This window comes from Ranitomeya imitator, chromosome 10 (genome assembly GCF_032444005.1).
Source record: "Ranitomeya imitator isolate aRanImi1 chromosome 10, aRanImi1.pri, whole genome shotgun sequence".
Classification (NCBI taxonomy): Eukaryota; Metazoa; Chordata; class Amphibia; order Anura; family Dendrobatidae; genus Ranitomeya; species Ranitomeya imitator.
Window position 1 is genome coordinate 55,711,995 of NC_091291.1, and position 144,179 is coordinate 55,856,173.

The 144,179-nt window shown below is 45.6% G+C and overlaps 1 protein-coding gene across 1 annotated transcript; it reads left to right on the plus strand.

Annotated features, from left to right (window-relative positions):
* Positions 1-34,523: 34,523 nt before the first annotated feature.
* On the plus strand, positions 34,524-97,587 carry LOC138650845 (indolethylamine N-methyltransferase-like). Its single transcript, XM_069740689.1, has 5 exons — positions 34,524-34,695; positions 80,849-81,056; positions 81,718-82,008; position 82,197; positions 95,920-97,587. Exons 1-5 carry the CDS (start codon positions 34,545-34,547, stop codon positions 96,052-96,054), a joined length of 786 nt encoding a protein of 261 aa, XP_069596790.1. The 5' UTR covers positions 34,524-34,544; the 3' UTR covers positions 96,055-97,587.
* The last annotated feature ends 46,592 nt before the right edge of the window (positions 97,588-144,179 follow it).

Below are 144,179 nucleotides of genomic sequence, written 5' to 3' on the forward strand. Positions count from 1 at the left end.
GTCCAACAGTACATGTAAAAGTCCCTCCAGAAGCAACTAAACGACCCCCATTCTACTCTGCAATAACTCAGCAGACACCACGCCTGGGTAATCCATCCATCCACCCCACACATTTTCAAATTTTGTATTCTGACTTCTCTTGATGTAGATATTCTTTTCCATAAGGAAAAGAAAATAATTTTTTTAATAAATTCCTTTTTCCCTGGCGGTTTTTCATCCAACCAGTAAATCAACAATCTTGCAATAATCAACCTTACACATTCATCCGTAGCAATATCATCCATACAACCCAGAAGGCAAGTCAGCAGGTTGCGCACCACATTTACCCCTGTCACCTCTTGAATCAAGTTAAGCACCTTCACCCAAAAGGGTTGGAGGCGAGCGCACGACCACATCACATGTATCAAATCTGCATCATCCTCACCGCTCCTTGGCCATTTGGAGTCACCTCTCAGTCTAGAAAGGCCGTACTGGGGGCCCACGGCACGTAAAGGGAGGCCGCCATGACGGGGTTACGTGGGACCTGGGGAGCTGGAGCAGTTAGAAGGGATACGGTGGTAAGGGGTTAACTGGGAACTTGAGGGGTGGCTTTAGGGGCATTTTTTGAAAATAAGGGGTGGAACTAGGGGACTGTGGGGAGGGGGCACATAAAAGGGGCACGCTCCTCACGCAGGCATCCATTTTAGGTGCCTGCGTGACAAGTGAGGAATCTCTGTCACACTTACCAGAATGGACGTTGAAGCGATCCTCCAGCGTCTCCGGACGGCAGCCAGCTCCCAGGGGACAGATTGGCTGAATGCATCCGTTAACAGCCTTCTCCAGGGGACATCGGGAGCACCATCGCAGGCACCGCAGGACGGGCGCCGGCCGCGGAGGACTAGGCCTCCGGCGCGCCTAAGCCCGGACATCATCCCCAGGGCCCGGCGCCGAAATAGGAGCCCCTCTGCGGACCCTCCGGTAAGCAGCGCTGTTCCCTCCACCTCACAGCGCGGCGCCGGGAGGAATCCTCCAGTGCGGCGGGGCCTACAACGGGGGGTGGATCCTTCCTCCCCTCCTTCAGTGTCCGGGCGACGTGGGGCGGCAGGAGCAGGAGCCGGTACGGCGGCCGCCAGCATGCCCGCTGGCGCCGCTCAGCGTGGGAGGCAGCGACAGCCGAGGAGACGGGGGTCAGGTGCGGTGGCCCCTCAGCGCCGAGGATTATGCGGGCGGCAGTCGGCTGGCCCTGGCATCAGCGTGCGGCCTTCTGCAGTGCACAGCTCTGGAGTCTTCAACGCAGCAGCGCCCTCTGCTGGTGGTGGCCTGGATATTGCAAGTTCTGTGCCCTCTGCTGGTGTTGGCCGGGATTTTCCTGCAGCTGCGCCCTCTGCTGGTGATGGCCGGGATTTTCCTGGATCTGCGCCCTCTGCTGGTGATGGCCGGAACTTTCCTGGATCTGCGTCCTCTGCTGGTGGTGGCGGAAATTTTCCGGATTCCGGCAGGCGACATTCCGTCGCTTCGGTACGCAGTGCTGGGGACGTATCCGTGGCAAGGAGCCGCACATCTTCCATCGGGCGGCAGGATGCTGGCTCGGCCTTTTCCCTTTCCGCAGCACCAGGGCAGTCGACGGCATCACCGAGTCGCCAGGACACGGATACGGCCGCCAGGAGTTCGGCGGGCAACATCGCGGATCAAGCCGGTCGGGATGCAGGACACCTTCGGCTGGGAGCTGGATCTTCGGCTGCTGGGCTCACAGCACCCAGGCAGCTAGGTGAGAACATTTTCCCTATCTTTAATTTGCCAGGCATAGTTTCCCCTGAAGCTAGGAATAGTGACATTACTTCGGGAGTTGCTAGCGGGGGTATGGGTTTAATCCTTAGAGGTTTAGGGGAGCTAGCGGGCTTGTGGGGGTCCGGTCTTAGCAGGGGGTCTTTGCCGTCAGCTGCTTGGTTGGGAAATACGTGGTCGTTTGAGGGGTCTAGACAGTTGTCTGAAGTTACGGGTACATCCAGCAGTGCGGGTCCTGCGGCAGACACGGGGAGCTCATCAAGGGAGAAGGACGGAACAGCACCAGGGCCTTGGTCAGGAATTGATGCACCAGGTGAGGGAGCTTTGCAGGATAAGGAAAAGGAGGATGTACCGCAACTAGACGATGCGGCTAGGGGGGAGGTCTATGTCTGCTTCGAGGGCCCGTTAGGGGCACATTTAAAACAAGAGGTTAGGGAAAAAATCTGGAAAGGGGAGTACATAGAAATATTTTCTCTTTTACCCCTAGAGAGATTTAATTTGGATAGACCTAGAAGGGAGGACTCTAAAAAAGAAGATGAGGAGAAACGGAGATATAGGCTGATTCCCAGATCATTTTCAAATTGGCTGCAAGCTTTCGCTATTATGGCTAGCGTAATCGGGGAGAAGGCCCCGGAAAATTGCTCGGCATTATTTTGTTACTTAGATGCCATAGGGGAGGCTTACAGGACCTATGGGGGACAGGGTTGGTTACGCTATGACGAACAGTTTTGTCAGCGTAAGGCTTTTAGGCCAAGTATCAGGTGGGATCACAAGGACATAGCGTTGTGGATGAGAGTTATGGTCCCGTCCCGTTTAGGTCAGACTAGCCAGCCTTTTCACGGGGGCGCCGGGAGTTCAGGGCAGTCAGGACACTCGGCGGCTTTGCAGAAGGGACTGTGTTTCGCCTTCAATGATGGCATATGCAGATTCGGGAGCAAGTGTAAATATAGGCACGAGTGTTCAACCTGCGGGGGGGTGCATAGCGCTTCAAAATGTTTCAGGGGTAACAGGCAAAAAGTTGGAGATTCAGCTGACAAAAGGGGTGACTCCGGTGCAGTGGGTCGTGATGGAGGCCTTTCTAAGTAGATACCCTGATAGGTCAGCTGCAGTTTTATTGCGCAACGGTTTTAAGGAGGGTTTCAAAATCCCTTATGTTGAGCAGGATGTTAGTTTAAAAAGAAAAAATTTGAAATCGGCGTTACAATTCCCGGAGGTCGTGTCGGAGAAGTTGAATAAGGAAGTTGCTCTGGGAAGAATGGCAGGCCCGTTTGTCGCCCCTCCGATTGCAAATCTGAGGGTGTCACCTCTTGGCGTGGTCCCTAAGAAAGAACCTAATAAATTTAGGTTAATCCATCACCTGTCATTTCCGAAGGGATCTTCGGTTAATGATGGTATTGATCCCGAGTTGAGTTCGGTGTCGTACTTATCATTCGATTCAGCGATGGAGTGGGTTAGAGCATGTGGAAAGGGGGCTAAGCTGGCTAAGACCGACATCGAAGCGGCCTTTCGTTTGTTGCCAGTTCATCCTGACAGTTTGCATTTATTGGGTTGTTTTTGGGATGGCGGCTTCTTTGTTGATCGTTGTCTTCCCATGGGTTGCTCGATTTCATGTGCTTACTTTGAGGCCTTCAGCACGTTCCTAGAATGGGTGGTGAAAGATGTTCGCACTATCTGGATGACTTTCTGTTTATAGGGCCAGCGGAATCAGCAGATTGTTCGATTTTGTTACATACAATGGAGAGTGTGACAAAAAACTTCGGGGTGCCTTTGGCGGAGGATAAAACAGTTGGTCCGGTGACAGTGTTGAGCTTCCTAGGCATTGAAATCGACACGGTAGCAATGGAATGTAGGCTACCTGCAGACAAGGTTACCGCGTTGCGCCAAGATGTGGTTAATACGATTGGTTTGAAGAAGATAAATTTGCGCAGTTTGCAATCGTTGTTAGGGAAACTGAACTTTGCATGTAGGATCATGCCGATGGGTCGAGCGTTCTGCCGCCGCCTATCCTTGGCAACAGTAGGGGTAAAGTCCCCTTTGCATTTCATCAGGATAAAGAAAGAGTTTCGGGACGATTTGAAGATGTGGGCGGATTTTCTTGACGAGTACAATGGCAGATCTCTGTGGATTCAGCCGGTGGCAGATGCTACCTCCTTGGGCATTTTGGTGCATGTCGTTGAAATGAGTGGCTTTGGTCTTTTCTTTCATGGTAGCTGGTCAGCAGCGGCTTGGCCGGAAGAATGGAAGGAGGAGGGGTTAACAAACAACCGGCTACTGTTGCATTTGTTCCCCAGGGTAGTTGCGTTGGCCCTGTGGGGTGACAAATTGAGGAATTTGAAGATTTCTTTTCATTGTGAGCATGTTGGAACGGTGACGGCGGTAAACTCGTTGTCAGCGGCTACGCCTGCAGTAGTGAAGGTTTTGCAGCACTTGGTTTTCCTGGGTCTTAAGTTTAACTTATGGATTGTATCTGAAGTTAGCTTGTCAGTGCCTGATCCAATAGTTGTTGCTCTTTCTCAATTTCAGTGGCAGCTTTTCCGGGATTTGGCACCACAGGCGGAGAGCGCGGGCCGGGATTGTCCAGTGGAGTTGTGAAACCTGCCGCGAGGGCCGTAACAGAGTTATTTACCAAATCGCTTGCGGATTCATCTTGGTCTCATTATAATCAGGCTTGGAGCTTGTGGGAATCCTGGATGTCAAGTATGGACCAGGATATGGAGGAGGAGTATGGTTTGTTGTTGTTCTTAGGTCATCATTGGGAGGCAGGTTGGTCTGTGACACGTTTGAATAAGTTTCTGGCGGGGCTAGCCTTCAACCTTAAATGGAGGGGGGGTAAGGATATAACGAAATCCTTCTTGGTTCGGCAAGTTGTTCGGGGTTGGAAGAAAGGCTGGAAGGCTTCGGACGGTCGCCGACCCGTATCTTATGAGGTGCTCTCAGCCATTGAGCGGAAGTTGCAAGAGGTGTGTTTTTCCGAATGGGAAGTGGTTCTGTTCTGTGCAGCCTTTTCTTTGGCCTTCTTTGGGGCATTTCGGTTAGGTGAGTTGGTTAGCCCGTCCGTTAGTAAAAAAGGTATTTTGTTAAGAGAAAACGTGGATGTCGAAGGGAATAAGGTGGTAGTGTTTATTAAGGCTTCCAAAACAGACGTGTATGGGAAAGGGTGCAAAGTGGTGTTGTTCAATGATGAAGGATCCCCGGTGTGCCCGGTGGCATCCGTGAAGAAGTACATGGCAAAGGGCGGGGTGTTAGACGAGCCATTCTTGGTGCACGAAAATGGGTCTTTCTTGTCCGGTTTTCAGTTTATTTCTGTTTTTAGGAAATGTTTGGCGGCAGCGGGCTTACCTGCAACACAATATAGTGGTCACTCCTTCAGGATCGGGGCAGCGACTGAGGCCGCTAGGTGGGGCCTTGGTGAGGATGTGGTTCGGAGAATTGGGAGGTGGGAATCTTCAAGATTCCAGTCGTATGTTCGCCCAAACCTATTGTGAGTTAGAAGCTGTGTTAAGTTAATTGTTTGTTGCCTTTCTTTCTGTGTTGCAGGGCCTGATCCGATGCTCGTCTGGATCATGGGGCATTCGTATGTTGTATGGGCTGCGTTGCGTGCTGCGGTTCGTCCGGACGGTCGTCAGTTGGGTCTTTCTCGAGAGACAGTGACTTTACGATGGATCGGTAAAAGGGGGATGGTGTGGAAGGAATGGTTACCTGAATTTCATCGTTTTGTTAGACTGGATAGAGTGCCGGAGATCGTGGTGATACATTTAGGGGGGAATGATTTGGCTAAACGGTCTTGTAGGGAGCTGATTAAGGATATCAAATTCGATATCCTGAGGTTCTGGGTCATGTTTCCAAAAGTGTTGTTGGTGTGGTCCGACATCATTCCCCGTAAAAGATGGAGAGGTGCTAGATCACACGAGGGGGTGAACAGGGCCCGGATTAAAATAAACAGGGCCATATCTCGGTTTATGGTGAGGAATGGCGCGTTGGCCGTGAGACATGTGGACTTGGAATCGGGTCAAGGAGCTTACTGGAGAGCTGATGGCGTGCACCTGAACGCGGTGGGTAATGATATGTGGTGTTTGGCTATCCGTAGTGGCATTGAATTAAGCTTGAAGGTGTGGAGGGACATGAATGGCTAAGGTGTCAGGCCATTCGTGTTCGTGGCGGGGGTGGAGGTCCTCGAAGTCGGTGGAAATGGTAAATCGTGGTTCAATGGGGTGGGGATCTTGAGAGGTCCTGGACACCCCATGAGAGAATTTAACAAGGCGCGGTACGGTTATTCCGCGTGAGGTGGATTTATGGACCCCTGGCATGGGGGTGGGTTCGGTGGACCAGGATTGGTTGTTATCTATCCCTGAGCTGGTGCTTTACGGCTGGGGGTAAGACTCATCCTGGGCTGAACATTGTGGAGTTTTTGGGATACTGAGTTTTTTTATAACTTTGGGGCTTCGAGGACCGCCCCTCCTATTCTGGGTTGTCATAAAAGTTCTGTTATCTTTTATTTAATAAAATGGTTGCTGTGGCCAATTAAATCCAACATATGTCTCCGTCTGCTGTTTTGAGTACGTTAGAAGTTTATTTTTTAGATTGTTAAGAGATCTGTTTAAGGGGGTTGGGGTAATTTTTTCCAGGTCACGGAACTCACGTATACCCTATGTCAAGAAAGGCCGTACTGGGGGCCCACGGCACGTAAAGGGAGGCCGCCATGACGGGGTTACGTGGGACCTGGGGAGCTGGAGCAGTTAGAAGGGATACGGTGGTAAGGGGTTAACTGGGAACTTGAGGGGTGGCTTTAGGGGCATTTTTTGAAAATAAGGGGTGGAACTAGGGGACTGTGGGGAGGGGGCACATAAAAAGGGGCACGCTCCTCACGCAGGCATCCATTTTAGGTGCCTGCGTGACAAGTGAGGAATCTCCCGCCCACCCTCCCTTTTTTGGTTAGGGTAATGGGGGGGGTGAAGTCGGCATATGTGGGCTTTTGGAGTATTGTTTTAAGAGGCGTCTAAATGTATTTATTTTGTTATGTGAATGCTGTCAGGGTATTGTCACGGCAGTTGGCGGGGGTGGAGGTCCTCGAAGTAGGTGGAAATGGTAAATCGTGGTTCAATGGGGTGGGGATCTTGAGAGGTCCTGGACACCCCATGAGAGAATTTAACAAGGCGCGGTACGGTTATTCCGCGTGAGGTGGATTTATGGACCCCTGGCATGGGGGTGGGTTCGGTGGACCAGGATTGGTTGTTATCTATCCCTGAGCTGGTGCTTTACGGCTGGGGGTAAGACTCATCCTGGGCTGAACATTGTGGAGTTTTTGGGATACTGAGTTTTTTATAACTTTGGGGCTTCGAGGACCGCCCCTCCTATTCTGGGTTGTCATAAAAGTTCTGTTATCTTTTATTTAATAAAATGGTTGCTGTGGCCAATTAAATCCAACATATGTCTCCGTCTGCTGTTTTGAGTACGTTAGAAGTTTATTCTTTAGATTGTTAAGAGATCTGTTTAAGGGGGTTGGGGTAATTTTTTCCAGGTCACGGAACTCACGTATACCCTATGTCATGCCTTCCTCATCCATGCCGTGGTCCTGTACACCCTATAAACCAGGTATTAGTCCGACACCCTCTTAGCCTCACTCAAGGACACCCTGGGGATGTATTGAAGTATACACTCCCACTGGGACTCAGACAAAGGACCCACGTCCGCCACCCATTTTTTCTTTAGCCTTAATGGATGTTTCAATAAAAAGGTATCCATCAGACACCTGTACATCAAGGTAATGAACCCCCTCGTACTCCTCTGAGGCCCGATAAGATTCAACAAGGTATCAGACTGCAGAATCACGCGCGACCCCTCCTTTTGACAATTTAGAGCGTGTCTCAACTGCAAATATTGAAAGAACATCTTCTGGGACAAAGGAAACTCAGTCCTAAGTGTCTCAAATGTTTTAATAACATCCCCATCAAGCAACTGAGACAGGAACCAAATGCCAATGCGCCTCCACTGACCAAACCCTCACAATTTCATGAGCTCTGCCAACCTAGGATCAAACCAAATTGACGTATATCTCGTAAATTCTGTTACTCCCCTCCAAAACTTAATTTTCTGAGACGGTCCTCTCATAGCTATTGTTGGGAATTGTTTGGGGTTAATTTTGAATCTGCCAGATTCCAGACTGGCTAACAATGGGCCTTTCCCTACCGCGTGTTCAATGATTATCCCCGCTTAAGCGCTCTGTTCTGGTTCTCCTCAACCTACCATATACTGCCATTAAGATGCTATATAGTAAATCCATGGATTGGGGACCGCCAGACCACCCTCATCCTTCACCCTTAGCAGATGTTGCGCACCAGGCCACCCTTCCAAATTGATCCTATAAAATTTACTCTGAGGCAGCCATACTGGAGCATTATGCAATATGTAGAGGAGCTGAGGCATAAGTATCATTTTGATCAAATTTACCCTTCCTGTAACCGACAGAAATAGCTTCTTCCAGGCCCCAATCTTCTGCTGGAACTTCCCAAGCATAGGAGTCAGGTTGAACAGTACATAGTCCTCTATTTTGCCTGAAACCATGATGCCCAGATATTTAAACTCATGTGCCACCCTTAAGGGAACCTCAGGGTCTAGTGTCAGAGAAGCCGCCGAGTCCATGGGCAACAACACAAACTTATCCCAATTAATAGATAATCTGAAAAGAGCCCCAAATTTTTTAATGCTGTTCATAACAGCCCCCAAAGACTACTGTGCATCTTCCAAGAACAGTGACATGTCATCATAGTTTCCGTATCTAAATCCCTTTATGTCCCTATACCTCCGTATTGTATCAAAGAAGGAAACAAGGCGCACAACCGTAAATCAAATAACAGGGAGGTGCCAAAAGGCCGGTAGTAAGAAGCCACATGAACAAAAAAAAGAGAAAAGGACTACCGAAAAGCCTGCACACTACACCAAATAATATATGAAATTTTTATTGGGTACACCAAAAACAGCAACAAACACATATAAAACATAAGTAAAAGCAGCACAAGAGCACCCCACTCATGGACCCCCTACAAATACATGATTAATGACAAAATGATAAATGCAAAATAACAAAGAATAGGGATATAAATACATAATAGTCATCAAAAACATGTAGACAAATGCAAATGCATGTGAAATGGCAAATATATACGACCTCCTAAAATGACCATGTAACAAAACAGAGGCACAGCCACAAGTAGTTTAGTGGCTAATATGTACCCTACTCAGACCAATATAAACCTATAATGGGAAATTGGTCATGCTCTGAAATATTCCGAAGGGCAAGCCACCATAGCCCATAGAAGGCCAGTAACCAGGCCGGCACAGATAGAGAAATGTGTGACACGGCCCTAGTCACGTGTGCACCTAAAGTAGCACAGAGCCAAATATATAGGCCATAGTAAAAGTATGACTCGCAGGCCAACAAAGGAGGGAAATACCAACCAGGAGGGGGCCCCAGATGAAAATGGGAGCGGGGCGCGACCCAAAGCATATCGCCGTAACCCGTACGGCTTCGTCAGGGGAGGTCGTATATATTTGCCATTTCACATGCATTTGCATTTACCTATACCTCCGTATTGCCGCCGTCAAGGGCTCAACATCAACTGCAAACAAGAGAGGAGACAAGGGACACCCCTGCCATGTTCCCCTATATAAAGGGAAATCCCCCAACAAGAGCCCATTTACCCGTATCCTGGCTCTTGGAGAGGCATATAACAATTGCACTCAAATTATAAATCTCTCTCCTAAACCCATAGCCTTCATAACCGCCCACAAATACCACCATTCCACACTATCAAAAGCCTTAGCGGTGTCTAAAGACACCACAACCCTCTGACCCATATTGTCTGACTTTACCTGCATATTGAGAAACAATCGTCTAAGATTACATGCTGTAGAACTATTGGGCATAAACACGTACTGTTCACAGTTTATTAGTGTCGTTATCACCTTGTTAAGACAATTAGCCAACATTTTAGCCAAGATTTTCATATCTATGGTTAATAATGAGATTGGGCAATAAGAAGCCGGATCTGTCGGATCCTTACCCCCTTTAGGCAACACTACAACTATTGCCTCAGCCATGGACCATGACAACTCCCCCTCCACCAGACCAGCAGCATACACCTCCACCAAAGCGGGAAGCAATACCTCTTTACATTTTATTTACACCTCCCCTGGGATACCATCCACCCCTGGGACTTTATCATTAGGCATAGAGGCCAGTGCTGCGTCAAGCTCCTCCAAATTAAACGGCTCTTCAAGAAGTCCCTGAACAACCATAGAAAGTCTAGGAAGGTGAACCTCTGCCAGAAAACTATCCACCTCCTCCATCGTTGGTTGTACCTGTGATTTATAAAGATCCGACTAATACTCCGTCATCACCTCCAAAATTGCCCCACAACCACTATGCACCGACCCATCCTTTCCCTTCAAAGCAACTATATGTGTGGAGCTTCTTTGTGCCGCCACTATTCTAGAAAGGAAATGACCCGCCTTGTCCCCCTCCTCGTACACTACTCTTTAAACTTAGTTTTTCACAAGCATCCATCAGTTTGTTTGGTTTTCCTCCAACACTGATCTGCTTTCTATAATTCAGCATCTCACTAACATGTTGCACTTTGCCCTTTAGACAGACATGTGCGTCTTTGGTTTGGCAACATTGTTTTGACAGGCATTTTTTAGGCCGAGTCCAACACATGCATCTGTTACACCGATCTTCTGACGGGCATGAAACACATTCTGGTAATTGGTGGTGGCTAAACGACTAATCATTGAAGGCTGTATCCTAGATCTCATACCTTCCATAGCCACTGCTGTTATTAATCATGTACGTTCCCATTCCTGTCATCACAATGCCCCTTTTCCTGATCACTTCCTCCAATGATTTGTCCGCCATATTTTTACTACAAACCTGCACCTTCCCAGCAGCAACTGTGTAGGAAACAACTTTACAGATTTGCAAGGTGTTTATGATGCCGTAAACATTTTTTTTTAGAAAAATTGCCCCCCCAATGGGGAAATGTTTGTCAGCCCATTCTCTTAGCGTATTGGCATTACAAGTGTAGGAGACACAATCCTTTACATTGGGCCTAGGTTTTAATGAGGCCTTCAGCAATGTCTCCTCATATTCCACCACTAGAACACTAGGGTTCACGTGTTCCCTGCTGCTACAGAAAGTCAATTTTTGGGAAAGGGTGTCTAGCATCCACATGAAAAATTGTAAAATAAATAACCACCTATGAGCAAATACTTGTCAGGCCGGGCACTCCATTACAAGTCTAAGAGACCCACACCCCTACATTGGGCCTGCTTCTTAACTCTGTCTCCTGCAATGTGTTCTTTACCTGCCACTAGATGACCAGGGTGAACGTGCTCTGTACAGTGAATTTTGGGCACGGGAGCTGTGATGGCACTATTTTTTTTTTATAAAAAACAGGAATCCACTTAGGGGAATTGGGCATGACATTACATTGGGCCTACTTCTTAACTCTGTCTCCTGCAATATCTCTTCTTTAACTGCCACTAGATCACAAGGGTGAACATGCTCTGTACTGTTATAGGCTGGTGAAGTTTGGGCAAGGGGGGCTGTGATGGCAATAGTATATTTAAAAAAAAGATACCCCACATTGGTGAAACCACATCCTTGTTGGCAAAGACTTCATAATATTTTTGTACCTTAAAGACCTCACTTAAAAGGCTCCTTTTTGTGTTACCTGGTTGCTCACATTGCACACACTACACTTCATATAAATTTGATAAAGCATTGCTGTTAGTTGGCTCAGAAGTTCATTAAAAATATTTTATTGTCCACTATATTACTTTCTCTCCTTGACAGCCATAACTTTGGCTGCTTCAAATATACAAATGGCAAATATACCAATGGCGATTTGGAATCCAGATTAAAATACTGTATACCGAATGGATTCAGACAATCACATAGTTGCATTTCTTGTAAAACAGTTACAGATGTGACTGACAATGCTCATAGTGACACATTCTCGATAAATGTTTGTTTATTCACTTCACAAACAGTTCTAAGCCTCTATGTGTTTGCTGTTTGTCATTGTAAAACATTAAGGTTTACTGAAACTCTGCCTGTGGTGGTTTGATCTAATTCCTTGTGGCTTTTATTTTCTAGGGGTTTCTGGCCCCTCGTCTGATAACTCCATGATATCTCAGTTTCATCCAACCTTGAAAAGTGGCGACTTGAAGGTGTGGGTGAAACTAGAGTTACTACATAGTGTAAATCACTATATAAGACCAGAGAAACATGACTAAGACAAATGCCAAAACTGGGGTACCTTTACATGTACAGTGTGCTGATACCTGCATAATTGGGGATGCCCATGCAGTGTAGGTAATCTCCCAGGGGTTCTCTATCTTGGTGTTGCTTCTCTGATATCACAGGTCTGCAAAAAAAAGTTTTTCAAGAGCTGTTTAGGTTATTCCACATAATCTTTATGTTTTTAAGTGCGCTGAATCCGAAAATAACCTCATAGGACATCACGTTTTCTGATAATTTAAGTAACTATGTTAAATAAGACAATACCTCAAAATAAATGAAAATAGACTCATAAAATTAATTTTTTATTGCAAATGTTTCATGAAAATCATTTTTTTAACTGCAATGAGCTCACTAACACACACTAAAATCCATTCTTCTTCCCTGTGAGGCTTCTCTAGGTACATTTATGCTCGTAAATAGCATCTGGAATGTCTCTCTGAAGCTTCCAACAGTAGTCTGCCATCATTGCAATGCTCCATGTTCCCTGGTATCTTCTTTCCATCTCTTTAATGTCCTGGTGGAATCATTCTCCTTGCTCTTCACTCACAGCTCCCAAATTTTCAGGAAAGTTGTCAAGGTGGGAATGGAGGAAATGCACTTTCAAACTCATCAGGCAACGTAAAGCTTGAAATTATTTCAGCATTCGTCCGATGATTTTTTTTGTAGTCAGGTTCTTTGTTATTGCCTAAAAATTTCTCTATGACCTCTTTAAATGCAAGCCACCCTTTATTATTATTATTATTATTATTACCCTTCTTTTTGAGGATGCGTCAATGGTATTGATAAACTCTTGATCAGCTATAAGCCTTCTAATGTCTGGTCCGAAGAACACACCTTCCATCAATTTTGCCTCTGAGAGGTCTGGAAACTTGGTGATCAAGTATTTGAACCATTCTCCATCTTTTGGAAGTGATTTTACGAATTGCTTCATCAATGCCAATTTTATGTGGAGAGGTGGTAGAAGAATTTTATGGGGAGGAACCAAAGTTTCCTGGAGGACATTTTTTTCACCAACTGTGAGCACACTCGGCTGCCAATTCTTCTTGGTCCAGTGATTTTGTCGGCCTCGACTGTCTCATAGACACAGAAAACATGGGCATTTGGTATACCCAGCTTGTTGCCCAAGCAGCATGCACAAGACTTTCAAATCCCCGCACACTTGACAACCATGGTCTTCATATTTAAGCTTATGAAGAACCAATTCGAAGTTCTTGTAGGTTTCCTTGAGGTATACAGAATGACCTACAGGGATGGAAGCATAAAAACCGCCGTTGTGGAGTAAAACTGCTTTGAGACTTCTTTTTGAAGAAGCTATAAAAAGACACCATTGCGCTGAATCATATTGGATTTTGAATTGACCCATCAAACCTTTGATATCGACGCAATAAACCAATTTATCTTCCTGGGCAAAGTAAGGAAAGAACTCGTTTTCACGATGTCTGAACCATGAAAAAGACACTCCTGGCAACAATACATAGTAACATAGTAACATAGTAACATAGTTAGTAAGGCCGAAAAAAGACATTTGTCCATCCAGTTCAGCCTATATTCCATCATAATAAATCCCCAGATCTACGTCCTTCTACAGAACCTAATTGTATGATACAATATTGTTCTGCTCCAGGAAGACATCCAGGCCTCTCTTGAACCCCTCGACTGAGTTCGCCATCACCACCTATAACAATAAAGAACAATAAATTCTTGCTTTTGAGCCTTGATCCGAGTAACTCAGCGGCATCTTTGGGAAGATTCAAGCCTCTTACCAAATCATTCATCTCCTCCTGGGAAAACAATTTTGGTCTTGTATCATCTTCAAAGTCAGAACTTGATTCATCATCTGGTTCAGGTATGACTCCACCTTCATCGGAGCTAGTTATCTCTTCCAAGGTAGCAGGGGCCTTGGGTACTAGTATATCTGTGCCATTGGGAATGGGACGAATTGCTGAGTGAATATTGGTGTATGAAATGGAATGCTTCCATTTTGAATTATATCGCACATGAACAAAAGTAGCAATCGTCACTATGGTTCTTTTGCTCTCGCCATACCATAGGAATCCCATAACGGAAAGGTTTTTTCTTAGGCTACTTTCACACTAGCGTCGGAATCTCCCCGTCGCAATGCGTTTTTTCTGCAAAACGACGCATTGTGACGGATTGCAGAAAACGCTAGTGTGAAAGTAGCCTTACCCTTGAACCAATTTCGGAGGGCCTCAACACACCGTTTGCACACTTTATGAGGCACCCAAGCTTTATCTTGATCCCCAAGCTTTAGTCTGAAATAAGCGAAGTATACTTTTTTCACAAAGTTTGTAATATTCAGCTGTTGCTTCAGCATTGTATATTCACCACAAATGTAACAGAAACTGTCAGGCGAATTAATACACTTCCGCTGAGCCATAATGCTAATTTTGGGAAACACGTTTGAATATGACGAGCTAATACGAACTGAGATGAAAAAGTGTGAACAGGTGAGAACCAAGATAAAACAATTGAATGAAGCCCGGGCATGTCAGAGCCTGCTCGTTCAGCTTGCAACATGTTGATGCTGGTTTCATTAGCTCACTCTGAAAGTTCTTTTCTTTGAAAGTTATATTTTTTGGCATTGTATATCTTCAATGCATTGATGTGAATTAATTAATAGTAATTTTGACTTTCAAAACCCTAAGATAAAAAAGAATACCAAAAATTTAGAAAAATATACTAAATTTGTAGAGAATTTTGCATTTTGTGGCAAATCCTGACGTCCAGGAGTTTTTCCAATATTTTTTTGTTTTCAGCACACCAAAATACATGGAAATTACCGTATTTTTTGGACTATAAGACACACCGGTCTATAAGACGCACCCAGGTTTTAGAGGTGGAAAATAGGGAAAAGATATTTGAAGCAAAAAAATGTGGAAAAATATTTAATAACATAAATAACATACTATTATATGTGGTGTTATTATATATAATAGTATGTTATTATGTTGGAAGATAAGGAACCAGTGTGGTGTCTGAAGAACTATATGAAGATGCTGAAGGGTGAGTATAAGAATGGGGGCACAGGGCTTATATTGAAAGCACCACTCCAGCACTGCAAAGTAACACTGGAGTGCTGCTTTAAAATCCCATGGGAGAACTATTACTCCCAGTATGTCCTGCAGATCCTATGGCATGCTGGGAGTTATAGTTCACCAAAGGAGTGGCAGAGTTCTTTATTGTGTGTTGTAAAGTCTAACCTCTTAATTGTGGCAGCCAGCCACACTGTGGTGAGGTAAAAGCATCCCATGACTGCACAAACAGAGCCCTCCCTCTTATTGTCTATCCACAGCACAGGTTATAAGAGGAAGCCAGCAGATTCTAGTGGGGAGTCTGAAGGACCTGTGATGACTTCAGAAGAGAGAGGGCTCTGTGCAGCCATGTGATGCTCCAGCCCACCCTCTTCATGACATCACACAGGTCCTGATGCCCAGCACTCAGCATACCAGGCAGGTATGCAGCGATCTTGTGCCCTCTGGCCCCAGCTGCTGCCTCCTCCTCCACTAGACACAGATCTCCCCAGCTGCTGCAGGAATCCAGTGTTAGGGCTAGCGGAACGCACCGAGTAAATATAGATGTTTTATTGTTATAGATGCGTTCGCAGCCCGGGGTCCACCGTGCAGGAGAACCTGCTGCTAGCAAATGGCAGCACTATATGGCGGTATGAACTAGCTCTGTTATTTCACAGAGTAGCCGTGAAAGCAAAGCACTGCGCCTTGTTAGACTTCACAGAGGCACAGGCTAACTACTCAACTGAGAGCAGTCAGTGGTCATGCATGCACACAAAACTCCTCGCCAGAGGTGCCAGCATTCTAGAGGCTTATTTCAGCCTGGTCCCTGAATACATACAAACACAATCTCCTCACTGGAGGTGCCAGCATTCTAGGGGCTTATTTCAGCCGGGTCCCTGACCACAATCTTACATGACCACACTGGCGCAAAGCACATAACTTATACTAGCGCATGGCCGTGCAGCCATGCGAGCATTAAATAGTTGCAGCAAGTACATGACCTTCCTAGAAGGACCAATGAGAAGCTGCCACAGAGCCTTAGCACCTACAGGACCTTCCTGAAGGACCAATGGATTTAGCTGCAGTATCTGAACATGTGACCCTCGATCTCCACTAAGAGATCTTAATCTGGGCATGCTCAGAACGAGAAAAGCAGGACTTAGTCCTAGAAGCGTCTGCTCGCCGCTGCCCAGCACTGGCTTCGATGGCAGAAGCAGGAAAAGCAGCAGTAACTCTTTGTAGAGAGTCAGACTGAGCGAGACGCTGGGACTGATGTCTCCGCTGAGCAGGCTCCACTGTGGCAGGAGAAGAATGGGAGACCGCAGTGGAGATGGCCCGAGATTCCCCCTGTGCAGAGGCGGGAACTCGACCCCTAACATCCAGCCCTGTGTGTACGCTGCTTAAATGGAGTATTCATTTACTGCTTCCTGCTCACTGCTCAGCTGACAGGGGGTGGGAAGCGGCTAATGAATATTCACTGCACTTAATCATCGGGACCATGTGGATTCCAAGCAGCTGGGACATTTTTCTGCCTCCTGAAAGTGGGATCCCAGTGCAATCCCACTAGCCGCTGCCCCCTCCCCATGTTACATCCCTACCATAAGACACACCCACACTTTCCTCACAAATTTGGAGGAAAAAGGTGTCTTATGGTCAGAAAAATATGGTAGATGAAAATAATCAAACAGCTTTTTAGTCGCAGACCTGTGTATTCCAGATAGATGATGTTTAAAAGCCTCTTGGTGATGATCTAAGTATACTGTATGAAGTTAATCTTCATATATACGTAATCACTATATTTATTTAATCCTTATATGTACTTACTAACCTGTGTATGTTAACATATACAAATATGTACGCACTCACACTATTCAATCATACTATTCCTGGAATTTTTTAGTTTGCAATAAAATTGCCTTGTATTGCAAGTATTAGCCTTTTTAAAGTTGTATCTGAACCTTAGTGTTAAAAATATGGCAAATAAAATTGCCAAATACTACTGTAAATAATTGTGCAAAAAGGGAACCATCATACCATTAAAAAATACGAGTGGATTTTCATGGGCCCATCCAGTTTGTGGGTTCCAAGGCCTAATCTGGTTCATATGACTGACTATGCAGCAGGGCTGGCCTTCCTGCCAATGTGTAAAACAAAGGAGTACAGGAGTACAAAATGCATATTGTGAAGTGGATTTTCATGGGCCCATCCAGTATGTGGGCTCCAAGGCCTAATAGGGTGAATTTGAATTGGTAGCAGGGCTGGTCTTGAATTCAATGCAACACTTTTTCAGGAGCCCCCCCTGGACATCTTATGAAAGGGGTATTGGGGTGTGTCATAATTCTTGGCAGCCCATCCACTCACAGCATAGGTTACAACAGCATAGGAGACCCACTGTTTTATAATGGCCCTTTAAGAAGATTAATGCCACCTGATGCAACAGTAAAAATAGGCTCTGTGACTTTAAGTCCCTCCTTCATAAATGAAACAAGATGGATCTGCTTATGTGTCACACACCACATGGCCAGCTAGGGGTGTTAAATGTTACAATGACATTTCCCAGTGAATGCATTTGTAGTGGTTGAAGGCAATGTTAAAGTTGAAAAATGCTTCAAAAACGCTGCGGCTGAACTAAGCCTAAGTGGGGGAGGAAATTTTCGGTCTGGGGTTAAATATTTGGCCTTACAGGCAAGTCATTAACCTGCAAAGGATGTACCTTGCCATATTTCCCAGCAAAATCCATTTTGGTTTCCTTTTTTATGTGTTTTTGTGGCACCGGGAAGTGGCATGAATCTCGGAAAAAAATTGATTTAAAGCTGTGAACTAGGAGTCAGGAATGCTTCCAGGGGCGATCCATATGATGTCCCTGTGTCATTTGAGCAGTGTTTCCATCATTTTCAGACGTTTTTAGACCTTTAAAGGACCCCCGGGGGGATCGCGGTAAAAATACTCGGGTCTCCCATAGACTTACATTGGGCTCGTTGTTCTGGCCAAGTACCGAGTATTCCAATCTGCAATGAGCACCCGAGCATTTTAGTGCTTGCTCATCACAACTCAACACACTAGCTGAGTCCGGAGCAGAATGCTGTGAGCAGGGTGGCGCCAGGTCTCTTATAGACCTGATGATGCTGTGCGGCGAAGCCAATCACTGTAAGGGTATGTGCACATGTTGCAAATTTGCCTGCGAATTCTGCTGCACTAAATCCGCAGGTCTTGGCAGAAAACGCAGGTGCGTTTTTGATGCGGTTTTGACGCATTTTTGCACGTTTTTTATGCGTTTTTTATGCAGTTTTGTATACGTTTTTGAAAGCTAAATAAAGATGTATTATTGAACAAACAAAAAAAGATTTGTGATGTCATGTCTTGTCCAACCTCCTCTTTTACATTTGTCCAACCCACACTCCATTACACACATAGATAGACAGACAGATAGATAGACACATAGATAGATACATAGATAAATAGATACATAGATAGATAGATAGATAATAGATAGATAGATAGATAGATAGACAGAAGGAATGAGATAGATGCAGATAGATATATGGATAGTTAGGCACATCAGGTTTTTGCCATCAGGCACAATCCGGCGGGTTTTGAAAAAAAGGATCCTTTTTTTTTTTTGCCTGATACGTTTTTTTCTCAGAGTTCTATTAGGCTTCTTTCACACTTGCGTCATTTTACTTCCGTCGCAATGCGTCGTTTTGGGGAAAAAACGGATCCTGCAAATGTGCCCGCAGGATGTGTTTTTTGCGAATAGACTTCTATTGCCGACGGATCGTGACATATGGCCATATATCACGTTCGTCGTGCACTGCATGCGTCGTGTTTTCGCGGACCATCATCACAAAAAACCTTCAAGGGAACGTTTTTTCGTACGTCGCGTCCGCCATTTCCTACCGTGCATGCACGGCCGGAACTCCGCCCCCTCCTCCTCGGACTTCAGAATGGGCAGCGGATACATTGAAAAACTGCATCCACTGCCCACGTCGTGCCAAATTTTCACAACGCGCGTTCCCAGGCTACAAATATTGGCCCCCAGCCATCGTGGGCTCCCGCACAATTTTCTGTGCTATATACTTTTAGTCCTATTTCGTTGGATGTTCACATTTATATTGTGCTGTATGTTGCTCATTGGTGTCCTTTACCATCATATATATTTTTTTTAAAATTGTTTGTCAATATATGTGTGATTGTATTAATAAAGATTTGTCATAAGTTTTCCTACCATAAAACTCCTATGTTTTTCCTTTTGTTAGTATATATTTATGGAGTGGTATACAGGTAGCTAGGTAATGGCGCTTGGCTTACTGATTATTATGAGTCTGGGCATTTTTGTATGAATATCAGCCCGCAGCTGTCTGCATAGCCTTTACTGGCTATTAAAATAAGGGGACCCCCCAAAAAATGATGTGGGCTCCCCCTATATTTTGTAGCCAGAAAGGCTACGCAGGCAGCTGCGGGCTGATATTCATAGCTTAGAGAGGGGCCATGGATATTGCCCCCCCGGCTACAAATACCAGTCCACAGCCGCCCCAGAAATGGCGCATCTGTAAGGTGCACCAATTCCGGCACTTAGCCCCTCTCTTCCCACTCCCGAGTAGTGGTGGGATATGGGGTAATAAGGGGTTAATGTCACCTTGCTATTGTAAGGTGACACTAAGCCCGGTTAATAATGGAGAGGCGTCACTAAGACGTCTATCCATTATTAATACTATAGTAGTGAAAGAGTTAAAAAAAAATTAAGGCACAGCCAGAAAAAAGTATTTTATAATTCCTAATTTAACCATACGTACCATACTTCAGCACCTGCAAAAAAAGTAAAATAATAAACCGTATACTCCCTGTTCAATGCAGTCCAATTAACAATGAGTGTCCCACGACGATCGCCCCCTATAGAAGAGTGACATCAGGTGATATCACTGCTCTATAGGACCTCCAGTGACACACTGACAGGAGACAATGGCTCCTGCAGTGCATCACTGAGAGGTTACTGTAGTTCACTGGTCTCACTTTATGGCATTTGCTGTGTGGGAACTTTCTCACACAGCAGTGCCAAAAGTGAGACTAGGGACTACATTTTACAGTGGGGGAGGAATATAGTGCGGAAGGATATCTTCCGTCATTGTATTCCTGGAGCCCCTAGAGAGCGGTCGCATCAGCTGATACTGCTGCTCTCCACGGGAGATCGTTGTGGGACACTCGTGGATTTCTGCGGATCAGGGAGTATCATATTTGTTTATTATTTTAATATTTTTTACAGGTGACACTGGCTTCGGGGATCAAAGTGACAAGTGATGGTGAGTATATACTCTATATTAGATGTACTGCATGTTATATCTATGTATTGTATGTAATGTATGAATGTACTCTATGTAGTTTGAATGTAGTATGTATGTAGTATGTTGTATGTATGTATGTTGTATGTATGTAGTATGTATGTAGTATGCATGTAGTATGTATGCATTAATGTAGTATGTATGTATTATATTTTGTATGTATGTATGTTTTATGTATGCAGTATGTATGTAGTATGTACTGTATGTAGTATGTTGTATCTATGCAGTCTGTATGTAGTTTGTTGTATGTATGTAGTATGTATGTTGTATGTATGTAGTATGAATGTAGTATGAATGTAGTATGTATTTAGTATGTATGTAGTATGTTGTACAGTACAGACCAAAACTTTGGGCACACCTTCTCATTCAAAGATTTTTCTGTATTTTCATGATTATGAAAATTGTAAATTCACACTGAAGGCATCAAAATATATGGAATATATGTAGCAATATATACTTAACAAAAAATTGTGAAACAACTGAAAATTTGTCTTATATTCTAGGTTCTTCAAAGTTGTCACCTTTTACTTTGATTACTGCTTTGCACACTCTTCACATTCTCTTGTTGAGCTTCAAGAGGTACAAATAGTAAAGCAACAGTGCTCCATCCAGGTGTAATAGTTCAAAAAGACAGGTTTATCTTGCCTTAGTAAAGCAACGTTTCGACCGAATAGGTCTTTTTCAAGCATCAGTTGAAACGTTGCTTTACTATGGCAAAATAAACCTGACTTTTTGAACTATTACACCTGGATGGAGCGCTGTTGCTTTAATATTTGAGTCTCTGATTGTCCTGGAAGGTTCCCTGGACTTGGAACGGGCGCCCCGACAAGTCAGTGCTGTCAGCCCTCCTTTTTTCTGCTTTGAGCTTCAAGAGGTAGTCACCGGAAATGGTCTTCCAACAGTCTTGAAGGCGTTCCCAGAGATGCTTAACACTTGTTGGCCCTTTTGCCTTTACTCTGCGGTCCAGTTCACCCCAAACCATCTTGATTGGGTTCAGGTCTGGTGACTGTGACCCCATCACTCTCCTTCTTGGTCAAATAGGCTTTACACAGTCTGGAGGTGTGTTTGGGGTCATTGTCCTGTTGAAAAATAAATGATGGTCCATCTAAACGCAAACCGGATGGAATAGCATGCTGCTGCAAGATGCTGTGGTAGCCATGCTGGTTCAGTATGCCTTCAATTTTGAATAAATCCTCAACAGTGTCACCAGCAAAGTACCCCCACACTATCACACCCCTTCCTCCATGCTTCACGGTGGGAACCAGGCATGTAGAGTCCGTCGGTTCACCTTTTCTGCGTCGCCCAAAGACACAGTGGTTGGAACCAAAGATCTCAAATTTGAACACATCAGACCAAAGCACAGATTTCCACTGGTCTAATGTCCATTCCTTGTGTTCTTTAGCCCAAACAAGTCTCTTCTGCTTGTTGCCTGTCCTTAGCAGTGGTTTCCTAGCAGCTATTTTACCATGAAGGCCTGCTGCACAAAGTCTCCTCTTAACAGTTGTTGTAGAGATGTGTCTGCTGCTAGAACTCTGTGTGGCATTGACCTGGTCTCTAATCTGAGCTACTGTTAACCTACGATTTCTGAGGATGGTGACTCGGATACACTTATCCTTGGTCTTCCTTTCCTGGGGCAGTTCTCATGTGAGCCAGTTTCTTTGTGGTGCTTGATGGTTTTTGTAACTGCACTTGAGGACACTTTCAAAGTTTTCCCAATTTTTTAGACTGACTGACCTTCATTTCTTTTTCAAATAATTTTTGTTGGAGTTATAACTTTTTAACCGGGCAGGAAAAGCTAGGAAGGGACGGAGGGGAAGGGTGGGATATGGAGGTAGGGAAAATAAGCCCCTATAACAATAGGGGAAACAGGCAAACATATAGTAGATTAGTGTAAACATCATAGAACTAGCATGAGTAATGCTTTGTACAGATTCGCCAAACAAACATTAGAAGGTAGGCTATAAAAATGGAGTGCCCGTCATGGACTCTAAGCTTAATATAACGCAGATAGTAGCTTGTGGTGTGCGGGAACACCTCCTGATGGTCCCGTGACAATGTGGGCAAAAAGTCTGGCTCAGTATCAAGGCTAATTGTTGGGAAGAAAAATAAATTTGACTTATAAGCGTAGTAATAATAAATGATTTTATATATGGGACATGACTCCAGGTCAAGCAGGACCGGTGGGGAATCTAGGAGGATTCAGACCATGTCGCTGCAGAAAGATCATACCCTCCTCCGGAGTTGCAATATGTTCAGTTCCAGTCAGAAGTTTCACCAAAATAGTGGAGGAGGGCGACCATGAATACGCAAAATGGGACCTCCGGAGTTCCCGTGTGATGGATGAAAAATCACGTCGTTTTTTCAAGGTATCCTTAGACAAGTCTCTGAAAAATGTTAGGTGGCCATAAGGGGAGAGCAGAAAACTTTTTTCGGAGGAGAGGTCAAACAGTTTACCCCTGACCCAGGCTGGAAAAAAGGAGACAATAATGTCTCTTGGCACATCTGATGGGAGGTTCACAGGTTTTTTAATTCTGTAGACTCTTTCTATAGTATTGGGATCATTAAGGTCAGGAAAGAATTTAGAAATCATTTTGTGAACGTAGTTTTTCAAATGAGGGGGTTTAACGGATTCCGGGACGCCCCTAATCTTCATGTTATGTCTGTGATCCTCGAGAGTCGCCAGGTTACGTTTGAGTGAGGCTATGTCTCTTTGCATACTGTCTAGTAAGGCAGAGGACATGTTAAGAGTTGGAAAGGTATCTGAGTGGGGAAGATCACTACCCTCAGGGGAAAAGTCCTCCACACTACTGTCCGAAGAGACTACAGAGGGTTCGTGTGAGTCATGTGTAGATGAAGAATAATGATCGCAGACAGATGATCTTGAGGAAGATAAAGATGAAGAGGAACCCAAGCTTTCCGCAATAGAGGTCAGCGCATCTTTTATGTATGACTCTGATGCTGTATCCGAATAGGAAGATCCCGAATTTGGTGGTTTAAAAAAAACTGAATCTGGTAATCGGAATTGTAATTGTTCCTTCAATTTTTTGTTAAAGTTGTCGCAGAAATCGCTCATCATATTGTCTATAGACGCTATAGTGAGAGCTATTTTCTCCTCCATAACAGGGGAAGAGCATGAAGACCTTGAGATGGGATCCTCCCCCCCTTGTTGGAACAGTCATTAGGACTCTGCTCTTGTGCATTTAGTGTATTGTAACTTGAGTATAATGCACCTTCCGGTTTGGCTGTGAATGCTTTTGGGATGACAGTTTTAAACCCCTCCATCATCTGGTTACTGGAATGGGGCACAAATTCTGGGGCGTCATAATTTAGTACTCGGCTGACAGCTTTTATCCCTGCATCCCTGGATGTAATGTTCATGTTACAAGCTGTGTGCCGATTAGTGGGCGGAGTTTTCTCTCTTCCCCTGCTCCCCCTCCCCGCCGACATAGTTGCCGCTATGATCCTAGGTGTTGTGCCGGTCTGGTGGGCTGGGGCAGAGGGTCTAAGAGGCTTCAGAGTGGGTGACGCTCGCTTTAAGAGCTCACCTGACTTTCCACTTGCAGCTGCGGCAGATCTCTCCCCTTCGGGAGCGGTACCGCCGCTAGATGTGGGCGGAGTTGTGGGCGGGGCTCCAGCTCTGTCTCCTCTCCCCGGCGCCCACAGCACCGCAGCCTCCAGTCTGATCATGGAAGTCGCGCTGGCCTGTGAGCGGCGAACAGAGAGTCCCGGGAGTCCTGCAGCTCTGGGTGAGTGAGGCATCGGCTCACCTGATGTCTTCGCCGCTGTATGGTTGCGGCTCCGTCCTCCAGGGGCGGCGCTGCTGCGTGTCGCGGGCGGAGCCGAGGGCAGGTCTATGGGCGTGGTCTCCTCCCCTCTCCTGCTTCCCGGCCTCGTCAGCTTAGGCGAGACCGCGGCTTTGGGCCTACCCACGCAAGTCATTCCAATTCTTGTGGGGATACCAGAGGGCCTTGTAATTTTCAGAGCGGAAGCCGCTGTGGACGGGGGTCTGTCCAGGGGTCCACCCGTGGATGAGCTTGGTCTGGGTCTTGAACTGGGGCTTGAAAGCACCAATGAGTGCAGCCTCTTGTCCTCCCGACTGTGCAGTCCTGCAGCAAGGCCGCGGCTGGGGACTGCATGTCCCTGAGTTGCTTATGCCTTCTTGAAAGAAGATTTTTTCATTATGTATCCAAGTCCTGGACTCTTTAGCATAAGTTTTAAGCACTTTCTTCCCAGAAAAGTAAGCAAATTGTTGCTTATAATAAGGGATTTAGCAGGAGCTCCTGTGACACAGGTCTGCTCCCAGTCCCTTGCAAGCCACGCCCCCCTGACCTTAATTTCTTAAATTAATGATGGCCACTCATTTTTCTTTACATAGCTGCTTTTTCCTTGCCATAATACAAATTCTAACAGTTTATTCAGTAGGACTATCAGCTGTGTATCCACCAGACTTCTGCAAAGCACAACTGATGATCCCAACCCCATTTATAAGGCAAGAAATCCCACTTATTAACCCCTTTCTGCCAATGGACGTACTATTCCGTCCATGTGGGGTGGGCCCTACTTCCCAAGGACGGAATAGTACGTCCAGTGCGATCTGCCACGCTCACGGGGGGAGCGTGGCCGATCGCGGCCGGGTGTCAGCTGCCTATCGCAGCTGACATCCGGCACTATGTGCCAGGAGCGGTCACAGACCGCCCCCCGGCACATTAACCCCCGGCACACCGCGATCAAACATGATCGCAGTGTGCCGGCAGTACAGGGAAGCATCGTGCAGGGAGGGGGCTCCCTGTGGGCTTCCCTGAGACCCCCGCAGCAACGCGATGTGATTGCATTGCTGCGAGAGTCTCCTCACCTTCCTCCCTGCTCCAGATCCGGATCCAAGATGGCCGCGGCATCCGGGTCCTGCAGGGAGGGAGGTGGCTACACAGTGCCTGCTCAGGGCAGGCACTGTGAAGCCTGCAGTGCTGCAAGTCAGATCGGTGATCTGACAGAGTGCTGTGCACACTGTCAGATCACCGATCTGTGATGTCCCCCCCTGGGGCAAAGTAAAAAAGTTAAAAAAAAAATTTCCACACGTGTAAAAAAAATAACCAAACAATAAAAGTGCACATATTTAGTATCGCCGCGTCCATAACGACCCCACCTATAAAACTATATCACTAGTTAACCCCTTCAGTAAACACTAAGAAAAAAAAAACGAGGCAAAAAACAACGCTTTATTATCATACCACCGAACAAAAAGTGGAATAACACGCGATCAAAAAGACAGATACAAATAACCATGGTACCACTGAAAGCGTCATCTTGTGTTAGGACTTGCGGAACGCACCAAGAAAGATGTAATAGATGCGTTCGCAGTCCGGGGTCCACCGTGCAGGTAAAAACCTGCTGCTAGTAAATGGCAGCGTAATATGGCGGTGGAAGTGAACCCGGTAAAACCACAGGTCCACAATACCGCACTAAAGAGTGCAAGCAAGGAGTCAGCGAACACAACCCCAAGACACAGGATTGAAGTCCGATTAGACCACTTGCTGACACAACATCGCAACAGGGTGTGTTAGGCAACTCTTATAATTAGAGCACCGAAGTGCGAACTGTGCCGTGCTGGCAGGCACCACTAAGCACCCAGACGTGGGTCAGGAAGTGCACTACTGGCGCGTGGCGCCGCACTGGCGGTCACAGCAATAGACGCTGATACGTGTGTGACACGTTGAGTGATTAGTCGGGCGCTAGATAGCAGCCATACTCCATACGCGAACAGTCATACAATAGGGTAGGGGTATTTAATGAACGACTTGCACTCACAACAAACACACGTATTCAATTGTAAGACAATACTAGCGCATGGCCGTGCGGTCATGCGCAGTTTATATAGCAGCACCACAGGAAGTGGCTACAGTACCTTTGCCCTTCCAAGACCTGCCAAAAGGACCAATGGAATGTGCTGCAGAGCCTGAGCACATGACCCTCGATCTCCAATGGGAGATCTTACCCTGGACATGCTCAGTACGTGCAGACAAGGACTTAGTCCCAGAGAAGTCCGCTCGCTGCTGACCAGCACTGACTTTAATGCCAGAGACTGGAGAAGCAGCAGTAACTCTCAGAACAGAGTGAGAATGAGCAAGACGCTGGGACCGACGTCTTTGCTGAGCAGACTCCACTGCGGCTGGACAAGAATGGGAGACCGCAGCGGAGGTGGCTCGAGATTCCCCCTGTGCAGAAGCGGGAACTCGACCCCTAACATCTTGTCCCGCAAAAAACGAGCTGCCATACAGCATCATCACCAGCAAAAAAATAAAAAAGTTATAGTCCTCAGAATAAAGCAATGCAAAATAATTATTTTTTCTATAAAATAGTTTTTATCATATAAAAGCGCCAAAACATAAAAAAATTATATAAATGAGGTATCGCTGTAATCGTACTGACCCGAAGAATAAAACTGCTTTATCCATTTTACCAAATGAGGAACGATATAAACGCAAAAAACAAGACCTCACATGACTCTGTGGACCAAAATATGGAAAAATTATAGCTCTCAAAATGTGGTAACGCAAAAAATATTTTTTGCAATAAAAAGCATCTTTCAATGTGTGACGGCTGCCGATCATAAAAATCCGCTAAAAAATCTGCTATAAAGGTAAATCAAACCCCCCTTCATCACCCCCTTAGTTAGGGAAAAATTAAAAAAAAGTATTTATTTCCATTTTCCCATTAGGGCTAGGGTTAGGGCTAGGTTAGGGCTAGGGTTAGGGTTAGGGCTAGGGCTAGGGCTAGGGTTAGGGCTAGGGTTAGGGTTAGGCCTAGGGTTAGGGCTAGGGCTAGGGTTAGGGTTAGGGTTAGGGCTAGGGTTAGGGTTGGGGCTAGGGTTAGGGTTAGGGCTAGGGTTGGGGCTAGGGTTAAGGCTACAGTTAGGGTTAGGGCTAAAATTAGGGTTAGGGTTTGGATTACATTTACGGTTGGGAATAGGGTTGGGATTAGGGTTAGGGGTGTGTCTGGGTTAGAGGTGTGGTTAGGGTTACCATTGGGATTAGGGTTAGGGGTTTGTTTGGATTAGGGTTTCAGTTATAATTGGGGGGTTTCCACTGTTTAGGCACATCAGGGGCTCTCCAAACGCGACATGGCATCCAATCTCAATTCGAGCCAATTCTGCGTTGAAAAAGTAAAACAGTGCTCCTTCCCTTTCGAGCTCTCCCTTGTGCCCAAACAGGGGTTTACCCCAACATATGGGGTATCAGCGTACTCAGGACAAATTGGACAACAACTTTTGGGGTCCAATTTCTCCTGTTACCCTTGGGAAAATACAAAACTGGGGGCTAAAATATAATTTTTGTGGGAAAAAAAGGATTTTTTATTTTCACGGCTCTCCGATATAAACTGTAGTAAAACACTTGGGGGTTCAAAGTTTTCACAACACATCTAGATAAGTTCCATGGGGGGGTCTAGTTTCCAATATTGGGTCATTTGTGGGGGTTTCTACTGTTTAGGTACATATGAGGCTCTGCAAACGCAATGTGACGCCTGCAGACCAATCCATCTAAGTCTGCATTCCAAATGATGCTCCTTCCCTTCCGAGCTCTGCCATGTGCTCAAACGGTGGTTCCCTCCACATATCGGGTATCAGCGTACTTAGGACAAATTGGACAACAATATTTAGGGTCCAATTTCTCCTGTTACCCTTGGAAAAATACAAAACTGGGGGCTAAAAAATAATTTTTGTGGAAAAAAAAATATTTTTTATTTGCGCAGCTCTGCGTTATAAACTGTAGTGAAACACTTGGGAGTTTAAAGCTCTCACATCATATCTAGATGAGTTCCTTAGGGAGTCTACTTTCCAAAATGGTGTCACTTGTGGGGGGTTTCTACTGTTTAGGTACATTAGGGGCTCTGCAAACGCAATGTGACGCCTGCAGACCATTCCATCTAAGTCTGCATTCCAAATGGCGCTCCTTCCCTTCCGAGCCCTCCCATGTGCCCAAACGGTGGTTCCCCCCCACATATGGGGTATCAGCGCACTAAGGACAAATTGTACAACAACTTTTGGGGTCCAATTTCTCCTGTTACCCTCGGGAAAATACAAAACTGGGGGCTAAAAAATAATTTTTGTGGGAAAAAATTTTTGTTTTATTTTTACGGCTCTGCATTATAAACTTCTGTGAAGCACTTGGTGGGTCAAAGTGCTCACTACACCTCTAGATAAGTTCCTTAGGGGGTTTACTTCCCAAAATGGTGCCACTTGTGGGGGGTTTCAATGTTTAGGCACATCAGTGGCTCTCCAAACGCAACATGGTGTCCCATCTCAATTCCTGTCAATTTTGCATGGAAAAGTCAAACGGCTCTCCTTCCCTTCCGACCTCTCCCATGCACCCAAACAGTGGTTTACTCCCACATATGGGAGTATCAACATACTCAGGACAAATTGTACAATAACTTTATGGGTCCAATTTCTTCTCTTACCCTTGGGAAAATAAAAAATTGGGGGCGAAAAGATCATTTTTGTGAAAAAAACGATTTCTTATTTTTACGGTTCTGCATTATAAACTTCTGTGAAGCACTTGGTGGGTCAAAGTGCTCACCACACCTCTAGATAAGTTCCTTAGGGGGTCTACTTTCCAAAATGGTGTCACTTGTGGGGAGTTTCAATGTTTAGGCACATCAGTGGCTCTCCAATCGCAACATGGCGTCCCATCTCAATTCCAGTCAATTTTGCATTGAAAAGTCAAATGGCGCTCCTTCGCTTCCGAGCTCTGTCATGCGCCCAAACAGTGGTTTACCCCCACGTGTCAGGTATCGGCTTACTCAGGACAAATTGTACAACAACAATTGTGATCCATTTTCTCCTGTTACCCTTGGTAAAATAAAACAAATTGGAGCTGAATTAAATTTTTTGTGAAAAAAGTTAAATGTTAATTTTTATTTAAACATTCCAAAAATTCCTGTGAAACACCTGAAGGGTTAATAAACTTCTTGAATGTGGTTTTGAGCACCTTGAGGGGTGCAGTTTTTAGAATGGTGTCACACTTGGGTATTTTCTATCATATAGACCCCTCAAAATGACTTCAAATTAGATGTGGTCCCTAAAAAAAAATGGTGTTGTAAAAATGAGAAATTGCTGGTCAACTTTTAACCCTTATAACTCCCTAACAAAAAAAATTTTTGGTTCCAAAATTGTGCTCATGTAAAGTAGACATATGGGAAATGTTACTTATTAAGTATTTTGTGTGACATGTTTCTGTGATTTAATTGCATAAAAATTCAAAGTTGGAAAATTGCGAAATTTTCAACATTTTCGCCAAATTTCCATTTTTTTCACAAATAAACGCAGGTAATATCAAAGAAATTTTACCACTATCATGAAGTACAATATGTCTCAAGAAAACATTGTCAGAATCACCGGGATCGGTTGAAGCATTCCAGAGGTATAACCTCATAAAGGGACAGTGGTCAGAATCGTAAAAATTGGCCCGGTCCATAACGTGCAAACCACCCTTGGGGGTAAAGGGGTTAAAACTGACAGGGCACACCTGTGAAGTGAAAACCATTTCTGGTGATTACCTCTTGAAGCTCATCAAGAGAATGCCAAGAGTGTGCAAAGTAGTAATCAGAGCAAAAGGTGGCTACTTTGAAGAACCTAGAATATAAGACATATTTTCAGTTGTTTCACACTTTTTTGCTAAGTATATAATTCCACATGTGCTAATGCATAGTTTTGATGCCTTCAGTGTGAATGTTCAATTATCTTAGTCATGAAACTACAGAAAAATGAGAAGGTATGTCCAAACTTTTGGTCTGTACTATATGTAGTATGTATGTATGTAGTATGCATGTAGTATGTTGTATGTATGCAGTATGTTGTATGTATGTAGTATGTTGTATGTAGTATGTATGTAGTATGATGTATGTAGTATGATGTATGTAGTATGATGTATGTATGCATGTATGTATGTAGTATATATGTAGTATGTATGTATGTAGTATTTATGTAGTATGTATGCAGTATGTTTTATGTATGTATGTTGTATGCATGTAGTATGTATGAATGTAGTATGTATGTTGTATATATGTACTATGAATGTAGTATGAATGTAGTATGTATGTAGTATGTATGTAGTATGTTGTATGTAGTATGTATGTAGTGTGTTGTATGTAGTATTTGTGTATGTTATATGTATGTAGTATGTTGTATGTATGTAGTGTTGTATGTAGTATGTACAGTACGTACAGTATGTATGTAGTATGTATGTATGTAGTATGTATGTAGTATGCAGTATGTTGTATGTATGTTGTATGTATGTTGTATGTAGTATGTTGTATGTATGTTGTATGTATGTAGTATGCATGTATGTAGTATGCATGTAGTATGTAGCATGCATGTAGTATGTTGTATGTAGTATGTATGTAGTATGTTGTATGTAGTATGTAGTATGTATGTAGTATGTATGTAGTCTGTTGTATGTAGTATGTTGTATGTATGTAGTATGGTGTATGTAGTATGTATGTAGTATTTGTATATAGTATGCATGTAGTATGTTGTATGCATGTAGTATGTATGTAGTATGTTGTATGTAGTATGTATGTAGTATGTTGTATGTAGTATGTATGTATTATGCTGTATGTAGTGTGTATGTAGTATGTTGTATGTAGTATATATGTAGTATGTTGTATGTATGTAGTATGTATGTAGTATGTTGTATGCATGTACAGTTAGGTCCATATATATTTGGACAGAGACAACATTTTTCTAATTTTGGTTATAGACATTACCACAATGAATTTTAAACAAAACAATTCAGATGCAGTTGAAGTTCAGACTTCCAGCTTTCATTTGAGGGTATCCACATTAAAATTGGATGAAGGGTTTAGGAGTTTCAGCTCCTTAACATGTGCCACCCTGTTTTTAAAGGGACCAAAAGTAATTGGACAGATTCAATAATTTTAAATAAAATGTTCATTTTTAGTACTTGGTTGAAAACCGTTTGTTGGCAATGACTGCCTGAAGTCTTGAACTCATGGACATCACCAGACACCGTGCTTCCTCCTTTTTGATGCTCTGCCAGGCCTTCACTGCGGTGGTTTTCAGTTGCTGTTTGTTTGTGGGCCTTTCTGTCTGAAGTTTAGTCTTTAACAAGTGAAATGCTGCTCAATTGAGTTGAGATCAGGTGACTGACTTGGCCAATCAAGAATATTCCACTTCTTTGCTTTAATAAACTCCTGGGTTGCTTTGGCTTTATGTTTTGGGTCATTGTCCATCTGTAGTATGAAACGACGACCAATCCATTTGGCTGCATTTGGCTGAATCTGAGCACACAGTATGTCTCTGAATACCTCAGAAGTCATTCGGCTGCTTCTGTCCTGTGTCACATCATCAATAAACACTAGTGACCCAGTGCCACTGGCAGCCATGCATGCCCAAGCCATCACACTGCCTCCGCCGTGTTTTACAGATGATGTGGTATGCTTTGGATCATGAGCTGTACCACGCCTTCACCATACTTTTCTCTTTCCATCATTCTGGTAGAGGTTGATCTTGGTTTCATCTGTCCAAAGAAAGTTCTTCCGGAACTTTGCTGGCTTTTTTAGATGTTTTTTAGCAAAGTCCAGTCTAGCCTTTTTATTATTGAATCTTGTGAGTTGCTTGCACCGTGCAGTGAACCCTCTGTATTTACTTTCATGCAGTCTTCTCTTTATGGTAGATTAGAATATTGATACGCCTACCTCCTGGAGAGTGTTGGTCACTTGGTTGGCTCTTGTGAAGGGGTTTCTCTTCACCATGGAGATTATTCTGCGATCATCCACCACTGTTGTCCTCCGTGGGCGCCCAGGACTTTTTGCATTGATGAGTTCACCAGTGCTTTCTTTCTTTCTCAGGATGTACCAAATTGTAGATTTTGCCACTCCTAATATTGTAGCAATTTCTCGGGATGGTTTTCTTTTGTTTTCACAGTTTAAGGATGGCTTGTTTCACCTGCATGGAGAGCTCATTTGACCGCATGTTTACTTCACAGCAAAATCTTCCAAATGCAAGCACCACACCTCAAATCAACTCCAGGCCTTTTATCTGTTTAATCGAGAATTACATAACAAAGGGATTGCCCACACCTTTCCATGAAATAGCTTTGGATTCAATTGTCCAATTAATTTTGGTCCCTTTAAAAACAGGGTGGCACATGTTAAGGAGCTGAAACTCCTAAGCCCTTCATCCAATTTTAATGTGTATACCCTCGAATGAAAGCTGAAAGTCTGAACTTCAACTGCATCAGAATTGTTTTGTTTAAAATTCATTGTGGTAATGTCTATAACCAAAATTAGAAAAATTTTGTCTCTGTCCAAATATATATGGACCTAACTGTAGTACGTATGTAGCATGTTGTATATAGTATGTGTGTAGTATGTTGTATGTAGTATGTATGTAGTATATTGTATGTAGTATGTATGTTGTATATAGTATGTATGTAGTATGTTGTATGTAGTATGTATGTAGTATGTTGTATGTAGTATGTTGTATGTATGTAGTATGGTGTATGTAGTATTAATGTAGTATTTGTATATAGTATGCATGTAGTATGTTGTATGCATGTAGTATGTATATAGTATGTTGCATGCATGTAGTATGTATGTAGCATGTTGTATGTAGTATGTATGTAGCATGGTGTATGTAGTATGTATGTATTATGTTGTATGTAGTATGTATGTAGTATGTTGTATGTAGTATATATGTAGTATGTTGTATGTATGTAGTACGTATGTAGTATGTTGTATGCATGTAGTACGTATGTAGCATGTTGTATAAAGTATGTATGTAGTATGTTGTATGTAGTATGCATGTATTATGTTGTATGTAGTATGTATGTAGCATGTTGTATGTAGTATATATGCATGTATGCAGTATGTTGCATGTATGTAGTATGTATGAATTTAGTATGTTGTATGCAGGTAGTATGTATGTTTGTATTGTTTTTTTTCTTACATTTAACACATTAGTCGGATGATGGGACTACTACTGTCCCATCATTGGCTAATGTGTCAATCTCTTTTATTGTAGCAGGCACTGCCCGATGGGACTTGTAGTCCCATCGGACGATGCCTGCACACAGACACAAAGACCCCCAAGAGGCCCGCACAGACCCCCAAGAGGCCTGCAAAGACCCCGGCAGACCTGCACAGACCCCCGGCAGGCCCACACAGACCCCCGGCAGACCCATACAGACCCCCGGCAGGCCCGCACAGACCCTGCCCACACACACAGTCTCCGCCCATGCACCGCCCACACACCGCCCACACTCTTCCCCCCTCCCGATCTGCAGCGTTTCACCATAGCTAAACCGCAGATCTTTTTTATATCTGCGGTTTTGCTGCAGAATTGCCCGACTTAATGCAAGTCAATGGGTGCAGAAACGCTGCAGATTTGCACAAAGAATTGACATGCTGCGGAAAAAACAAATGCTGCATTTCCACGCGTTTTTTTCCGCAGCATGTGCACAGCGGATTTCGTTTTCCATAGGTGTACATGGTACTGTACACCGCAAGGAAAACTGCTGCAGATCTGCAGCATAAAAAACGCCGCGGATCCGTGGTAAAAACTGCAACGTGTGCACATGGCCTAATACCACAACAAAGATGGCTGCGGTATTACAGTGCATGGCAGACAATCCCTGCATGTTGATTGGGGCTCGAAAAGCACCAGAATTAAAAGGAGGAGACCAGAGCTTCCACAAAATAATCCGGGAAATATTCGATGCATGCCGAATACACCGAGCATAGTGATTCTCGGGCGAGTATCGATTAGTGACAAGCAGGTTCGCTCATCACTACTAGTTGTACTAATACTGTGCATATTTTATTCCGCAGGGCAGAGGCGAAGTCAGCGCCAGCTTAGAAAGAATACTTTATTTTCTGCTTCATTCCTGATTATATTATTTTATTGTGAAACCATTGCAGACTGAAAAAATGTCCGTGTTTTTTTTTTTTGTTATATGTCATCAGATCTAAATGTAATGGTGTGATCTTATGACTCCCTAATTAAAGGTAAGAACTCATGACTTGATAATTATTCTTACTTCTGAATATATAAAGACCTTGAGAACCAGTCACTTGGCTGTGATACAAGATTAGACAATGGATTCGGCCGCTTATAAGCTCTACCACATAGATGGCTTAGATTCCAGACAAAGTCTGGAGACCTACTTTTCAGATAAAGAAGACATGGTCTTTAAAGAGGACTCCATTATATTTCCCCTTGAAAATCTTACAAAAACTTTCACAGAGGGTATGTATCCTAGTCTTTCTATATTTCTATTGGTTACAATTTTAACTACATACAACTTGGACACATTTCTTTTTTGAGGGCTGAAGTGACACTGTTCTACTTATTTTCAAACGTTTTCAGGTTTAATTATGAAATGAGCCATTTCTTAATGATTTTGATTTCCTGAATTCAAATCTGACGATGAAAATGTTTAGTTTCTATGATATCAAAGAGTTTTCTTTTTATTGCTACATATGCATAAAAGTTGCAGTACTTTGAAATATTATTTTTCCAAATATAAACATGAACAATATTTTATGATGCCAATCTTCAGGTATTTATTTAGAGGAAACTTAACAACTATTCAAATAACTAAAACATGTCTAAACACTATTGCAAATTATAAACAGAAATTGCACTACAACATTTGCTCCTCATTCAGTGACAACTAGTGTTGACCTTCTGATATCGGGAAATATCTGATCGGATTGGATCGGACCGATACCCTAAAAATATCAGGTATCGCCGATTCCGATACCGGAAACCAAAGCAAGTCTATGGGACACAAATATCGGAATTAAAATAAAGCCTTTCTTTCCTTGTAGGTTAATTCTACATGAAGGAAAACAGCTAAGAATAATGTAGAATGTATTGGGGGAGGTGGAGGAGACATTAAAGGCATAGAGGTTTAGCCCAATCAAATGGAATAGCAGGAAATAATTTTTTTTTAAGACGTTCGGAGTTACAAAGATATTGACTATGTTAAGCTTTTTTATATTTTGTCAGATATTTATGTTTCATTACTTCCATGCTCTTCACCTTCTTTTTTAACTTCTCCCACACTTTCTCCTTCATCATCCTCAGCAGCAGCAGCATCTTTTTCATCAACCTCTTCTTCACCTTATTCATCTACTTCTTCTTCACCTTCTTCCTATTATTCTTTTTTTAATATTCTTCATATTCTTATTCAACTATTATTCTTCTTCATATTCTACTTCTTCATCTTCTTCATATTTTTCTTCTTCATCATATTCTTAGGCTAGGTTCACACTGCGTTGTGTGAACCCGTTTAACGGACTACATTACACCACGGCATAACGCCGTGTAACGTAGTCCGTTAACGCCACCATTGCTTGTAATGGCGAACGCATCGCTAGCGCACGCCCACATTGGGCGTGCGCTAGCGATGTGCCGTCATTTGAGTCACGGATCTCGAACGCTGCTTGCAGCGTTCGCGGTCTGTTCCTGGCTAGCGCAGATCGGGCATCTGCGCTAGCGGGATCGGCAAACGCGATCCCTTTTGGGACATTGCGTTAGCGCAGTCCGTAGCGCTATGCGCTAAACGGACTGCCCTAACGCAATGTGAACCTAGCCTTATTTGTGATAGGCATTCCTGTAGTTGTTATCTATAAAAGTTTGAAGATTACACCTTCCGTTCTGCCTGTCACAAAAGATTTACAACAGGATTTGTCCACTTTCAGTTTTGCCTGCAGCTTTTTCCAGGGGCACCACGAGGAGGAACAGACTCACCCTCATACACTGCTTAGTCTTCTTCTGCCTATAATTTAGATATCTTTTGCTCTGATTTTTAGTCTTATGCTTAATGCTCTTCTGTAGGCTTGAGCGAAACAGATCGTACAAATTCAAAAGTCGCCGACTTTTGGCAAAGTCGGGTTTCATGAAACCCAACCCGACCCGATCCTAGTGTGAGATCGGCCATGTGGTCGGCAATCTTCGCGCCAAAGTCGCGTTTCGTATGATGCATTTGGCGCCATTTTTTCAGCCAATGAAGGAGCGTGGGCAGAGTGATGACATACAGTAGGTCTTAGGGGCGTGGACGCCTATCGCCATCTTGTCGCTTGTGCGCTGTAGCGATTTGCAATGTGTAACACCAGCTTTTCTGTTCAGGGACGGAGGAGAGAGAGAGAGAGAGAGACACAGAGAGAGAGAAAAAAAAAAAAAAAGATTTCCCATTGACTTTGCATTGGGTTTCGTATTTCGGTCGATCCCCGACTTTCCGCCATAATCGGCCGATTTCACTCGACTCGACTTTTGAGATAGTCGGGTATCGCGAAACCCGACTCGACCATAAAAAAGTAAAAGTCGCTCAACCCTACTCTTCTGCTTTTTGTTCTGCAGCTTCTTGTTCTTCTGCTTCTTGGTCTTCTGTCTCTTGTTCTTCTGTATCTTGGTGGTTGTCTTCTTGTTCTTTGTCCTTTTGGTCATCTTCTTAAGGGTCATCTTCTTGGTCTTCTTCGGGGTGGTCTTCAGGGTCGTCATCTCCAGGGTCGTTGTCTCCGGGGTCGTCGTCTCCGGGGTCGTCGTCTTCAGGGTGGTCTTTAGGGTCTAGCACTACCAAGGACCACTAGACGTTGGTGGAACTCGGATACCGAGAAGGAGGCACCTAAGCCAAAGGCTCTGCCTGTAAACAGTTGACGGTACTGGAACCCAGGGGGACCTATTCAAAATTGACTTCCAAAAAATCAGCTAATGGTGCTGGAACTCAGATAGGCAGCAGACGGTCCAAATGACAAAAAATGTGCAAGGCTGCGAGCCGGCCAGAGTTACCGAAAACCCACAGTCCTACAGGGGGAGCTTGTCCTATTGGCAATACAGAACCAGCCTTGATTGCCAGATCCCGCAACCCACATAGGAAGCACCTAAACTGCAGGCACCATAGAGTCGGCTAACCCAACCGCAACCCGACAGGACAACGTATTGGAGGCAAAGTGACCTTGACACCACACGGAAACAGCTGACGTGCTGTAACCAGGCTGGGCAGGAGGGAGTAACCGTGCCAAAGACACTTCTGCACAGCAACTGGCGATGTTGGAGCCCAGGGTCAATGCTAGAAACAGAGTGGAGGCAGAAGCGTAATTGGAGCAAGTTTAAAATCTGTAGTAGTGTGAATGTGGAGGGAGCAGGAGAAATTGTCGCACACACAGCAGGGGATCAGCTGACGTTACTGAACCCCAATATCACGGCAGCATGTGTTGACTGTGCAGACGGCACTTCTGAGCAGTAACTGGCGGTGTTGAAGCCAGGGATTACAGGAGAAACAGAGTGTAGGCAGAGGCCTAATTAGAGCAAGTTTAATATCTGTAGTAGTGTGAATGTGAAGGGAGCAGGAGAAATTGCCGCACACACAGCAGGGGATCAGCTAACGTTACTAAACCCCAATAACACGGCAGCAAATGTTGACTGTGCAGACGGCACTTCTGAGCAGCAACTGGCAGTGTTGGAGCCCAGGGATTACAGGAGAAACAGAGTGTAGGCAGAGGCCTAATTAAAGCAAGTTTAATATCTGTAGTAGAGTGAATGTGGAAGGAGCAGGGGAAATTGCCGCACACACAGCAGGGGATCAGCTAACGTTACTGAACCCCAATAACAGAGGAGCAAGTGTTGACTGTGCAGATGTCACTTCTAAGCAGCAACTGGTGGTGTTGGAGCCCAGGCTCAATACTAGAAACAGAGTGTAGCCAGAGGCCCAATTGGAGCAAGTTTAATATCTGTTGTACTGTTGTAGTGTGAGTGTGGACGGAGCAGGAGAAATTGCCGGATACACAGCAGGGGATCAGCTGACGTTACTGAACCCCAATAACACGGCAGCAAGTGTTGACTGTGCAGTCCATACTTCTGAGCAGCAACTGGCGGTGTTGGAGCCCAGGGTCAATGCTAGAAACAGAGTGTAGCCAGAGGCTTATTTGGAGTGAGTTTAATATCTGTTGTAGTGTGAGTGTGTACGGAGCAGGAGAAATTTCCGGATACACAGCAGGAGATCAGCTGACATTACTGAACCCCAATAACAGAGGAGCAAATGTTGACTGTGCAGATGGCACTTCTGAGCAACTTGCGGTGTTGGAGCCCAGGGTCAATGTGAGAAACAGAGTGTAGCCAGAGGCCTAATTGGAGCAAGATTAATACCTGTTGTAGTGTGAGTGTGGACGGAGAATGAGAAATTTCCGGATACACAGCAGGGCATCAGCTGACATTACTGAACCCCAATAACAGAGGAGCAAGGGTTGACTGTGCAAATGGCACTTCTGAGCAGCAACTGGCGGTGTTGGAGCCCAGGGTCAATGCGAGAAACAGAATGTAGCCAGAGGCCTAATTGGAGCAAGTTTAATATCTGTAGCAGTGTGAATGTGGACGGAGCAGGAGAAATTCCCGGACACACAGCAGGGGATCAGCTGACATTACTGAACCCCAATAACACTGGAGCATGTGTTGACTGTGCAGATGGCACTCCTGAGCAGCAACTGGCGGTGTTGGAGCCCAGGGACTAAAGTTCAGGTGGTAGAAACGTGAACACAGCAGGAGACCTGGATACTGTTGGCAACCAATTATTTAATCTGGAAGAGGACTGGCAAATTCCTGCGAGATAAGATAGGGCTTTGTTCATTTTCAGAAAATTAAGCCGGTCAATGTTATCGGAGGATAGTCGCATGCGACGGTCTGTAAGTACACCACCTGCGGCTCTAAAGACGCATTCCGATAATACAATAGCAGCAGGGCAAGCCAGCACCTCCAATGCATACTGGCTAAGCTCTGGCCATGTATCCAGCTTAGAGACCCAAAACTTGAAGGGGGAAGAGCCGTGTGGGAGAACACTGAGAGGGCAAGACATGTAGTCTGTCACCATCTGATGGAAACGTTGCCTCCTGCTGACTGGAGCCATCTATGAAGGTGTAGACATTTGTGGCGGGGACACAAAACTTTGACACATTTGGGCCATACTGGTCTTGCCTTGTGCTGAGGCGCTGCTTCTGCTCCCTCTTTGTGCAGAGCTTCCTCCAATGCCTCGACGCACTGAGCTGCTTTGTAAAGCAGTAGCAGCAAGTACTGCTCTCGGCTGGAATGGAGAACATGATGGAATGCACCAGTATGTCTTGGTACTCCCGCATTTTACGCTCCTGGTTCAATGTTGTTATGAGGCTTTGTAAGTTGTCCCGATAGCGAGGATCTGGGAGGGTGTATACCCAATAATCAGCCATGTTGAGAATGTGGGCGATGTGGCGGTCATTTCTTAGGCACTGCAGCATGAAATCAACCATGTGCTGCAGACTGCCAACTGGCCAAGAAACGCTGCCCCCTGCTTGAGGCGTCATCTCTGCCTGCTCTGCATCACCCCACCCTCGCTCTACATATTGACTACTAGGGTTGAGCGAAACGGGTCGTTCATTTTCAAAAGTCGCCGACTTTTGGCAAAGTCGGGTTTCATGAAACCCGATCCGACCCATGTGCGGGGTCGGCCATGCGGTACGCGACTTTCGCGCCAAAGTCGCGTTTCAATGACGCGAAAAGCGCCATTTCTCAGCCAATGAAGGTAAACGCAGAGTGTGGGCAGCGTGATGACATAGGTCCTGGTCCCCACCATCTTAGAGAAGGGCATTGCAGTGATTGGCTTGCTGTCTGCGGCGTCACAGGGGCTATAAAGGGGCGTTCCCGCCAACCGCCATGTTACTGCTGCTGATCTGAGCTTAGGGAGAGGTTGCTGCCGCTTCGTCAGAAGCAGGGATAGCGTTAGGCAGGGTCCATTAACCACCAAACCGCTTGTGCTGTAGCGATTTCCACTGCCCAACACCACCTTCGGTGTGCAGGGACAGTGGAAGCTACATTTTTTTTTTTTCCCCTCAGCGCTGTAGCTCATTGGGCTGCCCTAGAAGGCTCCCTGATAGCTGCATTGCTGTGTGTACGCCGCTGTGCAAACCAACTGCTTTTTTCAAAGCACAAATCCTCTTGTTCCTTCCTTTCTGCACAGCTATCTTTTTTGTTTGTCCACACTTTTTATTTAATTTGTGCATCAGTCCACTCCTTATTGCTGCCTGCCATACCTGGCTGAGATTACTGCAGGGAGATAGTAATTGTTGGACACTCCCTGTTTTTTTTTTTTTTTTTTGTGGGAGATTAAGATTGACATTTCTGCTAGAGTGCCATCCCTGTGTGTGCCATCTCTCACTCAGTGGGCCATAGAAAGCCTATTTATTTTTTTGCTTGATTTAGGTTATAAAATTTACCTGAAAAAATCACTACATCAATCAGTGGGAGAAAAATATTGGCCTCAGGGCTTGTGTGCCACTCTTGACTCCTGTGTGTGCCATCTCTCAGTCAGTGGGCCATAGAAAGCCTATTTATTTTTTTGCTTGATTTGGGTTCTAAAATCTACCTGAAAAAATCACTACATCAATCAGTGGGAGAAAAATATTGGCCTCAGGGCTTGTGTGCCACTCCTGACTCCTGTGTGCATCATCACTCACTCAGTGGGCCATAGAAAGCCCATTTTTTTTTTTTTTGCTTTATTTGGGTTCTAAATTCAACCTGAAAAAATCAATAAATCAATCAGTGGGAGATTAATATTGGCCTTTGGGCTTGTGTGCCAGTCCTAAGCGTGCCATCTCTCTCTCTCAGATAGTGGGCCATAGAAAGCCTATTTATTATTTTTTTTATTGGGATTATAAATTTTCCCTGAAAAAAAATAAAAAGTGGGAGATTAATATTGGCCTCTGGGCTTGTGTGCCAGTCCTGAGCGTGCCATCTCTCTCACAAATAGTGGGCCATAGAAAGCCTATTTATGTTTTTGGTTGATTTGGGTTCTAAATTCTACCTGAAAAAATCAATAAATCAATCAGTGGGAGATAAATATTGGCCTCTGGGCTTGTGTGCCACTCCTGACTCCTGTGTGCGTCATCTCTCACTCAGTGGGCCATAGAAAGCCTTTTTTTGTTTTATTTGTTTTCTAAATTCTCCCTGAAAAAATCATTTTATTTTATTTGGTTTCTAAATTCTTCCTGAAAAAATCATTTTATTCTATTATTTTTTTTCCTAAAGTCTCCCTGAAAAAAAAAAAAAAACAAATCAGTGGGAGATTAATATTGCCCTTTCTGCTTGTATGCCAGTCTTGACTCCTGGGTGTGCCATCTCTCTCTCTCTCTCCAATTGTGGGCCATAGAAAGCCTATTATTTTTTTAGCTTGATTTGGGTTCCAAAATCTACCTGAAAAAATCACTACATCAATCAGTGGGAGATAAATATTGGCCTCTGGGCTTGTGTGCCACTCCTGACTCCTGTGTGCGTCATCTCTCACTCAGTGGGCCATAGAAAGCCTTTTTTTGTTTTATTTGTTTTCTAAATTCTCCCTGAAAAAATCATTTTATTTTATTTGGTTTCTAAATTCTTCCTGAAAAAATCATTTTATTCTATTATTTTTTTTTCCTAAAGTCTCCCTGAAAAAAAAAAAAAAAATCAAATCAGTGGGAGATTAATATTTACATTTGTGCTTCAGTGACAGTCCTGCATGTGTGGCATCTCTCTCATTTGTTGCCACCAACAACAGAGTGTGTAACATTGTGCCTGATTTTCGTTGTGGTCTCACTCACCTGTAAAGGGGTAGCTAAATCATACTGAAGTTATAGCTCACCGTGTAAGTTGTGTGACAGCAACAAATACCGTTAGTTTGTTTACGTTTTTAAAACAATGAGGAAGTCTGGTGGAAGAGGTCGTGGCCGGGGGCGTTCATTGTCAGCTGGTAATGAGGGTAGTGGTAGTGGCGGAGCATCAGCTGGTCGTGGGAAAAAAAATATTGCACCTAAGTCTGGAGCTGTGGAGCCAGGTTCGTCGTCTGGCTACACAAGGCCTCGAACGCTCCCTTTTCTGGGAGTAGGAAAACCGCTTTTAAAGCCGGAGCAGCAAGAGCAAGTTTTGGCTTATCTTGCTGACTCAGCCTCTAGCTCTTTTGCCTCCTCTCGTGAAACTGGTAAATGTAAAAGCAGCGCGTCGTTAGTGGATGTTCACGGTCAGGGACAAGTCGCTTCCTTGTCCTCTTCAGCAAAAACAACAACAGAGAAGAATGCAGCAGGCGACACAACGGGTTACTCCATGGAGCTCTTTACACATACCGTCCCTGGCTTAGAAAGTGAAGCAGTTAACAGTCCATGCCCATTACAAGTTGAATCTGACATGGAGTGCACTGATGCACAGCCACAGCCAGACTACTATGCTGGTCCTTTGACTCAGACCACAACATTGCCCTCGCAGGGTGCTGATCAAGAATCAGACCCTGATGAGACTATGTTGCCCCATCACGAACGCTATACCACCGACCGACACGGTGACACAGACGAAGTTGCACACGAGCTACAAGAAGAAGTAATAGATGACCCAGTTCTTGACCCCGATTGGCAGCCATTGGGGGAACAGGGTGCAGGCGGCAGCAGTTCTGAAGCGGAGGAGGAGGGGCCGCAGCAGGCATCAACATCGCAACAGGTTCCATCTGCCGGGCCCGTATCTTGCCCAAACGCGTGGCAAAGCCAAAACCTGTTGGAGGACAGCGTGGCCATCCGGTTAAAGCTCAGTCTGCAATGCCTGAAAAGGTATCCGATGCTAGAAAGAGTGCAGTCTGGCATTTTTTTAAACAACATCCAATTGATCAGCGCAAAGTCATCTGTCAAAAATGTTCAACTACCTTAAGCAGAGGACAGAATCTGAAAAGTGTCAATACAAGTTGCATGCATAGACATTTAACCACCATGCATTTGCAAGCCTGGACTAACTACCAAACGTCCCTTAAGGTTGTAGCACCCTCGGCCAATGAAGCTAGTCAGCAACGCAACATCCCTTCCGGCAGTGTAGGGCCACCATTTTCCGCACCACCTGCAGTATCTGTGCAGGTTTCTTTGCCAGGCCAAAGCAGTCAGGGTCAGGGAATCACCAGTTTCGTAGTAGGAAACACTGCATCTAGGGCACCGGCGGCAACAATACCATCTCCCACCATCTCTCAGTCTGCCATGTCCACCGGCACCCCCGCTAGTTCCACGATCTCCAGCTCTCCAGTCCAGCTCACCCTACATGAGACTATGGTTAGAAAAAGGAAGTACTTAGCCTCGCATCCGCGTACACAGGGTTTGAACGCCCACATAGCTAGACTAATCTCGTTAGAGATGATACCCTACCGGTTAGTTGAAAGCGAAGCTTTCAAAGCCCTGATGGACTATGCTGTACCACGCTACGAGCTACCCAGTCGACACTTTTTTTCCAGAAAAGCCATCCCAGCCCTCCACCAGCATGTTAAAGAGCGCATCGTCCATGCACTCAGGCAATCTGTGAGCACAAAGGTGCACCTGACAACAGATGCATGGACCAGTAGGCATGGCCAGGGACGTTACGTGTCCATCACGGCACACTGGGTGAATGTTGTGGATGCAGGGTCCACAGGGGACAGCAAGTTTGGGACAGTTCTGCCTAGCCCACGGTCTAGGAAACAGTTGGCTGTAGCCATTCGCACCCCCTCCTCCTCCTCTTCGTCCTCCTGCAGAAGCGAGAGCTCGTGCACAGACCGCAGTCGCACAACCACTCCATCCGCAGCTGCCACTGTTGCACACCAGGTCTCCCATTATGGGGCAGCTACTGGCAAACATCAGCAGGCTGTATTGGCTATGAAGTGTTTGGGCGACAACAGACACACCGCGGAAGTTCTGTCCGAGTTCTTGCAGAAAGAAACGCAGTCGTGGCTGGGCACTGTAGATCTTGAGGCAGGCAAGGTAGTGAGTGATAACGGAAGGAATTTCATGGCTGCCATCTCCCTTTCCCAACTGAAACACATTCCTTGCCTGGCTCACACCTTAAACCTGGTGGTGCAGTGCTTCCTGAAAAGTTATCCGGGGTTATCCGACCTGCTCCTCAAAGTGCGTGGACTTTGCTCACATATCCACCGTTCGCCCGTACACTCCAGCCGTATGCAGACCTATCAGCGTTCTTTGAACCTTCCCCAGCATCGCCTAATCATAGACGTTGCAACAAGGTGGAACTCAACACTGCACATGCTTCAGAGACTGTGCGAACAGAGGCGGGCTGTTATGTTTTTGTGGGAGGATACACATACACGGGCAGGCAGTAGGATGGCAGACATGGAGTTGTCAGGTGTGCAGTGGTCGAAGATTCAAGACATGTGTCAAGTCCTTCAGTGTTTTGAGGAATGCACACGGCTGGTTAGTGCAGACAACGCCATAATAAGCATGAGCATCCCCCTAAAGCGTCTGCTGATGCAAAGTTTGACGCACATAAAGGATCAGGCGTCTGCAGCTGAGGAAGAGGAAAGCCTTGATGACAGTCAGCCATTGTCTGGCCAGGGCAGTGTACAGGACGAGTTAGCGGGCGAAGAGGAGGAGGAGGATGAGGAGGATGATGGGGATGATTATATTTTTAATGAGGAAGCTTTTCCGGGGCCACTGGAAATTGGTGGCGCGGCAAGGCCGGGTTCTGGTTTTTGGAGGGACACAAGTGACATGGATTTGCCTGAAACTGCCCCTCAACCAAGCACAACCGCAGATTTGAGAACTGGAACTTTGGCCCACATGGCGGATTATGCCTTACGTATCCTCAAAAGGGACACACGCATAACTAAAATGATGAACGATGACGATTACTGGTTGGCCTGCCTCCTTGATCCTCGCTATAAAGGCAAATTGCAAAATATAATGCCACATGAGAACTTGGAACTAATATTAGCAACCAAACAATCAACTCTTGTTGACCGTTTGCTTCTGGCATTCCCTGCACACAGCGCCCGTGATCGTTCTCACACGAGCTGCAGGGGCCAGCAGACCAGAGGAGTTAGAGGGGCAGAAATCAGAAGTGGCGTTGGCCAGAGGGGTTTTCTGACCAGGTTGTGAAGTGATTTTGCTATGACCGCAGACAGGACAGGTACTGCAGCATCAATTCAAAGTGACAGGAGACAACATTTGTCCAGTATGGTTACAAACTATTTTTCATCCCTTATCGATGTTCTCCCTCAACCGTCATTCCCATTTGATTACTGGGCATCAAAATTAGACACCTGGCCAGAATTGGCAGAATATGCATTGCAGGAGCTTGCTTGCCCGGCAGCTAGTGTCCTATCAGAAAGAGTATTCAGTGCTGCAGGTTCAATACTAACAGAAAAAAGGACTCGTCTAGCTACCCAAAATGTAGATGATCTAACCTTCATTAAAATGAACCACAACTGGATTTCGAAATCTTTTGCCCACCTTGCCCGGCTGACACCTAGCTTTCCTATGAAAAGGTCTTGCCTGTGGACTATTCTGAATGCCTTTTCCAATCTCGTAATTTTCTGCACCTGATTGTCCAGCATACGACATGTTTACACCTCACTAAATGGCCAAACTCCCCACACGGGGCCGTGGTATCGACACTTGGCGACAGCACCCGTGAGAGTGCTGTTTGTCTGAAGAGGTGGGTGTGCCCGCTTTTGGTCGACGGCACTGCCACTGGGTCCCTCCTAGTACAATAAAGTGTCTCTGGCGGTGGTGGTGCGCACTCAACGTCAGACACACCGTTGTAATATGAGGGGCCCTGGGCCTGTACCGCCGGCCACAAGACAGTTCCCCCCCCCCCCAGCTCAAACAGTGCTCTACCACTTGCAAAATTATCTCACAGCTCCACCAATGTTTAGTCTATACGCTGACATCCTTCAATGCCTGCCACTGACAATACCATTGTATTGACATTTTTGTTATGTTAGGCCTTCGAAGCCTGTCTGCGGTCACTCCTTCCACTATGCCTCCACTGACCACACCACTGCTGCCCGTGTACCCCTGGAACCAATTTAAAATTGCCTACAGCCAGCCCAATTTTTTTATTTTAGGCCTTCAATGCCTGTCTGCGGTCCATTCTTTCTACTACTACTACACTGACCAGGCCACTGCTGCCCGTGTACCCCTGGAACCAATTTAAAATTGCCTACAGCCATGTGTTATTATTTTAGGCCTTCGATGCCTGTCTGCGGTCACTCCTTCCACTAGGCCTCCACTGACCACACCACTGCTGCCCGTGTACCCCTGGAACCAATTTAAAATTGCCTACAGCCATGTGTTATTATTTTAGGCCTTCGATGCCTGTCTGCGGTCACTCCTTCCACTAGGCCTCCACTGACCACACCACTGCTGCCCGTGTTCCCCTGGAACCAATTTAAAATTGCCAACAGCAATGTGTTATTATTGTTAGGCCTTCGATGCCTGTCTGCGGTCACTCCTTCCACTAGGCCTCCACTGACCACACCACTGCTGCCCGTATACCCCTGGAACCAATTTAAAATTGCCTACAGCCAGGCCAATTTTTTTATTTTAGGCCTTCGATGCCTGTCTGCGGTCCGTTCTTTCTACTACTACTACACTGACCAGGCCACTGCTGCCCGTGTTCCCCTGGAACCAATTAAAAATTGCCAACAGCAATGTGTTATTATGTTAGGCCTTCGATGCCTGTTTGCGGTCACTCCTTCCAATAGTTCTCCACTGACCAGACCAATGCTGGCCGTGTACCCCTGGAACCCAGCTGAAAGTGCATGTAGCCTCCTTTTTTTCTTTGTTTTATATTTAGAAAGCCCAGATGAACTACGCTGTGCAACGGTTCAAGCTACCCAGTCGACATTTCTTTTGCGAGAAAAGCCATCCCAGCCCTCCACCGGCATGAAAAAGTCTGCATTGTCATAGCACTCAGGCAATCAAACAGTAGAAAGATGCACCTGACAAGAGACGCATGGACCAGTAGGCATGTCCACAAAAAGTTACGTGTCCATTACGGCGCACTGGGTTAATGTGTTGGATGCATGGTCCACAGGGGACAGCCTACAAAGTCTGTCTGCAGTCCCTAATTCCAATTTTCCTCCGCTGACCACACCACTGCTGCCCGCGTACCCCTGGAACCAATTTTACAGTGTCTACAGCCTAATTTTGTTATGTTAGGCCTACTACGCCTGTCTGCGGTCCCTCCTTCCAATACTCGTCCACTGACCACATCACTGCTGCCCGTGGACCCCTGGAACCTATTTTTAATTGCATAGAGCATCCTTTTTTTAATAGTAGGCGTACAAAGTCTGTCTGCGGTCCACTATTGAAATTGTCCTCCACTGCCCAGAGCACTGCTGCTTGTGTACCCCTGTAACTTTATTATGCTGCAGTGAGCCACATTTTTGGGTTAAGTCCTACTACCTGTGTCTGTCTGCGCCACTCAATTCAGCTGTGTTCCTTTGAAAAAAGCTGAGCGTCAATAGTCTTGTTTTCAGCCTCTAGGAATTTTAAAACTGCATTGGGGGTACAACTTTGGTAGGGCCTACTAACGGTGTCTGCCTCCCCAAGGTGTGCCCCAGGTTTCCTCGCCATTGCTTTGATCTTAATGCTCTCGTTTAGTAGTTGTTGGAAACTACACTGCATTAGGCCTACAAATTGGGTATGGGGTGTAGAGAGATGGTGTGTTCCACTCCAAGGTGTTCTCCAGGTTGCCTTTCCTGAGCTTCGATCTTCCGGCTCTCGTTTAGTAGTTCTTGGAAACTACACTGCATTAGGCCTACAAATTGGGTATGGGGTGTAGAGAGATGGTGTGTTCCACTCCAAGGTGTTCTCCAGGTTACCTTTCCTGAGCTCCGATCTTCCGGCTCTCGTTTAGTAGTTCTTGGAAACTACACTGCATTAGGCCTACAAATTGGGTATGGGGTGTAGAGAGATGGTGTGTTCCACTCCAAGGTGTTCTCCAGGTTGCCTTTCCTGAGCTTCGATCTTCCGGCTCTCGTTTAGTAGTTCTTGGAAACTACACTGCATTAGGCCTACAAATTGGGTATGGGGTGTAGAGAGATGGTGTGTTCCACTGCAAGGTGTTCTCCAGGTTGCCTTTCCTGAGCTTCGATCTTCCGGCTCTCGTTTAGTAGTTGTTGGAAACTACGCTGCATTAGGCCTACAAATTGGGTATGGGGTGTAGAGAGATGGTGTGTTCCACTCCAAGGTGTTCTCCAGGTTACCTTTCCTGAGCTCCGATCTTCCGGCTCTCGTTTAGTAGTTCTTGGAAACTACACTGCATTAGGCCTACAAATTGGGTATGGGGTGTAGAGAGATGGTGTGTTCCACTCCAAGGTGTTCTCCAGGTTGCCTTTCCTGAGCTTTGATCTTCCGGCTCTCGTTTAGTAGTTCCTGGAAACTACACTGCATTAGGCCTACAAATTGGGTATGGGGTGTAGAGAGATGGTGTGTTCCACTCCAAGGTGTTCTCCAGGTTGCCTTTCCTGAGCTTCGATCTTCCGGCTCTCGTTTAGTAGTTGTTGGAAACTACGCTGCATTAGGCCTACAAATTGGGTATGGGGTGTAGAGAGATGGTGTGTTCCACTCCAAGGTGTTCCCCAGGTTTCCTCGCCAATGCTTCGATCTTCATGCTCTCGTTTAGTAGTTGTTGAAAACTACACTGCATTAGGCCTACAAATTGGGTATGGGGTGTAGAGAGATGGTGTGTTCCACTCCAAGGTGTTCTCCAGGTTACCTTTCCTGAGCTTCGATCTTCCGGCTCTCGTTTAGTAGTTCTTGGAAACTACACTGCATTAGGCCTACAAATTGGGTATGGGGTGTAGAGAGATGGTGTGTTCCACTCCAAGGTGTTCTCCAGGTTGCCTTTCCTGAGCTTCGATCTTCCGGCTCTCGTTTAGTAGTTGTTGGAAACTACGCTGCATTAGGCCTACAAATTGGGTATGGGGTGTAGAGAGATGGTGTGTTCCACTCCAAGGTGTTCTCCAGGTTACCTTTACTGAGCTCCGATCTTCCGGCTCTCGTTTAGTAGTTCTTGGAAACTACACTGCATTAGGCCTACAAATTGGGTATGGGGTGTAGAGAGATGGTGTGTTCCACTCCAAGGTGTTCTCCAGGTTGCCTTTCCTGAGCTTCGATCTTCCGGCTCTCGTTTAGTAGTTCTTGGAAACTACACTGCATTAGGCCTACAAATTGGGTATGGGGTGTAGAGAGATGGTGTGTTCCACTGCAAGGTGTTCTCCAGGTTGCCTTTCCTGAGCTTCGATCTTCCGGCTCTCGTTTAGTAGTTGTTGGAAACTTCGCTGCATTAGGCCTACAAATTGGGTATGGGGTGTAGAGAGATGGTGTGTTCCACTCCAAGGTGTTCTCCAGGTTACCTTTCCTGAGCTCCGATCTTCCGGCTCTCGTTTAGTAGTTCTTGGAAACTACACTGCATTAGGCCTACAAATTGGGTATGGGGTGTAGAGAGATGGTGTGTTCCACTCCAAGGTGTTCTCCAGATTGCCTTTCCTGAGCTTTGATCTTCCGGCTCTCGTTTAGTAGTTCCTGGAAACTACACTGCATTAGGCCTACAAATTGGGTATGGGGTGTAGAGAGATGGTGTGTTCCACTCCAAGGTGTTCTCCAGGTTGCCTTTCCTGAGCTTCGATCTTCCGGCTCTCGTTTAGTAGTTGTTGGAAACTACGCTGCATTAGGCCTACAAATTGGGTATGGGGTGTAGAGAGATGGTGTGTTCCACTCCAAGGTGTTCTCCAGGTTACCTTTCCTGAGCTCCGATCTTCCGGCTCTCGTTTAGTAGTTCTTGGAAACTACACTGCATTAGGCCTACAAATTGGGTATGGGGTGTAGAGAGATGGTGTGTTCCACTCCAAGGTGTTCTCCAGGTTGCCTTTCCTGAGCTCCGATCTTCCGGCTCTCGTTTAGTAGTTCTTGGAAACTACACTGTATTAGGCCTACAAATTGGGTATGGGGTGTAGAGAGATGGTGTGTTCCACTCCAAGGTGTTCTCCAGGTTGCCTTTCCTGAGCTTCGATCTTCCGGCTCTCGTTTAGTAGTTCTTGGAAACTACTCTGCATTAGGCCTACAAATTGGGTATGGGGTGTAGAGAGATGGTGTGTTCCACTCCAAGGTGTTCTCCAGGTTACCTTTCCTGAGCTCCGATCTTCCGGCTCTCGTTTAGTAGTTCTTGGAAACTACACTGCATTAGGCCTACAAATTGGGTATGGGGTGTAGAGAGATGGTGTGTTCCACTCCAAGGTGTTCTCCAGGTTGCCTTTCCTGAGCTTCGATCTTCCGGCTCTCGTTTAGTAGTTCTTGGAAACTACACTGCATTAGGCCTACAAATTGGGTATGGGGTGTACAGAGATGGTGTGTTCCACTCCAAGGTGTTCTCCAGGTTGCCTTTCCTGAGCTTCGATCTTCCGGCTCTCGTTTAGTAGTTCTTGTAAACTACACTGCATTAGGCCTACAAATTGGGTATGGGATGTAGAGAGATGGTGTGTTCCACTGCAAGGTGTTCTCCAGGTTGCCTTTCCTGAGCTTCGATCTTCCGGCTCTCGTTTAGTAGTTGTTGGAAACTACGCTGCATTAGGCCTACAAATTGGGTATGGGGTGTAGAGAGATGGTGTGTTCCACTCCAAGGTGTTCCCCAGGTTTCCTCGCCAATGCTTCGATCTTCATGCTCTCGTTTAGTAGTTGTTGGAAACTACACTGCATTAGGCCTACAAATTGGGTATGGGGTGTAGAGAGATGGTGTGTTCCACTCCAAGGTGTTCTCCAGGTTACCTTTCCTGAGCTCCGATCTTCCGGCTCTCGTTTAGTAGTTCTTGGAAACTACGCTGCATTAGGCCTACAAATTGGGTATGGGGTGTAGAGAGATGGTGTGTTCCACTCCAAGGTGTTCTCCAGGTTGCCTTTCCTGAGCTTCGATCTTCCGGCTCTCGTTTAGTAGTTGTTGGAAACTACGCTGCATTAGGCCTACAAATTGGGTATGGGGTGTAGAGAGATGGTGTGTTCCACTCCAAGGTGTTCTCCAGGTTACCTTTCCTGAGCTCCGATCTTCCGGCTCTCGTTTAGTAGTTCTTGGAAACTACACTGCATTAGGCCTACAAATTGGGTATGGGGTGTAGAGAGATGGTGTGTTCCACTCCAAGGTGTTCTCCAGATTGCCTTTCCTGAGCTTTGATCTTCCGGCTCTCGTTTAGTAGTTCCTGGAAACTACACTGCATTAGGCCTACAAATTGGGTATGTGGTGTAGAGAGATGGTGTGTTCCACTCCAAGGTGTTCTCCAGGTTGCCTTTCCTGAGCTTCGATCTTCCGGCTCTCGTTTAGTAGTTGTTGGAAACTACGCTGCATTAGGCCTACAAATTGGGTATGGGGTGTAGAGAGATGGTGTGTTCCACTCCAAGGTGTTCTCCAGGTTACCTTTCCTGAGCTTCGATCTTCCGGCTCTCGTTTAGTAGTTCTTGGAAACTACACTGCATTAGGCCTACAAATTGGGTATGGGGTGTAGAGAGATGGTGTGTTCCACTCCAAGGTGTTCTCCAGGTTGCCTTTCCTGAGCTTCGATCTTCCGGCTCTCGTTTAGTAGTTGTTGGAAACTACGCTGCATTAGGCCTACAAATTGGGTATGGGGTGTAGAGAGATGGTGTGTTCCACTCCAAGGTGTTCTCCAGGTTACCTTTCCTGAGCTCCGATCTTCCGGCTCTCGTTTAGTAGTTCTTGGAAACTACACTGCATTAGGCCTACAAATTGGGTATGGGGTGTAGAGAGATGGTGTGTTCCACTCCAAGGTGTTCTCCAGGTTGCCTTTCCTGAGCTCCGATCTTCCGGCTCTCGTTTAGTAGTTCTTGGAAACTACACTGTATTAGGCCTACAAATTGGGTATGGGGTGTAGAGAGATGGTGTGTTCCACTCCAAGGTGTTCTCCATGTTGCCTTTCCTGAGCTTCGATCTTCCGGCTCTCGTTTAGTAGTTCTTGGAAACTACACTGCATTAGGCCTACAAATTGGGTATGGGGTGTAGAGAGATGGTGTGTTCCACTCCAAGGTGTTCTCCAGGTTACCTTTCCTGAGCTCCGATCTTCCGGCTCTCGTTTAGTAGTTCTTGGAAACTACACTGCATTAGGCCTACAAATTGGGTATGGGGTGTAGAGAGATGGTGTGTTCCACTCCAAGGTGTTCTCCAGGTTGCCTTTCCTGAGCTTCGATCTTCCGGCTCTCGTTTAGTAGTTCTTGGAAACTACACTGCATTAGGCCTACAAATTGGGTATGGGGTGTACAGAGATGGTGTGTTCCACTCCAAGGTGTTCTCCAGGTTGCCTTTCCTGAGCTTCGATCTTCTGGCTCTCGTTTAGTAGTTCTTGTAAACTACACTGCATTAGGCCTACAAATTGGGTATGGGATGTAGAGAGATGGTGTGTTCCACTGCAAGGTGTTCTCCAGGTTGCCTTTCCTGAGCTTCGATCTTCCGGCTCTCGTTTAGTAGTTGTTGGAAACTACGCTGCATTAGGCCTACAAATTGGGTATGGGGTGTAGAGAGATGGTGTGTTCCACTCCAAGGTGTTCTCCAGGTTACCTTTCCTGAGCTCCGATCTTCCGGCTCTCGTTTAGTAGTTCTTGGAAACTACACTGCATTAGGCCTACAAATTGGGTATGGGGTGTACAGAGATGGTGTGTTCCACTCCAAGGTGTTCTCCAGGTTGCCTTTCCTGAGCTTCGATCTTCTGGCTCTCGTTTAGTAGTTCTTGTAAACTACACTGCATTAGGCCTACAAATTGGGTATGGGATGTAGAGAGATGGTGTGTTCCACTGCAAGGTGTTCTCCAGGTTGCCTTTCCTGAGCTTCGATCTTCCGGCTCTCGTTTAGTAGTTGTTGGAAACTACGCTGCATTAGGCCTACAAATTGGGTATGGGGTGTAGAGAGATGGTGTGTTCCACTCCAAGGTGTTCTCCAGATTGCCTTTCCTGAGCTTTGATCTTCCGGCTCTCGTTTAGTAGTTCCTGGAAACTACACTGCATTAGGCCTACAAATTGGGTATGGGGTGTAGAGAGATGGTGTGTTCTACTCCAAGGTGTTCTCCAGGTTGCCATTCCTGAGCTTCGATCTTCCGGCTCTCGTTTAGTAGTTGTTGGAAACTACGCTGCATTAGGCCTACAAATTGGGTATGGGGTGTAGAGAGATGGTGTGTTCCACTCCAAGGTGTTCCCCAGGTTTCCTCGCCAATGCTTCGATCTTCATGCTCTCGTTTAGTAGTTGTTAAAAACTACACTGCATTAGGCCTACAAATTGGGTATGGGGTGTAGAGAGATGGTGTGTTCCACTCCAAGGTGTTCTCCAGGTTACGTTTCCTGAGCTTCGATCTTCCGGCTCTCGTTTAGTAGTTGTTGGAAACTACGCTGCATTAGGCCTACAAATTGGGTATGGGGTGTAGAGAGATGGTGTGTTCCACTCCAAGGTGTTCTCCAGGTTACCTTTCCTGAGCTCCGATCTTCCGGCTCTCGTTTAGTAGTTCTTGGAAACTACACTGCATTAGGCCTACAAATTGGGTATGGGGTGTAGAGAGATGGTGTGTTCCACTCCAAGGTGTTCTCCAGGTTGCCTTTCCTGAGCTCCGATCTTCCGGCTCTCGTTTAGTAGTTCTTGGAAACTACACTGTATTAGGCCTACAAATTGGGTATGGGGTGTAGAGAGATGGTGTGTTCCACTCCAAGGTGTTCTCCAGGTTGCCTTTCCTGAGCTTCGATCTTCCGGCTCTCGTTTAGTAGTTCTTGGAAACTACACTGCATTAGGCCTACAAATTGGGTATGGGGTGTAGAGAGATGGTGTGTTCCACTCCAAGGTGTTCTCCAGGTTACCTTTCCTGAGCTCCGATCTTCCGGCTCTCGTTTAGTAGTTCTTGGAAACTACACTGCATTAGGCCTACAAATTGGGTATGGTGTGTAGAGAGATGGTGTGTTCCACTCCAAGGTGTTCTCCAGGTTGCCTTTCCTGAGCTTCGATCTTCCGGCTCTCGTTTAGTAGTTCTTGGAAACTACACTGCATTAGGCCTACAAATTGGGTATGGGGTGTAGAGAGATGGTGTGTTCCACTGCAAGGTGTTCTCCAGGTTGCCTTTCCTGAGCTTCGATCTTCCGGCTCTCGTTTAGTAGTTGTTGGAAACTACGCTGCATTAGGCCTACAAATTGGGTATGGGGTGTAGAGAGATGGTGTGTTCCACTCCAAGGTGTTCTCCAGGTTACCTTTCCTGAGCTCCGATCTTCCGGCTCTCGTTTAGTAGTTCTTGGAAACTACACTGCATTAGGCCTACAAATTGGGTATGGGGTGTAGAGAGATGGTGTGTTCCACTCCAAGGTGTTCTCCAGATTGCCTTTCCTGAGCTTTGATCTTCCGGCTCTCGTTTAGTAGTTCCTGGAAACTACACTGCATTAGGCCTACAAATTGGGTATGGGGTGTAGAGAGATGGTGTGTTCCACTCCAAGGTGTTCTCCAGGTTGCCTTTCCTGAGCTTCGATCTTCCGGCTCTCGTTTAGTAGTTGTTGGAAACTACGCTGCATTAGGCCTACAAATTGGGTATGGGGTGTAGAGAGATGGTGTGTTCCACTCCAAGGTGTTCCCCAGGTTTCCTCGCCAATGCTTCGATCTTCATGCTCTCGTTTAGTAGTTGTTGAAAACTACACTGCATTAGGCCTACAAATTGGGTATGGGGTGTAGAGAGATGGTGTGTTCCACTCCAAGGTGTTCTCCAGGTTACCTTTCCTGAGCTTCGATCTTCCGGCTCTCGTTTAGTAGTTCTTGGAAACTACACTGCATTAGGCCTACAAATTGGGTATGGGGTGTAGAGAGATGGTGTGTTCCACTCCAAGGTGTTCTCCAGGTTGCCTTTCCTGAGCTTCGATCTTCCGGCTCTCGTTTAGTAGTTGTTGGAAACTACGCTGCATTAGGCCTACAAATTGGGTATGGGGTGTAGAGAGATGGTGTGTTCCACTCCAAGGTGTTCTCCAGGTTACCTTTCCTGAGCTCCGATCTTCCCGCTCTCGTTTAGTAGTTCTTGGAAACTACACTGCATTAGGCCTACAAATTGGGTATGGGGTGTAGAGAGATGGTGTGTTCCACTCCAAGGTGTTCTCCAGGTTGCCTTTCCTGAGCTCCGATCTTCCGGCTCTCGTTTAGTAGTTCTTGGAAACTACACTGTATTAGGCCTACAAATTGGGTATGGGGTGTAGAGAGATGGTGTGTTCCACTCCAAGGTGTTCTCCAGGTTGCCTTTCCTGAGCTTCGATCTTCCGGCTCTCGTTTAGTAGTTCTTGGAAACTACACTGCATTAGGCCTACAAATTGGGTATGGGGTGTAGAGAGATGGTGTGTTCCACTCCAAGGTGTTCTCCAGGTTACCTTTCCTGAGCTCCGATCTTCCGGCTCTCGTTTAGTAGTTCTTGGAAACTACACTGCATTAGGCCTACAAATTGGGTATGGGGTGTAGAGAGATGGTGTGTTCCACTCCAAGGTGTTCTCCAGGTTGCCTTTCCTGAGCTTCGATCTTCCGGCTCTCGTTTAGTAGTTCTTGGAAACTACACTGCATTAGGCCTACAAATTGGGTATGGGGTGTACAGAGATGGTGTGTTCCACTCCAAGGTGTTCTCCAGGTTGCCTTTCCTGAGCTTCGATCTTCCGGCTCTCGTTTAGTAGTTCTTGTAAACTACACTGCATTAGGCCTACAAATTGGGTATGGGATGTAGAGAGATGGTGTGTTCCACTCCAAGGTGTTCTCCAGGTTGCCTTTCCTGAGCTTCGATCTTCCGGCTCTCGTTTAGTAGTTGTTGGAAACTACGCTGCATTAGGCCTACAAATTGGGTATGGGGTGTAGAGAGATGGTGTGTTCCACTCCAAGGTGTTCCCCAGGTTTCCTCGCCAATGCTTCGATCTTCATGCTCTCGTTTAGTAGTTGTTGGAAACTACGCTGCATTAGGCCTACAAATTGGGTATGGGGTGTAGAGAGATGGTGTGTTCCACTCCAAGGTGTTCTCCAGGTTACCTTTCCTGAGCTCCGATCTTCCGGCTCTCGTTTAGTAGTTCTTGGAAACTACACTGCATTAGGCCTACAAATTGGGTATGGGGTGTAGAGAGATGGTGTGTTCCACTCCAAGGTGTTCTCCAGGTTGCCTTTCCTGAGCTTCGATCTTCCGGCTCTCGTTTAGTAGTTGTTGGAAACTACGCTGCATTAGGCCTACAAATTGGGTATGGGGTGTAGAGAGATGGTGTGTTCCACTCCAAGGTGTTCTCCAGGTTGCCTTTCCTGAGCTCCGATCTTCCGGCTCTCGTTTAGTAGTTCTTGGAAACTACACTGTATTAGGCCTACAAATTGGGTATGGGGTGTAGAGAGATGGTGTGTTCCACTCCAAGGTGTTCTCCAGGTTGCCTTTCCTGAGCTTCGATCTTCCGGCTCTCGTTTAGTAGTTCTTGGAAACTACACTGCATTAGGCCTACAAATTGGGTATGGGGTGTAGAGAGATGGTGTGTTCCACTCCAAGGTGTTCTCCAGGTTGCCTTTCCTGAGCTTCGATCTTCCGGCTCTCGTTTAGTAGTTCTTGGAAACTACACTGCATTAGGCCTACAAATTGGGTATGGGGTGTACAGAGATGGTGTGTTCCACTCCAAGGTGTTCTCCAGGTTGCCTTTCCTGAGCTTCGATCTTCCGGCTCTCGTTTAGTAGTTCTTGTAAACTACACTGCATTAGGCCTACAAATTGGGTATGGGATGTAGAGAGATGGTGTGTTCCACTGCAAGGTGTTCTCCAGGTTGCCTTTCCTGAGCTTCGATCTTCCGGCTCTCGTTTAGTAGTTGTTGGAAACTACGCTGCATTAGGCCTACAAATTGGGTATGGGGTGTAGAGAGATGGTGTGTTCCACTCCAAGGTGTTCCCCAGGTTTCCTCGCCAATGCTTCGATCTTCATGCTCTCGTTTAGTAGTTGTTGGAAACTACACTGCATTAGGCCTACAAATTGGGTATGGGGTGTAGAGAGATGGTGTGTTCCACTCCAAGGTGTTCTCCAGGTTACCTTTCCTGAGCTCCGATCTTCCGGCTCTCGTTTAGTAGTTCTTGGAAACTACGCTGCATTAGGCCTACAAATTGGGTATGGGGTGTAGAGAGATGGTGTGTTCCACTCCAAGGTGTTCTCCAGGTTGCCTTTCCTGAGCTTCGATCTTACGGCTCTCGTTTAGTAGTTGTTGGAAACTACGCTGCATTAGGCCTACAAATTGGGTATGGGGTGTAGAGAGATGGTGTGTTCCACTCCAAGGTGTTCTCCAGGTTACCTTTCCTGAGCTCCGATCTTCCGGCTCTCGTTTAGTAGTTCTTGGAAACTACACTGCATTAGGCCTACAAATTGGGTATGGGGTGTAGAGAGATGGTGTGTTCCACTCCAAGGTGTTCTCCAGATTGCCTTTCCTGAGCTTTGATCTTCCGGCTCTCGTTTAGTAGTTCCTGGAAACTACACTGCATTAGGCCTACAAATTGGGTATGGGGTGAAGAGAGATGGTGTGTTCCACTCCAAGGTGTTCTCCAGGTTGCCTTTCCTGAGCTTCGATCTTCCGGCTCTCGTTTAGTAGTTGTTGGAAACTACGCTGCATTAGGCCTACAAATTGGGTATGGGGTGTAGAGAGATGGTGTGTTCCACTCCAAGGTGTTCCCCAGGTTTCCTCGCCAATGCTTCGATCTTCATGCTCTCGTTTAGTAGTTGTTGAAAACTACACTGCATTAGGCCTACAAATTGGGTATGGGGTGTAGAGAGATGGTGTGTTCCACTCCAAGGTGTTCTCCAGGTTACCTTTCCTGAGCTTCGATCTTCCGGCTCTCGTTTAGTAGTTCTTGGAAACTACACTGCATTAGGCCTACAAATTGGGTATGGGGTGTAGAGAGATGGTGTGTTCCACTCCAAGGTGTTCTCCAGGTTGCCTTTCCTGAGCTTCGATCTTCCGGCTCTCGTTTAGTAGTTGTTGGAAACTACGCTGCATTAGGCCTACAAATTGGGTATGGGGTGTAGAGAGATGGTGTGTTCCACTCCAAGGTGTTCTCCAGGTTACCTTTCCTGAGCTCCGATCTTCCGGCTCTCGTTTAGTAGTTCTTGGAAACTACACTGCATTAGGCCTACAAATTGGGTATGGGGTGTAGAGAGATGGTGTGTTCCACTCCAAGGTGTTCTCCAGGTTGCCTTTCCTGAGCTCCGATCTTCCGGCTCTCGTTTAGTAGTTCTTGGAAACTACACTGTATTAGGCCTACAAATTGGGTATGGGGTGTAGAGAGATGGTGTGTTCCACTCCAAGGTGTTCTCCATGTTGCCTTTCCTGAGCTTCGATCTTCCGGCTCTCGTTTAGTAGTTTTTGGAAACTACACTGCATTAGGCCTACAAATTGGGTATGGGGTGTAGAGAGATGGTGTGTTCCACTCCAAGGTGTTCTCCAGGTTACCTTTCCTGAGCTCCGATCTTCCGGCTCTCGTTTAGTAGTTCTTGGAAACTACACTGCATTAGGCCTACAAATTGGGTATGGGGTGTAGAGAGATGGTGTGTTCCACTCCAAGGTGTTCTCCAGGTTGCCTTTCCTGAGCTTCGATCTTCCGGCTCTCGTTTAGTAGTTCTTGGAAACTACACTGCATTAGGCCTACAAATTGGGTATGGGGTGTACAGAGATGGTGTGTTCCACTCCAAGGTGTTCTCCAGGTTGCCTTTCCTGAGCTTCGATCTTCTGGCTCTCGTTTAGTAGTTCTTGTAAACTACACTGCATTAGGCCTACAAATTGGGTATGGGATGTAGAGAGATGGTGTGTTCCACTGCAAGGTGTTCTCCAGGTTGCCTTTCCTGAGCTTCGATCTTCCGGCTCTCGTTTAGTAGTTTTTGGAAACTACACTGCATTAGGCCTACAAATTGGGTATGGGGTGTAGAGAGATGGTGTGTTCCACTCCAAGGTGTTCTCCAGGTTACCTTTCCTGAGCTCCGATCTTCCGGCTCTCGTTTAGTAGTTCTTGGAAACTACACTGCATTAGGCCTACAAATTGGGTATGGGGTGTAGAGAGATGGTGTGTTCCACTCCAAGGTGTTCTCCAGGTTGCCTTTCCTGAGCTTCGATCTTCCGGCTCTCGTTTAGTAGTTCTTGGAAACTACACTGCATTAGGCCTACAAATTGGGTATGGGGTGTACAGAGATGGTGTGTTCCACTCCAAGGTGTTCTCCAGGTTGCCTTTCCTGAGCTTCGATCTTCTGGCTCTCGTTTAGTAGTTCTTGTAAACTACACTGCATTAGGCCTACAAATTGGGTATGGGATGTAGAGAGATGGTGTGTTCCACTGCAAGGTGTTCTCCAGGTTGCCTTTCCTGAGCTTCGATCTTCCGGCTCTCGTTTAGTAGTTGTTGGAAACTACGCTGCATTAGGCCTACAAATTGGGTATGGGGTGTAGAGAGATGGTGTGTTCCACTCCAAGGTGTTCTCCAGGTTACCTTTCCTGAGCTCCGATCTTCCGGCTCTCGTTTAGTAGTTCTTGGAAACTACACTGCATTAGGCCTACAAATTGGGTATGGGGTGTAGAGAGATGGTGTGTTCCACTCCAAGGTGTTCTCCAGATTGCCTTTCCTGAGCTTTGATCTTCCGGCTCTCGTTTAGTAGTTCCTGGAAACTACACTGCATTAGGCCTACAAATTGGGTATGGGGTGTAGAGAGATGGTGTGTTCTACTCCAAGGTGTTCTCCAGGTTGCCTTTCCTGAGCTTCGATCTTCCGGCTCTCGTTTAGTAGTTGTTGGAAACTACGCTGCATTAGGCCTACAAATTGGGTATGGGGTGTAGAGAGATGGTGTGTTCCACTCCAAGGTGTTCCCCAGGTTTCCTCGCCAATGCTTCGATCTTCATGCTCTCGTTTAGTAGTTGTTAAAAACTACACTGCATTAGGCCTACAAATTGGGTATGGGGTGTAGAGAGATGGTGTGTTCCACTCCAAGGTGTTCTCCAGGTTACGTTTCCTGAGCTTCGATCTTCCGGCTCTCGTTTAGTAGTTGTTGGAAACTACGCTGCATTAGGCCTACAAATTGGGTATGGGGTGTAGAGAGATGGTGTGTTCCACTCCAAGGTGTTCTCCAGGTTACCTTTCCTGAGCTCCGATCTTCCGGCTCTCGTTTAGTAGTTCTTGGAAACTACACTGCATTAGGCCTACAAATTGGGTATGGGGTGTAGAGAGATGGTGTGTTCCACTCCAAGGTGTTCTCCAGGTTGCCTTTCCTGAGCTCTGATCTTCCGGCTCTCGTTTAGTAGTTCTTGGAAACTACACTGTATTAGGCCTACAAATTGGGTATGGGGTGTAGAGAGATGGTGTGTTCCACTCCAAGGTGTTCTCCAGGTTGCCTTTCCTGAGCTTCGATCTTCCGGCTCTCGTTTAGTAGTTCTTGGAAACTACACTGCATTAGGCCTACAAATTGGGTATGGGGTGTAGAGAGATGGTGTGTTCCACTCCAAGGTGTTCTCCAGGTTACCTTTCCTGAGCTCCGATCTTCCGGCTCTCGTTTAGTAGTTCTTGGAAACTACACTGCATTAGGCCTACAAATTGGGTATGGGGTGTAGAGAGATGGTGTGTTCCACTCCAAGGTGTTCTCCAGGTTGCCTTTCCTGAGCTTCGATCTTCCGGCTCTCGTTTAGTAGTTCTTGGAAACTACACTGCATTAGGCCTACAAATTGGGTATGGGGTGTAGAGAGATGGTGTGTTCCACTGCAAGGTGTTCTCCAGGTTGCCTTTCCTGAGCTTCGATCTTCCGGCTCTCGTTTAGTAGTTGTTGGAAACTACGCTGCATTAGGCCTACAAATTGGGTATGGGGTGTAGAGAGATGGTGTGTTCCACTCCAAGGTGTTCTCCAGGTTACCTTTCCTGAGCTCCGATCTTCCGGCTCTCGTTTAGTAGTTCTTGGAAACTACACTGCATTAGGCCTACAAATTGGGTATGGGGTGTAGAGAGATGGTGTGTTCCACTCCAAGGTGTTCTCCAGATTGCCTTTCCTGAGCTTTGATCTTCCGGCTCTCGTTTAGTAGTTCCTGGAAACTACACTGCATTAGGCCTACAAATTGGGTATGGGGTGTAGAGAGATGGTGTGTTCCACTCCAAGGTGTTCTCCAGGTTGCCTTTCCTGAGCTTCGATCTTCCGGCTCTCGTTTAGTAGTTGTTGGAAACTACGCTGCATTAGGCCTACAAATTGGGTATGGGGTGTAGAGAGATGGTGTGTTCCACTCCAAGGTGTTCCCCAGGTTTCCTCGCCAATGCTTCGATCTTCATGCTCTCGTTTAGTAGTTGTTGAAAACTACACTGCATTAGGCCTACAAATTGGGTATGGGGTGTAGAGAGATGGTGTGTTCCACTCCAAGGTGTTCTCCAGGTTACCTTTCCTGAGCTTCGATCTTCCGGCTCTCGTTTAGTAGTTCTTGGAAACTACACTGCATTAGGCCTACAAATTGGGTATGGGGTGTAGAGAGATGGTGTGTTCCACTCCAAGGTGTTCTCCAGGTTGCCTTTCCTGAGCTTCGATCTTCCGGCTCTCGTTTAGTAGTTGTTGGAAACTACGCTGCATTAGGCCTACAAATTGGGTATGGGGTGTAGAGAGATGGTGTGTTCCACTCCAAGGTGTTCTCCAGGTTACCTTTCCTGAGCTCCGATCTTCCCGCTCTCGTTTAGTAGTTCTTGGAAACTACACTGCATTAGGCCTACAAATTGGGTATGGGGTGTAGAGAGATGGTGTGTTCCACTCCAAGGTGTTCTCCAGGTTGCCTTTCCTGAGCTCCGATCTTCCGGCTCTCGTTTTGTAGTTCTTGGAAACTACACTGTATTAGGCCTACAAATTGGGTATGGGGTGTAGAGAGATGGTGTGTTCCACTCCAAGGTGTTCTCCAGGTTGCCTTTCCTGAGCTTCGATCTTCCGGCTCTCGTTTAGTAGTTCTTGGAAACTACACTGCATTAGGCCTACAAATTGGGTATGGGGTGTAGAGAGATGGTGTGTTCCACTCCAAGGTGTTCTCCAGGTTACCTTTCCTGAGCTCCGATCTTCCGGCTCTCGTTTAGTAGTTCTTGGAAACTACACTGCATTAGGCCTACAAATTGGGTATGGGGTGTAGAGAGATGGTGTGTTCCACTCCAAGGTGTTCTCCAGGTTGCCTTTCCTGAGCTTCGATCTTCCGGCTCTCGTTTAGTAGTTCTTGGAAACTACACTGCATTAGGCCTACAAATTGGGTATGGGGTGTACAGAGATGGTGTGATCCACTCCAAGGTGTTCTCCAGGTTGCCTTTCCTGAGCTTCGATCTTCCGGCTCTCGTTTAGTAGTTCTTGTAAACTACACTGCATTAGGCCTACAAATTGGGTATGGGATGTAGAGAGATGGTGTGTTCCACTCCAAGGTGTTCTCCAGGTTGCCTTTCCTGAGCTTCGATCTTCCGGCTCTCTTTTAGTAGTTGTTGGAAACTACGCTGCATTAGGCCTACAAATTGGGTATGGGGTGTAGAGAGATGGTGTGTTCCACTCCAAGGTGTTCCCCAGGTTTCCTCGCCAATGCTTCGATCTTCATGCTCTCGTTTAGTAGTTGTTGGAAACTACGCTGCATTAGGCCTACAAATTGGGTATGGGGTGTAGAGAGATGGTGTGTTCCACTCCAAGGTGTTCTCTAGGTTACCTTTCCTGAGCTCCGATCTTCCGGCTCTCGTTTAGTAGTTCTTGGAAACTACACTGCATTAGGCCTACAAATTGGGTATGGGGTGTAGAGAGATGGTGTGTTCCACTCCAAGGTGTTCTCCAGGTTGCCTTTCCTGAGCTTCGATCTTCCGGCTCTCGTTTAGTAGTTGTTGGAAACTACGCTGCATTAGGCCTACAAATTGGGTATGGGGTGTAGAGAGATGGTGTGTTCCACTCCAAGGTGTTCCCCAGGTTTCCTCGCCAATGCTTCGATCTTCATGCTCTCGTTTAGTAGTTGTTGAAAACTACACTGCATTAGGCCTACAAATTGGGTATGGGGTGTAGAGAGATGGTGTGTTCCACTCCAAGATGTTCTCCAGGTTACCTTTCCTGAGCTTCGATCTTCCGGCTCTCGTTTAGTAGTTCTTGGAAACTACACTGCATTAGGCCTACAAATTGGGTATGGGGTGTAGAGAGATGGTGTGTTCCACTCCAAGGTGTTCTCCAGGTTGCCTTTCCTGAGCTTCGATCTTCCGGCTCTCGTTTAGTAGTTGTTGGAAACTACGCTGCATTAGGCCTACAAATTGGGTATGGGGTGTAGAGAGATGGTGTGTTCCACTCCAAGGTGTTCTCCAGGTTACCTTTCCTGAGCTCCGATCTTCCGGCTCTCGTTTAGTAGTTCTTGGAAACTACACTGCATTAGGCCTACAAATTGGGTATGGGGTGTAGAGAGATGGTGTGTTCCACTCCAAGGTGTTCTCCAGGTTGCCTTTCCTGAGCTCCGATCTTCCGGCTCTCGTTTAGTAGTTCTTGGAAACTACACTGTATTAGGCCTACAAATTGGGTATGGGGTGTAGAGAGATGGTGTGTTCCACTCCAAGGTGTTCTCCATGTTGCCTTTCCTGAGCTTCGATCTTCCGGCTCTCGTTTAGTAGTTTTTGGAAACTACACTGCATTAGGCCTACAAATTGGGTATGGGGTGTAGAGAGATGGTGTGTTCCACTCCAAGGTGTTCTCCAGGTTACCTTTCCTGAGCTCCGATCTTCCGGCTCTCGTTTAGTAGTTCTTGGAAACTACACTGCATTAGGCCTACAAATTGGGTATGGGGTGTAGAGAGATGGTGTGTTCCACTCCAAGGTGTTCTCCAGGTTGCCTTTCCTGAGCTTCGATCTTCCGGCTCTCGTTTAGTAGTTCTTGGAAACTACACTGCATTAGGCCTACAAATTGGGTATGGGGTGTACAGAGATGGTGTGTTCCACTCCAAGGTGTTCTCCAGGTTGCCTTTCCTGAGCTTCGATCTTCTGGCTCTCGTTTAGTAGTTCTTGTAAACTACACTGCATTAGGCCTACAAATTGGGTATGGGATGTAGAGAGATGGTGTGTTCCACTGCAAGGTGTTCTCCAGGTTGCCTTTCCTGAGCTTCGATCTTCCGGCTCTCGTTTAGTAGTTGTTGGAAACTACGCTGCATTAGGCCTACAAATTGGGTATGGGGTGTAGAGAGATGGTGTGTTCCACTCCAAGGTGTTCTCCAGGTTACCTTTCCTGAGCTCCGATCTTCCGGCTCTCGTTTAGTAGTTCTTGGAAACTACACTGCATTAGGCCTACAAATTGGGTATGGGGTGTAGAGAGATGGTGTGTTCCACTCCAAGGTGTTCTCCAGATTGCCTTTCCTGAGCTTTGATCTTCCGGCTCTCGTTTAGTAGTTCCTGGAAACTACACTGCATTAGGCCTACAAATTGGGTATGGGGTGTAGAGAGATGGTGTGTTCTACTCCAAGGTGTTCTCCAGGTTGCCTTTCCTGAGCTTCGATCTTCCGGCTCTCGTTTAGTAGTTGTTGGAAACTACGCTGCATTAGGCCTACAAATTGGGTATGGGGTGTAGAGAGATGGTGTGTTCCACTCCAAGGTGTTCCCCAGGTTTCCTCGCCAATGCTTCGATCTTCATGCTCTCGTTTAGTAGTTGTTAAAAACTACACTGCATTAGGCCTACAAATTGGGTATGGGGTGTAGAGAGATGGTGTGTTCCACTCCAAGGTGTTCTCCAGGTTACGTTTCCTGAGCTTCGATCTTCCGGCTCTCGTTTAGTAGTTGTTGGAAACTACGCTGCATTAGGCCTACAAATTGGGTATGGGGTGTAGAGAGATGGTGTGTTCCACTCCAAGGTGTTCTCCAGGTTACCTTTCCTGAGCTCCGATCTTCCGGCTCTCGTTTAGTAGTTCTTGGAAACTACACTGTATTAGGCCTTCAAATTGGGTATGGGGTGTAGAGAGATGGTGTGTTCCACTCCAAGGTGTTCTCCAGGTTGCCTTTCCTGAGCTCCGATCTTCCGGCTCTCGTTTAGTAGTTCTTGGAAACTACACTGTATTAGGCCTACAAATTGGGTATGGGGTGTAGAGAGATGGTGTGTTCCACTCCAAGGTGTTCTCCAGGTTGCCTTTCCTGAGCTTCGATCTTCCGGCTCTCGTTTAGTAGTTCTTGGAAACTACACTGCATTAGGCCTACAAATTGGGTATGGGGTGTAGAGAGATGGTGTGTTCCACTCCAAGGTGTTCTCCAGGTTACCTTTCCTGAGCTCCGATCTTCCGGCTCTCGTTTAGTAGTTCTTGGAAACTACACTGCATTAGGCCTACAAATTGGGTATGGGGTGTAGAGAGATGGTGTGTTCCACTCCAAGGTGTTCTCCAGGTTGCCTTTCCTGAGCTTCGATCTTCCGGCTCTCGTTTAGTAGTTCTTGGAAACTACACTGCATTAGGCCTACAAATTGGGTATGGGGTGTAGAGAGATGGTGTGTTCCACTGCAAGGTGTTCTCCAGGTTGCCTTTCCTGAGCTTCGATCTTCCGGCTCTCGTTTAGTAGTTGTTGGAAACTACGCTGCATTAGGCCTACAAATTGGGTATGGGGTGTAGAGAGATGGTGTGTTCCACTCCAAGGTGTTCTCCAGGTTACCTTTCCTGAGCTCCGATCTTCCGGCTCTCGTTTAGTAGTTCTTGGAAACTACACTGCATTAGGCCTACAAATTGGGTATGGGGTGTAGAGAGATGGTGTGTTCCACTCCAAGGTGTTCTCCAGATTGCCTTTCCTGAGCTTTGATCTTCCGGCTCTCGTTTAGTAGTTCCTGGAAACTACACTGCATTAGGCCTACAAATTGGGTATGGGGTGTAGAGAGATGGTGTGTTCCACTCCAAGGTGTTCTCCAGGTTGCCTTTCCTGAGCTTCGATCTTCCGGCTCTCGTTTAGTAGTTGTTGGAAACTACGCTGCATTAGGCCTACAAATTGGGTATGGGGTGTAGAGAGATGGTGTGTTCCACTCCAAGGTGTTCCCCAGGTTTCCTCGCCAATGCTTCGATCTTCATGCTCTCGTTTAGTAGTTGTTGAAAACTACACTGCATTAGGCCTACAAATTGGGTATGGGGTGTAGAGAGATGGTGTGTTCCACTCCAAGGTGTTCTCCAGGTTACCTTTCCTGAGCTTCGATCTTCCGGCTCTCGTTTAGTAGTTCTTGGAAACTACACTGCATTAGGCCTACAAATTGGGTATGGGGTGTAGAGAGATGGTGTGTTCCACTCCAAGGTGTTCTCCAGGTTGCCTTTCCTGAGCTCCGATCTTCCGGCTCTCGTTTAGTAGTTCTTGGAAACTACACTGTATTAGGCCTACAAATTGGGTATGGGGTGTAGAGAGATGGTGTGTTCCACTCCAAGGTGTTCTCCAGGTTGCCTTTCCTGAGCTTCGATCTTCCGGCTCTCGTTTAGTAGTTCTTGGAAACTACACTGCATTAGGCCTACAAATTGGGTATGGGGTGTAGAGAGATGGTGTGTTCCACTCCAAGGTGTTCTCCAGGTTACCTTTCCTGAGCTCCGATCTTCCGGCTCTCGTTTAGTAGTTCTTGGAAACTACACTGCATTAGGCCTACAAATTGGGTATGGGGTGTAGAGAGATGGTGTGTTCCACTCCAAGGTGTTCTCCAGGTTGCCTTTCCTGAGCTTCGATCTTCCGGCTCTCGTTTAGTAGTTCTTGGAAACTACACTGCATTAGGCCTACAAATTGGGTATGGGGTGTAGAGAGATGGTGTGTTCCACTGCAAGGTGTTCTCCAGGTTGCCTTTCCTGAGCTTCGATCTTCCGGCTCTCGTTTAGTAGTTGTTGGAAACTACGCTGCATTAGGCCTACAAATTGGGTATGGGGTGTAGAGAGATGGTGTGTTCCACTCCAAGGTGTTCTCCAGGTTACCTTTCCTGAGCTCCGATCTTCCGGCTCTCGTTTAGTAGTTCTTGGAAACTACACTGCATTAGGCCTACAAATTGGGTATGGGGTGTAGAGAGATGGTGTGTTCCACTCCAAGGTGTTCTCCAGATTGCCTTTCCTGAGCTTTGATCTTCCGGCTCTCGTTTAGTAGTTCCTGGAAACTACACTGCATTAGGCCTACAAATTGGGTATGGGGTGTAGAGAGATGGTGTGTTCCACTCCAAGGTGTTCTCCAGGTTGCCTTTCCTGAGCTTCGATCTTCCGGCTCTCGTTTAGTAGTTGTTGGAAACTACGCTGCATTAGGCCTACAAATTGGGTATGGGGTGTAGAGAGATGGTGTGTTCCACTCCAAGGTGTTCCCCAGGTTTCCTCGCCAATGCTTCGATCTTCATGCTCTCGTTTAGTAGTTGTTGAAAACTACACTGCATTAGGCCTACAAATTGGGTATGGGGTGTAGAGAGATGGTGTGTTCCACTCCAAGGTGTTCTCCAGGTTACCTTTCCTGAGCTTCGATCTTCCGGCTCTCGTTTAGTAGTTCTTGGAAACTACACTGCATTAGGCCTACAAATTGGGTATGGGGTGTAGAGAGATGGTGTGTTCCACTCCAAGGTGTTCTCCAGGTTGCCTTTCCTGAGCTTCGATCTTCCGGCTCTCGTTTAGTAGTTGTTGGAAACTACGCTGCATTAGGCCTACAAATTGGGTATGGGGTGTAGAGAGATGGTGTGTTCCACTCCAAGGTGTTCTCCAGGTTACCTTTCCTGAGCTCCGATCTTCCCGCTCTCGTTTAGTAGTTCTTGGAAACTACACTGCATTAGGCCTACAAATTGGGTATGGGGTGTAGAGAGATGGTGTGTTCCACTCCAAGGTGTTCTCCAGGTTGCCTTTCCTGAGCTCCGATCTTCCGGCTCTCGTTTAGTAGTTCTTGGAAACTACACTGTATTAGGCCTACAAATTGGGTATGGGGTGTAGAGAGATGGTGTGTTCCACTCCAAGGTGTTCTCCAGGTTGCCTTTCCTGAGCTTCGATCTTCCGGCTCTCGTTTAGTAGTTCTTGGAAACTACACTGCATTAGGCCTACAAATTGGGTATGGGGTGTAGAGAGATGGTGTGTTCCACTCCAAGGTGTTCTCCAGGTTACCTTTCCTGAGCTCCGATCTTCCGGCTCTCGTTTAGTAGTTCTTGGAAACTACACTGCATTAGGCCTACAAATTGGGTATGGGGTGTAGAGAGATGGTGTGTTCCACTCCAAGGTGTTCTCCAGGTTGCCTTTCCTGAGCTTCGATCTTCCGGCTCTCGTTTAGTAGTTCTTGGAAACTACACTGCATTAGGCCTACAAATTGGGTATGGGGTGTACAGAGATGGTGTGTTCCACTCCAAGGTGTTCTCCAGGTTGCCTTTCCTGAGCTTCGATCTTCCGGCTCTCGTTTAGTAGTTCTTGTAAACTACACTGCATTAGGCCTACAAATTGGGTATGGGATGTAGAGAGATGGTGTGTTCCACTCCAAGGTGTTCTCCAGGTTGCCTTTCCTGAGCTTCGATCTTCCGGCTCTCGTTTAGTAGTTGTTGGAAACTACGCTGCATTAGGCCTACAAATTGGGTATGGGGTGTAGAGAGATGGTGTGTTCCACTCCAAGGTGTTCCCCAGGTTTCCTCGCCAATGCTTCGATCTTCATGCTCTCGTTTAGTAGTTGTTGGAAACTACGCTGCATTAGGCCTACAAATTGGGTATGGGGTGTAGAGAGATGGTGTGTTCCACTCCAAGGTGTTCTCCAGGTTACCTTTCCTGAGCTCCGATCTTCCGGCTCTCGTTTAGTAGTTCTTGGAAACTACACTGCATTAGGCCTACAAATTGGGTATGGGGTGTAGAGAGATGGTGTGTTCCACTCCAAGGTGTTCTCCAGGTTGCCTTTCCTGAGCTTCGATCTTCCGGCTCTCGTTTAGTAGTTGTTGGAAACTACGCTGCATTAGGCCTACAAATTGGGTATGGGGTGTAGAGAGATGGTGTGTTCCACTCCAAGGTGTTCTCCAGGTTACCTTTCCTGAGCTCCGATCTTCCCGCTCTCGTTTAGTAGTTCTTGGAAACTACACTGCATTAGGCCTACAAATTGGGTATGGGGTGTAGAGAGATGGTGTGTTCCACTCCAAGGTGTTCTCCAGATTGCCTTTCCTGAGCTTTGATCTTCCGGCTCTCGTTTAGTAGTTCCTGGAAACTACACTGCATTAGGCCTACAAATTGGGTATGGGGTGTAGAGAGATGGTGTGTTCCACTCCAAGGTGTTCTCCAGGTTGCCTTTCCTGAGCTTCGATCTTCCGGCTCTCGTTTAGTAGTTGTTGGAAACTACGCTGCATTAGGCCTACAAATTGGGTATGGGGTGTAGAGAGATGGTGTGTTCCACTCCAAGGTGTTCCCCAGGTTTCCTCGCCAATGCTTCGATCTTCATGCTCTCGTTTAGTAGTTGTTGAAAACTACACTGCATTAGGCCTACAAATTGGGTATGGGGTGTAGAGAGATGGTGTGTTCCACTCCAAGGTGTTCTCCAGGTTACCTTTCCTGAGCTTCGATCTTCCGGCTCTCGTTTAGTAGTTCTTGGAAACTACACTGCATTAGGCCTACAAATTGGGTATGGGGTGTAGAGAGATGGTGTGTTCCACTCCAAGGTGTTCTCCAGGTTGCCTTTCCTGAGCTTCGATCTTCCGGCTCTCGTTTAGTAGTTGTTGGAAACTACGCTGCATTAGGCCTACAAATTGGGTATGGGGTGTAGAGAGATGGTGTGTTCCACTCCAAGGTGTTCTCCAGGTTATCTTTCCTGAGCTCCGATCTTCCGGCTCTCGTTTAGTAGTTCTTGGAAACTACACTGCATTAGGCCTACAAATTGGGTATGGGGTGTAGAGAGATGGTGTGTTCCACTCCAAGGTGTTCTCCAGGTTGCCTTTCCTGAGCTCCGATTTTCCGGCTCTCGTTTAGTAGTTCTTGGAAACTACACTGTATTAGGCCTACAAATTGGGTATGGGGTGTAGAGAGATGGTGTGTTCCACTCCAAGGTGTTCTCCAGGTTGCCTTTCCTGAGCTTCGATCTTCCGGCTCTCGTTTAGTAGTTCTTGGAAACTACACTGCATTAGGCCTACAAATTGGGTATGGGGTGTAGAGAGATGGTGTGTTCCACTCCAAGGTGTTCTCCAGGTTACCTTTCCTGAGCTCCGATCTTCCGGCTCTCGTTTAGTAGTTCTTGGAAACTACACTGCATTAGGCCTACAAATTGGGTATGGGGTGTAGAGAGATGGTGTGTTCCACTCCAAGGTGTTCTCCAGGTTGCCTTTCCTGAGCTTCGATCTTCCGGCTCTCGTTTAGTAGTTCTTGGAAACTACACTGCATTAGGCCTACAAATTGGGTATGGGGTGTACAGAGATGGTGTGTTCCACTCCAAGGTGTTCTCCAGGTTGCCTTTCCTGAGCTTCGATCTTCCGGCTCTCGTTTAGTAGTTCTTGTAAACTACACTGCATTAGGCCTACAAATTGGGTATGGGATGTAGAGAGTTGGTGTGTTCCACTCCAAGGTGTTCTCCAGGTTGCCTTTCCTGAGCTTCGATCTTCCGGCTCTCGTTTAGTAGTTGTTGGAAACTACGCTGCATTAGGCCTACAAATTGGGTATGGGGTGTAGAGAGATGGTGTGTTCCACTCCAAGGTGTTCCCCAGGTTTCCTCGCCAATGCTTCGATCTTCATGCTCTCGTTTAGTAGTTGTTGGAAACTACACTGCATTAGGCCTACAAATTGGGTATGGGGTGTAGAGAGATGGTGTGTTCCACTCCAAGGTGTTCTCCAGGTTACCTTTCCTGAGCTCCGATCTTCCGGCTCTCGTTTAGTAGTTCTTGGAAACTACACTGCATTAGGCCTACAAATTGGGTATGGGGTGTAGAGAGATGGTGTGTTCCACTCCAAGGTGTTCCCCAGGTTTCATCGCCAATGCTTCGATCTTCATGCTCTCGTTTAGTAGTTGTTGGAAACTACACTGCATTAGGCCTACAAATTGGGTATGGGGTGTAGAGAGATGGTGTGTTCCACTCCAAGGTGTTCTCCAGGTTGCCTTTCCTGAGCTTCGATCTTCCGGCTCTCGTTTAGTAGTTGTTGGAAACTACGCTGCATTAGGCCTACAAATTGGGTATGGGGTGTAGAGAGATGGTGTGTCCACTCCAAGGTGTTCTCCAGGTTACCTTTCCTGAGCTCCGATCTTCCCGCTCTCGTTTATTAGTTCTTGGAAACTACACTGCATTAGGCCTACAAATTGGGTATGGGGTGTAGAGAGATGGTGTGTTCCACTCCAAGGTGTTCTCCAGGTTGCCTTTCCTGAGCTTCGATCTTCCGGCTCTCGTTTAGTAGTTCTTGGAAACTACACTGCATTAGGCCTACAAATTGGGTATGGGGTGTAGAGAGATGGTGTGTTCCACTCCAAGGTGTTCTCCAGGTTGCCTTTCCTGAGCTTCGATCTTCCGGCTCTCGTTTAGTAGTTGTTGGAAACTACGCTGCATTAGGCCTACAAATTGGGTATGGGGTGTAGAGAGATGGTGTGTTCCACTCCAAGGTGTTCTCCAGGTTACCTTTCCTGAGCTCCGATCTTCCGGCTCTCGTTTAGTAGTTCTTGGAAACTACACTGCATTAGGCCTACAAATTGGGTATGGGGTGTAGAGAGATGGTGTGTTCCACTCCAAGGTGTTCCCCAGGTTTCCTCGCCAATGCTTCGATCTTCATGCTCTCGTTTAGTAGTTGTTGGAAACTACACTGCATTAGGCCTACAAATTGGGTATGGGGTGTAGAGAGATGGTGTGTTCCACTCCAAGGTGTTCTCCAGGTTGCCTTTCCTGAGCTTCGATCTTCCGGCTCTCGTTTAGTAGTTCCTGGAAACTACACTGCATTAGGCCTACAAATTGGGTATGGGGTGTAGAGAGATGGTGTGTTCCACTCCAAGGTGTTCTCCAGGTTGCCTTTCCTGAGCTTCGATCTTCCGGCTCTCGTTTAGTAGTTCTTGGAAACTACACTGCTTTAGGCCTACAAATTGGGTATGGGGTGTAGAGAGATGGTGTGTTCCACTCCAAGGTGTTCTCCAGGTTGCCTTTCCTGAGCTTCGATCTTCCTGCTCTCGTTTAGTAGTTGTTGGAAACTACGCTGCATTAGGCCTACAAATTGGGTATGGGGTGTTTAGAGATGGTGTGTTCCACTCCAAGGTGTTCCCCAGGTTTCCTCGCCAATGCTTCGATCTTCATGCTCTCGTTTAGTAGTTGTTGGAAACTACACTGCATTAGGCCTACAAATTGGGTATGGGGTGTAGAGAGATGGTGTGTTCCACTCCAAGGTGTTCTCCAGGTTGCCTTTCCTGAGCTTCGATCTTCCGGCTCTCGTTTAGTAGTTGTTGGAAACTACGCTGCATTAGGCCTACAAATTGGGTATGGGGTGTAGAGAGATGGTGTGTTACACTCCAAGGTGTTCTCCAGGTTGCCTTTCCTGAACTTCTATCTTCAGGCTCTCATTAAATTGTGGTTAAACGGAACAACTGCATTTGGCGTACTAGTTGGTTTGGGGCCTACTATCGGTGTCTGCCACTCCTTGCTGTTCTCCTGGTTTCCTGTCCTGAAATTCCATTTTCAGGCTCTCGTTAAGTAGTTGTTAATGTTAGACTGCATTTGGCCTACTAGTTGGGTTGGGGCCTACTATCGGTGTCTGCCACTCCTTGCTGTTCTCCTCCACTGAACAAAGCTGTGCCGCCTGTTTACTACGGTTGCCAATTTTGAACTGCATTTCGACTACTTACTGATTTGGGCCCACTCTCTGTGTCAGCCTCTCATTCAAGTTGTCCTCCACTGCAATGCCCCCTGGTTAGTCCTGTGTTACCAATTTTGAACTGCATTTAGCCAACTTTATTCTTTGGGCCTATATCTGTGTTTCCTCCTCATCCTGCCCATTGCCCAGCCAGTGATAGATGAGTCTGCTGGTACATTGACCCATAACGCAAAATTCCCCGTGCACGCTACACAGCAAGATTGTGACCCTGCTGAAAGTCAGGTTCCTCTTCCCGCATACCATACCACCTTACACGGGGACAAAGAGGAAGGTGCAGATGAAAGTGCAGGTTCCTTCATCAGGTGGGGGGAGGAATACTAGTTGGCGACGTCACTGGCACAGGGCCTCTCATAGTACGCAAAAGTGTTGCTGCCGGTGGGAGGCGCCCCCGCCATGCAAACACACCGCTGTACTTTGAGGGGCCCTGTGCCAGTGCCAATGCCAACAAGTGGGCCCCCCCTGCTTGCTCAGGATCACAGCACTTGCAAAGTTGAAATACTTACCTCTCCCTGCTCCACTGCCGTGACGTGGTCCAGATTTACTGGGCCCACAAATTACTTGAACCAGCCCTACCCCCCACAACTTTAGCCAAATGACCCCCAATTTCAAATGCCTTCCAATTATTATAAGGTAAATTACGATTGACAAGCTTCTTTAACAAGAATGGATGTTTTTGCCATTAAAATGGGCAGTGTAGGTGTTTTCCTGGCCTCCACTCACTGCCGACTATGCTCCCCCATTGACTTGCATTGGGTTTCGTGTTTCGGGCGATACCCGACTTTTCGCGATAATCGGCCGATTCCACTCAACTCGACTTCTAAGATAGTCGGGTTTCGCGAAACACGGCTCGACTCTAAAAAGGTCAAGGTCGCTCAACCCTACTGACTACTAGAGCATTGTGTAACTCCCTCCTCTGGACAGATGTCTTCCTCCTCCATTGACTCCTCCTCATCCTCCTCACAGTGTCCCCTGCCTAGGCCTTTGTGAGGAACCACATTGCTCAGACTGTCCAGAAGCAGATGTCATTTGTGACTCCTCATCCTCCACCTCTTCCACAACCTCCTCCCTTAGTGCTTGCAGTGTTTTATCAAGCAGGCAGATAAAGAGGAAAGTCATGCTGACTAGTGCATCATCTGCACTCACCAACCACGTGGAATCATTGAAGGCATGCAAAACGTGGCAGATGTCCTTCTTAGAGGCCCACTCAGTGGTGGTGAAGTGTGAACGGCGCAGTGCGACTTGTTTGCACCTGATGCAGCTGGTACTCCATTACTGCTGCCTGCTGCTCACACAACCGCTTCAACATATGTAACTTTGAATTCCACTTGGGGGGTAGGTCACATATGATGCAATGTTCTGGAAGGTGGAATCGGTGCTGCAGAGCTGCAATGCACGATCTTGCCATTCTGGAACACCGCAAGTGAGCGTACTCTAGGCGGACCTTGTGCAGCAGTGCATCAAGATCTGGATAGTCCCTCAAAAAACTCTGCACAACCAAGTTGAGCACAAGTGCCAGACATGGGATGTGAGTGAGGTTGCCTAGGCCCAGAGCTGCCACCAGATTTTGGCCATTGTCACTCACTACCATGCCTGGCTGGAGATTCGCTGGCACAAACCACACGTTGCTCTCCTGCATGATGGCATTCCAGAGCTCCTGCGCTGTATGGCTTCGATTCCCCAAAGAAATTAATTTCAGTATGGCCTGTTGACGTTTGGCCACGGCTGTGCTCATATCGGTCATAACAGGTATGCGTTCACGGGTCCATGTGGATAAATAATGTGCGGGTTCCTGCAGCGCTGATTCAGAGGAACTGGAGTATGAGGAGGAGTCGATGTGTACAGACTGGATTCCTGCAATCCTTAGAGTTGGCAGAACATGTACAGCGCCACTCTCAAGATCTGTACCCGGCTCCACAACATTTACCCAATGGGCAGTGAGGGAAAGGTATCGTCCCTGTCCATGGTTACTAGTCCACGCATCAGTGGTCAGGTGGACCTTGCTACTGACGGCGTTTAGTAGCGCATGTTTAATGTTTCCCTCCATATGCTTTTGCAGGGTAGGGACGGCTTGCCTGCTGAAATAAAAGCGGCTAGGCACATTGTATTGTAGGATTGTCAGTGCCATGAAGTTACGGAAGGTGTCAGTCTCCACCAGCCTGAATGAGAGCATTTCAAGGGACAGTAGTTTTGCAATGCCAGCATTCAGAGCCTGTGCTCGGGGGTGGTTTGCTGAGTATGGTCGCCTTTTCTCCCATGCCTGTGCTACCGATGGCTGTAGACTGGCCAGGAAGTGTGAGGATGACATGGAATGTGGTGCTGTGGGTGGAATTACACTGTGTCTCTGTACAACAGTGCCAGAGGTTCTTCCATGGCGATCCTGTGAGGAAGCCGAACCAGCTATGTGTGAGCTGGAGGAAGAGGCTACAACACGAGCTGAAGAGGTGGTAGGTGGCGCTGTAGGTTGGCCTAGGTCTTCAGTGTTTTTTTGTAACTCCACCATGTGCTTGGTCCGCACATGTTTCCACATATTTGTGGTATTGAGGTTGCTGACACTTGTTCCTCTTTTCACTTTCTGATTACACAGCTTGCATTTGACAAAGCAAATGTCATCGGCAACTGTGTCAAAAAAGGACCAGGCACTGCAAGTCTTGGGAGTGCCTATTTTGGGTTTTGGAAGAGGCATGCTCGTAATGGGTGCCAAAGTGGAGGCTACAGGCAACAGAGTCTGCCCCCTCCCTCTCCCTCCTTTTTTGGCCGTTCGGGGAATCTCTTCCTCAGAGCTGCTCCCACCACATTCCTGTACCTTTCGCCATGATGGGTCAAGGACCTCATCATCTACACTAACCAAAGAAAAAAATGGATACAAGAGCTCAAAGTAAAAAATATAACAACTTTATTAGAGACCAATCATAAACAACAATATATAAATAAACTATAAAAACCATACATATACGATGCAAAGGCTAAAAGCAGAGACGAGCCTAGTGCCACGCACAAAGACACAAGTATAAGTACAAATGTGATGACAAACAAATCAGACAATAGCTGTAAACTCATAGCGCCCCCCGAGGAAGCAACTTCTGCGAAACGCGCGTCGGGGCCTCCTCTTCCACGCATGATTGCAGCAGGTCGGTAAGGTATTCACTTTCCTTCAGCCTAGTCTTTCTTCTCCTTTCCTTGCTTGGGACTTCCCGGGTTCACATGCATTGCATGGTTTAGTGAGCCATTAGGAGGGACTGGACAGCTTTGCTATACTTTTGCTTTAGTAACAGCCGATACTTACCAGGTGGGGTTGATTCTATATGCACTATGCTCTTAATGTGACACCCTTATATTTGGCCATGTATTTATGTTACGTTCCTGCCGCCTGCCTAGTACTTTAGAACTATAGCTTGTATTGTGACCATATTACACTTACTATTTATAATACAATAAAAATAGAACATATTCTATCTATATATGGCCCTATGAGTTTACAGCTATTGTCTGATTTGTTTGTCATCACATTTGTACTTATACTTGTGTCTTTGTGCGTGGCACTAGGCTCGTCTCTGCTTTTAGCCTTTGCATCGTATATGTATGGTTTTTATAGTTTATTTATATATTGTTGTTTATGATTGGTCTCTAATAAAGTTGTTATATTTTTTACTTTGAGCTCTTGTATCCATTTTTTTCTTTGGTTATTGATATTATATGATGGTGGAGCATTTATATTGTTTGCCCTCTTTGAAGGTTTACTCATCATCTACACTACCCTCTTCCAACAACTGCTTCCTTGGGTAGTCTCGGCAGCACAGTACGCACCAGAAAGTGGCATCTGAGTCTCATCATCAGATGCGTACTGAGGTGTGCTGACCGTAGGTACTGGCCTACCCGCCTCTTCAGATTCAGAGAGACAAAGCAATTGCGCATCACTGCATACTCCCTTTTCTTCAATTTCTCGAATGCTGCTTGGCTAGGACAATGTAACAATATGAGGCACGCTGAGCGGACTACAACCAGATGTGGCTGCAGAACAGACTACAGCTGCACTCACACACAGAGACCTTGCAGACAGCCGTGAACAGCACTACAAGGCTGCAGAAAAGCTCCTCTATCTACTCCTATAGTGTTTGCATGCAAGCTAGCTGGATACGGATGGAAACACACTAATAGGAGAAATCAGGAAAAATGTGCAGGAGCACTAAGGCAAAAAAGGACAATGTAACAGTATGAGGCAGTTGCGCACGCTGAATGGACTACAACCAGATGTGGCTGCAGAACAGACTACAGCATGAGCTGCACGCACACACAGAGACCTTGCAGACAGCTGTGAACAGCGCTGCAAGGCAAAAAAAGCTTCCCACACAGCGGTTGCTAAAGCAGCCAGGGTAAAAAACAATGAAGCAAATAGCTATCTCAAACTGTCCCTCAGTCAGAACAGCAGCGTCCTGTACCTAACTGAATTCACAGAAGAGTGAACCCAAAATGGCAGCAGCAGCTTTTATAGTGCCAATCACAGCCATGCCATTAGTTACATGCCTTACATGCATAACAGGATGTGCCCACACTTCTTAGGATTCCTCATTGGCTTAATTAAATCAAACTGGCTCATTGCATTTTGGGAACGTCCGATTCCGGTACTCGATATTGCAAAAGTATCGGAACTCAGCATCGGAACTCCGATACGGCGAATATTGGCCGATACCCGATATTTGCAGTATCGGAATGCTCAGCACTAGTGACAACTCTTTTTTGTTTGCCTCTTGTACTCCTGCGTCAGATCATCTCTTACAATTGTCCAGAAGTAATCTGCAAGCATTGATGGATTCCATTTTCCTTGATAACTTTTCTCCATAGCTTGGTGAAATCTCACAATGTGCTCGTCGCTCAGCGCTCCGCAGTTTGGTGGAAAAAGTCTAGATGTGAATGTAAGAAATTAATCTTTAAGGACATGTTACAGCCAAGACCCTTATATCTTTTGAGTATATTTTCCAATAACTCTTCATAGTTATCTGATCTTGAGTTTCTCAATAAATTAGATACCACTAATGCTACCCATGCAGCCTTTTTCCAACAAACGGAGAAACTCCTCATTTTATGGTATGATAGAATTATAGAATCCTAGAATGTTAGAGTTGAAAGGGACCTCAAGGGTCATCGTGTCCAACCCCCTGCTCAATGCAGGATTCATACCATCTCAGAGAAATGCCTGTCCAGCCTGTGTTTTAAGACTTCCATTGAAGGAGAACTCACCACCTCTCGTGGCAGCCTGTTCCACTCATTGCTCACCCCCGCTGTCAAAACGTTTTTTCATATATTAATCTGTATATTCTACCTTTCAGTTCCATTCCATTGCTTCTCGTGTTTCCATGTGCAAATGAGAACAAGGATGATCCCTCTACACTGTGACAGCCCTTCATATATTTGTAGACAGCTATTAAGTCTCCTCTTAGCCTTCTTATTGCAAGCTAAACATTCCCAGATACTTTAACCGTTCCTCATAGTACATACTTTGTAGTCCGCTCACCATCCTGGTAGCTCTTCTCTAAACATGCTTCAGTTTTTCAATATCTTTTTAAAAATGTGGTGCCCAGAACTGGACAAAGTATTCCAGATGAGGTCTGACCAAGGAGAAGTAGAGGGGGATAATTACTTTAAGTGATCTAGTCTCTATGCATCTTTTAATACATCCTAGAACTGTGTTGCTTTTTTTTGCTGCTGCATCACCCAGGTTACTCATGTGCAGTCTGTGATCTATTAGTATACCAAACACTTTTCCATTCCATTGCTTCTCGTGTTTCCATGTGCAAATGAGAACAAGGATGATCCCTCTACACTGTGACAGCCCTTCATATATTTGTAGACAGCTATTAAGTCTCCTCTTAGCCTTCTTATTGCAAGCTAAACATTCCCAGATACTTTAACCGTTCCACATAGTACATACTTTGTAGTCCTCTCACCATCCTGGTAGCTCTTCTCTAAACATGCTTCAGTTTTTCAATATCTTTTTAAAAATGTGGTGCCCAGAACTGGACAAAGTATTCCAGATGAGGTCTGACCAAGGAGAAGTAGAGGGGGATAATTACTTTAAGTGATCTAGTCTCTATGCATCTTTTAATACATCCTAGAACTGTGTTGCTTTTTTTTGCTGCTGCATCACCCAGGTTACTCATGTGCAGTCTGTGATCTATTAGTATACCAAAGTCTGTTTCAAGTGATGTTGCTTAGTTCTATTCCTCCCATTCTACAGATGTAATTTTCCTTTTTCTTGGCCAGATGTAGAATATTGCATTTATCTCTGTTAAATGCAATTCTATTAGTTACTGCCCATTGTTCAAGCTTATATAGATTCTTATGAATCCTTTCTCTGATTTCTCTAGTGTTTGCTGTCCCTCCTAGCTTTGCATCTTCTGCAAATTTGATTCGTTTATCTTCAGTTTCCTTATCTAGATCATTTATAAAAATGTTGAACAACACTGGGGCCAGGACAGAGCCTTGTGGTGCCCCACTTGAAACACTTTTCCAATTGGATGTGCAACCATTTATACTCTTTGAGTATGATCACTGAGCCAGTTGTGAATCCACCTAATCATAGCTTTGTCAATCCCATACTTGTTTCATACCTGTTTCAGATGCTGCACATCTTGTATCTTCACAGCATAGACAATTGCCTTCAGATGACCCCAAAGATAAAAGTCTAAGGGGGTCAGATCGGGAGACCTTGGTAGCCCATGAAGACCAATCCACTTTCCATGAAACTGTTCATGTAGGAATGCTCGGACCTGACACCCATAATGTGGTGGTGCACCATCTTGCTGGAAAAACTCAGGGAACGTGTCATGAACAGTTTCCTGGAAAGTGGATTAGTCGTCGTGGGCCAGTTGAATGGACACCAAGGTCTCCTGATCTGACCCCCTTAGACTTTTATCTTTTGGGTCGTCTGAAGGCAATTGTCTATGCTGTGACGATACGAGATGTGCAGCATCTGAAACAACAGATACTGGAAGCCTGTGCTAGCATTTCTTTCGCGGTGTTGATATTAGTGTGTCAAGAGTGGGAGAAGAGGTTTGCATTGACAATCCAACTCAATGGACAGCACATTGAACACATTTTATAAATGGTCATAAACTTGTAAATAACCCATGAAAGAATAAAGTTATGTTAAAACCAAGCACACCGTTGTTTTTCTTGTGAAATTCTCAATAAATTTGATGCGTCACATGACCCTCTTCACATTGGAAGAAATAAAGCTGGATCCAAAATGGCTGATTTCAAAATGGCCACCATGGTCACCAATAATCTTGAAAAGTTTTCCCCCTCCCATATACTAATGTGCCACAAACAGGAAGTTGATATCACCAACCATTCCCATTTTATTTAGGTGCATTCATATAAATGGACCACCCTGTAGTATCATTTAAAAATACAACATATACTATAAAAATAAAGACCTAGTATGACTATTTTGATACACAATTAAAAAGCTATGGATTTTGGAAAGAACAAAAAAAGAAGAAGAAAATTTCCAGGTCATGAAGGGGTTAATTGCTGCATTTCTTTCAAATATTTATTAGCCCCACAAGAGGAATATAACATTCAATGATTCGATCCTTTATAACATATCAGAATTAGTGAATTGCATCTGTCTGTCTGAGATCATTATGCTTTCATACGTAGCCAAACTTGAGGCATTGTTATGACTCCAACTTCCAGTGCTGTCCATTTCTACCCCAATGAACCACATTGGAAAAATTAAGTTTAAATTTTCTTTCCAGTGTTAATTGATCTGTTAATGGTAAATGTAATCAAATAGACAATGGAGAATCCTGTTATTGGGATGTTTGAACCATAGAATGAACATTTTTTTATTTCTGCAGGTCATATTGAAGGAGACATCTTGATTGACGTCAGTCATGGCTCCATGGTTCACCATTTGTTTGCAGCCTGTGATTTTTTCAAACACATCATAGTGCTGAAGTTTAGAGACAGATGCATCATGGAGCTGAAGAGATGGGTGGATTCACAAACAGGAGCATTTGATTGGAGCCATATCACAAAAGTTCATGTAGAAATTAAAGAAAGCAGGTGAAGTATTTGTCAAAAATTAGGAGAAAACCAGTATCGTAATAATGGTTGCTTACAAACTAGAAATTTGAAAGCAAATTTCGGAGATACTGACCCAGTATATCTTCTACTTCTCATACATTGCTTTGGTTGAATCTTAAAATCCAAAATTAAGATTTCCATACAAAAGTTTACTTTTATCAACTCAAATCAACAATCTCAATAATGGTTTAATACCTAAATGTGTAATGTTCAAAGAGTGCAGAATGGTACATTTTGTTTGGCCTGTATGTCAGAGGTATAAATCTTGTATACTCCCTAATGTATACCTTCTAATTATGCCACTGTGGAAATAAAAAAAAATTATACTGTGCGGTATACAAGATTTGGCAATGAACCAATGTATTGGAAAGCTACAGTACTTTATAGAGTAAAAAATTGTGTACATGTAAATATTAGCCTGAAAGAGGGAAAATAAACACTTTTGTCTTAATATTGGCCCGTGGCTGCTTTAATGGGCAAACATTGAAAATAGCACATCAATTTGGGACGAATTCATGTCATTCCCTCTATTTTGAACGTCCAGTGCTCTTTCCCAAGCCCTGATGCCACTCTATTCAATATTGACTGGGAGACCAGAACTTTCTTCATTTTTCTAATTTTTCTAATTTTTTTCTTACAGTGAAAAGACACAGGAAAGAGAAAATAAAATGAGATCAGCCCTTCAACATGTTGTTAAATGTGACCTCAAAAAAGAAAATATGATGCATCCAATAGTGTTACCACTAGCAGATTGTGTCCTCACTGTCAGCCTTTTAGATTCTATTAGTAAAGATAAAGATGAATACATTAAATATATCAGGAAGTTCTCAGGTTTGCTGAAACCTGGAGGACACTTCATATTAATTGGATTTATAGAGGCTACATATGCAACAATTGGGAAAGACAAAATTCACCTTCTCAAATATGATGAGTAGAGTTGAGCGACCTTGACCTTTTTAGAGTCGAGCCGGGTTTCGCGAAACCCGACTATCTCAAAAGTCGGGTCGAGTGAAATCGCCCGATTATGACGTAAAGTCGGGATCGACCGAAACACGAAACCCAATGCAAGTCAATGGGGCAGCATAGTCGGCAGTGAGTGGTGGCCAGGAAAACACCTAGAGTGCCCATTTTAATGTCAAAACCATCCATTCTTCTTAATGAAGCTTGTCAAGCGTAATTTACCTTATAATAATTGGAAGGCATTTGAAATTGGGGGTCATTTGGCTAAAGTTGTGGTGGGTAGGGCTGGTTCAAGTAATTAGTGGGCCCAGGAAATCTGGACCACGTCACGGCAGTGGAGCAGGGAGAGGTATGTATTTCAACTTTGCAAGTGCTGTGAACCTGAGCAAGCAGGGGGGGCCCACTCGTTGGCATTGGCACTGGCACAGGGCCCCTCAAAGTACAGCGGTGTGTTTGCACGGCGGGGGCGCCTCCCACCGGCAGCAACACTTTTGCGTACCATGAGAGGCCCTGTGCCAGTGACGTCGCCAACTAGTATTCCTCCCCCCACCTGATGAAGGAACCTGCACTTTCATCTGCACCTTCCTGTTTGTCCCCGTGTAAGGTGGTATGGTATGCGGGAAGGGGGACCTGACTTTCAGCAGGGTCACAATCTTTCAGTGTAGCGTGCACGGGAAATGTTGCGTTATGGGTCAATGTACCAGCAGACTCATCTATCACTGGCTGGGCAATGGGCAGGATGAGGAGGAAACACAGATATAGGCCCAAAGAATAAAGTGGGCTAAATGCAGTTCAAAATTGGTAACACAGGACTAATCAGGGGGCATTGCAGTGGAGGACAACTGGAATGAGAGGCTGACACAGAGAGTAGGCCCAAATCAGTAAGTAGTCGAAATGCAGTTCAAAATTGGCAACCGTAGTAAACAGGCGGCACAGCTTTGTTCAGTGGAGGAGAACAGCAAGGAGTGGCAGACACCGATAGTAGGCCCCAACCCAACTAGTAGGCCAAATGCAGTCTAACATTAACAACTACTTAACGAGCGCCTGAAAACGGAATTTCAGGACAGGAAACCAGGAGAACAGCAAGGAGCGGCAGACACCGATAGTAGGCCCCAAACCAACTAGTACGCCAAATGCAGTTGTTCCGTTTAACCACAATTTAATGAGAGCCTGAAGATAGAAGTTCAGGAAAGGCAACCTGGAGAACACCTTGGAGTGGAACACACCATCTCTCTACACCCCATACCCAATTTGTAGGTCTAATGCAGCGTAGTTTCCAACAACTACTAAACGAGAGCATGATGATCGAAGCATTGGCGAGGAAACCTGGGGAACACCTTGGAGTGGAACACACCATCTCTCTACAGTCGAACACACCATCTCTCTACACCCCATACCCAATTTGTAGGCCTAATGCAGCGTAGTTTCCAACAACTACTAAACGAGAGCCGGAAGATCGAAGCAATGGAGAGGAAACCTGGGGAACACCTTGGAGTGTAACACACCATCTCCTTACACCCCATACCCAATTTGTAGGCCTAATGCAGCGTAGTTTCCAACAACTACTAAACGAGAGCCGGAAGATCGAAGCAATGGAGAGGAAACCTGTGGAACACCTTGGAGTGTAACACACCATCTCTCTACACCCCATACCCAATTTGTAGGCCTAATGCATCGTAGTTTCCAACAACTACTAAACGAGAGCTGGAAGATCGAAGCTCAGGAAAGGCAACCTGGAGAATACCTTGGAGTGGAACACACCATCTCTCTACACCCCATACCCAATTTGTAGGCCCAATGCAGCGTAGTTTCCAACAACTACTAAACGAGAGCCGGAAGATCGAAGCAATGGAGAGGAAACCTGGGGAACACCTTGGAGTGTAACACACCATCTCTCTAAACCCCATACCCAATTTGTAGGCCTAATGCAGCGTAGTTTCCAACAACTACTAAACGAGAGCCGGAAGATCGAAGCAATGGAGAGGAAACCTGGGGAACACCTTGGAGTGTAACACACCATCTCTCTACACCCCATACCCAATTTGTAGGCCTAATGCAGCGTAGTTTCCAACAACTACTAAACGAGAGCCGGAAGATCGAAGCAATGGAGAGGAAACCTGGGGAACACCTTGGAGTGGAACACACCATCTCTCTACAGTGGAACACACCATCTCTCTACACCCCATACCCAATTTGTAGGCCTAATGCAGCGTAGTTTCCAACAACTATTAAACGAGAGCCGGAAGATCGAAGCTCAGGAAAGGCAACCTGGGGAACACCTTGGAGTGGAACACACCATCTCTCTACACCCCATACCCAATTTGTAGGCCCAATGCAGCGTAGTTTCCAACAACTACTAAACGAGAGCCGGAAGATCGAAGCTCAGGAAAGGCAACCTGGGGAACACCTTGGAGTGTAACAAACCCTCTCTCTACACCACGGAAGGGCTGATTCTTAGGAAGGAAGGCTGTCGGAAAGAAGCAGGGCGCGTCCGAGGGTGATTATATTCTTATTAGGTATATACTCACCCTCGGACGCGCCCTGCTTCTTTATTTGTAAGAATGTTTATTTGCAATGTGGTTTTGACTTACTCTATTTTTTTGGTAAATAATGATTTTATTATTTTCATTGTTTTGCATCTTCTTGGCAATAATATAAAGAAGACGCGACAGGACAACACTCGGTGGATGCCATATCTGTGTTTAAAATTGAAAAAACCTTTCAGTTAACTACTTGCAGGAGAAAGTTATTGTAGCTGGTGGCCATTTTTAGTACTGTACCAGATTTTTGTTGTATGTGTTTGTTTTTAATGTTCAAATGTCTGCATTTGATATCTCTCCAGTATTTTCTTTTTTATAAGCAAAATACTTATTTTTATATTTTCTGATGTTGGTTCCAGGGGTACACGGGCAGCAGTGGTGTGGTCAGTGGAGGCCTAGTGGAAGGAGTGACCGCAGACAGGCATCGAAGGCCTAAAATAATAACACATGGCTGTAGGCAATTTTAAATTGGTTACAGGGGTACACGGGCAGCAGTGGTGTGGTCAGTGGAGGCCTAGTGGAAGGAGTGACCGCAGACAGGCATCGAAGGCCTAAAATAATAACACATGGCTGTAGGCAATTTTAAATTGGTTACAGGGGTACACGGGCAGCAGTGGTGTGGTCAGTGGAGGCCTAGTGGAAGGAGTGACCGCAGACAGGCATCGAAGGCCTAAAATAATAACACATGGCTGTAGGCAATTTTAAATTGGTTCCAGGGGTACACGGGCAGCAGTGGTGTGGTCAGTGGAGGCCTAGTGGAAGGAGTGACCGCAGACAGGCATCGAAGGCCTAAAATAATAACACATGGCTGTAGGCAATTTTAAATTGGTTCCAGGGGTACACAGGCAGCAGTGGTGTGGTCAGTGGAGGCCTAGTGGAAGGAGTGACCGCAGACAGGCATCGAAGGCCTAAAATAATAACACATGGCTGTAGGCAATTTTAAATTGGTTCCAGGGGTACACGGGCAGCAGTGGTGTGGTCAGTGGAGGCCTAGTGGAAGGAGTCACCGCAGACAGGCATCGAAGGCCTAAAATAATAACACATGGCTGTAGGCAATTTTAAATTGGTTACAGGGGTACACGGGCAGCAGTGGTGTGGTCAGTGGAGGCCTAGTGGAAGGAGTGACCGCAGACAGGCATCGAAGGCCTAAAATAATAACACATGGCTGTAGGCAATTTTAAATTGGTTCCAGGGGTACACGGGCAGCAGTGGTGTGGTCAGTGGAGGCCTAGTGGAAGGAGTCACCGCAGACAGGCATCGAAGGCCTAAAATAATAACACATGGCTGTAGGCAATTTTAAATTGGTTACAGGGGTACACGGGCAGCAGTGGTGTGGTCAGTGGAGGCCTAGTGGAAGGAGTGACCGCAGACAGGCATCGAAGGCCTAAAATAATAACACATGGCTGTAGGCAATTTTAAATTGGTTCCAGGGGTACACGGGCAGCAGTGGTGTGGTCAGTGGAGGCCTAGTGGAAGGAGTGACCGCAGACAGGGATCGAAGGCCTAAAATAATAACACATGGCTGTAGGCAATTTTAAATTGGTTCCAGGGGTACACGGGCAGCAGTGGTGTGGCCAGTGGAGGCCTAGTGGAAGGAGTGACCGCAGACAGGCATCGAAGGCCTAAAATAATAACACATGGCTGTAGGCAATTTTAAATTGGTTCCAGGGGTACACGGGCAGCAGTGGTGTGGTCAGTGGAGGCCTAGTGGAAGGAGTGACCGCAGACAGGCATCGAAGGCCTAAAATAATAACACATGGCTGTAGGCAATTTTAAATTGGTTCCAGGGGTACACGGGCAGCAGTGGTGTGGTCAGTGGAGGCCTAGTGGAAGGAGTCACCGCAGACAGGCATCGAAGGCCTAAAATAATAACACATGGCTGTAGGCAATTTAAATTGGTTACAGGGGTACACGGGCAGCAGTGGTGTGGTCAGTGGAGGCCTAGTGGAAGGAGTCACCGCAGACAGGCATCGAAGGCCTAAAATAATAACACATGGCTGTAGGCAATTTTAAATTGGTTACAGGGGTACACGGGCAGCAGTGGTGTGGTCAGTGGAGGCCTAGTGGAAGGAGTGACCACAGACAGGCATCGAAGGCCTAACATAACAAAAATGTCAATACAATGGTATTGTCAGTGGCAGGCATTGAAGGATGTGAGCGCATAGACTAAACATTGGTGGAGCTGTGAGATAATTTTGCAAGTGGTAGAGCACTGTTTGAGCTGGGGTGGGGGGAAACTGTCTTGTGGCCGGCGGTACAGGCCCAGGGCCCCTCATATTACAACGGTGTGTCTGACGTTGGGTGCGCACCACCACCGCCAGAGACACTTTATTGTACTAGGAGGGACCCAGTGGCAGTGCCGTCGACCAAAAGCGGGCTCACCCACCTCTTCAGACAAACTGCACTCTCACGGGTGCTGTCGCCAAGTGTCGATACCACGGCCCCGTGTGGGGAGTTTGGCCATTTAGTGAGGTGTAAACATGTCGTATGCTGGACAATCAGGTGCAGAAAATTACGAGATTGGAAAAGGCATTCAGAATAGTCCACAGGCAAGACCTTTTCATAGGAAAGCTAGGTGTCAGCCGGGCAAGGTGGGGCAAAAGATTTCGAAATCCAGTTGTGGTTCATTTTAATGAAGGTTAGATCATCTACATTTTGGGTAGCCAGACGAGTCCTTTTTTCTGTTAGTATTGAACCTGCAGCACTGAATACTCTTTCTGATAGGACACTAGCTGCCGGGCAAGCAAGCTCCTGCAATGCATATTCTGCCAATTCTGGCCAGGTGTCTAATTTTGATGCCCAGTAATCAAATGGGAATGACGGTTGAGGGAGAACATCGATAAGGGATGAAAAATAGTTTGTAACCATACTGGACAAATGTTGTCTCCTGTCACTTTGAATTGATGCTGCAGTACCTGTCCTGTCTGCGGTCATAGCAAAATCACTCCACAACCTGGTCAGAAAACCCCTCTGGCCAACGCCACTTCTGATTTCTGCCCCTCTAACTCCTCTGGTCTGCTGGCCCCTGCAGCTCGTGTGAGAACGATCACGGGCGCTGTGTGCAGGGAATGCCAGAAGCAAACGGTCAACAAGAGTTGATTGTTTGGTTGCTAATATTAGTTCCAAGTTCTCATGTGGCATTATATTTTGCAATTTGCCTTTATAGCGAGGATCAAGGAGGCAGGCCAACCAGTAATCGTCATCATTCAGCATTTTAGTTATGCGTGTGTCCCTTTTGAGGATACGTAAGGCATAATCCGCCATGTGGGCCAAAGTTCCAGTTCTCAAATCTGCGGTTGTGCTTGGTTGAGGGGCAGTTTCAGGCAAATCCACGTCACTTGTGTCCCTCAAAAAACCAGAACCCGGCCTTGCCGCGCCACCAATTTCCAGTGGCCCCGGAAAAGCTTCCTCATTAAAAATATAATCATCCCCATCATCCTCCTCGTCCTCCTCCTCCTCTTCGCCCGCTACCTCGTCCTGTACACTGCCCTGGCCAGACAATGGCTGACTGTCATCAAGGCTTTCCTCTTCCTCAGCTGCAGACGCCTGATCCTTTATGTGCGTCAAACTTTGCATCAGCAGACGCATTAGGGGGATGCTCATGCTTATTGTGGCGTTGTCTGCACTAACCAGCCGTGTACATTCCTCAAAACACTGAAGGACTTGACACATGTCTTGAATCTTCGACCACTGCACACCTGACAACTCCATGTCTGCCATCCTACTGCCTGCCCGTGTATGTGTATCCTCCCACAAAAACATAACAGCCCGCCTCTGTTCACACAGTCTCTGAAGCATGTGCAGTGTTGAGTTCCACCTTGTTGCAACGTCTATGATTAGGCGATGCTGGGGAAGGTTCAAAGAACGCTGATAGGTCTGCATACGGCTGGAGTGTACGGGCGAACGGCGGATATGTGAGCAAAGTCCACGCACTTTGAGGAGCAGGTCGGATAACCCCGGATAACTTTTCAGGAAGCACTGCACCACCAGGTTTAAGGTGTGAGCCAGGCAAGGAATGTGTTTCAGTTGGGAAAGGGAGATGGCAGCCATGAAATTCCTTCCGTTATCACTCACTACCTTGCCTGCCTCAAGATCTACAGTGCCCAGCCACGACTGCGTTTCTTTCTGCAAGAACTCGGACAGAACTTCCGCGGTGTGTCTGTTGTCGCCCAAACACTTCATAGCCAATACAGCCTGCTGACGTTTGCCAGTAGCTGCCCCATAATGGGAGACCTGGTGTGCAACAGTGGCAGCTGCGGATGGAGTGGTTGTGCGACTGCGGTCTGTGGACGAGCTCTCGCTTCTGCAGGAGGACGAAGAGGAGGAGGAGGGGGTGCGAACGGCTACAGCCAATTGTTTCCTAGACCGTGGGCTAGGCAGAACTGTCCCAAACTTGCTGTCCCCTGTGGACCCTGCATCCACCACATTTACCCAGTGTGCCGTGATGGACACGTAACGTCCCTGGCCATGCCTACTGGTCCATGCATCTGTTGTCAGGTGCACCTTTGTGCTCACAGATTGCCTGAGTGCATGGACGATGCGCTCTTTAACATGCTGGTGGAGGGCTGGGATGGCTTTTCTGGAAAAAAAGTGTCGACTGGGTAGCTCGTAGCGTGGTACAGCGTAGTCCATCAGGGCTTTGAAAGCTTCGCTTTCAACTAACCAGTAGGGCATCATCTCTAACGAGATTAGTCTAGCTATGTGTGCGTTCAAACCCTGTGTACGCGGATGCGAGGCTAAGTACTTCCTTTTTCTAACCATAGTCTCATGTAGGGTGAGCTGGACTGGAGAGCTGGAGATCGTGGAACTAGCGGGGATGCCGGTGGACATGGCAGACTGAGAGACGGTGGGAGATGGTATTGTTGCCACCGGTGCCCTAGATGCAGTGTTTCCTACTACGAAACTGGTGATTCCCTGACCCTGACGGCTTTGGCCTGGCAAAGAAACCTGCACAGATACTGCAGGTGGTGCGGAAAATGGTGGCCCTACACTGCCGGAAGGGATGTTGTGTTGCTGACTAGCTTCATTGGCCGAGGGTGCTACAACCTTAAGGGACGTTTGGTAGTTAGTCCAGGCTTGCAAATGCATGGTGGTTAAATGTCTATGCATGCAACTTGTATTGAGACTTTTCAGATTCTGTCCTCTGCTTAAGGTAGTTGAACATTTTTGACAGATGACTTTGCGCTGATTAATTGGATGTTGTTTAAAAAAAATGCCAGACTGCACTCTTTCTAGCATCGGATACCTTTTCAGGCATTGCAGACTGAGCTTTAACCGGATGGCCACGCTGTCCTCCAACAGGTTTTAGCTTTGCCACGCGTTTTGGGCAAGATACGGGCCCGGCAGATGGAACCTGTTGCGATGTTGATGCCTGCTGCGGCCCCTCCTCCTCCGCTTCAGAACTGCTGCCGCCTGCACCCTGTTCCCCCAATGGCTGCCAATCGGGGTCAAGAACTGGGTCATCTATTACCTCTTCTTGTAGCTCGTGTGCAACTTCGTCTGTGTCACCGTGTCGGTCGGTGGTATAGCGTTCGTGATGGGGCAACATAGTCTCATCAGGGTCTGATTGTGGATCAGCACCCTGCGAGGGCAATGTTGTGGTCTGAGTCAAAGGACCAGCATAGTAGTCTGGCTGTGGCTGTGCATCAGTGCACTCCATGTCAGATTCAACTTGTAATGGGCATGGACTGTTAACTGCTTCACTTTCTAAGCCAGGGACGGTATGTGTAAAGAGCTCCATGGAGTAACCCGTTGTGTCGCCTGCTGCATTCTTCTCTGTTGTTGTTTTTGCTGAAGAGGACAAGGAAGCGACTTGTCCCTGACCGTGAACATCCACTAACGACGCGCTGCTTTGACATTTACCAGTTTCACGAGAGGAGGCAAAAGAGCTAGGGGCTGAGTCAGCAAGATAAGCCAAAACTTGCTCTTGCTGCTCCGGCTTTAAAAGCGGTTTTCCTACTCCCAGAAAAGGGAGCGTTCGAGGCCTTGTGTAGCCAGACGACGAACCTGGCTCCACAGCTCCAGACTTAGGTGCAATATTTTTTTTCCCACGACCAGCTGATGCTCCACCACTACCACTACCCTCATTACCAGCTGACAATGAACGCCCCCGGCCACGACCTCTTCCACCATACTTTCTCATTGTTTTAAAAATGTAAACAAACTAACGGTATTTGTTGCTGTCACACAAATTACACGGTGAGCTATAACTTCAGTATGATTTAGCTACCTCTTTACAGGTGAGTGAGACCACAACGAAAATCAGGCACAATGTTACACACTCTGTTGTTGGTGGCAACAAATGAGAGAGATGCCACACACGCAGGACTGTCACTGAAGCACAAATGTAAATATTAATCTCCCACTGATTTGATTTTTTTCTTTTTTTTCAGGGAGACTTTAGGAAAAAAAAAATAGAATAAAATGATTTTTTCAGGAAGAATTTAGAAACCAAAGAAAATAAAATGATTTTTTCAGGGAGAATTTAGAAAACAAATAAAACAAAAAAAGGCTTTCTATGGCCCACTGAGTGAGAGATGACGCACACAGGAGTCAGGAGTGGCACACAAGCCCAGAGGCCAATATTTATCTCCCACTGATTGATGTAGTGATTTTTTCAGGTAGATTTTGGAACCCAAATCAAGCTAAAAAAATAATAGGCTTTTTATGGCCCACAATTGGAGAGAGAGAGAGAGATGGCACACCCAGGAGTCAAGACTGGCACACAAGCAGAAAGGGCAATATTAATCTCCCACTGATTTGTTTTTTTTTTTTTTTTTCAGGGAGACTTTAGGAAAAAAAAAATAGAATAAAATGATTTTTTCAGGAAGAATTTAGAAACCAAATAAAATAAAATGATTTTTTCAGGGATAATTTAGAAAACAAATAAAACAAAAAAAGGCTTTCTATGGCCCACTGAGTGAGAGATGACGCACACAGGAGTCAGGAGTGGCACACAAGCCCAGAGGCCAATATTTATCTCCCACTGATTGATGTAGTGATTTTTTCAGGTAGATTTTGGAACCCAAATCAAGCTAAAAAAATATAATAGGCTTTCTATGGCCCACAATTGGAGAGAGAGAGAGAGATGGCACACCCAGGAGTCAAGACTGGCACACAAGCAGAAAGGGCAATATTAATCTCCCACTGATTTGTTGTTGTTTTTTTTTTTCAGGGAGACTTTAGGAAAAAAAAAATAGAATAAAATGATTTTTTCAGGAAGAATTTAGAAACCAAATAAAATAAAATGATTTTTTTCAGGGAGAATTTAGAAAACAAATAAAACAAGAAAAGGCTTTCTATGGCCCACTGAGTGAGAGATGACGCACACAGGAGTCAGGAGTGGCACACAAGCCCAGAGGCCAATATTTATCTCCCACTGATTGATGTAGTGATTTTTTCAGGTAGATTTTGGAACCCAAATCAAGCTAAAAAAAATAATAGGCTTTCTATGGCCCACAATTGGAGAGAGAGAGAGAGATGGCACACCCAGGAGTCAAGACTGGCACACAAGCAGAAAGGGCAATATTAATCTCCCACTGATTTGTTTTTTTTTTTTTTTTTTCAGGGAGACTTTAGGAAAAAAAAAATAGAATAAAATGATTTTTTCAGGAAGAATTTAGAAACCAAATAAAATAAAATGATTTTTTCAGGGAGAATTTAGAAAACAAATAAAACCAAAAAAGGCTTTCTATGGCCCACTGAGTGAGAGATGACGCACACAGAAGTCAGGAGTGGCACACAAGCCCAGAGGCCAATATTTATCTCCCACTGATTGATGTAGTGATTTTTTCAGGTAGATTTTGGAACCCAAATCAAGCTAAAAAAATAATAGGCTTTCTATGGCCCACAATTGGAGAGAGAGAGAGAGAGATGGCACACCCAGGAGTCAAGACTGGCACACAAGCAGAAAGGGCAATATTAATCTCCCACTGATTTGTTTTTTTTTGTTTTTTCAGGGAGACTTTAGGAAAAAAAAATAGAATAAAATGATTTTTTCAGGAAGAATTTAGAAACCAAATAAAATAAAATGATTTTTTCAGGGAGAATTTAGAAAACAAATAAAACAAAAAAAGGCTTTCTATGGCCCACTGAGTGAGAGATGACGCACACAGGAGTCAGGAGTGGCACACAAGCCCAGAGGCCAATATTTATCTCCCACTGATTGATGTAGTGATTTTTTCAGGTAGATTTTGGAACCCAAATCAAGCTAAAAAAAATAATAGGCTTTCTATGGCCCACAATTGGAGAGAGAGAGAGAGAGATGGCACACCCAGGAGTCAAGACTGGCACACAAGCAGAAAGGGCAATATTAATCTCCCACTGATTTGTTTTTTTTGTTTTTTTTTCAGGGAGACTTTAGGAAAAAAAAAATAGAATAAAATGATTTTTTCAGGAAGAATTTAGAAACCAAATAAAATAAAATGATTTTTTCAGGGAGAATTTAGAAAACAAATAAAACAAAAAAAGGCTTTCTATGGCCCACTGAGTGAGAGATGACGCACACAGGAGTCAGGAGTGGCACATAAGCCCAGAGGCCAATATTTATCTCCCACTGATTGATGTAGTGATTTTTTCAGGTAGATTTTGGAACCCAAATCAAGCTAAAAAAATAATAGGCTTTCTATGGCCCACAATTGGAGAGAGAGAGAGAGATGGCACACCCAGGAGTCAAGACTGGCACACAAGCAGAAAGGGCAATATTAATCTCCCACTGATTTGTTTTTTTTTTTTTTTTTTTCAGGGAGACTTTAGGAAAAAAAAATAGAATAAAATGATTTTTTCAGGAAGAATTTAGAAACCAAAGAAAATAAAATGATTTTTTCAGGGAGAATTTAGAAAACAAATAAAACAAAAAAAGGCTTTCTATGGCCCACTGAGTGAGAGATGACGCACACAGGAGTCAGGAGTGGCACACAAGCCCAGAGGCCAATATTTATCTCCCACTGATTGATGTAGTGATTTTTTCAGGTAGATTTTGGAACCCAAATCAAGCTAAAAAAATAATAGGCTTTCTATGGCCCACAATTGGAGAGAGAGAGAGAGATGGCACACCCAGGAGTCAAGACTGGCACACAAGCACAAAGGGCAATATTAATTTCCCACTGATTTGTTTTTTTTTTTTGTTTTTCAGGGAGACTTTAGGAAAAAAAAATAGAATAAAATGATTTTTTCAGGAAGAATTTAGAAACCAAATAAAATAAAATGATTTTTTCAGGGAGAATTTAGAGAACAAATAAAACAAAAAAAGGCTTTCTATGGCCCACTGAGTGAGAGATGACGCACACAGGAGTCAGGAGTGGCACAAAAGCCCAGAGGCCAATATTTATCTCCCACTGATTGATGTAGTGATTTTTTCAGGTAGATTTTGGAACCCAAATCAAGCTAAAAAAGTAATAGGCTTTCTATGGCCCACAATTGGAGAGAGAGAGAGAGATGGCACACCCAGGAGTCAAGACTGGCACACAAGCAGAAAGGGCAATATTAATCTCCCACTGATTTGTTTGTTTTTTTTTTTTCAGGGAGACTTTAGGAAAAAAAAAATAGAATAAAATGATTTTTTCAGGAAGAATTTAGAAACCAAATAAAATAAAATGATTTTTTCAGGGAGAATTTAGAAAACAAATAAAACAAAAAAAGGCTTTCTGTGGCCCACTGAGTGAGAGATGACGCACACAGGAGTCAGGAGTGGCACACAAGCCCAGAGGCCAATATTTATCTCCCACTTTTTTTTTTTGTTCCAGGGAAAATTTATAAACCCAATAAAAAAATAATAAATAGGCTTTCTATGGCCCACTATCTGAGAGACAGAGAGAGATGGCACGCTTAGGACTGGCACACAAGCCCAAAGGCCAATATTAATCTCCCTTTTTTTTTTAAGGGAGAATTTATAAAACCAAAAAAAAATAAATAAATAGGCTTTCTATGGCCCACTATTTGTGAGAGAGATGGCACGCTCAGGACTGGCACACAAGCCCAGAGGCCAATATTAATCTCCCACTTTTTTTTTTTTTTCCAGGGAAAATTTATAAACCCAATAAAAAAAAAAATAAATAAATAGGCTTTCTATGGCCCACTATCTGAGAGAGAGAGATGGCACGCTTAGGACTGGCACGCAAGCCCAAAGGCCAATATTAATCTCCCACTGATTGATTTATTGATTTTTTCAGGTAGAATTTAGAACCCAAATAAAGCAAAAAAAAAAAAAAAATGGGCTTTCTATGGCCCACTGAGTGAGTGATGATGCACACAGGAGTCAGGAGTGGCACACAAGCCCTGAGGCCAATATTTTTCTCCCACTGATTGATGTAGTGATTTTTTCAGGTAGATTTTAGAACCAAAATCAAGCAAAAAAATAAATAGGCTTTCTATGGCCCACTGATTGAGTGATGATGCACACAGGAGTCAAGAGTGGCACACAAGCCCTGAGGCCAATATTTTTCTCCCACTGATTGATGTAGTGATTTTTTCAGGTAGATTTTATAACCCAAATCAAGCAAAAAAATAAATAGGCTTTCTATGGCCCACTGAGTGAGAGATGACACAGACAGGGATGGCACTCTAGCAGAAATGTCAATCTTAATCTCCCACAAAAAAAAAACAAAAAAACAGGGAGTATCCTTCAATTACTATCTCCCTGCAGTAATCTCAGCCAGGTATGGCAGGCAGCAATAAGGAGTGGACTGATGCACAAATTAAATAAAAAGTGTGTACAAACCAAAAAGATAGCTGTGCAGAAAGGAAGGAACAAGAGGATTTGTGCTTTGAAAAAAGCAGTTGGTTTGCACAGCGGCGTACACACAGCAATGCAGCTATCAGGGAGCCTTCTAGGGCAGCCCAATGAGCTACAGCGCTGAGGGGGAAAAAAAAAAATGTAGCTTCCACTGTCCCTGCACACCGAAGGTGGTGTTGGACAGTGGAAATCGCTACAGCACAAGCGGTTTGGTGGTTAATGGACCCTGCCTAACGCTATCCCTGCTTCTGACGAAGCGGCAGCAACCTCTCCCTAAGCTCAGATCAGCAGCAGTAACATGGCGGTCGGTGGGAACTCCCCTTTATAGCCCCTGTGACGCCGCAGACAGCAAGCCAATCACTGCAATGCCCTTCTCTAAGATGGTGGGGACCAGGACCTATGTATTCACGCTGCCCACACTCTGCGTTTACCTTCATTGGCTGAGAAATGGCGCTTTTCGCGTCATTGAAACGCGACTTTGGCGCGAAAGTCGTGTACCGCATGGCCGACCCCGCACAGGGGTCGGATCGGGTTTCATGAAACCCGACTTTGCCAAAAGTCGGCGACTTTTGAAAATGAACGACCCGTTTCGCTCAACCCTAATGATGAGGATTTCGTCAGGAAAACTCTAGTTGATGCAGGCTTTTCAATTGATAACTGTAAAATTAAGACAAGAACGGCAGTGAGTGACCTTATTGACTATAAGGCCATGATATTCATTGCAGCTCGCAAGGATAAGGTGTAAGTGAAAATCTAAAAGGAGATTTTGCATTCAAGTGTAATTTGTAAATGTATTATGAATTATGATGATTTCTGTAATTTGTGTTTAGTGCATGGTACTAGTATATAATAGTAAAATAGTTGTTTTCAAAAATATGAAAATATGAAATATGTTGTGCATCATAGATTACAGAATAAAGCAAAGCCAGGAAAAAAATCAGGAGTAGGGTCATCCAGTCATCCATAGACTCTAGAAGGCAACACCTGGCAGGCCTCATTCAAATATTGAAAATTTAAAACACTTTATCTGCTGCTGTCATCTGGTGGTGCTGAAAAGTCCTGTCTAATCCAGGCTTTGTTCATTGTTATCAGATTGTGCCTGTCATCACTTTATGTTGACAGGAAAAAATGTCTGTTTGTTATGACCAGCAGCAGTGACACTAAACAACTGTTCAGACAAAACGCTAGTGGCAGAGCAGCGCACTTCCAAAGCTTAAAGGGACAGCTCATGCCAGGTGTCCAGTTTTGAGATCGAATAGCTGAAAGTTGAAGAGGAATTAGGGAGTACGCTGGTTTTGTAGGCCAGGTATTTTTGGCCATCTTAAAAAACTTTTCCCTTCTTGTCAAAAATATCCAGTCACCAGGGACTGGATGCTGGGAGGGTGTCATGAAATTGACCCAGGTCTTTGACAGTATACCACGGTCTCTGCTGTACCTGGTGTGTCTCCGTCGCCTCTCCTTCTTGGTTGGACAAAGAAGCTTGCCCCTTGCTACTAAGTGTTGTCTGATGGGAATTTATTCAACATATTTTCCACAATGGTCTTCTGGTATTTCTCCATTTTAGTAGACCTCTCTGCCTTATGAAGGAGAGCTGCAAGGTTCTCCTTATAGCCTGGGTCTAGAATGGTGAACAACCTTGGCCAAGATTAATGTACGGCCTGGGTAAGGGGAAAGGTGGCAGTACATAAAGTTTGCCATATGTGCCAAGGTCGCAAAATTCAATATTTCCTTTTCTTCACCATGACGACCCTCCATCTCTTCCTCTTCATTCCCCTCCTCAGCCTATCCACGTAGGAGAGATGGGATACAGCTTGTGTGAGTACTAGCATCTGTTGAGATAATACATCAGAGAGGGAGGATGAGAAATAGCAGGAGGGGATACAGGAAATTGTGTAGGAGGTGGAGTAAACGCTAATAGAAGTAGAGCTAGTATTCCTCGGTGTCAGTAGCACAGAGCGGCCTATCACGTTCACTAATCAAAGTTATGTTATGTTTGTGTGTGTGTAGCCCATTCACTATCCCCATCTATTCCCCAACCCCTGAAGATGGCTGGACCATGATTGTAAATACATCATTGTAAATACACACCTGTACTTTGCATCTCCCCCATCTCATTGTAGATTGTAAGCTCTCACGAGCAGGGTCGTCTTATTTTGCTTTAATTATTGTATTGTTAACGTTGTTACTTATGACTTTTGTGTTTGAAACTGTTAAACTGTAAAGCGCTGCGGAAAATGTTGGCGCTATATAAATAAAGATTATTATTATATTATTATTATGTACCGTGTCAGGGTAAGATTTGGACCTGTCTTCCTCAAGGTTCAGCCAGTGTCAGGGAAATGTAGCGTCCGATGCCATAAGCGCTTGTCCATGTATCGGTTGTTAAGTGGACAATCACAGTAACTGCGTTGGTTAGGGAATGGGTGACATTCCTGGACATATGCTAGTACAAGGCGGGAACGCCACACTGGGAGAAATTGTGGCAGCTGGGGAGCAAGTACCAAGGGACAGCTGCCACCATGATTCGGTGAAAATCTTCAGTGTCTACAAGGCTAAACGTCAGGTGCTTAGATAACAACGTGTCTCATCATCATCTGCCTCCTTAGACAAAATTTGCCATTCCTCACTGTTATCTTCACATGACTGTGGGTGCTCTAATTTTGGGCATCACTACACAGCATTGTCCCCCTCTCCCTCTTGTAATGTGCAGGGCAAGAGGCCACAATCAATAAATTATGATATAAAGAGCTCCTTGCAGTGTCCTAGTGTGGTATCACTAATTTCCTGGGACTTGACATGTGGGAGGAAAGAGGATCAGGGTGAGGATTAAGTGATCCAGACTCTTGGCTGGTGAGACAGGACCGTGTGGAAGACTGGGTAGTACTGTCAAGCATGCTAGAAGCATTATCTGCTATCCAACCGACCACCTGTTGACACTGGTCTGTCTTGAGAAGCGGTGTCCCGTTCCTCACTGCCAAGTGAGAGAAGAAGCTCTGTGTTGTAGATGAGCATGTTGCTTGTGCTCCAGCAACAGGGCAGGCTCACTTGCCCCACATCCTTGCCGTCTGAGTGCACCAACATCAGCATTTCCACTTCCCCATCTCTTACCACACACCTTACACATTTTCTAATTGCTAAGTCTCTGGAAACCAAGTTTATTGGATTGATTAAAACAAAAAAAAGCACTTTTTTAAATTTGAAACCACCGTAACTTCACAAAAAGTAGGCAAAACTGTATGAATGACAATAGTCTAGTCAATGTTTGGACAAAAAATGTGGTCATCTGTAGCAAACTAAGCTAATTTTCTAGAATTTCAAATCACTGTAACTTCACACAAAACATGTGAAACTGTATGGATAATAATACTAACATAGTAACATAGTTATTAAGGTTGAAGGAAGACCTTAAGTCCATCTAGTTCAACCCATAGCCTAACCTAACATGCCCTAACATGTTGATCCAGATGAAGGCAAAAAAAACCATGTGGTAAAGAGTAAGCTCCACCTTGGGGAAAAAAATCTCATTCCGACTCCACATTATCAGACGAGGGTTGAGTGACTTTTACTTTTTTAGGATCGAGTCGGGTTTCGCGAAACCCGACTATCTCAAAAGTCGAGTCGAGTGAAATCGGCCAATTATCTTGAAAAGTCGGGAGCGACCGAAACACGAAACCCAATGCAAGTCAATGGGGAAGCATATTCGGCAGTGAGTGGAGGCCAGGAAAACACCTACAGTGCCCATTTTAATGGCAAAAACATCCATTATTGTTACTGAAGCTTGTCAATCTTAATTTACCTTATAATAATAGTTAGGCATTGGAAATTGGGGGTCATTTGGCTAAAGTTGTGGGGGGTATGGCTGGTTCAAGTATTTAGTGGGCCCAGGAAACGTGGACCACATCACGGCAGTGGAACAGGGAGAGGTAAGTATTTCAAGCAGGGGGGGCCCACTCGTTTGCAATGGCACTGGCACAGGGCCCCTCAAAGTACGGCGGTGTGTTTGCACGGCGGGGACGCCTCCCACCGGCAGCGACACTTTTGTGTACTATGAAGGGCCCTGTGCCAGTGACGTCACCAACGAGTATCCCCCCCACCTGATGAAGGAACCTGCACTTTCATCTGCACCTTCCTCTTTGTCCCCGTGTAAGGTGGTATAGTATGCGGGAAGGGGAACCTGACTTTTAGCAGGGTCAGATTCTGGCTGTGCAGCATGCAAGGGGAATGTAGTGGTCTGGGTCAATGTACCAGCAGACTCATCTAGCACTGGCTGGGCAATGGGCAGGATGAGGAGGAAACACAGATTTAGGCCCAAATAATAAAGTGAGCTAAATGCATTTCAAAATTGGTAACAGGACTAACCAGGCGGCATTGCTTTCTTCAGTGGAGGACAACTGTAATGAGAGGCTGACACAATGAGTAGGCCCAAATCAGTAAGTAGGCTAAATGCAGTTCAAAATTGGTAACAGTAGTAAACAGGTGGCACTGCTTTGTTCAGTGGAGGAGAACAGCAAGGAGCGGCAGACACCGTTAGTAGGCCCCAACCAAACTAGTAGGCCAAATGCAGTGTAATATTAAAACTACTTAATGAAAGCCTGAAGATAGAAGCTCAGGAAAGGAAACCAGGAGAAAACCTTGGAGCGGCAGACACCGTTAGTAGGCCCCAACCAAACTAGTAGGCCACATGCTTTATATTATTAAAACTACTTAATGAAAGCCTGAAGATAGAAGCTCTGGAAAGGAAACCAGGAGAAAACCTTGGAGCGGCAGACACCGTTAGTAGGCCCCAACCAAAGTAGTAGGCCAAATGCAATTCAATATTAAAACTACTTAATGAAAGCCTGAAGATTGAAGCTCGGGAAAGTAAACCAGGAGAAAACCTAGGAGCGGCAGACACCGTTAGTAGGCCCCAACCAAAGTAGTAGGCCAAATGCAATTCAATATTAAAACTACTTAACAAAAGCCTGAAGATTGAAGCTCGGGAAAGTAAACCAGGAGAACACCTAGGAGCGGCAGACACCGTTAGTAGGCCCCAACCAAAATAGTAGGCGAAATGCAATTCAATATTAAAACTACTTAACGAAAGCCTGAAGATTGAAGCTCAGGAAAGTAAACAAGGATAACACCTAGGAGTGGCAGACACCGTTACTAGGCCCCAACCAAACTAGTAGGCCAAATGCAGTTTAATATTTTAAAAAACATAGGACGAAAGCCTGAAGATTGAAGCTAATGAAAAAAAAACAGAAGAACACCAAGGAGCGGCAGACACCGTTAGTAGGCCCCAACCAAACTAGTAGTCCCAATGCAGTTTTCAAATTCCGATAGGCTGAAAACCTGACAATTGAAGCTCAGCTTTTTTAAGAGGAGGACAGCTGTATTGAGTGGCGCAGACAGACACAGGTAGTAGGCCTTAAACCAAAAAGTTGTCTCAAAGCAGTTTAAAAAAGGTTACAGGGGTGCACAAGCAGCATTGGTGTGGTCAGCGGAGGACAATTGGAAGGAGGGACCGCAGACAAACTTACTAGGCCTAAAATAAAAAAGTTGGTTCGATGCAGATTAACATAGGTTCCACGGGTACACAGGCAGCATTGGTGTGATCAGTGGAGGACAATTGGAAGGAGGGACTGCAGACAGACTTACTAGGCCTAAATTAAAAAAAAGTAGGCTCTGTGCAATTTTAAATAGGTTCCAGGGGTACACAGGCAGCATTGGTGTGGTCAGTGGAGGACAATTGGAAGGAGGGACCGCAGACAGACTTACTAGGCCTAAAATAAAAAAAAGAAGGCTCTATGCACTTTTTAATAGGTTCCAGGGGTACACAGGCAGCATTGGTGTGGTCAGTGGAGGACAATTGGAAGAAGGGACCGCAGACAGTCTTACTAGGCCTAAAATAAAAAAGTAGGCTCTATGCACTTTTAAATAGGTTCCAGGGGTACACAGGCAGCATTGATGTGGTCAGTGGAGGACAATTGGAAGGAGGGACTGCAGACAGACTTACTAGGCCTAAAATAAAAAAAAAATTAGGCTCTATGCACTTTTAAATAGGTTCCAGGGGTACACAGGCAGCATTGGTGTGGTCAGCGGAGGACAATTGGAAGGAGTGTCTGACACAGTTAGTAGGCCAAAATAATAAATTGAGGTTAATGTCTGGCAAAAAAATTTTTAACAAATAAACAGGTGGCATACCTAGGTACAGGAGTGGGCTCCTCTGCTGACTTGCAGACAGTGGTATTTGGCACAAAGTATTAACTGGTGTAAATGTAGGACAGGGCCCCTGAATATTATTACTAGCATCATATATGTCAACAAATTGGTATTGGCAGTGCCATTGAAGAATTTAACCACATAGACTAAACAGTGGCGGAGCAGTGAGAGATAATTTTGCAAGTGGTAGAGCATTGTTTGAGCTTGGGGGGGAACACTCTCTCGTGGCCGGCGGTACTGGCCCAGGGCCCCTCATGTTACAATGGTGTGTCTGATGTTGGGTGTGCACCACCACCGCCAGAGACACTTCATTGTACTATGAGGAACCCTGTGCCAATGCCGTCGCCCAAAAGTGGGCACACCCACCTCTTCAAACAAACAGGTCCACTGTATTACACTACACAGTTTGAGTGGCAGAAAGTGGATGACAGATGCCATAAACAGGACTGACGCAGATGCACTCAGCGGCAATATAAATCTCCCTTTTTTATGTGTGGGAGAAGGCAGGAAAAAATCAGGCCCACTGTATTACACTACACAGTTTGAGTGGCAGAAAGTGGTTGGCAGATATGTCAAAAAATACAAGGGCTGTAGTAGAATTTCAGTCTCCCTACAATGATCAAAGGATAAGTATGGCAGCAATAAAAAGGACTGCTGCACACAAGAGTGTGGACAAAGAAACAAGAGAACTGTGCAGAAAAGAAGGAGCAACAGGATTTTTGCTTTGAAAAAAGCAGTTGGTTTGCACAGTGGTGTACAAACAGCAATGCAGCTATCAGGGAGCCTTATAAATTACAGAGATGATGCACAGAAATCTAGCCTCCACTGTCCCTGCAAAGAAAAGGTGGTGTTGGACAGTGGAAATCGCTACAGCACAAGCGGTTTTGGGGTTAATATTCCCTTCCTAACAATATCCCTGCTTCAGACGAAGCTACAGCAACCTCTCCATATGCTCAGATCGGCAGAAGCAAGATGGCGGTCGGCGTGCACGCCCCTTTATAGCCCCTGTGACGCCGCAGAAAGCAAGCCAATCACTGCCATGCCCTTCTCTAAGATGGTGGGGACTGAGACCTATGTCATCACGCTGCCCACACTCTGCGTCCACCTTCATTGGCTGAGAAATGGCGCTGAACGCGTCATATGAAACGCGACTTTGGCACGAAGATCGCCGACCGCGTGGCCGATCCCGCACTGGGATTGGCTCGGGTTTCACGAAACCCGACTTTGCCTAAAGTCAGCGACTTATGAAATTGAACGATCCTATTCGCTCAACCCTAAATCAGACTAGTTCCCTGGATCAACACCCTAACAATGAATCTAGTATATATACCCTGTAACATTATACTTTTCAAGAAAGGCATCCAGTCCTCTCTTAAATTTAAGTAATGAATCACTCATTACAACATCATACGGCAGAGAGTTCCATAGTCTCACTGCTCTTACAGTAAAGAATCCGCATCTGTTATTATGCTTAAACCTTCTTTCCTCCAGATGTAGAGGATGCCCCCTTGTCCCTGTCTCAGGTCTATGATTAAAAAGATCATCAGAAAAGTCTTTGTACTGTCCCCTCATATATTTAAACATTAAGATAAGATCACCCCTTAGCCTTGGTTTTTCCAAACTAAATAGCCCCAAGTGTAATAACCTATCTTGGTATTGCAGACCCCCCAGTCCTCTAATAACCTCGGTCGCTCTTCTCTGCACCCGCTCCAGTTCAGCTATGTCTTTCTTATACACCGGAGACCAGAACTGTACACAGTATTCTAAGTGTGGTCGAACTAGTGACTTGTATGGAGGTAAAATTATTTTCTCCTCATGAGCATCTATGCCTCTTTTAATGCATCCCATTATTTTATTTGCCTTTGTAGCAGCTGCCTGACACTGGCCACTAAATGTGAGTTTGTCATCCACCCGTACTCCCAGGTCTTTTTCATTGACGGTTTTGCCCAGAGTTTTAGAATTAAGCACATAATTATACATCTTATTACTTCTACCCAAGTGCATGACCCTACATTTATCCCCATTAAAGCTCATTTGCCATTTATCAAACTCAAAAATATTTCCCGGATCCGTGCTTTCCTTGACCGCAACACTGCAAAAACACTAGTGCATGCCCTTATCATCTCCCGCCTCGACTACTGCAACCTCCTACTCTCTGGACTCCCCTCTAGCACTCTAGCACCACTCCAATCCATCCTACACTCTGGTGCCCGATTAATCTCCCTGTCTCCCCGCTATTCCCCAGGCTCTCCCCTGTGTCAAGCCCTTCACTGGTTTCCTATCGCCCAGAGACTCCAGTTCAAAACCCTCACACTGACATACAAAGCCATCCACAACCTGTCTCCTCCATACATCTGTGACATGGTCTCCCGGTACCTACCTTCACGCAACCTTTGATCCTCTCAAGACCTCCTTCTCTACTCCCCTCTCATCTTTTCTTCCCACAACCGCATCCAAGACTTCTCCCGTGCTTCCCCCATACTCTAGAACTCTCTACCCCAACACATCAGACTCTCGCCTACCATAGAAACCTTCAAAAAGAACCTGAAGACTCACCTCTTCCGACAAGCCTACAGCCTGCAGTGATCCTGAAGTTACTGAACCGCCGCACTACCTGCCCTACCCTCTCCTAGTGTTTTCATCGCCCATCCCCTGCAGACTATGAGCCCTCGCGGGCAGGGTTTTCCCTCCTTATGTACCCGTGTGCCTTGTTATCTGCTCATGTTTAATGTATTTGTCTATATTTGCTCCGTATTCACATGTAAAGCGCCATGGAATAAATGGTGCTATAAAAATGTATAATAATAATAATCAGCCCAAGCTTCTAGATTACATAAATCATCCTGTAATATAAAATTGTCCTCCTCTGTTTTGATTACCCTGCAGAGTTTAGTGTCATCTGCATGTTAGGGCTAGCGGAACGCACCAAATAATAAGACTGATAGTGAACGGTGCGTTCGTAGCCCGGGGTCCACCGTGCAGAGATGGAACCTGCTGCTGAGTAATGACGGACTATATGGAGGTACTCATAAGTATACTCGCGTGGGTTAAACTTCACCCAACGTGAAGGAAGCGATCCTGTTGCGTCACAGGATCGCGGTACCGCACATAGAAGGCGAGCAAGCAGTCAGCGAACTTAACCCCAATAAGGATTGAAGTCCGATTAGACCACTTGCTGACACAACACCGCAACAGGGTGTGTTAGGCAACTCTTATAATTAGAGCACCGAAGTGCGAACTGGGCCGTGCTGGCAGGCACCACTAAGCACGCAGACGTGGGTCAGGAAGCGCACTACTGGCGCGTGGCGCCGCACTGGCGGTCACAGCAATAGACGCTGATACGTGTGTGACACGTTGAGTGATTTGTCGGGCGCTAGAAAGCAGCCATACTCCATACGCGAACAGTCATACAATAGGATAGGGGTATTTAATGAACGACTTGCACTCACAACAAACACACGTATTCAATTGTACACTAGCGCATGGCCGTGCGGTCATGCGCAGTTTATATAGTTGCAGCACAGGAAGTGGCCACAGAAACTTTGCCCTTCCAAGACCTGCCAAGAGGTCCAATGGAATGTGCTGCAGAGCCTGAGCACATGACCCTCGATCTCCCACGGGAGATCTTGCCCTGGGCATGCTCAGTGTGCGCAAACAAGGACTTAGTCCCAGGGAAGTCCGCTCGCCGCTGACCAGCACTGACTTTAATGGCAGGAGCTGAAGAAGCAGCAGTAACTCTCTGTACAGAGTGAGAGCGAGCAAGACACTGGGAGCGACGTCCCCGCTGAGTAGACTCCACTGCGGCCGGAGGAGAATGGGAGACCGCAGCGGAGACGGATCGAGATTCCCCCTGTGCAGCAGAGGAAACTCGACTCCTAACATTACCCCCCCTCCTTGGGCCTCGCTACGCTCGAAGGCAGCAATGAGCTGTGGGGCCCGAATGTTTTCAGCAGGCTCCCAAGACCTGTCCTCTGGACCATAACCCTTCCAATCCACCAAATAAAACTTTTTGCCGCGTACCACCTTGCACCCCAAAATAGCGTTCAACTCGTAATCGTCCATAGACGAACTCGATGTCCCGGCAGATGACTCGGAAAACCGGGACATGTATACGGGATTCAAGAGGGACACATGAAAGGTGTCGGTGATACCCAAGCGTGGAGGAAGAGCCAGGCGGTAGACCACAGGATTAACCTGTTCGAGAACCTTGAAGGGACCCAAGTAGCGAGGAGCAAACTTAGTGGACTCAACTCGCAGCCTGATGTTACGGGCGGAGAGCCACACCAAGTCGCCAGGGGCAAAAGTCGGAGCGGGGCGCCGATGAACATCGGCGGAGGACCTCATTCTCTCCTTGGAGGCCCGAATGGCATCCTGCGTGCGATCCCAAATGTCCCGTGCCTCCACAGCCCAGTCTGCCACCCTGGGATCAGCGGAAGACACAGGCATGGGCACAGGAACACGCGGATGCTGGCCGTAATTTAAGAGGAATGGAGTCTGACCGGTGGAGTCGGCTACGGCATTGTTAAGTGCAAACTCTGCCCACGGTAGCAAGGATGCCCAGTCATCCTGTCTGGCAGAAACAAAATGTCGCAGATATTTGACCAAGGTCTGGTTGGCCCTTTCTACCAACCCATTCGTCTCGGGATGATATGCTGAAGAGAGATTTAACTCAATACTGAGTAGACGACATAGCTCCCTCCAGAATCGAGACACAAACTGGGGACCCCGGTCACTAACAATTTTGTCTGGCATACCGTGTAAGCGAAAGATATGCTTGATAAACAAGACAGCCAACGCCCTTGCAGATGGTAGCCGTGGAAGAGGCACCAAATGCACCATTTTGGAAAAATGATCGGTGATCACCCAGATAATGGTGCAATTACGAGACTTGGGTAAGCCAACCACAAAGTCCATCCCGACCATCTCCCAGGGCCTGTCAGCCACGGGCAGAGGATAAAGCAAACCAGCTGGCCGTTGCCGAGGAGTCTTGCTGCTGAACGCACCAAATAATAAGACTGATAGTGAACGGTGCGTTCGTAGCCCGGGGTCCACCGTGCAGAGATGGAACCTGCTGCTGAGTAATGACGGACTATATGGCGGTACTCATAAGTATACTCGCGAGGGTTAAACTTCACCCAACGTGAAGGAAGCGATCCTGTTGCGTCACAGGATCGCGGTACCGCACATAGAAGGCGAGCAAGCAGTCAGCGAACTTAACCCCAATAAGGATTGAAGTCCGATTAGACCACTTGCTGACACAACACCGCAACAGGGTGTGTTAGGCAACTCTTATAATTAGAGCACCGAAGTGCGAACTGGGCCGTGCTGGCAGGCACCACTAAGCACCCAGACGTGGGTCAGGAAGCGCACTACTGGCGCGTGGCGCCGCACTGGCGGTCACAGCAATAGACGCTGATACGTGTGTGACACGTTGAGTGATTTGTCGGGCGCTAGATAGCAGCCATACTCCATATGCGAACAGTCATACAATAGGATAGGGGTATTTAATGAACGACTTGCACTCACAACAAACACACGTATTCAATTGTACACTAGCGCATGGCCGTGCGGTCATGCGCAGTTTATATAGTTGCAGCACAGGAAGTGGCCACAGAAACTTTGCCCTTCCAAGACCTGCCAAGAGGTCCAATGGAATGTGCTGCAGAGCCTGAGCACATGACCCTCGATCTCCAATGGGAGATCTTGCCCTGGGCATGCTCAGTGTGCGCAAACAAGGACTTAGTCCCAGGGAAGTCCGCTCGCCGCTGACCAGCACTGACTTTAATGGCAGGAGCTGAAGAAGCAGCAGTAACTCTCTGTACAGAGTGAGAGCGAGCAAGACACTGGGAGCGACGTCCCTGCTGAGCAGACTCCACTGCGGCCGGAGGAGAATGGGAGACCGCAGCGGAGACGGATCGAGATTCCCCCTGTGCAGCAGAGGAAACTCGACTCCTAACACTGCAAATACTAAAATTCCACTCTGTATGCCCCCTACAAGATCATTAATAAATATGTTAAAAAGAAGAGGGCCCAATATTGACCCCTGTGGTTCCCCACTGCTAACCGCGACCCAGTCCGAGTGTGCTCCATTAATAACCACCCTTTGTTTCCTATCCCTGAGCCAGCTCTTAACCCACTTACACATATTTTCCCCTATCCCCATTATTCTCATTTTATGTATCAACCTTTTGTGTGGCACCGCATCAAAAGCTTTTGAAAAGTCCACATGAACTACGTCCACTGGGTTCCCTTGGTCCAGTCCGGAACTTACCTCTTCATAGAAACTGATCAAATTAGTCTGACATGAACGGTCCCTAGTAAACCCGTGCTGATACTGGGTCATGAGGTTATTCCTCTTCAGATGCTCCAGTATAGCATCCCTTAGAATGCCCTCCAGGATTTTACCCACAGTAGAGGTTAAGCTTACTGGCCTATAATTTCCGAGTTCAGTTTTTGTCCCCTTTTTGAATATTGGCACCACATTTGCTATACGCCAGCCCTGTGGTACAGACCCTGTTATTATGGACTCTTTATAGATTAAAAATAATGGTTTATCAATGACTGTACTTAATTCCTGCAGTACTCGGGGGTGTATCCCATCCGGACTCGGAGATTTGTCAATTTTAGTGATTTTTAAACGCCGACGTACTTCCTGCTGGGTTAAGCAGCTGACATTTAATGGGGAATTTTTGTTATCACTGATCATATTGTTTGCCATGGAATTTTCTTGTGTAAATACTGATGGAAAAAAAGTCATTTAACATATTGGCTTTTTCCTCATCCTCATCCACCATTTCACCCAGACAATTTTTCAGGGGGCCAACACTATCATTTTTTAGTTTCTTACTATTTACGTAGTTAAAGAATATTTTGTGATTATTTTTACTCTCTTTGGCAATGAGTCTCTCTGTCTCAATCTTTGCTGCCTTGATTTGCTTTTTACAGAATTTATTTAATTTTCTGTATTTATTTAATGCCTCCTCACTACCTACTTCCTTTAATTCACTAAATGCTTTCTTTTTGTCACTTATTGCGCCCCTTACAGCTCTATTTAGCCATATTGGTTTCCTCCTATTTCTAGCATGCTTATTCCCATACGGTATATACTGTGCACAGGTCCTATCCAGGATGCTAATAAACGTCTCCCATTTTCTTTGTGTATTTTTATGTCTCAGGATATCGTCCCAGTTAATTGAACTAAGGTCATCTCTCATCCGTTGGAAATTTGCCCTCCTGAACTTTAGTGTCCTTGTAACCCCTCTACTACACATTTTATTAAAGGATACATGAAAACTTATTATTTTGTGATCACTATTCCCCAAGTAACCCCCAACACTTATATTTGATATGCGGTCTGGCCTGTTGGTTAATATTAGGTCTAGCAGTGACCCCCTTCTTGTTGAGTCCTGATCTAGTTTGGAGAAAAAATGTGATCACTAGTAGCAGGCCAAACATTTTTTTTCACTTTTTAAATGTAATTTCACACAAAAGCAGGTGAAACTGTAGGGATGACAATAGTCAATTTTTGGAAAAAAAATGTTGTGAACTGTAAGCAGGCCAAGCAGTTTTCAATAATTTGAAACCACCATTATTTTACACAAAGCACATTAAACTGTATGGATGACAATAGTCAATTTTGAGCAAAAAAATAAGTAAATGGTAGCAGTCCAAGCTGTTTTTAAAAATTTTAAACCACTGTTATTTTATACTAACCACCTCTAACAAAAAAATCTGATCAACTGCAAAAGTTATATATTTAGCAACGGAATGTAAAGCCCTACTCCTTGCCTAGAAAATGTATTTAGCCACTCTCTCTGCCTAGGCTAAATGAAGAATGTATCTTATAGAAACAGAAACAGTACAGGATTAACCCTAAGGAGGACTTTTAGTATGATGGTTCAGCATCAGCACCAGTATCACCACTAGAGATTTCTGATTAATGAAACCGTGCACACATAGGCCTAAACAAACACTCTTTTCCTCCAATCACAACTGTCTCTGAGCTGTGCAATGGCATCAGTGTGCCGAGCATGGTGAGGCCAGACTTTTATAACTCCTGATGAGGTAATGCGGCAAAACAATCACAGTAATGCCACTACCAACATGGCTGCACCATTACACTGACTAGCAGGCAACCATGGAGATTCAAGCAACAAATACTCATGTTCTGTCTCCGCCATCTAATATTGTTACCCTGATTATTTGCTTGCATAATTGCAGTTTCCTCAGTATACAGTATTGATATATTCATGCCTTTATTCATCTGTGATGCTTTGGCTCCCTCTAGCGGCCAGAGTTATGTTGGCAGTTCAATCTTGTTTTTGTATTATCCATGTCTGATTCTCCTCCTACTTTGCAATGCATTATGGTAGCTCAGCCTCCATTTCCCTCCATTTTTCCTTTCACTTTCTTCAGTTTGCCTTCAAGGGAAGACGCTTCACTTCATCCCCCTTGCGATTGCATTGCCGGTATGTCTTTATGCTTCCTATAGATATTCCTGCTCTATATTAGCTTAGTTTAACCAGTTGTACTCCCAGTTTAGTCACTAGCTTTCTAAATGTTATGCATAATGTATATCATGTGTATTATGTATCTGTTCTATGCCATGCACTGATTCTATGTATATCATTGTTCACAGTTTCACCGCATCAATATACCACTACGTTTAATAAAGCACAGACTCAACTACAGTCTCCTTATTGGACCCCGGTATAGCGGTTTAGCTGACTGTATAGCTACGTATGAGCCTGCCTCAACTAGTGAGGACAGAACAACTCATGTGATATCCAAGTATTCCCGAGCATGCTTGCTCATTCCTATGGTAGATTGAAAAATAAAACATTTATGTGGATTTTTTCTATGTAAATATCACTTGATAAATATGTAATTTTATGATATTATGACTCTCTAATTGAAAGTTTTCACTCATGACCTGATAATTAATTCCTACTTCTTGTAAATGTTTTCCTGCTGATTATATAAACGCCTCGAGTACCGGTGTAGAAGGAGTCACATCGTCTGTGATATAAGATTACACAATGGATTCCTTTAACTATAAGGTTTACCATGTAGATAGCTTAGATACCAGTCAAAGTCTGGAGACTGTTGTCTGATAAATAAAACATGGTCTTTAGAGAGGATTTCATAATATTTCCCCTTGAAAATCTTACAAAAACTTTCACAGAGGGTATGTTTCCTAGTCTTTCTATATTTCTATTGGTACAATTTTAAATAACTTACATACAACTTGGGAACGTTTCTTTTTTGAGGGTGATCAGAAGAGGTAACCCAACCTCTTTCCATTTATTATAAAATCAAAAGAAGTAGAGTAAAGCTATTGTCATTGACTATCATGAAGAATATAGGGTCTCTGTGTTTAGTTGAGTCATTTTAGTCTACTTTGTAATAGCCAGAACCCTGGAAAAATGGTTAAAGGTAACCTGTCACCCCCCTCAGGCGTTTGTAACTAAAAGAGCCACCTTGTGCAGCACAAATGCTGCATTCTGACAAGGTGGCTCTTTTAGTTATGATGCCTGCACACGCTGAAATAAACGTTTATAAACTGTGCCCCCTCATACCCTGAAACCGTCCCAGGGGCGGGACTTTCCTTCCTAATCAGACGCAGCACAGCCCCGTCACTCCGGGCCTGTGCGCGCCGGGCGTCGCCTCCTCTTGCTGCATTATTGTCCCCGGCGCCTGCACTGTAAGTACGAAGGGCAGCGCAACTGCACATGCCCGAAAAAAAAACTTAATGTGCAGGCGCCGGGGACGATAATACTGCAAGAGGAGGTGGCACCCAGCGCGCACAGGCCCGGAGTGACCCTTGTGCTGCGTCTGATTAGGAAGGAAAGTCCCGCCCCCGGGACGATTTCAGGGTATGAGGGGGAACTTTTTATAAACGTTTATTTCAGCGTGTGCAGGCATCATAACTAAAAAGCCACCTTTTCAGAATGCAGCATTTGTGCTGCACAAGGTGGCTCTTTTAGTTACAAACGCCTGAGGGGGGTGACAGGTTCCCTTTAAGTGTAAAAAGGATTATTCTTAGATTTCAATTATAGGTGAAATTACTTTGAAATAAGCTGTTTTACAGCAACTTGTGGTTCAACAGTTTGAGCTTATGCTATTTCTTACAGTGTTGCACAAGCTGATCTGTTTTTTTTTTTGCTTGGGGCTTATGGGAACAGGATAGTTTGAAGTGCTATGCTGCTCTCCTAACTGTTATTCATTTCTTCAGGATGCCGTTTGTCTCAAAAGAGTGTCATCTTTTCATCCAGAAGAACTAAAACATCCAGCATTATACAAATATTCTATTACTTTGAATGAACACTGAATAATGCTTACCTATTTCGAGACTCCATGTAAAATTATGTCATGTTGTCTTGGCGGTTGCATGTAGCAGACTAAGGAGCTGAGCGCACATAATACCAGGCAGATACTGACTTTGTTGCACAGCAAAATTTTGTGTGTGGCAGCAACAGTGGGAGCTACAGTAGCTATGATTGATGCTATTGAACTACGATGTGCTGACGTGTTTACATGATAGCCAATTACTACAAAAATTTAAGACAGCTATGGGTGTGTTAATGTCCATCATAACTTGTTGGTCCTCCTATGAGTTTCTCTATGTGACTCTGTTTCATAGGAAAACTGCAATTAACCTCTTTACCCTGCTAGATTGTTTGCATGCTAATGACCAGGCCAATTTTTACAATTCGGACTATTGTCATTTTATGAGGTAATAACTCTGGAATGCTTGAATGGATCCCACTTATTCTGACACTATTTTTTCATTACATATTGTACTCCATGCTAATGGGACAATTTCTTTGATAAGACTTGTGTTTATTTGTGAAAAAAAAAAAATTTGGCAAACATTTTGAAAGTTCTGCAATTTTTAAACTTTGAATTCATGTTCCTTTAAAGCAGAGAGTGGTGTCACACAAAATAGTTAATAAATAACATTTACCTCATGGTTACTTTACAGCAGCATGATTTTTCAAACAAAACGTTTCTTGTTAAGGGCTAAAAATTGATGTGCAATTTTTTTTTTTACAAAAAATGTACAAGACCATTTTTTTAAGAACCAGATCACATTTGAAGTTACTTCGAGGGCAGAAAACATCCAAAAGTGACACCATTCTAAAAACTTCATGTTACAGAACCCCCAGCACCAAGAATATGTTATGCAGTATATATTATGTGTAATAGGTTCCATGTGAAATGCATCAGTCCACAGGCTGCATACCTGGGCAGAGGGGACAAGGTATTCTCCTTCTGACCTCCCCCACCTTTGTAACTCCCACAGTAAATACCAGCAGGCTCCGGCCCCCTGCGGCTATTGTAATGCATGCCTGGCCTGTTTTTTTCTATTGGCCTGCCCTGTGTATCTGTGTTATATATTCTGTGTGCTGTGAATAAAGTGTGTTCTTTTTAGACTGGAAATACGTGGAGTAGCAGTCAGCTTTTATATGCTCTCACGTAATCAAGGAATTCCAGCCAGCGTCCTTCATTCAGAATCCAGCAAAAGCAGAGTGGACCTCCTGAAACACGGGGGGTGCTGAAAGAGGTACTACAGCACAGTAGACCCCATTACACTTCACCCCTCAAGTTGCTCAAAATCACCCTTCAGGTGATTCACATTTATTAACTTTACCCCCAAGGGTGGTTTGCATGTTAATGACCAGGCCAATTTTTACAATTGTAACCACTGTCCTTTTATGAGGTAATAACTCTGGAACACTTCAATAGATCCTGGTGATTCTGACATTGTTTTCTCATGACATATTGTACTTCATAATAGTGGCAAAATTTCTTTGATATGACTTGCATTAATTTGTGAAAGAAAACAGAAATTTGGTGAAAATTTGGAAAATGTCGCAATTTTCCAAATTTGAATTTTCATGCCCTTAAATCACAGAGATATGTCACACAACATACTTAATAAATAACATTTCCCACATGTCTACTTTACATCAGCACAATTTTGGAACCAACATTTTTTTTTCGTTAGGAAGTTATAAGGGTTAAAAGTTAACCAGCAATTTCTCTTTTTTACAACACCATTTCTTTTTAGGGACCACATCACATTTGAAGTGACTTTGAAGGGTCTATATGATAGAAAATACCCAAAAGTGACACAATTCTAAAAACTGCACCCATTAAAGTGCTCAAAACCACATTCAAGAAGTTTATTAACCCTTCAGGTGCTTCACAGGAATTTTTGGAATATTTAAAAAAAGGTTTACATTTTTTTTCCACAAAAATTTAGTTCAGATTCAATTTTTTTTTATTTTACCAAGGGTAACAAGAGAAATTGGACCCCAAAAGTTGTTGTGAAATTTGTCCTGAGTATGCTGATTCCCCGTATGTGGGGGTAAACCACTGTTTGGGCACATAGCAGAGCTTGGAAGGGAAGGAGCGCTGTTCGACTTCTTCAAAGCAAAATTGGCTGGAATTAAGATTGGACGCCATGTCACATTTGGAGAGCCTCTGATGTGCATAAACAATAGAAAACCCCTACAAGTGACACCATTTTGGAAAGTAGACCCCCTGAGGAACATATCTAGATATGTGGTGAGCACTTTGAACCCCCAAGTGCTACACAGAAATTTATAATGTAGAGCTGTTCAAATGATCTTTTTGCCCCCAATTTTATTTTATCCAAGGGTAACAAGAGAATTAGGATGCAAAACGTTGTTGTGCAATTTTTCCTGAGTACGCTGATACCCCATTTGTGGGGGTAAACCACTGTTTAAGCGCATGGCAGAACTCAGAAGGCAAGGAGCGCAGTTTGACTTTTCAATGCAAAATTGGCTGGAATTGACATCAGATGCCATGTCGTGTTTGGTGAGCCCCTGATGTGCCTAAACAGTGGGAACCCCCCACAAGTACTAATGAACTTATCTATGTGTGTGGTGAGCACTTTGAACCCCCAAGTGCTTAACAAAAGTTTATAATGTAGAGTCGTAAAAATAAATAAAATCATATTTTTTTCCCCAAAAATGATTTTTTCGCCCCTAATTTTTCATTTTCCCAAGGGTAACATGAGAAATTTGACCTCAAAAGTTGTGAAATTTATCCTGAGTACGCTGATACCCCATATGTGGGGGGAACCACCGTTTGGGTGCACGGCAGAGCTCAGAAAGGAAGGAGCATCTCTTTCCTTTTTCAACTCAGAACTGGCTGGAATTGAGATAAGATGCCATGTCGCATTTGGAGATCCCCTGATGTGCCTAAACAGTGGAAAGCTCCCACAAATGATCCCATTTGGAAATTAGACCACTCAAGAAACTTATACAGATGTGTGGTGATCACTTTAAGCCCCCAATTGCTTCACTAAAATTTTTTAATGTAGAGCCGTGAAAATTAAAAAAATCCTTTTTTTTCCACAAAAATGATTTTTTAGCCCCCAATTTTGTATTTTCCCAAGGGTATCCAAAGAAATTGGACCCCAAAAGTTGTTGTGCAATTTGTCCTGAGTACGGAGATACCCCATATGTTGGGGGAACCACTGTTTGGGCTCATGGCAGAGCTCAGAAGGGAAGGAGTGCCATTTTGGAATGCAAACTATGATTTAATGTTCTGCGAGCATCACGTTGCCTTTGCAGAGCCCCTGATGTACCTAAACAATAGAAACCCCCATAAGTGATCCCATATTGTAAATTAGACCCCCCATGCAACTTATCTAGATGTGTTGTGAGAACTTTGAACCCCCAAGTGTTTCACTAAAGTTTATAACGCAGAGCCGTGAAAATAAAAAAATATTTTTTTCCACAAAATTGATTTTTTAGTCCCCAATTTTGTATTTTTGCCAAGGGTAACAGGAGAAATTGGACCTCAAAAGTTGTTGTGAAATTTGTCCTGAGTATGCTGATTCCCCATATGTGGGGGGGAACTACTGTTTGGGTGCATGGCAGAGCTCCGAAAGGAAGGAGCATTGCTTTCCTTTTTCAACACAGAATTGGCTAGAATTGAGATCGAATGCCATGTCACGTTTGGAGAGCCCTGATGTGCCTAAACAGTGGAAACCACCCAATTCTAATTTCTGCTAGTCTTAACATTATACTAGCCCCAGGGTCTGGCTAGTAATGGCGGACAAACAGCGACTACAGCAGTACATCCAGCAGCTGGAGGGCAGGTTGATGGCTCTCGAGCACACAACCTCGGCCGTGGATGTTACCGCAGTTGCTGCTCAGGCTGCTAGCGTGGCTGCAGCTAGTTTGTCCACTGCCACCCCTGCTCCGACGTTATCCCATTTCCAGTTGCCAGACAAGTTTGCTAATGACAGTAAGCTGTGTCGGTGATTCGTGAACCAATGTGCTTTACATCTTGAGCTCTTGGCTGCACTTTTTCCGATGGAGTGGGCTAAGGTGGGATTTATTGGAGTGGGCTATGCCGCTGTTGGAGCGCGACGATCAAGTGGTGCAAAGTAGGGTTGAGCGACTTTTACTTTTATAGGATCGGGTCGGGTTTCACGAAACCCGACTTTCTCAAAAGTCGGGTCGAGTGAAATCGGCCGATCCTATAGAAAAGTCGGGGTCGGGGTTGGCCGAAACACGAAACCCAACGCAGTGCATTGGGTTTCTAATGGTCCCAGGGTCTGAAGGAAACTCTCCTTCAGGCCCTGGGATCCATATTTAAGTGTAAAATAAAGAATTAAAATAAAAAATATTGCTATACTCACCCTCTGACGCGCCCTGGTACTAACCGGCAGCCTTCCTTCCTTAGAATCAGCGCGTGAAAGACCTTAGAAGACTATTAGGTATATACTCACCCTCGAACGCGCCCTGCTTCTTTCCGGCAGCCTTCCTTCCTAAGAATCAGCGCTTGAAGGACCTTTGGTGACGTCGCGGCTTGTGATTGGTCGCGTGAGCGGTCACATGGGTGGTCGCGCGACCAATCACAAGCCGCGACGTCATCTAAGGTCTTTCACGCGCTGATTCTAAGGAAGGAAGGCTGCCGGTTAGTACCAGGGCGCGTCAGAGGGTGAGTATAGCAATATTTTTTATTTTAATTCTTTATTTTACACTTAAATATGGATTCCGATACCGATTTCCGATATTGCAAGCATATCGGAACTTGGTATCGGAATTCCGATACCAGATTCAGAAGATCGCCGACTTCATGGCCGACCCCACACAGGGGTCGGGTTTCATGAAACCCGACTTTGCTAAAAGTCGGCGACTTCTGAAAATGGCCGACCCGTTTCACTCAACCCTAGTGCAAAGTGCTCTGTGATTCTTGATCACTCTGAAACAGATCTTTTGGGACTTCGTGTCACCCATGATATGGCGCTCCAACTGCTGGCATTGACACAGGGTTCGTCCATGGTCAGCCATTTTGCTATCCACTTCCGGACTTTGGCATCTGAGCTGGAGTGGCCGGATAATGTCCTCATCCCTGTATTCTGGAGGGGACTAGTTTACCATGTGAAGGATGCCTTGGCCACTAGGGAGATTCCTGTTACACTGGAGGAGCTAACAGCAATATCTACCGGCATCGACCTTCGGTTTAACGAGCGAAGGTTGGAGCAAGCCCAGTGTAGGCAGAGGTTTTGGCTGGCTCCCACCTTCACCAAACCTCTGGAATCTCCAGTCCAGGTGTCAGAGCAACATGAGACAATGGAGGTGTCACGAGCACGGGTCTAAGTCCTGGAATGCTCATTCACTCAAGGTCTGTCCTGTCTGCCAGCAGTCAGGCCATTATGCCAGCAAATGTCCCCAGCGGTCGGGAGAACGTCAGCATCTAGTAGTTGTAGGAGGAGGTACCCTAGACATGGCGACATTTTCCTCCAAATTGTCCTTCAAGGCGACAAATACCATAGGCCCATCCACTCATACGGTAGAGCTTTGCGTGTATTCTGGGGCAGAGGGCAACTTCATGTCTTCTGCCTTTGCCCAACAACATACAATACCACTGGTGATGCTCGTCAAACCAGTGACCGTAAGAGTGGTGAATGGGTCGACACTGCCCTCACAGATAACACAGACCATCCCAGTTACTCTGTCGCCATCCCATCAGGAGATTATCTCTTTACTTGTCATTCCCGAGGTCCTGTTAGGGATACCTTGGCTACGGTACCACTCCCCTCATATAGAGTGGTCCAAAGGGAGAATTTTGGGATGGAGTGAATCTTGTGAGGGTAGATGTCAGAGGGAGTGCGTTTAGGTTGCTACTACTGAGGTACCCGGAGATCTTTCCTCTCTCCCCAAGCACTATTGGCCTTATGTGGACCTGTTATCCAAGAGAATTGCGGAGACCATTCTACCTCACTGCACCTATGACTGTCTTATTGACCTCTTGCCTGGTGCTGAGCCTCCCCGCGGTCGAGTCTACCCATTATCTCTCCCCGAAACGGAGGCAATGTCTCAGAACATCCAGGAGAATCTGGCAAGAGGATTCATTAGGAAGTCAGTGTCACCCGCAGGGGCTGGATTCTTGTTTGTGCAGAAGAACGGAGAATTATATCCCTGCATAGACTATAGGGATCTTAACGCCATAACCATTAAGAATAAGTTCCCTCTGTCACTTATATCTGAGCTCTTTGATAGGTTGCGGGGGTGAGGGTATTTACTAAGCTTGATTTGCGGGGTGCTTACAATCTGATTCGCATCTGTGAGGGGGACGAATGGAAGATGGCATTTAACACCAGGGACGTGCACTATGAATACCTACATGGTGATGCCCTTTGGGCACTGTGATGCTCCTGCCATTTTCCAAGACTTTGTGAAGTGTGTGTTTGAGCAGAAGTCCTTGCGTTTCCTGGGTTATATCAACTCCTCCCGGAGGTTGGCCATAGATCCTGCCAAGCTACAGGCTGTGATGGACTGGCAGGAACCACATTTTCTCAAAGCGGTGCAGCGCTTTATGGGGTTCATCAACTATTATCGCCTGTTCATTCCCCGCTTCTCAACTTTGGTAGATCCCCTGGTTGCCCTCACCAAGAAGGGAGCTAATCCCAAATTGTGGTCGGAGGAGGTCTCCAAGGCCTTCCTCTCTATCAAGTCACACTTCGCTAGCACTCCGATTTTACATCGCTCTGATGTTGATAAACCATTTATCATGGAGGTGGATGCCTCTTCCATTGGTGCTGGAGCAGTCCTCTTCCAGAAGGATGCTCAAGGTCGGAAGCATTCTTGCTTCTTCTTCTCCAAGACCTTCTCACCAGCAAAGAGGAATTATTCCATTGGGGACAGGGAGTTGCTAGCCATGAAGTTGGCTTTTTCGCAGTGGAGCCACTTCCTGGACTGTGTTCGCTATCCCTTCCAAGTATTCACCGACCACAAAAATTTGGTATATTTACAATCCGCCCAGTGACTAAATTCTCGCCAGGCCAGATGGTCCCTGTTCTTCTCTCGTATACACTTCACCCTCCATTTTCTCTCCGGCAAGAAGAACACTCGTGCTGACGCTCTCTCCTGTTCCTTAGTGTCATCAGAGGAGGAGGAACCTTGGCTTATTGTCCCTTCAGAGAGCCTGAGAACTGTGGCCCCGCTTTCGCTAGAGTCTGTGCCTCCAGGCAAGACTTTTGTACTACCTAATTTGTGACTAGAGGTTCTCTCTTGGGCCCACTCATCCTGGGTGGGTGGACATTTTGGAACCAAGAGGACATCTGAGCTCCTGGCGAGGACGTACTGGTGGCCGCATCTGGCCCGTGACGTTGCAGACGTCGTCGGGCGTGTGCCTCTTTTGCCAAGAATCTGTCTCCTCAGCAATGGCCTGCTGGGATACTTTACCCCGTGTCGGTGGCAGACAGACCCTGGGAAATGGTCTGGATGGACTTTGTGGTGGGCTTACCCAAATCTTGTAGCTGCACTGTTATCTGGATGGTCACCGACCACTTTTCCAAAATGGTGCACTTTGTGCCTCTTCCACGGATACCTTCTGCACGGGCCTTGGCGGCGTTGCCGTTGTTTACTAAGCATTAGTGATGAGCTAGCACTAAAATGCTCGGGTGCTCATTGCTCGGGTCGAGCAGATTGGAATACTCGGGTACTCGGCCAGAACAACGAGCCCAATGTAAGTCTATGGGAGACCCTAGTATTTTTACCGCAATCCCCCCGGAAGTCCTTTAAAGGTCTAAAAACATCTGAAAATGATGGAAACACTGCTCAAATGACACATGGACATCATGGGGATCACCCCTGGAAACATTTCTGACTCCTAGTTCACAGCTTTAATCAATTTTTCTGAGATTCATGCCATTTCTCCCGGTGCCACAAAAACACATTAAAACAAAACCAAAACGGATTTTGCTGGGAAATATGTCAAGGTACATCCTTTGCAGGTTAATGACTTGCCTGTAAGGCCAAATATTTAACCCCAGATCAAAAATTTCCTCCCTCACTTAAGCATAGTTCAGACGCAGCGTTTTTTAAGCATTTTTCAACTTTAACATTGCTTTCAACCACTACAAATGCATTCACTGGGAAATGTCATTATAACATTTAACAACCCTAGCTGGCCATGGGGTGTGTGATACATAAGCAGACCCATCTTGTTTAATTTATGCAGGAGGGACTCCTTCAGAATATCAAATAAAGTTTCCTATTTTTAGCAGTTCACCGACATATGACACCATTAAGGTACAGTAAATGACACCAATAAAACTTAACATTTACTAATTTCAATATTAAAACAATACATCATACACGACCTAAAAACACGTATGGCTGCTAATAAAGATACAGAGTGCACAAATTCCCTATAGGGCCAACTATCTGTACCTTACTTTGCAGCGGAGGTTGGCACCCTATAGAACCTGCGCATTGGCGCCCCCGCTCAACGTAGACTAGCCCAAACTGACCCAAGTAGGCCCTATCCTGTGGAAAATAAGGTACCACTCAGCAGACCAAACAGACAGACAAAAAGTTAGCAACATTTAGGTGGTAGCAATATACTTTTTCATTTCTGTTATGCCACGTTACATTAATTCCTGAAAATCACCTGAAGGGTTAATAAACTACCTAACAGCAGTTTTCAATATGCCGAGGGATGCTGTTTTTAAAATGGTATCACTCTTGGGGGTCTTCAAATATATAGGACCCTCAAAGTCACTTCAAATCTAGATAAGTCCCTAAAAAAAAAAAAAATTTGTATATTGCCTTGAAAGAATGAAAAATAACAACTACATTTCAAAAACCTCCTAAATGCAAACAAAATAAAATAACATTTTATAAATGGTGCTGATGTAAAGCAAACATGCGGGAAATGTTATTTAGTAATGTTTTTCTGTGCAAATTGCCTCTTCAGAGAAAAAGAGGACTTGAATTCTATAGCGCCACCTGTTGGAAGTAGCGATCCTGCAAGTCACAATCAACCCCTTAACGAGTCTTGCAATATGATTTAGGATAAGAGCCAAATCAATATCTCAGTTTGCAGACACGGTGTTTTGGGCTGTTGGCCCTCATCAGTGTGAAGCATGAGAACTGATTTGGCTAGGTGAGAGGCTCTGGACTGAGGTCTAAGGGGTAAGGTTTCTCCTTGGGGAGAGTAACATACAAGCTCTGGCTTGTCAAGGTAAGGAGGCTTATTCGTTATTAGTGTTGAGCATTCCGATACCGCAAGTATCGGGTATCGGCCGATACTTGCGGTATCGGAATTCCGATACCGAGATCCGATATTTTTGTGATATCGGGTATCGGTATCGGAAGTGTAAAATAAAGAATTAAAATAAAAAATATTGTTATATTCACCTCTCCGGCGGCCCCTGGACATCAGCGGGAGGATCCGGCGTCCGGCACGGCTTCTTTCTTCAAAATGCGCGCCTTTAGGACCTGTGGAATGACGTCCCGGCTTCTGATTGGTCGCGTGCCGCCCATGTGACCGCCACGCGACCAATCAGAAGCCGCGACGTCATTCCTCAGCTAAAGTCCTAGAATGAGCGCCTTCTAGGACCTGAGGAATGACGTCGCGGCTTCTGATTGGTCGCGTGGCGGTCACATGGGCGGCACGCGACCAATCAGAAGCCGGGACGTCATTCCACAGGTCCTAAAGGCGCGCATTTTGAAGAAAGAAGCCGTGCCGGACGCCGGATCCTCCCGCTGATGTCCAGGGGCCGCCGGAGAGGTGAATATAACAATATTTTTTATTTTAATTCTTTATTTTACACTTTAATATGGATCCCAGGGCCTGAAGGAGAGTTTCCTCTCCTTCAGACCCTGGGATCCATGAGGATACCTTCCGATACTTGATGTCCCATTGACTTGTATTGGTATCGGATATCGGTATCGGCGATATCCGATATTTTTCGGGTATCGGCCGATACTATCCGATACCGATACTTTCAAGTATCGGACGGTATCGCTCAACACTATTCGTTATGCAATGCTCTTCTGAGAAATATAATATGCAAATTGCCTCTTCAGAGAAAAAGAGGAAATAAACTTTATAGCGCCACCTGTTGGAAGTAGTGAACCTACAAGTCACAATCAACCCTTTAACGAGTCGTGCAACATGAGGTAGGATATAAGCCAAATCAGTATCTCAATTCAGCATCTCAAGCCAGAGCTGATATGTCACTCTCCACAAGGAGAAACCTTAATTTGATACTGATTTGGCTATTTTTTTTATTATTTATCTACAGGGCAGGTGCTGGCTGATGAATACTCCCATCAGCCGCTTTGGCTCTCACTGTTATTAGTGGCAACAGGCATCGGCTGATGGGAGCAGTAGTACCATCAGCCAACAATGACCGGAGATTAACTTTATACCTCACAGCTGCAGGCTCACACTGTCATTTGACAGCATGGGAATATCAGCTGTCTGACCGGCGGGGATGATTTTACCATCAATCAGAAGCACAGAAGCAATGTTTGCTGTGCTGTCATGCACATGACAACGCGGCAAACATCTGGTGTTTGAGGGTCGAACTCGAACAGTAACACGGACTTCCTGGTGAAATCCTTGTTCAGTGTTTGTGCCAGAACAGTAGGTGTTCGGTACAAACACCGAACTTTACTTGTCTGGGTTCGCCCATCTCTACTTAGTAGCATACTGCAGTTAAAGGGGTTGTCCCATGAATAAAGAGCATTTAATTAATAGATCTTGGAATAATATCTGCCACAATTGGATGTGTTAAAAATGTTCTTGTGCGGAGAAAATCACATAAATGTGTCCCTGACATGTACTGTGCAATGGCTGCGTCTGTCTGTGCAGAGTAGCTCCAGTACATGGTTGGTACGCACCACAGATTCTGGCAGAGGGGAAGATTCATAAGTCAATTTTAATAAGTGAGTATATAGATGAAATAGTTAAGCAAGACATTTCCCAAGTTTCTTGCTCAGAGAACCAATGGCCAACATAATGGGACACAGAGGTGGAGGTGACAAGAGTTATTGTGTTTTTGGTATAGTATATAAATAGAACTGGATTTATTGTCATTAGTTATCATTTAAGACAACGTTCTCTGCTGGTTCTCCTCCTAACTTACTCCTCTCCTTTTCCCCTTACTGTTAGGGTTCCTTGAGGATCAGTAATAGGCCCCCTACTCTTTTCCCTGCCCCTATTGGACAAACAATCAGTAAATTTGGTTTCCAGTATCAACTACATGTATGCCAGTCAATGACATGGTAAAAACAAACAAGATACATGTCTACTTATAAGGGACGCACAAGCCCAGGTGTCTTGCTAGACACCAGTGATACAGGTTTATCAGGGTTAAGATTGCCAGGGAAATATGAGTGCTCTGCGCTTACCGGAAGGATGACATCCACTATCAGACATAGTATGATGGTTTATTTTGACCGTGTTTCACAGTCACACTGACTCCTTCCTCAGGACAACCATATTTAAGTGTTATGCAGCATCTGCTTTTTCCAGTGGTTGGGTTTTACACAATCATGTAAGGTGAGCGTATCTTACTTGTTCTTTTTTCTATATATTAGGATAAGGCCCTATTGCGCTCTTGTATTTTATCAAGGTTTATCAGTGTGTGTTTGTGTAATTTCTTTCTCATGATACTTCCCTCTTACAATGCACTCTCCAACACATGGTAGGACAGGTCATTAACCTTGGACACCTAGTATAATCAAAAAAGGCTTCATTCTGGATTTTACTGATGAACCTGGTAAAACGATTATACAGAGAATATAGAGGGGGGGCTGTATGGGGCGCAGCTAAAAGGAGGCCCCCACATGACTGCGTTGCCATGGGAGCAGTGCAGTAGGTTTTTTAAAATTAGGAGAAAAGGGGCCCGGGGATTGGAAGAGTAGGATTGGGGGAGGGGATTTATGCAAAAAGGGAGGTGGGGGCTTGGGAAAGTGCGGGAAAAGGGAGATCAGTCACCTTAGACGGGCGAAGTGAGTGGACCTGCTGCCACAGCCTCTTACCATGTCTACCGTGGACAGCCTGGTCGCTCAGCTTCGCCGGGAGGCTAGATCCAGGAGGGCCGGATGGCTGGAGGAGCAGCTCACAGGGCTGCTCGGCGACAGTGGGAGCCAGGACAGCGGGAGCCGGGGCAGCAGAACCAGGCGGACAAGGCCGCCAGACAGGCTGTCCCCAGACACTACACCGCGCGGCAGGCGCAGGCCGCGGAGCCCCTCCCGGGACCCTGCGGGGGCTGGGGGACGCGGCGGATCCACCTTGCCCGCCCCCTCCCCCGGCAGGAATCCACCTGGCGGCCCTGCCGGCGCGAGGCGGCGCGGTGCTGGGCGAGCGGTGCAGACGCGGCAGGCCGCAGCACCAAGAACGGCAGCCTCTACCCGCCGGGGAGCATCTCCCGCGGTGGCGGCGACGCGAGCGACGGTGCGGGGGAGGAGCCCAGCGGTGGCGGCAGCATCCACGAGGCAGGAGCCGGGGAGTATTGTGGCGGGTGCAATTGCGGCGGGTGCACCCGGATCCCATCCCCCCAGTGCACCTGGCTCTGCGACAGGACGGCAGAGCAGATTATCGGGGTGGACGGCGGCGGCATCACGGCAGGGAGCGAGTCGCGGTCGCACCACAGGAGCGGCGTCCAGAGGAGACAGCCCAGCGTCAAGAAACAGAGGACTCACGGAGCCGGACAGATCCAGATCCAGCAGAAGGTCGAGGGACCGGTCGCCTTCGCCAGTCTTGGTCCCCCCTGGTGACGTGGAGGCCAGGGGCGCGGGCCTGGGGCAGATGAGCGGCACCGATGATTCCGGGAATGAACATCGCGACGAAATGGACCAGCAGGATTCAGGAAACACGGCTGGTGGGGACACAGCACCTGCGCAGCCACGTGAGTACATGTCCAGTATTTTTCCAGTGCCGGGTTTTTCGGGTGTAGTGGAGCGGGGTGGGGGCAGTAATGAGGTTCCGGGTATTAGAGAGCTTTTAGCGGGTATGTCGCAGATTTTGCGTAGATTGGATGGGGGCGGGGGTAGCTCAGTTGCTAATAGTGTGGGATCGTCGCCCGCTGGGGCCTGGGTGTCGGTTGCTGGGGGTGTAGCAGGGGGTTCGAGCGAGATTGCGAGCTCGGGTAGTGGGCCGCCTGTCTCTGCGGCGGGGATGTCGGTGTCGGTGCAAACGGAAATGGGAAAAGGTGATACCGTTAAGTTAGACGATGTTTTGAGGGTCCGCTGGGGGCCCATTTGAAGAAGGAGGTCAGGGAAAGGATTTGGAAAGATGAATACGTAGAGATCTTCTCTCTCTTTCCTTTAGAAAAATTTAACTTGGATAAAGGAAAGAAAGACGACAGCAAAAAGGAGGAGGAAGAAAAGAGGCGTTGGCGCCTTATTCCTCAGACGTTCGTTAACTGGCAGCAGGCCTTTGCCATTCTAGCGAATGTTATAGGGGAGAAATTCCCCGAGAATTGCTCAGGCCTGTTTTGTTATTTGGACGCTATTGGAGAAGCGCATCGTACCTACGGGGGCCAGGCTTGGCTGAGATACGATGAACAGTTCAGGCAGCGAAAAGCAGTGAGGCCGGAGATAAGGTGGGACCAAAAAGACATCGGGTTGTGGTTGAAGGTGATGGCTCCGGTGCGTTATGGGCAGTCCTTTCAGGGGGGAGGGGGGGTAGCAGTCAGCAGTCAGGACAAAGTGGAGGACACGGGTCTCAGGGTTCAAAGGAAAAATCTGGGACATGCTGGCAGTTTAATGAGGGCCAGTGCAAGTATGGCACCACCTGTAAATTTAAACATGTGTGCTCCCATTGCAATGGGGCCTCTCACGGAGTCGCTAAGTGTTTCAAGAAATCACGTGGTAAGCCATCAGTGGGTGGCTGTCATGATTCCAATGGCAGGGAATCACAAAAGGACAAGCACCAACGAGCTCTAGGGTGATGGAACCTGAGCTGACCGCGACCCTAAACCTGAACACACAAATAACAATAGCCGGGGAACGTGCCTACGTTGATCCTAGACGTCTCGCACCAGCCGAAGATCTAACTTCCCCTATTAGAAGAAACACAGACCTCTCTTGCCTCCAGAGAAATCCCCCACAGAAATAGCAGCCCCCCACATATAATGATGGTGAAATGAGAGGAAGGCACATACACAGTATGAAAACAGATTCAGCAAAATGAGGCCCGCTAAAACTAGATAGCAGAGGATACAAAAGTAAACTGCGCGGTCAGCAAAAAACCCTTCAAAAAACCATCCTGTAATTACTTGAACTCATGTTCCAACTCATGGAACATGAGGAGCAATTACAGCCCACTAAAGCAACCAGCAGCAAAGAGACAATTATATGCAAGCTGGACAAGACAAAAATAAAGCAAAACGTGGAACAAGAAAATCAAAACTTAGCTTGTCCTGAAGATTACTGAAGCCAGAAGCTGAGGTAACAAAACACTCTGATAACCTTGATAGCCGGCGGGGAAATGACAAGAAAGCCCGGTTAAATAGGAAACTCCCAAATCCTAATAGAACAGGTGGACACCAGAGACAGCAGAACACAAATCACCCAGTACCATCAGTAACCACCAGAGGGAGCCCAAAAACAGAACTCACAACAGGTGGCGGTCAAGGGGGTGACTCCGGTGAGGGTTCAAAAGATGGCCCCCTATCTAAGTAGATACCCGGATGTTAAAAAGGCGGAGGTTATTAGGGACGGTTTTCTTGAGGGGTTTAAGATCCCTCACCCGACGCATGTTGTTCCTTTTTCTACAAAAAATTTGAGATCAGCTAGCTTGCATGCGGAGGTTGTTTCGGCTAAATTGGCAAAAGAGGTTGAACTGGGAAGAATGGCGGGGCCTTTTAGTTCGTTGCCCATGGCTGGAATAATTGTTTCCCCGCTTGGGGTGGTGCCCAAGAAGGAGCCGAACAAGTTCCGGTTAATTCAGCATCTTTCGTATCCCAAAGCATCCTCAGTTAATGATGGGATTGCGGAGGAGTTGTGCTCCGTTGTTTATACATCGTTTGATGCGGCTGTTCGGTGGGTGTGAAAGTACGGGCCTGGAGCATTGCTGGCAAAAACGGACATCGAGTCGGCCTTTAGGCTCTTGCCGGTGCATCCGCAGAGCATTCCTCTGTTAGGTTGTTGGTGGGAGGGTGGTTTTTACTTGGATACGTGTTTGCCTATGGGATGTTCGATTTCCCGTGCATTGTTTGAGACTTTCAGTACCTTTTTGGAGTGGGTAGTGAGAGACGTATCGGCCGTTCCTTCTGTCATTCACTACTTGGATGACTTTCTGTTTGTTGGTCCACCGGATTCAGCAGTGTGCGGTCATTTACTTGGTACCATGGAATGGGTGGCCGGACAGTTTGGTGTTCCTTTGGCACAGGAAAAAACGGAGGACCCCTGCACGGTCCTGAGTTTCTTAGGGATTCTCATTGATTCTGAAAAAATGGAGTGTAGGTTGCCGGATGATAAGTTGGAGTTGCTTAAGCAAGAGGTGAGTCGGATTGGAAAATTGCGGAAGACTTTGTTGAAGGAGTTGCAGTCGCTGCTGGGCCGCCTGAATTTTGCTTGTCGTATTATGCCAATGGGCAGGATATTTTGCTGCAGATTGTCCAGGGCGACGGCGGGAGTCCGGTCGGCTCATCATTTTATTCGTTTGGGTAGAGAGCATAAGGATGACCTTCTTGTTTGGCAACGTTTTTTGGAAGGCTATAACGGCAGGTCGCTTATTCAGCAGGAGGATCTGAATGCTTTTGATTGCGAGATCTACACAGACGCAGCAGGTGGAGTTGGTTATGGGACCTACTGTGGAGGAAGATGGAGCGTTGGGGTGTGGCCAGAGGATTGGCGAAAGAAGGGGCTTACCAAGAATTTGGCATTGTTGGAGTTGTTCCCGATTGTGGTGTCGGTGTTTGTTTGGGGTGACAGCTTTCGTGACCGGCGAGTACGTTTTCATTGCAATAACTCGAGCGTGGTGTCCGTGATTAATAGCTTATCTTCTTCTTCCCCCCCAGTAATTAGGCTGGTCAGGGAGTTGGTCTTGAGATGCTTGGAGTTGAATGCATGGATTTCGGCGGTGCACGTGCCGGGAGTTCAGAACAATATAGCTGACACTTTGTCTCGTTTGCAATGGGACCGATTCCGGGATTTGGCTCCAGATTTGGAGGCGGCAGGAGCAGCATGTCCTTTGCATCTGTGGCAGGTGGTTACGGAAGGGGAGGCCGATTGATCCAAGCCTCGGTGTCAAACAGGACATGGTCAGATTATGCGGCGTCATGGGCCATGTGGGAAAGTTGGTTGTTTCAATGCGGCTCGGCTGAGTCAGATAGCGACAGGGCAATGGCGTTATTGGCACTGGTAGGTAAGGTCGTGGAGTGGGGTTGGTCCGTGTCTAGGTTAAGCAAGTTTATAGCAGGTTTGGCTTTTGGTTTTCAGTTGCAAGGATTGAGGGACGTCACAAAGGACTTTGTTATACGGCAGGCGTTGAAAGGTTTTCGTAAGGGTAATTCGACTTTTGATAAACGTAGGCCCATTTCTTTTGGGATGTTGCAGCGGTTAGGGGAGGCCTTGGGCGTCATTTGTTCATCTCAGTTTGAGGTGGTACTGTTTCGATTGGCCTTTTCTTTAGCGTTTTTTGGAGCTTTGCGTCTGGGTAAATTGGTTTCCCCGAGCAAGGACAGGTCGGGTGGTCTTTTGGCGGAAGATGTAGTTTTTTGGGAAGGGGGAGTTGCTTTTTGGATAAGGCATTCAAAGACGGATCAGCTAGGTAGGGGAAAGAAAGTAGTGCTAGGAAGGGTGGCGGGTAGAGGGATGTGTCCGCAACGCTGCTTAGAGGCATATTGGAATTTGTCATCGGTCAGGTCAGGCCCTCTGTTGCAACACCAAGAAGGGGATTTCTTGTCACGTTTCCAGTTTGTAGCCATTTTGAAGAGGGGCTTGGGTTTACTGGGTGTTAACCCGGAGAATTTCAGCTCGCACTCTTTTAGGATTGGGGCCGCGTCCGAGGCCGATGGTTTGGGCCTCGGGCCGGAGGTGATCAAGAAAATAGGTGTCATGATCCGTTCCGGAGTTTAGTTCTGTCTGCCTTTTCTCTGGGTGGATCATGTCAAGGGTTAATTTTGATCTGCCTCATTCTGGACTCGGGTTTGCTATTTAGCTCCCAGGTATCCTGAGGGTGGTGTCAGCTATAGCTCTGTCTTTGGCGTGTGAACCTGACTGTGGAAGCCCTTGGTTTGTCCTACTGAACCCTGACTTGTCCTGTGTCTGTTATCCCCCCGCCTGCCCTTTCCCAGTGTCTCTTTGTCTGTCTGTTTATCTGCTTGACTCCCTGGTTATGATATCTTGGCTTGGCTCTTTGACTCTGTTTCAGTTTATCCCTTTGGTACCGTATTTTGCCCGTTCTGGTTTATTGATCCCTTGCTATATCCTGACTATCCGTTCTGTCTGAATCCGTTTGTACTGTTGTGCTCTGACTTGGTTTTCCTGACCTTGCTCTCGCCACTAGGTGGCGTCTGTTCAGTTGCTCTGTGTGTGCAGTCTGGCTTCACTACCAGGCTCCCCCTGGTGGAGGTTGCGCTGTACTGCACTGCAGCTGCATGACAATAGGCAGGTGGAGTTCTACCTGTCTTATGTGCGGCATTAAATCAACAATGCTGGGTGAAGAAGTGCGTTTTTTGCGGATTGTTAATTGTGGTTGTGTTTTCCAGGTCGTGCCCCTCTTTTGGCGTGGATTGTCGGACACTCTTTCGTATATTGGGGCGCTCTCTGGGCCGATGCGCGCGCGAATGGTAGGCAACTGGGTTTCGGCCGGGAGGCAGTGATCATCCGTTGGATGGGGATTCGTGGTATGTCGTGGCGTAGTTTCTTGCCGGAATTCTCCCGCGCCGCCCGTCTGGATCGCCCCCCGGATATTCTAGTGGTTCACTTGGGGGGTAATGATTTGGGGGCAAAACCGGTGAGGGAACTCATTCGGGATATCCGTTATGACTTGTTGAGGCTGTGGGTATCTTTTCCCGGTATGCTGACAGTGTGGTCGGACATTGTGCCACGGAAGACGTGGCAGGAGGCCCGTTCCCACAAAGGGATTAACAGAGCCAGGGTAAAATTGAACAGGATGGTGGCGAGTTTTGTGTCCCGGAATGGGGGTATTGCCGTGAGGCATTTCGAGCTAGAGGCCGGGGTCGGTAATTTCTGGAGGGATGATGGAGTGCATCTTAATGAGATCGGGATGGATTTATGGGTGCTCGGTCTACAGGAAGGAGTAGAAAGAGCTTTGGCGGTGGTGGGGCACTCATGAGCCTGAGGTGGTCAGGGCTGTGCGTGTGTGGCGGGGGGTGGGGTTCTTGGAGTTGGTGATGATGCTGATAGGGTTGATCTGGCTTTTGGTACGGGCTCTGGACGGGGTGTTTACCTTGGGAGCTTTGTGGTTGGTTTGCCCGAAAAAGGTTACATGGTGCCCTCGAGCTGGTGATTACGGCTGAGGGTAAATACGTGTTTTTTGGTCAAAATTTTGGGTAGGCTCTCTGCCTATTATGAGCCAGATTTTTTAGCTCCAAGAGCCCCCCCCCTCGAGGTTTTATATTTACTGTTTACATGTTGTTATTTATGTATTTGTTTGTTAATAAAATGGCCGTTGTGGCCAAATTATCCAAAAAGAAATTAACGTGGTGGTGTGTTTTCTTGGGTAATAAATGGAAGGGTTAAGAGGGTGCAGGGTAGTTGGGGGTGGGGGATGCCTTACGGAAAGGATCCTTTATTGGCCATACGCGGTCATGAGTATATAATTTGTTTATTGCCTTTTCTATTTTTAATACATGTTTTTAACACTTGTCAAGCATATTGTGTTTTCAAATGGTGGCAGATAACTTATTCAGTATGCAACAGTTGCACTCCATCTTTTCTTTAATTTCTTCTTTCTTAGACCTCTGGCCTGATGCCAAGGATTGCAAGTCGTAATCCAAATTCTCAGTCACCTATCAGCATTTTATCAGTATCAGAATCCCAAGATCATACTATTCTCGTCTTACCTAACTTTCACCATTGTGCAGCCTTGTTCTTTCTTCTCAGTCACTCAGCGCAACAACTCTCTATTGCCACCTGAACTCTAGCAACGCTGCCCTTCTAGATTCTTCTGTATACTTAATAAATGCTTGGTCACACCTAGAGCTCAAAAAATGAGAAGTTGAGGGTATGAAAACCTCACTCTACTGTGCTCTTTATAAGAAACATGCTCTGCAATTACAGTCTGTTGTATAGCAACAGAAACACATGGGCTACTTGCACATTGAACAAGTCTGTAGAAACCTGTTCACACCACCAAAAAACTTGAAGACACAAAAAAGCACAGTGAGGTCAAAAATACTCTGTTGTAAAAAAAATCACAGGAATAAAGCAAGTGCTTGTCAAAAGATGGAAAAAAAACAGGGTTTTTAGTTCATACTTTTTTTGCAAAAAATTGTATACTAAGCTGCTCCACCAATTGTCAAGGTATACCCTGATAGAGCAGTCCTATCTAATGTATATAATCCCTATCTGATGTATTTAAAACCTGATCATCTGTATAGTACCTGTATAAGCAGGGTTCAGAGAAGGAATATCCATGTGGACATGCAGGATGGAACAGCTTAAATGGAAATGACCCACAGAGGAGTGATGGACTCCCCAGTCTTGTAGAAACAAGAGAACAATTATAGAACCAGAAACACATGGGCTACTTGCACATTGAACAAGTCTGTAGGAACCTGTTCACACCACTAAAAAACTTGAAGACACAAAGGAGCACAGTGAGGTCAAAAATACTCTGTTGTAAAAAAAATCACAGTAATAAGCAAGTGCTTGTCAAAAGATGGAAAAAACAGGGTATTTAGTTGATACGTTTTTTTGCAAAAAAAATGTATACTAAGCTGCTCCACCAATCGTCAAGGTAAAAAATGAAAAGTTGAGGGTATGAAAACCTCACTCTACTGTGCCCTTTATAAGAAACATGCTCTGCAATTACAGTCTGTTGTATGTACAGTACAATTCACACAGAAGTAACTCACTAACCAGGAACATCCCCCTTTTTGTCCCCAGAACTCCTTCCAACTCCCCACTGAATTTCTTCCCTGTCCAGCTGACTTCAGTACAACATATTTCTACTACAAAACTGCAGTAATTGCATAACAATTAGAAATTGACAATACAGCGTATGACAAATCTCTTCATTAGGTCAACAGCAGCAGATCTCCAGAGGAGTCAGCCATCTTCCACTCCTTCACCCACTATGCCTGGCAGGTTACACCTGATATATTATGCCATATTCAGGCTAATCAAATAAAATAAAAAATTGACAATGTGTGCACTACTTCAGATACATTGATGGATCTTCGCAGTAAGCAGAGGTGTCTTTTAGAGAGGTCCTCTTTGAGTTATAGTACCTTCTATGTGTGCTTGGATAAGGAAAAGCATGGAACTTTCATTAATACAAGATGTGCCTTGTTTGGTTTATATCCAAGGGCTAAAGGATGAAACATTTATGACTTTCCATTTCCAATTTTACTCCGGAATCGTAAAACATAAATAAATAGGACATAAATCTTATTACTCACAGGAGTACATTTTGTGAGGTCTTCCACTAGAAAGCAAAATGCAAAGTTCAGTTCATGCCATAATGGAAGTTGATAGCTTTCTTCTTAAAATTAACTGTACTCAAGAGGGAACAAAAATTGGAGCATTGCCTGTAAGACTTCATTGGCTAGATCTCTGCAATGACAAGTTCAACCACTAACTTCCAAGAGAATTTTTGTCTTGGTGATTTTGCATAAAATGTTTTCTATGAAATTACACAAGTTCCTTTTCTATTGGGTCCACTACTGCGACCATGACAGTAAGTTCTGAAAAATCAGATGCAATGTAGCCCCTGCCCTAAACTGTCCCATTCAAAGTCATTGTATATATCCTGTGAGGAGCGAGTTGTCAAACTGTTTGTTTCTACATTCCCTTTTTCGTCATCTTAGATCTCGATTCTTCAACCCTTTTGAAGTTCTCTGGGCACAGATGGCAACTGCAACCAGAGAATATTGGGAAGCACAATTGTTTTCCCTATTCCACGTCACGTGCTCCCTATTTCACTGACATTGTCTTTCGTGAGTTTACAATGTATTGATCTTTTTGCTAGTTATCGCATTATCGCCCACAATGCAGATTTTTATTTACTATTTCATTTGAGTCCTGACTGGGCACACAGAGAGGTGAGTCATTAGTTAGGGTCCATCCCCTTGAGGTCATCTTGTCACTGGAAGATTCTTTTATGCTTTTTGATTAAAAAAAAGTTAAGTCAGCACCTCAAGTTTTGTACATGTACAATAGTGGAATTCATGTATTCATCAATTGCAACACCCTGACGTACAGTGTGTATGTGTATGTATATTGGCCACAGCATATTTGTGCACCTGTAGTGCACTTAATAGTTTATGAACATTATGTTATTTCTATCTGTTAGGACAATAAATGTTCAAAAGTTCAAAACAACTCTGGAATCTGGAGGCTGCAAAATTTGGTCAAGCTCCAGAACCTTAAAATATTGTCGTGATTCGAATAAACCTTGTGTATGCCACGCTCATCCCCATCATAAACATTGTCCCTTTCTATTATATACCTACATTATCTCTAATCAAAGGAAAAGTCATCGCCTCTGAAAAATTGTGAAGCAAAATCCAACCTGGGTGTAGCGTCACCTGGGATTACATAGAAACTAATGCCTTGAATCATTCTATTCAGACGGCATGTAGGGGCAGTCACCTGTACCAGGTACAGACTGGGACTGAAATTCAGTCCTGGCATTTGAAATCACACAGGCCGATGCTGTCACTGTCCCCAAGCACAAGATGGGATATATTGCTAAAATTACCCTGAATGGAGGAATGGAAGATTTACTTCAAAACCAATATTTCTAATGATACCCGTGGCCTGCTGTGGTAAGTGACGGAGTCAGCGACTTTGTGCTTCGTCACAACTCTTAGCAGTATGGGTGTCTTGAGAACACCGATTCTGGTAACAACCTAGCAGACAAGGTGGCCCATGACCAGAGAGGCCCTTCTGGCATTTGCTTGAATTGTCAGATGGCCAGTCTGGCCCTGCCTGTACCTATCAACTGTTGCTGGGTGGCCGTCCTTTCCCTACAGAGAATGTAGTTGGGTGAAAATTCTCTTGTACCATCCTTCTAGAAATTCCCATACAGGAAAAGGGTACTTCCAACAAGTATATGAAAAACAAAAAACAATTGTAGCAAAAAAAAGTCATAATATAGCAGTCTTTATTGAAATGTATCATAGACAATCAGACAAAGCAAGGTAAAAAGGAGAATGTGGAACAAAGAAACCCACTCACCCAAGGGCCAACTACATAATGACAATATATATAAGCTAGATTTAAAAAAATGATGTACGGAGGTCATAATTCACAAAATACAGTTGTATGAAATAATTCGAAAAAGTGTCAGCAATAGTAAGGAAAAAATCCTATGAAAAAAGATCAAATATAAGAGGATGATACCACAAAGCAAGGAACAAAAGCGGTGTAATGGCCAAATGTGTAAATGCCTTCCTGAGAGGAGCATGAGACAAATATCAGTAATGGGCTACAGACTGGTGGGGTAATATACCTGTTCTAGGAACTTTCCTTAGTCAATAACACATATCTTATATATAGGAACACTATTGGGTTGGTTTCTATATTTTGATGATAAAAGAAAACTAACTAGCATACCTCTACCCCACCTTCTTGGACATGCAATTCAGACATTTCAGCACATGTTGCTGGGAGTGACTTTATAGGGGGTTTTATTTAATGCATGAGAGAAGAATATTCCTGATTTCTCATGGGCGCCACCCCCTGCTTTGAATGTATTCTTTATTGAGGATGTAGACGGACGTGTCATTGGAGGAGACGTAATTTGGCACGTGCCTGTTTATATTTGGACACACCCTTTGGAAACATGGAGTAGCCATAAACTACCAATTAAGTAGAAAAAATTATTAAAACATTTCATAAAAACAGTAACCATTAGTTACAAATCAAGTATGGAGAGCAACAAAAAGATCCAAAATAGGTGAGGAAATTACAGGGCAGGAAAATGCCTCGTGGAAAATGGTAGAGGACAATGGATCTGAAGTCTGTCGCAGAAAAGCTGTCCATAATTAATGTTGGGGAGGGAATAAAGTGCAAAAGTGCAAGTAAGTAATAAAGAGAAAGTGACAAGTGCTTAATTGGAAACGGTGGTAGCCTAGACACAATATATTAGATTATTCAGAGAAGACAAACCACAACAAAATAAGTATTCAATATACAGTAGATTACTAATTGTATTGATTAATTACATAGTTACATAGTTATTAAGGTTCAACCCATAGCCTAACCTAACATGCCCTAACATGTTGCCCTAATAAGTTGGCAATCACAGACAGTAAGGTAATACAAAATGAAGGTGCCAAGGGCACACTAGGTGAAAACGCAAAAGTTATACCAATGTATCCACACTGTCAAATAGATTATGGATTAGATTTATGTGACATACTTCAGATCCCTAGTCCTCTCCCCTTTTCCACCAGCCCTCTTCCTGCCCTGTAATTTCCTCCCTTCTTTATGACTCTCCCCTGTTGGCTTTTCATGGTCACACAAATGGCCGTGCACTGCAGACTTCTGAAACATGGCCTCCAATGTGCGCATGAACTCTGTGCTCTTTCACCTTATCGATCCGTATAGTCATCTATAGTGCAACGCGCACATGCATATGACTTCACGAGGCCATGATGACGACAGGCGGTAGTGATACTCATGGCTGGAGCGGCAGCTCACATGCACTGCTCTAATTTGGCACCTGTGGACTCTTTACAAATATTGGATGGGACAGCACCATTCTGACATCTCCCCCTTGAGATAGCTACACACGAAACATGCGTCGGGGCTGTGCTAGTGGGCCAACTTAATCCTCTCCTACCATGAGTTAGCAAAATAACTTATAATCTTTCTTCTCTGTTTCACCCTTTCAGCTTACAGCCATCTCTGGTTTGTTATTACATAGGGTATTTAGAGACTGTCTATATAAGTGCTTTGCACATTGAGAGCTGTTTGATATTTTGGATCCATTTGTTGCTCTTCATTCTTGATTCCTCCTTATTTGACATATTTGTAACTAATTGTAACTGTTTTTGTGAATTGTTTCAATAAATTATATTTTTAACTTCTTTGGTGATTTATGCTGTTATATCAGTATTTATATAAAAATAGTCATAGACATTCGCTCTCTGTTCATCTTATAGTAGAACAAAACACTTCATGGCTGTCTTATTTATATTTATTTATATAGCACCATTGATTCCATGGTGCTGTACATGAGAAGAGGTTACATCAAAATACAAATATCACTAACAGTAAACAAACTAACAATGATTGATTGGTACAGAGGGAAGAGGATCCTGCCCTTGCGGGCTTACATTCTACAGGATTATGGGGAAGGAGATACTAGGTCAGGGGTTGCAGTAGCTCCGATGGTGTTGAGTTGGCCACGAGGTCATTGCAGGTTGTAAACTTTTTTTTTTAAAGAGATGAGTTTTCAGGTTCCGTCTGAAGGATCCAAATGTGGCATATAACCGGATGTGTCGGGGCACAGAATTCCAGAGGATGGGGGATATCTTGGAGGTGATTCGGTGAGGAGCGAATAAGCATGGAGAAGAGAAAGAGGTCTTGGGAGGACCAGAGATTACATGAGGGAATATATTGGGAGATTAGTTTGGAAATATATGGAGGAGAAAGGTTATGGATGGCTTTGTAGGTCAGTGTTAGTAGTTTAAACTTAATACACTCGGAAATTGGGAGCCAGTGAAAGGATTTGCAAAGAAAAGAAGCAGGAGTGTAGCGAGGAGAGAGATTAATTAGTTGAGCAACAGAGTTAAAGACCGACTGGAGGGGTGCAAGAGTATTAGACGGTAGGCCACAGAGGAGCATGTTGCAGTAGTCGAGGCGGGAGATTATTACGGCATGCAAAAGCATTTTAGTAGAGTGAAGGTTGAGAAAAGGACGGATCCTGTAAATATTTTTGAGCTGGAGGTGACAGGAGGTGGGTCATTCCGAGGCAGCGGATTTCCGGGACAGGGGAAAGTGTGATTTCTTTTATAGTGATAGATAGATCAGGTAGGGAAGATTTGCGAGAAGGAGGAAAGATAATTAGCTCAGATTTGTCCACATTGAGCTTGAGGAAGCGAGAGGAGAAGAAGGAGGATATGACTGATAGACACTCTGGTATTCTGGACAGCCAAGAGGTGACATCTGGGCCAAAGAGGTAGATCTGAGTGTCATCAGTCATCAGCATATAGATGGTACTGGAAGCCATGGGACTTTATGAGTTGTCCCAGGCCAAGGAGTCCTAGGACAGAGCCTTGAGGCACACCAACAGAGAGAGGGAAAGATGAGGAGGTAGTGTGGGAGTAGGAAACGTTAAATGTGCGGTTGGTAGGGTATGAGGAGATCCAGGATAGGGAAAGGTCTTTGACACCAAAGGAAAAGAGAATCTGTAGTCGGAAGCAGTGGTCAACTGTGTCAAAGGCAGAGGAGTATAAAGAATTGTCTGTTAGCTTTGGCTGTAAGTAAGTCACTAGTGAGTTTGTTCAGGGCAGTCTCAGTGGAATGGTGGGGACTAGGGTTGAGCGAAACGGGTCGAACATTTTCAAAAGTCGCCGACTTTTGGCTAAGTCGGGGTTTCATGAAACCCGATCCGACCCCTGTGCGGGGTCGGCCATGCGGTACGCGACTTTCGCGCCAAAGTCGCGTTTCAATGACGCGAAAAGCGCCATTTCTCAGCCAATGAAGGTAAACGCAGAGTGTGGGCAGCGTGATGACATAGGTCCTGGTCCCCACCATCTTAGAGAAGGGCATTGCAGTGATTGGCTTGCTGTCTGCAACGTCACAGGGGCTATAAAGAGGCGTTCCCGCCGACCGCCATCTTACTGCTGCTGATCTGAGCTTAGGGAGAGGTTGCTGCCGCTTTGTCAGAAGCAGGGATAGCGTTAGGCAGGGTCCATTAACCACAAAACCGCTTGTGCTGCAGCGATTTGCACTGTCCAACACCACCCTCGGTGTGCAGGGACAGTGGAAGTTTTTTTTTTTTTTTTTTCCCCTCAGCGCTGTAGCTCATTGGGCTGCCCTAGAAGGCTCCCTGATAGCTGCATTGCTGTGTGTACGCCGCTGTGCAAACCAACTGCTTTTTTCAAAGCACAAATCCTCTTGTTCCTTCCTTTCTGCACAGCTATCTTTTTTGTTTGTCCACACTTTTTATTTCATTTGTGCATCAGTCCACTCCTTATTGCTGCCTGCCATACCTGGCTGAGATTACTGCAGGCAGGGAGATAGTAGCTGCCTGCCATACCTGGCTGAGATTACTGCAGGCAGGGAGATAGTAATTGTAGGACATTCCCTGTTTTTTTTTTTTTTTTTTTTTTGGTGGGAGATTAAGATTGGCAATTTGGCATTTCTGCTAGAGTGCCATCCCTGTGTGTGCCATCTCTCTCACATAGTGGGCCATAGAAAGCCTTTTCATTTTTCTGTATTTTTTTTTGTGGGGTGTATAAATTCTCCCTGATAAAAATACAGTGGGAGATTAATATTGGCCTTTGGGCTTGTGTGCCAGTCCTGAGTGTGCCATCTCTCTCACAAATAGTGGGCCATAGAAAGCCTATTTTATTTTTTTTTGGGTTTTATAAATTCTCCCTGAAAAAAAGGGAGATTAATATTGGCCTCTGGGCTTCTGTGCCAGTCCTGAGCGTGCCATCTGTGCCAGTCCTGAGCGTCCCATCTCTCTCACAAATAGTGGGCCATAGAAAGCCTATTTAATTTTTTTTTTGGTTTTATAAATTTTCCCTGAAAAAAGGGAGATTAATATTGGCCTCTGGGCTTGTGTGCCAGTTGTGAGCGTGCCATCTGTGCCAGTCCTGAGCGTGCCATCTCTCTCACAAATAGTGGGCCATAGAAAGCCTATTTAATTTTTTTTTTGGTTTTATAAATTTTCCCTGAAAAAAGGGAGATTAATATTGGCCTCTGGGCTTGTGTGCCAGTTGTGAGCGTGCCATCTGTGCCAGTCCTGAGCGTGCCATCTCTCTCACAAATAGTGGGCCATAGAAAGCCTATTTAATTTTTTTTTTGGTTTTATAAATTTTCCCTGAAAAAAGGGAGATTAATATTGGCCTCTGGGCTTGTGTGCCAGTTGTGAGCGTGCCATCTGTGCCAGTCCTGAGCGTGCCATCTCTCTCACAAATAGTGGGCCATAGAAAGCCTATTTAAATATTTTTTTGGTTTTATAAATTTTCCCTGAAAAAAGGGAGATTAATATTGGCCTCTGGGCTTGTGTGCCAGTTGTGAGCGTGCCATCTGTGCCAGTCCTGAGCGTGCCATCTCTCTCACAAATAGTGGGCCATAGAAAGCCTATTTAATTTTTTTTTTGGTTTTATAAATTTTCCCTGAAAAAAGGGAGATTAATATTGGCCTCTGGGCTTGTGTGCCAGTTGTGAGCGTGCCATCTGTGCCAGTCCTGAGCGTGCCATCTCTCTCACAAATAGTGGGCCATAGAAAGCCTATTTAAATATTTTTTTGGTTTTATAAATTCTCCCAGAAAAAAAGGGAGATTAATATTGGCCTCTGGGCTTCTGTGCCAGTCCTGAGCGTGCCATCTGTGCCAGTCCTGAGCGTCCCATCTCTCTCACAAATAGTGGGCCATAGAAAGCCTATTTTTTTTTTGGGGGGGGTTTTAGAAATTCTCCCTGGAAAAAAAAAGGGAGATTAATATTGCCCTTTGGGCTTGTGTGCCAGTACTAAGCGTTCCATCTCTCTCTCTCTCTTAGTCAGTGGGCCATAGAACGCCTATTTTTGGTTTTATTTGTTTTCTAAATTCTCCCTGAAAAAATCATTTTATTTTATTTGGTTTCTAAATTCTTCCTGATAAAATCATATTTTTTTTATTATTTTTTTTTCTAAAGTCTCCCTGAAAAAAAAAAAAAAAAAAAAAAAACAGTGGGAGATTAATATTGGCCTTTCTGCTTGTGTGCCAGTCTTGACTCCTGGGTGTGCCATCTCTCTCTCTCTCTCTCTCTCTCTCTCTCTCTCCAATTGTGGTCCATAGAAAGCCTATATTTTTTTTCCTTGATTTGGGTTCCAAAATCTACCAGAGAAAATAACTCCATCAATCATTGGTAGAAAAATATTGGCCTCTGGGCTTGTGTGCCACTCCTGATTCCTGTGTGCGTCATCTCTCAGTCAGTGGGCCATAGAACGCCTATTTTTGGTTTTATTTGTTTTCTAAATTCTCCCTGAAAAAATCATTTTATTTTATTTGGTTTCTAAATTCTTCCTGATAAAATCATATTTTTTTTATTATTTTTTTTTCTAAAGTCTCCCTGAAAAAAAAAAAAAAAAAAAAAAAACAGTGGGAGATTAATATTGGCCTTTCTGCTTGTGTGCCAGTCTTGACTCCTGGGTGTGCCATCTCTCTCTCTCTCTCTCTCTCTCTCTCTCTCTCTCTCTCTCCAATTGTGGTCCATAGAAAGCCTATATTTTTTTTCCTTGATTTGGGTTCCAAAATCTACCAGAGAAAATAACTCCATCAATCATTGGTAGAAAAATATTGGCCTCTGGGCTTGTGTGCCACTCCTGATTCCTGTGTGCGTCATCTCTCAGTCAGTGGGCCATAGAACGCCTATTTTTGGTTTTATTTGTTTTCTAAATTCTCCCTGAAAAAATCATTTTATTTTATTTGGTTTCTAAATTCTTCCTGATAAAATCATATTTTTTTTATTTTTTTTTTTTCTAAAGTCTCCCTGAAAAAAAAAAAAAAAAAAAAAAAACAGTGGGAGATTAATATTGGCCTTTCTGCTTGTGTGCCAGTCTTGACTCCTGGGTGTGCCATCTCTCTCTCTCTCTCTCTCTCTCTCTCTCCAATTGTGGTCCATAGAAAGCCTATATTTTTTTTCCTTGATTTGGGTTCCAAAATCTACCAGAGAAAATAACTCCATCAATCATTGGTAGAAAAATATTGGCCTCTGGGCTTGTGTGCCACTCCTGATTCCTGTGTGCGTCATCTCTCACTCAGTGGCCCATAGAAAGCATATAGTTTGTTACATTTGTTTTCTAAATTCTCCCTGCAAAAATCAATTTTTTTTTTTTGGGGGGGTTTCTAAAGTGTTCCTGAAAAAAATAAAAATAAAAAACAAATAATAGTGTGACATTAATATTAACATTTGTGCTTCAGTGACAGTCCTGCGTGTGGGGCATCTCTCTAATTTGCAGCCACCAAAAAAAGAGTGTGTAACATTGTGCCTGATTTTCGCGGTGGTCTCACCAACCTGTAAAGGGGTAGCTAAATCATACTGAAGTTATAGCTCACCGTGTAAGTTGTGTGACTGCAACAAATAACGTTAGTTTGGTTACGTTTTTAAAACAATGAGGAAGTCTAGTGGAAGAGGTCGTGGCCGGGGGCGTTCATTGTCAGCTGGTAATGAGGGTAGTGGTAGTGGTGGAGCATCAGGTGGTCGTGGGGAAAAAAATATTGCACCTAAGTCTGGAGCTGTGGAGCCAGGTTCGTCATCCGGCTACACAAGGCCTCGAACGCTCCCTTTTCTGGGATTAGGAAAACCGCTTTTAAAGCCGGAGCAGCAAGAGCAAGTTTTGGCTTATCTTGCTGACTCAGCCTCTAGCTCTTTTGCCTCCTCTCGTGAAACTGGTAAAAGTAAAAGCAGCGCGTCGTTAGTGGATGTTCACGGTCAGGGACAAGTCACTTCCTTGTCCTCTTCAGCAAAAACAACAACAGAGAAGAATGCAGCAGGCGACACAACGGGTTACTCCATGGAGCTCTTTACACATACCGTCCCTGGCTTAGAAAGTGAAGCAGTTAACAGTCCATGCCCATTACAAATTGAATCTGACATGGAGTGCACTGACGCACAGCCACAGCCAGACTACTATGCTGGTCCTTTGACTCAGACCACAACATTGCCCTCGCAGGGTGCTGATCAAGAATCAGACCCTGATGAGACTATGTTGCCCCATCACGAACGCTATACCACCGAACGACACGGTGACACAGACGAAGTTGCGCAGGAGGTACAAGAAGAGTTATTAGATGACCCAGTTCTTGACCCCGATTGGCAGCCATTGGGGGAACAGGGTGCAGGCGGCAGCAGTTCTGAAGCAGAGGAGGAGGAGGGGCCGCAGCAGGCATCAACATCGCCACAGGTTCCATCTGCCGGGCCCGTATCTTGCCCAAAACGCGTGGCAAAGCCAAAACCTGGTGGAGGACAGCGTGGCCATCCGGTTAAAGCTCAGTCTGCAATGCCTGAAAAGGTATCCGATGCTAGAAAGAGTGCAGTCTGGCATTTTTTTAAACAACATCCAATTGATCAGCGCAAAGTCATCTGTCAAAAATGTTCTACTTCCTTAAGCAGAGGTCAGAATCTGAAAAGTCTCAATACTAGTTGCATGCATAGACATTTAACCACCATGCATTTGAAAGCTTGGACTAACTACCAAACGTCCCTTAAGGTTGTTGCACCCTCGGCCAATGAAGCTAGTCATCAACGCAACATCCCTTCCGGCAGTGTAGGACCACCATTTAGCGCACCACCTGCTGTATCTGTGCAGGTATCTTTGCCAGGCCAAAGCAGTCAGGGTCAGGGAATCACCAGTTTCGTAGTAGGAAACACTGCATCTAGGGCACCGGCGGCAACAATACCATCTCCCACCGTCTCTCAGTCTGCCATGTCCACCGGCACCCCCGCTAGTTCCACGATCTCCATCTCTCCAGTCCAGCTCACCCTACATGAGACTATGGTTAGAAAAAGGAAGTACTTAGCCTCGCATCCGCGTACACAGGGTTTGAACGCCCACATAGCTAGACTAATCTCGTTAGAGATGATGCCCTACCGGTTAGTTGAAAGCGAAGCTTTCAAAGACCTGATGGACTACGCTGTACCACGCTACGAGCTACCCAGTCGACACTTTTTTTCCAGAAAAGCCATCCCAGCCCTCCACCAGCATGTTAAAGAGCGCATCGTCCATGCACTCAGGCAATCTGTGAGCACAAAGGTGCACCTGACAACAGATGCATGGACCAGTAGGCATGGCCAGGGACGTTACGTGTCCTTCACGGCACACTGGGTAAATGTGGTGGATTCAGGGTCCACAGGGGACAGCAAGTTTGGGACAGTTCTGCCTAGCCCACGGTCTAGTAAACAGTTGTCTGTAGCCGTTCGCACCCCCTCCTCCTCCTCCTCCTCCTCGTCCTCCTGCAGAAGCAAGAGCTCGTCCACAGACCGCAGTCGCACAAACACTCCATCCGCACCTGCCACTGTTGCACACCAGGTCTCCCATTATGGGGCAGCTACTGGCATACGTCAGCAGGCTGTATTGGCTATGAAGTGTTTGGGCGACAATAGACACACCGCGGAAGTTCTGTCCGAGTTCTTGCAGCAAGAAACGCAGTCGTGGCTGGGCACTGTAGATCTTGAGGCAGGCAAGGTAGTGAGTGATAACGGAAGGAATTTCATGGCTGCCATCTCCCTTTCCCAACTGAAACACATTCCTTGCCTGGCTCACACCTTAAACCTGGTGGTGCAGTGCTTCCTGAAAAGTTATCCGGGGTTATCCGACCTGCTCCTCAAAGTGCGTGGACTTTGCGCACATATCCGCCGTTCGCCTGTACACTCCAGCCGTATGCAGACCTATCAGCGTTCTTTGAACCTTCCCCAGCATCGCCTAATCATAGACGTTGCAACAAGGTGGAACTCAACACTGCACATGCTTCAGAGACTGTGCGAACAGAGGCGGGCTGTTATGTTTTTGTGGGAGGATACACATACACGGGCAGGCAGTAGCATGGCAGACATGGAGTTGTCAGGTGTGCAGTGGTCGAAGATTCAAGACATGTGTCAAGTCCTTCAGTGTTTTGAGGAATGCACACGGCTGGTTAGTGCAGACAACGCCATAATAAGCATGAGCATCCCCCTAATGCGTCTGCTGATGCAAAGTTTGACGCACATAAAGGATCAGGCGTCTGCACCAGAGGAAGAGGAAAGCCTTGATGACAGTCAGCGATTGTCTGGTCAGGGCAGTGTACATGACGAGGTACCGGGCGAAGAGGAGGTGGAGGATGAGGAGGATGATGGGGATGAGTATATTTTTAATGAGGAAGCTTTCCCGGGGGCACGGGAAATTGGTGGCGTGGCAAGGCCGGGTTCTGGTTTTTTGAGGGACACAAGTGACGTAGATTTGCCTGCAACTGCCCCTCAACCAAGCACAACCGCAGATTTGACAATGGGAACTTTGGCCCACATGGCGGATTATGCCTTGCGTA

Excerpts from the sequence above, each read along its gene's own strand:
- LOC138650845 (XM_069740689.1), top strand. The coding sequence starts at position 34,545 with ATGGATTCGGCCGCTTATAAGCTCTACCACATAGATGGCTTAGATTCC. Across the intron at positions 34,696-80,848 it reads TACAAAAACTTTCACAGAGG|GTCATATTGAAGGAGACATC; the intron begins GTATGTATCCTA and ends TTATTTCTGCAG. Across the intron at positions 81,057-81,717 it reads GTAGAAATTAAAGAAAGCAG|TGAAAAGACACAGGAAAGAG; the intron begins GTGAAGTATTTG and ends TTTTTCTTACAG.